Source organism: Carica papaya, chromosome 3 (genome assembly GCF_054855325.1).
Source record: "Carica papaya isolate Zhongbai chromosome 3, ASM5485532v1, whole genome shotgun sequence".
NCBI classification, from domain to species: domain Eukaryota; kingdom Viridiplantae; phylum Streptophyta; class Magnoliopsida; order Brassicales; family Caricaceae; genus Carica; species Carica papaya.
The window spans coordinates 25,680,965-25,809,768 of NC_142311.1; the positions used below are offsets into that span (position 1 = coordinate 25,680,965).

At 36.0% G+C, this 128,804-nt stretch overlaps 8 protein-coding genes across 12 annotated transcripts; 2 read left to right on the top strand and 6 right to left on the bottom strand.

The window, feature by feature from the left end:
• The first annotated feature begins 17,907 nt into the window (after positions 1 to 17,907).
• LOC110811403 (ENTH/VHS family protein) lies at positions 17,908 to 25,644 on the top strand. 3 transcript variants are annotated; one of them, XM_088216333.1, is made up of 15 exons: positions 17,908 to 18,171; positions 18,264 to 18,320; positions 19,073 to 19,167; positions 19,405 to 19,456; positions 19,687 to 19,766; positions 19,853 to 19,931; positions 20,023 to 20,106; positions 20,219 to 20,364; positions 21,034 to 21,399; positions 21,578 to 21,619; positions 21,739 to 21,834; positions 21,915 to 22,072; positions 22,988 to 23,253; positions 23,621 to 24,650; positions 24,744 to 25,644. In XM_088216333.1, exons 3-15 carry the CDS (start codon positions 19,133 to 19,135, stop codon positions 25,244 to 25,246), a joined length of 2,937 nt encoding a protein of 978 aa, XP_088072459.1. In that variant the 5' UTR covers positions 17,908 to 18,171; positions 18,264 to 18,320; positions 19,073 to 19,132; the 3' UTR covers positions 25,247 to 25,644. The 3 variants fall into 3 exon arrangements, with proteins under 3 accessions (XP_088072459.1, XP_088072460.1, XP_088072458.1); XM_088216334.1 differs by lacking the exon at positions 18,264 to 18,320 and having other exon boundaries at positions 19,039 to 19,167; XM_088216332.1 differs by lacking the exon at positions 18,264 to 18,320.
• A 9,432-nt stretch (positions 25,645 to 35,076) lies between these two features.
• Positions 35,077 to 36,598, bottom strand: LOC110811402 (transcription factor MYB41-like). The gene is made up of 3 exons (XM_088216335.1): positions 36,268 to 36,598; positions 35,403 to 36,183; positions 35,077 to 35,273 (listed from the first exon to the last, which is right to left on the bottom strand). The coding sequence occupies exons 1-2, from the start codon at positions 36,528 to 36,530 to the stop codon at positions 35,403 to 35,405; spliced, it is 1,044 nt and encodes a 347-aa protein (XP_088072461.1). The 5' UTR covers positions 36,531 to 36,598; the 3' UTR covers positions 35,077 to 35,273.
• A 16,215-nt stretch (positions 36,599 to 52,813) lies between these two features.
• LOC110811405 (ABC transporter B family member 2-like) lies at positions 52,814 to 58,750 on the bottom strand. Its single transcript, XM_022037902.2, has 12 exons — positions 58,288 to 58,750; positions 58,116 to 58,170; positions 57,828 to 58,003; positions 56,987 to 57,187; positions 56,626 to 56,885; positions 56,001 to 56,541; positions 55,544 to 55,911; positions 55,018 to 55,427; positions 54,687 to 54,928; positions 54,245 to 54,492; positions 53,749 to 54,161; positions 52,814 to 53,666 (listed from the first exon to the last, which is right to left on the bottom strand). The coding sequence occupies exons 1-12, from the start codon at positions 58,576 to 58,578 to the stop codon at positions 53,119 to 53,121; spliced, it is 3,753 nt and encodes a 1,250-aa protein (XP_021893594.2). The 5' UTR covers positions 58,579 to 58,750; the 3' UTR covers positions 52,814 to 53,118.
• A 14,222-nt stretch (positions 58,751 to 72,972) lies between these two features.
• ITPK1 (Inositol 1,3,4-trisphosphate 5/6-kinase family protein) lies at positions 72,973 to 74,793 on the bottom strand. Its single transcript, XM_022031991.2, has 2 exons — positions 74,628 to 74,793; positions 72,973 to 74,538 (listed from the first exon to the last, which is right to left on the bottom strand). The coding sequence occupies exon 2, from the start codon at positions 74,476 to 74,478 to the stop codon at positions 73,390 to 73,392; it is 1,089 nt and encodes a 362-aa protein (XP_021887683.1). The 5' UTR covers positions 74,479 to 74,538; positions 74,628 to 74,793; the 3' UTR covers positions 72,973 to 73,389.
• Positions 74,794 to 80,538: 5,745 nt separating this feature from the next.
• On the top strand, positions 80,539 to 83,715 carry LOC110825656 (SNARE associated Golgi protein family). The gene is made up of 4 exons (XM_022056131.2): positions 80,539 to 80,870; positions 82,291 to 82,561; positions 82,652 to 82,822; positions 83,145 to 83,715. Exons 1-4 carry the CDS (start codon positions 80,659 to 80,661, stop codon positions 83,268 to 83,270), a joined length of 780 nt encoding a protein of 259 aa, XP_021911823.1. The 5' UTR covers positions 80,539 to 80,658; the 3' UTR covers positions 83,271 to 83,715.
• A 1,217-nt stretch (positions 83,716 to 84,932) lies between these two features.
• Positions 84,933 to 93,985, bottom strand: LOC110825654 (RNA-binding (RRM/RBD/RNP motifs) family protein). Its single transcript, XM_022056130.2, has 6 exons — positions 92,992 to 93,985; positions 92,845 to 92,903; positions 92,444 to 92,513; positions 92,189 to 92,314; positions 91,958 to 92,086; positions 84,933 to 85,676 (listed from the first exon to the last, which is right to left on the bottom strand). The coding sequence occupies exons 1-6, from the start codon at positions 93,787 to 93,789 to the stop codon at positions 85,215 to 85,217; spliced, it is 1,644 nt and encodes a 547-aa protein (XP_021911822.1). The 5' UTR covers positions 93,790 to 93,985; the 3' UTR covers positions 84,933 to 85,214.
• Positions 93,986 to 94,499: 514 nt separating this feature from the next.
• LOC110825344 (ER-based factor for assembly of V-ATPase) lies at positions 94,500 to 106,468 on the bottom strand. 3 transcript variants are annotated; one of them, XM_088216336.1, is made up of 6 exons: positions 106,185 to 106,324; positions 103,759 to 103,870; positions 97,564 to 97,852; positions 97,053 to 97,188; positions 94,916 to 95,001; positions 94,500 to 94,822 (listed from the first exon to the last, which is right to left on the bottom strand). In XM_088216336.1, the coding sequence occupies exons 2-6, from the start codon at positions 103,791 to 103,793 to the stop codon at positions 94,694 to 94,696; spliced, it is 675 nt and encodes a 224-aa protein (XP_088072462.1). In that variant the 5' UTR covers positions 103,794 to 103,870; positions 106,185 to 106,324; the 3' UTR covers positions 94,500 to 94,693. The 3 variants fall into 3 exon arrangements, with proteins under 3 accessions (XP_088072462.1, XP_088072463.1, XP_088072464.1); XM_088216337.1 differs by lacking the exon at positions 103,759 to 103,870 and having other exon boundaries at positions 106,185 to 106,468; XM_088216338.1 differs by lacking the exons at positions 103,759 to 103,870; positions 106,185 to 106,324 and adding an exon at positions 101,927 to 102,067.
• Positions 102,340 to 103,752, bottom strand: LOC110811400 (Pentatricopeptide repeat (PPR-like) superfamily protein). The gene has a single exon (XM_022037897.2). It carries the CDS (start codon positions 103,711 to 103,713, stop codon positions 102,340 to 102,342), a length of 1,374 nt encoding a protein of 457 aa, XP_021893589.2. The 5' UTR covers positions 103,714 to 103,752.
• Positions 106,469 to 128,804: the final 22,336 nt, after the last annotated feature.

Below are 128,804 nucleotides of genomic sequence, written 5' to 3' on the forward strand. Positions count from 1 at the left end.
TTGAATAGTTTATTATATTATACAAAATATATATATTTTTTATTAGACTGATTAATAAATTCTCAATTAAAAATCTTTGAGGATGTTTTATTTATATAAATCTTTTTAGTATGAACCAAATTCATAACAACAAATGATGGAATTTATAAAGGCTGTAATTGGTACGACATTCATTAAATTCTGAAAAGAGAGTTTGATTTATTATCAAAAATTGACTCAATAAGTAAATATTTTTTTTGAGAATCTTTCAATTATTTACTTAGTATGTACGATTCCAGTGTCAAAAAATAAAAAATAAAAATAATGAATTCTTGAATTCTTTTCTTATCTTTGTTTTATGAAAAGAAATTAAACGTAATAACTAGATTAATATAGGGTTAATTAATTTTCTGAACTAAATTACTTTAATAAGTGAATTTTATTATCCTCCCAGGTCCATAAAATAACACAACCCATTTTAGTTGTAGCAGCCCAACCTTAACAGTAATTATTCGATCTTCAACGACGTCGTTAAGTCGAAGTAAAGCGAGCAGCCTGGGGGTCTAGTGGAGGGAAGGAAGAGATATAATCAGGTTGTTTGAAGCCACGGTTTTTTCGATAATGATGATGAAGAGTGCTAATCTGATGAACCACTGGGGTTTGGGAGCTTTAGGGTTTAAGACGGCGAAGCTTCTGGTTTTTGGCGGAGAGAGGTCGATGGAAGGAGGTTTGAGTGAGAGTAGAGTGCGAGCAGAGAGGCAGAAAAGAGATTTCCTCAAGTCTTTAATTTCTGGGTCTTCCTTGTCTTGTTTTAGGGAAGAGGTTAGAGAAGAGAGAGGACTTGATTTGGGGTTTAGGGTTTCGGAGTGAGGATTTGAGAGAAACGTGTGTGGTTTCTCTGAAGCAGAGGAAAGGAATTAGAAAGGAGGCTTCTCTTTTGTGACTCTTGGTTTAAAAAAATAAAATAAAATCGGAGACTATAGATGAAGTAATACTTTTTCTTTTCTACCATATTCTTCACCAAGTAAAATTCTAGTCGTTCATGGTGAAATCTGAATTAAAGATTGAACAACTGATAAGGCTTCATTTTGTTTATGTTAATAAAAAAGCCAAGCAGTCACATTATCAAATTCATGCTACCATCCTCACAATTCAATAATTACACATCGAATGATCACCATTTGTAGCCCAAGGTTTCGGCTCCTTTTTATCATTCTCCACTGCCTCTCGTGTCGAAATACTCGCTCATAATAAATCATCATAGCAGCCGGCTTCCCTTTGCCCTACACCATCTTGCCTTTCTCTCTCTCTCCCTGCGTTCTCTACTTTTGGGGCTTCATCATCATCATCTTCTGCTTTTGGTTCTGTAACCTTGTCAACCTTCTTCATCTACTGGGGTCTTTAACTCGCCAAAATCATCTCCCTTTTCTCCTTCACACCGCAGGTCCGAACTTTCTCTGCTCTTTTTGCGTTTGTTGTTTCCGTTGAAGAAAACTTGCTTAAAGCATCCCTAGAACGACGTCGTTTCGTGAGCGCGATAAAGACAAGGCAAAAAAAAAAAAAAAAAAAAAAATACGATTTCAAGTTGGGCTTTTGGGCTATCCAACGAATTTTTTGGGTTTAATTTTTACCAAACATTCCTTCTTTCTCATATTCATTTTTTTTTTTTTAAACTCAAAAAGGCAATATCAAGTTCCAAACTAACAACTAGTAATCTCTTCGTACCTCTCTCCAATCCAATTCATGCAAATGATCCTTCTATAATTTCAAAGTATAAATTCATCTTTTTGAGGGATTAGTTTACGCCAAAAACTAGCATCATCTCTTACGTCATATATAATAAAATCAACAATGTGTATAAAATATTTGTACATTTCTACTAACAGCTACTTATACGCGATTTTCTAGTTTTTTTATTTTTTATTTTTATTTTTGAAACTTACTTTCATGTGTGATTTGATTTCACTCTTCTATAAAATTTACTTGATTTATCTTTTCTTTTAGATCTTATATTGTATTTATTGATTTCTTTTCTTTTTAATTATTATTTGATATTTTAAAATCATTGAAGTCTTTAGATTTACTTGACATTATTTGATGTCTTTTTGAAGTTGATATACAGGCTACATTCCATATATATATATATATATAGAGAGAGAGAGAGAGAGAGAGAGAGATAGACATTAAAAAAAATGACATGTTAATCCATCGTGAATAAAAAGTTATAAATTAAAAAATATATAAGGTAGTATGAATTTAATTATTTACCAACCTCACGCACCCTATTCCGCTTTGCGATATATATATATATATATATATATAATTAAAAAATTATTTTTATTTTAAATTATACTTAAATAATTAAATTATGATTAGTAAATATATTAAAATGTTATTTATAATGTTGTATCTGTTATTAAGTATTGTATTTAAATATTACTTTAAATTATATTTTATTTTGATTAACATTTAAATTTTTTTTTACTTAAATGCTAACTAATTATTTGAATATTCTATAAAATATTTTAAAAGTAAAAAAAAAAAAAAAAAAAAAAAAAAGGTAAATAGAACTAGCAACAAGTAGAAAGTTTTACCTGCATGGCGGGTGGCAATTAAAATTTCTTTTTACCTTATTAAGGTATGTGTAGAATATGATTTTGTACTTCTATTAATGGGTCAAGTATTAGAAATGATATATCCACCTCATCCTCTGATTAAGGTATAAGCTATAAGCTATTCTTAATGCCATGTTTAGGGTTTGAAACAAAAAAAAAGTGATGTCATATTAATTCTTGATGTTTTGTTTAAGCTCCACTTGATGTCTGGAAAAGAAGGATATACACCTTCAATAAAAGATGAAAAGCTATTAAGAGAAGGAAGACATTGAGGAGGAAAATGACATCTTTTTTTTTTATTTTATTTAAGGATGTTAACAAAATAGATATTATACTTATGACGCATGCGTTCTTAAGTGAAAAGTTGTGCTACACGTATAGCCAAATGAAATTGAACATAAACGACGTTATAAGATATAAATGATGGAGGCTTGCTTTGAGAAGTTTTTTTTTTTTAAAGTACAAGGTAAACTTGAGTGCAAAAAATTATAAAGGACTAACTTGAATGAAATTGGATAACGTAAGAGTTAGGAAAGTATTTAAGTAATAAATTTTATAATCTTCAAAATATATGTTTCTTGATAAAAATCTAAAAATATACTATTGAAAGTGAAGTTAAAAAAAGATTACCATATGAAAGAAAGAGATATTCTACTATTAAGGAAAAAAGTTTCATGATTGACAATTAATGGTGAAAGAAACTATTAAAAAATAATAGCTAATGCATGATGAACAATTAATACCTTCCACCACGAACAATGAATGATAAATGTTCACTCTAGATAAGAATTAAGGAATTCTAGGTGTTAGACTTTAAGGCATGAAATTATTATAATAACCAAGTTCAGGATTTAGCACGAGATCAATTTTAACATTTTAAATATATAAAAAAATTTATTTTTAAAATAAATTAGTTTAATTTATAGAAAAAATAAGTTATGCATGAAATTGGAAATAGTTTTGGACAAAAGATGTAACGCCCGGAAATTTGAAAAAAAAAAATTTATTATTTTATTATTAATTATTTTAATTAGGTTTAAAAAAAAAAACTCCACGTCAGCAGTCACGTCAGCAGTCCCGGCCAACCAGGACCTGCCACGTGGCAAAACCACGTCGACCGGGGACGGGCCACGTTGGCGATCCGCGTACGCGCGATCGGACGGTCTAGATCAAGCGTGCGTACGGACGGCCCAGATGCAATCGCATGGACGGCCCAGATTCAATCAAAAACGGACGGTCCAGATTAAATCAAAATGGACGGTTGAGATCAAAAGGCAAAAGGGTATAAATAGAACCCCCACACCTGACCACAAAAACCCTAGCCACCTGCCCTCGCCGGAAAAGACGAACCAGACGCCAGAGACGCCGGCCGCCGCCACCCGCCGCCGCACCGGGGAGATTTCCGACCGCCGATCGAGGTAAATTTCATACCCCCGACTCGTTTTTCCACGCTAATTTCCCCTGTGGCTAAATCAGAGCCAAAATCCCGGCCAAACGGCTGAAAAACACGGCCGAAACTCAGCGGCACTACCGCGCCCCTCCTCGGTTTTTGCCTCCGATGAGGCCCTTCCCGGCCTCCGTTTGATGCAATTTTTATATCACCGTGATCACCATTCTTTTCTCTACAGGTTGATCGGAGCCGAATCACCAAAACACGAACCTCACCGGAGAGCCGCCGTGCCGGAATTGCGATATTGGCCAAAAAGGGGCCCTGGGCCTAATTTGGGATTTTTTGGAACACGTGCAGGTACCAGTAGTGCGTTTCAGTTCCCCGGAAAAAATTCAGAAAAAATTAGGGACAGCCTGTAGGCGCACTGTGAAGCCGTGTTCGGACCCCGAAACGAGTAATGACCCCTCACCCTATTTCCTATCACGGTATTAAAGTTCAATAATGATAAAACGATATTTCTTGAATCAACGAATGTGTGAAATTGCTTAAGGTCGCTAATGGAGCCCAAGTCTAGTGTGTTCGTCAATTAACTGTTATTTGGCCTATTTTCTAGTTTTAAATGCAGTATGAGGTTTGATGTTTGCATTTTATAGTTTCGTGTGCATATTTTACTGTTTTATTGATTATGGATTGAATGACTGGGATATTGATGCTGTATGTTGTCTGTTTGGCATAAATTACTGTTTTGCTTGTTTCTATGTGGATTGTTGATGCTAACCGAGGAAAAAGAGAATGAAAGATTATGTAAATTGGTAATTGTATAATGTGGTCAGCTCGACTAGATATCCTGGGAGATGGTGGACGGACCCGGTCCGTAGGGAACCCTACCGGGATTGTGGTCTCTCATACCGGACGGGGTATGAAGACCTTATGTGTTTTGGCGCCCATACCGGACGGGGTATGAAGACCTTATGTGTTTTGGCGCCATACCGGATGGGGTATGGGGACGGCCCGTTTCACCCCCATACCGGACGGGGTAATGGGGTTTATAGTTTTGGCGCTCATACCGGACGGGGTATGGGGACGGCCCTGGAATCTGATTTCAAGTGTTAAGGGTTAATGGGTAGCGGGACCCCTATGGATCCCCATGGATACGAGTGGGCTGGTAAATGAGGAAAATATGTTGTGTAATGATTGAATTACAAAAGGCGTGATAAGTATTATGTTATACAGTTTATATATGATTTCATGATGATGATAATGTTATTGCTTTCGTATACTGTTTTATGAATTTCACCGAGGTAAGTGGATGGCGAAGGATTTATTATTGATAAAAGAATTTGTTGTAAATTATGCTCCATTAGTCTCTTTGTGTTTTCTACCCACCTTTACCTCCGTGACGGTGAGATATCGTGATGTCCTTACTGGGCTAGTGAAGCTCATTCCTTATTTAATCATTTCAGATCAGGAAGACATTGTTCCCGAGCCCGTTCCGCAGGAGGACGACGAAGGGGACGCCTAAAGACTCCATAGTCATATTCATAGCTTTTACTTTCAAGTTTCTCCTTTAGGTAGTTTGATCTTTTATATTTTGTGAGCACGTTTTTGGTTTTAGTGTAAGGGATGTTAATCGAATTTTTGACTTCGCTTCCGCATTTGATATTTTTAATACACATTTCATTTTAAATTTCCGGGGCCGTTACAAAAGATGTAAAAATTTAGGTTTGAAGAGTGTTTTTGAAAGAAAAATCTAAAACTGGATGTTAGAGTGTAAATAAAGAAAAATTTTGCCACATAGGACCGTCCAGTCAACAACCCCGGCGAAATAGAGCACGCCACTTGGCAAGGCACACTGGCGTCAGTGCCACGCGGGTGATCTGCATGTCATACGATTGAACAGCTTAGGATCGATTCGGGGTGCGTGGACAGCCCATATTTGTTCATCCTTTAAACGCAATCGGACGGTTGAAATCAAACGCGATGAACGGTCCAGATTCTTTTCTTCCTTAGGCACGATCAAACGATCGAGATCAAACGCGATGAACAGCCCAGATTAACGTGAGATAAGTATAAATATTTCACATCACACTGAACCCGAACCTTAGCCGCTAGTCTCCCACTAGAGAAGAAGAACCAATTACTGGAGAAGGGAGACGACTGCCGACTGCCGCTGTACAGAGCCACCTCTGACCGTAAAAAAAATGAAATATTTTCCTACCCGTTCGGAATTCGATTTCGAGCACCCCTGTGGCTATATCGGAGCAAAACGAACAACGGGTGAGCTGGAAACTGTGGGCAAAGCCCAGCAGCACTGCCGCGGGCAAAATTCGTAATCTCCTCTGATGAGCCCCTTATCGTTTTCCGTTTCAGGTGATTTTTCCACCGTTTTGCTCACAGTTCTGTTTTCTACGGGTTGACCGAAGAAAAAATCCTAGTCATAAAGGTGAGCTAGCGGAGTTGCCGCACCCCAAAAATTCCACCACTGGTAGGTTTCTGTTTTCTGATATTTTCAGCCAACCGAGATCCCCTAACGTGTTTTTTCTCATAGATATGTGTAAAAACGGTCAAAATCGGCCAAAATCGATCGAAAACAACAAGATCAAGATAAATTGCCATCGGAGCACAACAGTGTCGTCGTCGGAGCACGGCGGTGCCGCCGTATCAGAACCCCAAAATTGATTGAAAAAATTTTTTAACACCGATTTTGGATTTTTTTAGGGTATTTTTAGGTACGTGAAGCATGTTTTAATTTTTACAAGAAAATTCAGGAAACCCGGAGACCGTCAGTAAACACAATAGAAAGTTTGGTATTTCGGACACCGTTTTGAATGAAGATTTCTCACCATTTTCTCCGTTACAGCAAATTGAGGCTTAATAATTAATAATTGTGTATTTTTATGAAAAATTAGAGAATTTTAGAAATAATTACAGGTCACAAGTGGAGCCAGACCCGATTAGTTCACAGTGGTTCGATTTTCTGTTTATTTTTATGTATTGCCTATATTTGTTTATTATTACACTGTGCGTAACTCAATTGATGGTTTTTAGGATCTTTTTGATTAGTTTGTTATTTGTTTCCCCTGTATTGCATGCCGATATTTCGATCATTTGTTATTTGACCGTGTTAAACTATATTGTTGTTTAAGTGAACGATGAGTATAAAATGAAATATGTTATTGCATAGTTGATTGTTATGTTGATGGAAATCTGTATGAAAAAGACTTACTAGGTACCCGGGAAAGGACAGACGGGGTCAGTATATAGGGAACCCTACCGTAAACGTTACCTCAGTCGGACGGGGCTGGGAAGTCCCTTACCAGTAAGGTTTTAGAGATATGGTTCACCCTTATACCAGGCGGGGTATCGAGGTGGTGATGTAATGGCCCCAGAAATTTAAATGAAATGTATGTATTAAAAATCTCAAATACGGAAGCGTAATAAAATTTTTGATTAACATCCCTTACACAATAACCAAAACGTACTCAAAACATGAAGGAACAAACTAACTAAAAGAGATACTGGAAATAAGATCTATAAATATAACTATGAAGTCTTTAGGCGTCCCCTTCGCCGTCTTCCTGCGGAATGGGCTCGGGAACAACGTCTTCCTGATATGAAATGGTTAAATAAGAAATGAGCTACACCAACCCAATAAAGACATCACACTATCTCACCGCCATAGAAGTAAAGGTGGGTAGAAAATAAAAATGATCAATGGAGCATAATTTCTAACAAACTCGTTTATTAACATAAAAACCTTTACTGTCCACTTACCTCGGTGAGATCCATGAAAACAACATATGAAAGCAATAACATTATTATCATCATGAAATCATATAGACTTTATAACATAACACTTACCACGTCTTTGCATTTCAATTATTAAATAACATATTTTCCTCTTTTACGAGCCTACTAGTATCCATGGGGATCCATAGGGGGTCCCCGCTACCCGTGAACCATTAATATTAATAACCTGATTCCAGGGCTGTCCTCATACCCCGTCCGGTATGGGCACCAAAACCATAAACCTCCATACCCCGTCCGGTATGAGGGTGAAACGGACCGTCCCCATACCTAGTCCGGTATGGGCACCAAAACACATAAGGTCTCCATACCCCGTTCGGTATGGGAGACCACGTTCCTGGTAGGGTTCCCTATGGACCCGGTCCGTCCACCATCTCCCAAGATATCTAGTCAGGCTGTCCACATTATCCATTTTGCCTTTTTTCTTGATCTCAATCATCCAATCATACACAACATGTAAACCAGTAATTGACACCAAATAAGACAACACAGTATCGGGTTCACCATAATACAAACTATAATAAAAGAAACCATGATTCATGCATACGAGACCATAACATAATTACATCAAACATCATATTGCATTTAATACTGAAAATTTGATCAAACAACAACTGACCAACAATGTATCAGACTACCAAGCAAGCATCGGCATGGCTCCATATGAGGCATTATATGGGCGCCCGTGTAGATCACAGATTTGTTGGGAGGAAGTAGGCGATAGAAGATTGTTCAGCCCGGAGTTGGTAGAGGAGACCACGTCCAAAATAGTTAAAATCAGAAAGAACATTCAAACAGCCCAGAGTAGGCAGAAGAGTTATGCAGATACCCGGAGGAGAGACCTAGCGTTTGAGAAAGGTGACCGGGTGTTTCTTAAGGTCACTCTTTTCAAGGGAATTAGTAGGTTCGGCAGGAGGGAAAAATTAAACCCCCGATTTATCGGACCTTTTGAAATCTTAGACAGGATTGGTACTACTGCCTACAGACTATCACTACCTCCAGAGCTCTCCAGAGTCCACAACATATTCCACGTATCCATGCTACGTAAGTACAACCCGGACCCCTCTCATGTCTTGGCTCATGAACCACTTCCACTCCAAGAGGACTTGTCTTATGAAGAAGTACCAGTCGATATCACGGACCGAAAGAGCAGGATACTCCGCAACCGCGAAATATCATTCGTAAAAGTCGTGTGGCAGAACCACACGCCCAGGGAGGCTACCTGGGAGCTAGAATTGGATTTTAGAGCCTAGTATCCCCATTTGTTCGACCAAGAGTGAGAGACAAATTTAGGAGACCAAATTTCCTTAAGGGGGGAGAGTTGTAACACCCAAAATATTTTTTTATATTATTTTTATTTATATTTATTTTTTTTTGTATTTGAATTTTTTAGATTTTAATTTAATTTATTTTATTTTAATTTATTTTAATTTAATGAAAATAAAAATAAAAATAATGATAAAATTGGGTAAAAATATTATTTGGATTTAATTGAAATTGATTTTGAAAAAAATGGGTGAAAATTTGGATTCTGATGGTGTTTTTGAAAAGAAAATCAGAAATCGGGGGTCAAAACGTAATTTAGAAAAGTTGTGTCATGTCATCAGCCACGTTAGCAGCCCAGTTAGCAGCCCCGTCCAACCAGGACACGCCACATGGCAAGGAAATGCTGACACGGGATGGGCCACGTGGGTGATCTGCGTGCGCGCGATCGGACGGCCCAAATCTGTTCCCGCGCACACGGACGGCCCAGATTCAATCAGGCACGAACAACCCAGATCGTATCGCGATGGACGGTCCAAATTTAATCCTAATTAAATCGTGATCGGACGGTCCAGATTTAATCTTGATGGACGGTTGAGATTAAAAAGCAAAGGGTATAAATAACCCCACCCACACCTGACCACAAAACCCTAGCCGCCAGTGCCTCGGAGCATATCTTCAAGTGTACGAATCGTCCTTTCTGATTTTCCATCAGTCTGGGGATCGAAGGCAGTACTGAAAGACAGCTTTGTTCCCATAGCTTGCTGAAAGATACTCCAAAACCGAGAAGTGAACTTGAGATCCCTGTCGGATACTACTATCACTAGAACTCCATGCAATCTGACTATCTCCCGGATATACATCCTTGCCAACTTGTCCAAGGAATCGGTCATCCTGATGGCTAGGAAGTGGAAAGACTTAGTAAGTCGATCAACAATTACCCATATGGCATCATGTCTTGAACGTGCCTTGGGTAGCCCCGATACGAATTCTATGGTGATATGTTTTCACTTTCACTCTGGGATCGGTAAGGGCTAAAGTAACCCACCTGGGCACTGATGCTCTGCCTTAACCTGTTGACACACCAAGCATTTAGATACAAAGTCGGCTATGTCTCTCTTCATCCCATTCCACCAAAATTGGGGTCGCATGCTTTGGTACATTTTGGTGCTTCCTGGATGCATGGCAAACTTCGAGTTATGGGACTCCGTCATGATGTCTCTTTTTAACTCACTGTCATCTGGGACACACACCATGTCTTAGAAATGCAGTAATCCATCGGCAGAGATTCAGAATTCTGAGCTCACTCCCTGTTCTGCATCCTTCTTGCGGGCTACCAGGGTAGGGTTGACTGACTGGGCTTCCCTTATTCTCTGGATTAACTCGGGCTGGGCTGTTAGGCGGCCCAAACATGTGACTCTCTTCAGATCTTGAAGTCGGACTTGTTGCGTGGCCCCAATTGGCCTACATTCTGAAACCATCAAATGGGCTAAGATACCTGCACTTTTCCTGCTGAGAGCATCTGCTACCACGTTGCCCTTACCTAGATGGTATAAAATATCACAATCATAGTCTTTAAGGAGTTCCATCCACCTTCTCTGACGCATGTTAAGATTCTTCTGAGTGAATATGTGTTTCAAACTCTTATGATCGGTATAGATCTGAAAGGTCTCTCTGTACAAATAATGGCGCCAGGTTTTTAAGGTGTGTATGATTGCGGCAAGCTCTAAGTCATAAGTGGGATAGTTCTTCTCATGATTCTTTAATTGTATGGACCCATATGCTATAACCTTTCCATGCTGCATCAGAACACAACCTAGGCCTAGATAGGAGACATCACTATAAACTGTATATCCTCCTGATTCACTCGGTAAAGCCAGCACGGGTGCAGTAGTCAGCCGCTTCTTTAATTCTGAAAAACTTCTTTCGCAGTCCTCATTCCACTCAAACTTGGCATTCTTCTTTGTGAGTCGAGTTAGAGGAGCTGCTAGACTAGAGAATCCTTTAACGAACTTGCGGTAATAACCTGTCATCCCAAGGAAGCTACGGATTTCCTTTACTGATGTCAGCTTCTCCCAGCCAAGTACCGCTTCAACCTTTTCGAGATTCACTGATACCCCTTCCTTCGATATGATGTGTCCTAGGAAGGCGGTCTGCTCAAGCCAAAATTCATACTTACTCAACTTTGCATATAACTTCTTGTTTCTGAGGACCTGCAAAACTTGGGCAAGATGGTGAGTATGTTCTTCTCTGCTTTTTGAGTAGACTAAGATGTCATCAATGAACACGATAATAAATTGATCCAAGAACTTTCTGAAGACCCTGTTCATCAGATCCATAAAGATTGTCGGGGCATTGGTTAGCCCAAATGGTATGACCAGGAACTCATAATGTCCGTACCTGGTTCGGAAGGCCGTCTTGAGGATGTCTTCTGTTCTTATCTTCACCTGATGGTAACCTGATCGTAGGTCTATTTTAGAGAAGACCTGTGCACCCTACAACTGGTCGAAGAGGTCATCAATCCGGGGAAATGGATATTTGTTCTTGATCGTAACCTTGTTCAGTCCTCTGTAATCAATGCACAGTCAACGTTCCATCTCCCTTCCTTGCAAAAGTGACTCCGGCACCCCAAGGGGACACACTGTGTCTAATAAAACCACTGGCTTGCAATTCAGTGATCTGGTTCCTCAGCTCTTCCATCTCAATGCGGCTCATGCGGTAAGGAGCAACCGAAATGGGCTGGGTACCTGGCTGTAGGTTTATAGCGAACTCGACTTCTCTATCCACTGGCAGACCGGACAGTTCGTCCGGAAACACATCTGGAAAGTCTCGGACTACCAGAATCTCTTGAATACAAATTTCCTTCTTGGGCTTGCCTATTCAGAGAAAACAGCAAGATTAAGGCACTAGAAGTTAAGAAAACTTGCCATCAATGAATAAGTATTGAATGATTTTATTTATTTGTAAATGGCTTCTCGTTAGGAGGATTAAATACAACTTTCTTGTTAAAGTAATCTATGGTGGCGTGATACGCCGCTAGCCAATTCATTCCTAAGATTACATCAAAATCCCCCGTGTCTAACCCTATCAGGTCTACACTCAGTTTCCTATTTGCTATCTCCACAGCACAAGCCCTGTAGATAACTTCTCCTAGTAGTGTTTCACCCCCGGCAGTAGACACAAACAACAATGAATCAAGTTTATCAGGTGATACATTAATTTTGGAAGCAAAAGCATGTGAAATAAAAGAGTGCGATGCACCAGAGTCAAATAAAACATGAGCAATATGGTCACAGATAGTATACATACCCTGTACCACATCCGAGTCGATGTCGGCATCCTGCTGGGTAAGGTTGTAAGCTCTGCCCTAGATAGGAGGCCTTCCTTGATTCTGGTTCCTCGGGCATTCTCTTGCATAATGCTGGGCACTGCCACATATGCGACAAGTGTTGTTGAAGTGGTAGCAAGGTCGGTCCCCGTGATCTCTACCGCAGTACTGACAGATCTTCCCACGTGCAGCCCCTGGAACCTGAGGAGGGACCTGGATGGCTAGTCTGGGCCTCTTATTTGGTTGGGCAGGCATAGTAGGTGCTGGCCTACGGAAAGGAGCTGAGGGTCGGGAACTCCCTCCTGGCTGAGGACGGGTGTTGAAGCTCATTTCCACGATCTGTGCCTTTGCTAGGACTGCTGAATATGTCTTGAGCTCCAGTACTAACAAGTGTTGCCTGATCTCTGGGCGGAGACCCCACTAGAATCTCCTAGCCTTTCAGCCCTCATCCATCAATGTCTCCGGGGAGTATCGGCCCAGCTCTAGGAACTTACGAGCATATTCTGATACTGTCATGTTTTTCTGGACCAGTTGAACAAACTCTATTTCCTTTAGGTGTCGGATGTGCTCAGGGAGATACTCGGCATGGAAGGCCGCTAAGAACTGCTCCCAAGTGACTGGTGTAGGCAGGGTGGTCTGCTTGAGCTCCCACCAACGTCCTGCTTCTCCTACCAGCATGTAGGAAACAAGGGCGACTCTCTACTCAGGAACTATTTCCAAGGTCCTGAAAGCTCTCTCAGTCTTCGCCAGTCAGTACTGGGCCTCTTCAAAAGAGGATCCCCCTGCAAAGGTGGAGGGGTTCAGTCTCCTGTACCTCTCTATGTAGCCCGGGTTTATCAAGGAATGAGCGGGGTCTCGTGGAAGAGGGACTGGACCCGGTTGGGGATAGATTGGGGGGTCCTGTGGTGGCACCTGCTGATATGATAGGGGCACTGGGCTGTACTGTGGCGATGCCGGGTAGTACCGTGGCTGAGGCACTGGGTTGTACTGCGGCAGTGGTGCCGGGTGGTTCTGTGGAGGAGCAGGCTCGTGCTAGGGTGGCTCGGGATCAGCCTGCTGTAGCGGAGGCTCAACCTGCGGTAGTGGAGGAGGGTCGGGTAACTCCCTTCTCTCTTCTCACCCTTGCTGGGCAGCTATGAACCCTTCCATCATCTCAAATAATCTGTCTACATCCTCCCGATGGGAATTATCCCGGGCCGCTCGGTTTAGTGGGGGTCTTTCTCTCCTCATTTCTTTTTACATGCATTTCATAAGGAATGGTTGAGTAACGACTTATCGGTGAGTATTTCTCTAAGAATTATTGTGTAAGGGATGGGTCCGAGGAACCTGGCTCTGATACCAACTGTAACGGCCCCGAAAAAGTTAAATGAAATGTATGTATTAAAAATCTCAAATGCAGAAGCGTAATAAAAATTTTGATTAACATCCCTTACACAATAATCAAAATGTACTCAAAACATGAATGAACAAACTAACTAAAAGAGATACTCGAAATAAGAACTATAAATATAACTATGAAGTCTTTAGGCGTCCCCTTCGCCGTCTTCCTGCGGAACGAGTTCGGGAACAACATCTTCTTGATCTGAAATGATTAAATAAAGAATGAGCTACACCAGCCCAGTAAAGACACCACACTATCTCACCGCCACGGAAGTAAAGGTGGGTAGAAAACAAAAATGACAAATTGAGCATAATTTATAACAAACTCGTTTATTAATATAAAAACTTTTACTGTCCACTTACCTTGGTGAGATCCATGAAAACAACATATGAAAGCAATAACATTATCATCATCATGAAATCATATAGACTTTATAACATAACACTTACCACGCCTTTGCATTTCAATCATTAAACAACATATTTTCCTCTTTTACCAGCCTACTAGTATCCATTGGGATCCATAGGGGGTCTCCGCTACCCGTGAACCATTAACATTAATAACCTGATTCCAGGGCCGTCTTCATACCCCGTCCTGTATGGGCACCAAAACCAAAACCTCCATACTCCGTCCGGTATGAGAGTGAAACGGGTCGTCCCCATACCTAGTCTGGTATGGGCGCCAAAACACATAAGGTCTCCATACCCCGTCCGGTATGAGAGACCACGTTCCTGGTAGGGTTCCCTACGGACCCGGTCCGTCCACCATCTCTCAGGATATCTAGTCAGGCTGTCCACATTATCCATTTTGTCTTTTTTCTTGATCTCAATCATCCAATCATACACAACATGTAAACCAATAATTGACACCAAACAAGACAATACAGTATCGGGTTCACCATAATACAAACCATAATAAAAGAAACTATGATTCATGCATACGAGACCATAACATAATTACATCAAACATCATACTGCATTTAATACTGAAAATTTGATCAAACAACAACTAACCAACAATGTATCAGACTCGGGCTCCATTGGCAACCTTAATCAATTATACATCTATAAAGTCACACAGTACAGTTTAATTATTTATTTAGCTTTAATACCATGATAGGAAATATGGTGAGGGGTCCTTACTTGTTTCGGGGTCTGAAATCGACTCTACAGTACTCCTACGGGCTGTCCCTAATTTTTCTGAATTTTTTTTGGAAAACTAAAACGCACTACCGGTACCTGCACGTGTCCCAAAAAATCCCAAATCAGACCTATGGCCCCTTTCTGCCAATATCAGAATTCCAGCACGGCGGCTCCGCCGTGCTCCGGCGACGGCGCTGCCGCCTGCGGCGGCGATCCGCCTCAGGTTGGCCGTTTTCGACCGAATTCGGCCAAACTTGCATTGGTCTCTGCGATAAAATAACCCTAGGGCCCTCGGTGGGCCAAAAAATCAAGAAAAACCGAGACTTACTAGCGGCGGTGCTCTCGGGTGCGGCGGCTCCTCCAGCGTGAGTCGCATTTTAATGTTTGACTCCGATCAACTTGTAGAGAAAAGAACGGTGATTACAGTGGTATAAAATTTGCATCGAACGGAGGCCGGGAAGGGCCTCATCGGAGGCAAAAACAGAGGGGAGTCGCGGTGGCGGCGCCGGACTTCGGCGGGGTTTTTCGGCTGTTTGGCCATAAGCAGATTCAGCATCGAAAAACGAGCCAGATGGAGAAAATTTACCTCGATTGGCGGTCGAAAATTTCTCTGGTGCGGCGGCCGGCTCCTACGGCGTCTGGTTCTTCTTCTCCGGCGAGGCACTGGTGGCTAGGGTTTTGTGGTCAGGTGTGGATGGGGTTATTTATACCATTTGCCTTTTAATCTCAACCGTTCATCAAGATTAAATCTGGATCGTCCGATCGTGATTTAATTGAGATTAAATCTGGACCGTCCATAGCGATGCGATCTGGGCCGCCCGTGCCTGATTGAATATGGGCCGTTCGTACGCGTGAAATCTGGACCGTCCATCCGCACGTTTGATCTGGGCCGTCCGTGCGCGGGGGAACAGATCTGGGTCGTCCGATCGCGCGCACGCGGATCGCCCACATGGCCCGTCCCGTGTCAGCGTTTCCTTGCCACGCGGCGTGTCTTGGTTGGCCGGGGCTGCTGACCGGGCTGCTGACGTGGCTGCTAACGTGACACAACTTTTCTAAATTGCGTTTTGACCCCCTGGTTTCTGATTTTCTTTTCAAAAATATCTCTATAATCCAAATTTTCACCTCTTTTTCCCAAAATAATTTCAATTAAATCCAAATAATATTTTTACTCAATTTTATCATTATTATTATTTTTATTTTCATTAAATTAAAATAAATTAAAATCTAAAAAATTCAAATACAAAAAAAAAATAAAAATAAAAATAATATAAAAAAATATTTTGGGTGTTACAAGTGACATGTTTGGCACCCACACCGAACGGGGTGTGGGGATGACCAATTACTGTTTAATTGGATATTGGGTTCACGAGTACGAGAACATCCATATGGACCCCAAGGGCACTGGTAAACGGGTAAAAATATAAAATGATCGTTTCTTATTATCTTCTATATGATAAATAATAGTGCATTAATATGAATTTTTATAAGTTATTGTTGAGAAAGTCTTGTTATACAGATATGAAATAAATGGCTTTCTTTATAGTAAATGAATTTACATTAAATTAAAGGCTCAATTGGTTATTTTTCTTATTTTTACCAATCTTCAATTTTTCGTATATATGATTAATGTAATATTCTTATTAGGTTAGTGTAACTCACCAATTCATTACCTATTTCATATAAAGAGGATCAAGATCCAGATCCTGATTAATAAGGAAGTTGTGAATAGTTCACCACCTGGACTCCCTTCAAAAGCTAGTGAAGGTCGTCATAGGATTGCTTATATCTTTCGTTTATTTTTTTTATTTTTGTTTGTTCTTTTAGAAAGGATATTCCCGTAACCTTATTAGGTATTCTAAAATATTGTGTAAGGATGTAAACTCTAATTCTATTATTTCAATTCTGCATTTAATTTATGACTTTATTTTCATTCAAATCCCAGGTCTTTACAATTATACTTTAGATTTTTAGTCAAAGTAGGTGTAAAAAAACATTGCAAGTATAATGGTTATGTGGAAGCCACTCGGGCATGTTTATCAAATGTTAGAGCACATAGTAGCTCAGCTGATAGTAATAACATAAATTTAGTATTTAAAACTTATTTAAACATATTTTAGGAGTATAAAATATATTTAAACATGAAAATAATACAAAATATTTTGATAAAGAGAAAATACGTGAGCTATTTTTGTATTTAAACTAAAAACTCTATTATTTTTTTAAAAAGCTAATGGAATTGTCAAAATTGCATGTTTTTGTTGCTTTTTTTTTAGTTTTTAAAGAAAATGCGTAAAATAATAAAATTGATATTAAATAACAAAAAATACAATCAAATTTAAAGTATTTAAAAATATAAAATAGATTTACAAAAAAGAAAAATATAAATTTACATAAAAAATAGAAAGATAAACTACATTTATATAAAAATATTATTTTTTAATTTTAAACAACAAATTATTGTCTTACAAAATTACAAAAAACTACAAAAAATAGAAAATTATTTAATAAATAAATCAACGGTATGCTATCAATATATAAGCCAAAGTACAGAAAATATATAGAATAAGTAATTGAATTAATAAATAGAAAATAAATAATAAAATAAAAGAAAAATAACTGATTTAAAATGAGTAATAGTAAACCATAAAATAAAAAATGATGAATTATAAATAAAAATACAATATTATTTTATAAACATATATTATTAATAATCCAAAAATCATACCATATGGAAAAATAACGAAGAGAAATTTGGAAATATTATTAAAGTTATATAATTTAAAATATAAATTTAATTTTTAAAAAATATAACTTAAAAATACGTATTGTTTATAAAATATATTTTTATTAAATGAGTCTTTTATAAAATCATGATTCCGAAATAGTAATTTTCTAGTAATAAAAAACAAAAAGTTGCAACCCTCAATATTCTGCGTATAGGTTGGGCTGTCTTTTTTTTTTTTTTTTTAAATAGCAATTATTATATTAATTTATTTATGCGCTCTGTGTTTCTCTCGCTTAACCCGGAAATAAAGAGAGCGAAATCAAACTGAGAGAACGAACGCCTCTTTGTTTCATTTCAATATCTAATTCCCACACCAAACGATTTCTGAGGAGCTCTTCGCACTTTCCGCTCCTCTTTTCATCTCTCTTCTCTTCTATTCTCTCTCTTCTCCTCGCTTCTCTCTGTTCTGCAGTACGGAGTCATTTTGATAATCGAATTCGTCCTTGGATTTCAATTTGTGTTTCGGTTCCCATTGCATCAGGTACGATCTCCTTTTCTTTCAACCAGATCTGAGTTTGCCGTATTTTTTGTTTTTGGTTTCGTTTCAGATCTAATTTTATGTTTAACTTCTAGCTCAATTTACCTGAATCTATTTATGATTCTACGATTTTGGTTGATTGTACTTGCTAGGTGAGTGATTCTTCCTTTTCTTTTATTATTCTTTTCTTTTTGATCAGTTTGTTCATTGATTTGAAATTTGCACCTTCTTCTAATTCACTTCATGGCATCCTTCTAGATTAGTTGATATTGAATTGTTTTGTTGTATTGCAAACGAAGCATTCGATTGAATGCCTTGAATTAATATCTGCCTAGTTTCTTGAGATCTGGTTCAATTGAAAACATAGTTTTTGGTAAACCTGCTGCGTGCATCAGTTTAAGCTCTTCTATATTTTACTTCACTGAATTAGGCATGTTTTACTTTTTGCAAATATTCATTTCATTGAATTAGGTGTTCAATTCAAGCATAACTACATTTGATTACGCTTAATGCACAAACTCAATTAATTGATACTGGTTTTCCTTGCTTGGTTTGATTTCTTTGAAGATTTCAGTGTTTTCTTTTCATTTTTGTTGTTTTAGATTTAGTATTTATTCATACTCTATCTCTGCACATTTTTATACCTTCATTGAAGGTTTTGTTTTGAGTACATTTTTTTACTTTCATTCTGTGTGGTTGTGACTTATGATTTACAAAATTCTGTATTGTTACTTCTATTAAATAACTGAGGAAATTGTTGTAAAAATGAGGATCTGCGTGTTTGTTTTAAGTCTCAAATTGAATTTATTGTCTTTTCCGTAGTTCTTACCAACCAGTTGCAGCGTAATCAATTATATTTTCTTTAAGCAGTGCCTTAAAAGGGGTTTGTGCATGCTCCATATAGGTTTGGGGAGTTCCATTACTGTTTTAACAACATTGTGGCTTGCTTTAAGTGCTGTTGAAGATGAAGAAGGTCATTGGTCAGACTGTTAGGGACCTGTAAGTAATTCAAAATTTAGTTTCATTTACTTTAATGCGTCATATATATTGCTAGCATTCCTTACTAGAAAAGTTGGTGTGAGAAGGATGGTATCTTGATTTTTAGATGACCCTCGATGATGAGTGATGATAGGATTCAGAGCCAGTTTACTTATATTCATATACTACTTTGCCGTTAAACGGCTTCTTGTAACAGAACTTTTTTCAATATATTTGGTTTCTTTTTCTGTCTTGCAGTAAGAGAGAGGTCAACAAGAAAGTGCTCAAGGTTCCTGGAATAGAGCAGAAGGTAAAGATTCAACACATTTTTAAACAATATCTCTTTTAGGAATTTTACGCTGACATGTTATCATTGACCTATAGAGCATTAGTGGGTGGCAGTACTGTATAGGTATATTTAAAATGTAATGGAAGTTTGTTTGGGGCTACTGTTCCTTGTCTGAGAGTTGGTCTTTGGAATGTTTTGACAATATGATTATGTGATTTTAATGTTATCTACTTGTCTTTGTTTTTCCCCAGGTCCTTGATGCTACTAGCAATGAGCCTTGGGGTCCTCATGGATCTCTTCTTGCAGACATTGCGCAAGCTACAAGAAATTAGTAAGCAATAAACGCTCTATGGGTGCTTTGCCACTTTTTTTTTTAAATAAAATGGATAGGAGTTAAATTGATCAAAATTCATGCAGTCATGAATACCAGATGATTATGGCAGTAGTATGGAAAAGGATTAGCGATACTGGAAAGAATTGGCGACATGTCTACAAGGTTAAGAATGTCAACATGTCTTGGGTCTACACTATTTCCCCACATATTGTTGTAACAACTGTATTGAAAAGTTCTTTATATTGCGCTTCAGGCCTTGACTGTTTTGGAATACCTGGTAGCTCATGGGTCAGAGCGGGTCATAGATGAGATTAGAGAACATGCTTATCAAATATCTGTAATGTTCATTTCCTTACACAATCTTGCAATTATTTGCACCAATGAGAACTTCAAGTAAATTAGCACCTACAAATTATTTGTTTTAACAAAATGCCTTTTTCAATTTGCAGACTTTGTCCGACTTCCAATATATTGATTCCAGTGGAAGGGATCAGGGTAACAATGTTAGAAAGAAATCTCAGGGCCTTGTGGTCTTAGTGAATGACAAAGAAAAAATATTTGAAGTTCGGCAGAAGGCTGCCGCTAACCGAGACAAGTGAGTCTTCTCCCTGAAAGAGTTGGCAACAGTTGATTTTTTTATGTCTTTTCTCTCTGTCTGGGTGCGCATCTCTGTTTTTAAATTACTTTTCTGCTGGTTTTTGTACCATCAAGCTAAATGATGCGCAATTGAGTTCAGAGTTGATTACAATATGATCCCTTTTCCACTTATAATTTTTCACTGCAGTTATCTGCTGTCTTAGTCTGAACTGCTTGTCTCACTGTTTTTAATTTCAGTATCCTAAGTGTAACTGCACTTGGGTATGCCTGAGGCCCTTTGCTTCTTCATATACAAATGAACATCTATGTTTGACATTGTTTCAGGCTGGCAAGTTACTGTAGCATTTTACACGTTTGTTTTGCCATTGATTCTTTCATTTTTGTTATCAACTTGTATATGAAGTTATACGCATGGAAGTATATTTTATATATAATCTTATCTTCATCACTTCAGACAAACATAGCTTGATTTATTGCACTCTTGTTAAAGTTTCATTTTGTGTAAATGGCATCTGTATTTTTCCTCCTGTAGCTTTGAGTGCTATCTTCTGTTTGGTTTTTCCCTTTCTCATGATAAATACATCTTCAAATAAGCAGTGAGCTACTAATTTCTATCCTTCAATAGGAATTTAAATTCTTGTGGGATTTTTGACACCTTGTATCACAGATTTCGCAGCTCAGCAGCAAGTGGAATGTATAGGCCTGGTTCATATTCAAGCTCTGGAGGATATGGTGACAGATATGATTATGATCGCGATGAAGGCCGCTATGGTAGAGATGAAGAACAGAATGGTTATGGGAGAGAAAGAGAGTATGGCTATAGGGATGATGACCGAGGCAGATATGGGGACTCGTACGGTCGGGATAGAGATCGTTATGGTAGAGATTATGAAGAACATTACGGCAGAGAAGGTTTTAGGGATGATGATTATCGGGGAAGAAGTAGAAGTGTTGATGACTATCAATATGGATCAAGAAGTCGGAGCTCTGACAGAGATCGTGCTTTTGATGATGATGGTCAATCATCATCTCGGTATGTTTCATTTTCTATTGGGAACTTGATATTTCACCTTTTATTCAAGTTTTATATTATTTTGCTTAAATATTCCTGAATTTAGTGGCTTGGCTTAAAAAAGAAGGTACTTTAATTTCTTCAATATGGGATATGCTTATCAATCAATTTAAATTTCTACGAACTTAATTTTCTGCAGGGGCAGTGGTGCCAGAGCTGAAGATCAATCTCAAGATGGAAGGTAAATTCTAAACATACGAGTTCTTGCTTTTGTTAACATTTTAAGGCTTTGTTAGAAACTTATTTACTTAAGAACTTTTTTTTTATTCTTTTCTTTCATCCATTGGTATTTATTGGTAGACGACTTGAGCGCAAGTTTTCTGAGCAAAACATTGGTGCTCCACCTAGTTATGAAGAAGCAGTTAGCGAATCACGAAGCCCTGTTTACAGTGAAAGGTATCAGTTTTGTCTTTAGAAGTTGGTGAAGATATTATTTGTAATAATGTCTTCAATTCTGATTGTCCTTCTGATCAAAGGGGTGAAGAGACTGCAGCAGTGCCTGCTCCCAGAGCTGCTTCTCCTCCTGCAAGCAATAATCCAATCCAAGCACCTGCTGCTTTAGTGGGTTCGGCATCCCCCACCCACCAGGAAGTTGGGGCTTCTGATGAATTTGACCCCCGCAGTCCCATTTCAGGTATCTACTTGTAATAATATGGAAATATTAATATCCAAGATATTACTGAAAATGAGATGAAGTTGAGATGAAACTTTTTTCTTGATTGACATTCACGCAATACTGGAATCATTTTCTCCCTAAAATGTTTTATTTGCTGTAAAGATAAGAACAAAATCCTTTCCAGAACAAAAAGAAATTGTAAGTACTTGAGCAGTTCCTCATTTGTTGTTATTGTTATTATTATTATTATTATTATTATAATTGTTTTTGGGCTGTGTTTGGGATAAGATGTGTTACACTACAAGAATCATAGATGTTGGGTCGTGGATGCTGTATTCGTTGTTTCTTCAGCTATGATGGACTAAAGCTTAATAACTATTATTAAACATACTTGTAGCTGTTCCCCCTACCGTATGGGTAAGTTGGAAGAAAGGAAATGGAAGGCCTTTTGAAGGGGTATAAACTAAAGCTTAATAACTATTATTAAACATACTTGTAAACTAAGATGTTTGGTTCCGGACTCTAGACTTTTTTGATTAGGGATCATTTACATTATACATATGAGGACTTTAGAGATGCGATTGACATTTTGATAGATTGGTAAAGGTTTTGCATCGGGTTGCACAGCCTTGGTGCCTTTATATACTGTTCTAATTTTTTACTTAAAAAGAAACATACTTGTGGCTGTTCATGGTAAGAGAAACCTCATTTAGTTACTCCTGCCTTGGCCTGTGGCTCAATTACTGTGCATAACCTCACATCATGATGAAGAAGGTATTACAATCATTCAGGAAAAAGCTTTTGGTCAGTGAATTCTGTTAGCTTGTACTTTTAGCTTGTCATTTCACTTCGCTCTATGAAGATAGGTTTTATAAGGTCCTCTCAGCATCACTGTAGTACACAAAAATGACTGAACTTTCTTTGTCTTGACAGCTGCTTCCCCTGTTGCTGCTGCTTCCACTGCTGCTCCTAATGCATCTGTCTCTTCTACAGCTATTCCTAATATATCTCCCTCTCCCACAGCTACTGCATCTGGCCCTTCTGCAAATAGTGCTGAAATGGACTTACTTGGTTCTCTGTCAGATTCATTTTCTTCAAATCCACTGGCTATTATGCCAGTTTTACCTGCAACCTCTGAAGCTGATGCTCATGCAAACTCTGGCCTCGCACCTGCATTTTCTACAACTCAGACGACTCAGGTATGTATGGTTTACTTGCTTAAGAAATGTTTTAATGGGGTTAAAGTCACTCTGGATCGCACCCTTTCTTCACGGTGCCACATGTTTTCTTTTTGCTTCCGTCTCCCTTTATGTAGTGATGAACTTGATCTCCCTTAACATAGTGACGAGGTTGAAACTAATACTAATTGGAAGGACATTTCCAATATTTCCAAATATTATGTCTTGCCCTTCTTGAAGTAGATATGAGCCACTTGTGAATGCCTCTTCTCTTTTATGTTTTGTTTATTTTTCCACATCTGTAGTTCTAACTAATTATTATGTCCCCGCTAACCCCCTCAAATTCAGTTGGTCATCATTGGGTTTAAAATAGTTGTCTTTGATGCAGTCATTTGAAGATCCATTTGGAGACACTCCTTTTAAGGCTATCCCTTCTACTGCCACCGACCCAACTCAACAGCAGAAAGCCATGGCTCCTTTCCAGGCAACTGCGGACCATGTGGAAAATACCCAGTTGCCAGCCTCAAAAGTGGACACAAATGATAACTTTGGCTTTGGGGACTCCTTTTCAGCTATTACATACCCAGCACCCAGTATCTCCAATGTTCAACCTCCTTCGGTAAACTCACAGTTCTTGCCTCAAGAACTGTCAACACCTCCCCTGCAGGAAACTGATATTCTGGCAGACATCCTCCCACCTTCTGTACCTTCTTCTGCTGTTTATTCTGAGCCAGCATTTTCAGCCTCAACTGCCCAACCGGCACAACCACGTTCTGACATGTATGGAAGCTTTCACCCACAGGCAGGTTCGGTATCTTCAGTAGCCTCAAACATGGGCCCACAAACTCCATTTGGACAAACTGCACAGTTTAGTGGTGGGAGCTACCTCCCGCAGGGAGGTTCTGCTCCTGTGAATTCATATGTGTCTTCTCTACCTCAGAATCCAACAGGACCTCAACAGGTTAGCAGTGAAAACCTCCTTCCGCAACAAGGTTCTTTGAATCCTGTGAACACTCAGATTCCACAGCATATGTTACCTGGAACAGCCTCACATCTTAACGGTGGAAACTTCCTTCCACCAAGTTCTCCAGCCTCAGTGACTTCACAAATTTCACATCATACTACAATTGGACCAGGTGCACAGCTTAACAATGGAAACTTCCTTGCACAGCCTAGTTCTGCAACATCATTGGCTTTGCATCCAACAGGACCATCTGCACAACACAACAATGATGTCCTAGGTAACTTCTTTTCACAAACAGGATCAAATGCTTCAGTGGTATCACAGCCAGCTGTTCCATCTTCATCAGGACCACTTGCTACAGTTCCTCAATCATCTAGACCGAAATTTGAGCCCAAGTCAACAGTTTGGGCAGATACATTGAGTAGGGGACTAGTCAATTTGAATATCTCCGGGCGTGAGTGCTTACATTTTTCTATAGTTTTTTTCTTTAAAAAATCTTCAGGTTTATATATTATTATATGTGAAATAACATTAACCTTTTCTGCAGCTAAAATAAATCCGTTGGCAGACATTGGCGTTGATTTTGATGCGATTAATAGGAAAGAAAAGAGGATGGAAAAACAACCTGCGGCCACCCCAGTAACATCTACCGTAACAATGGGCAAGGCCATGGGATCTGGTTCTGGATTAGGTCGCACTGGTGCTAGCGGTCTTAGACCTCCACCAAATCCGATGATAGGCTCTGGCATGGGCATGGGCATGGGCGTGGGCATGGGCGTGGGCATGGGTATGGGTATGGGCATGGGCATGCGCGGTGGTCCAGGTGTTGGCATGGGTATGGGAGGCAGCTATGGAAATATGAATCCACCAATGGGCATGGCAATGGGGATGAACATGGGTATGAACGTAGGCATGGGAATGAATATGGGAGGGGCACCAATGCAACCACAAACTGGGACTCCTGGTTCCATCATGCCTGGTGGTTACAACCCCATGATGGGTTCTGGTGGCTATGCTCCACAACAGCCATATGGTGGTGGATACAGATAAAACCACACTGTTATGATAAACTGAAGTTATAAACACTATGGAGCTTGTTCTGAGATGAAACAACTGGCACAGCAAGCTGATGACTGCAACTATTAAGGTTGGTGTACTTTTGTGTATGGTCAAAGAGTTGTATTTTTGGTTGATAGGATAAATTTTCAGAAAGCTAGCGGATACACGGTGACTTTAACCCCATTGGTTACTATACCTGCTCCACGCTCTTGGGTAATAGGAGTTGTGTTAGTTCATTGCTGGTTGAGCTGTTGTGAAATTTGTATTATTGAGGATAACCTTTCTTGGGTTGCCTATCTCTCCGCATTTATATATTCTTTCATCTGGTATATATGTTTCTGTGTGTTTGGTACTCACTGCACAATAAATCCAGTTTTTGTTCCTTTAAATTTCCTTGTTGGTTGCCTCTGAGGGAGTGGAAATGAGCATTAGAAGTCCGGATTCAATTTTAGCTTTTGCTTTGCACTATGGTATATATGTGGGATCCATTAAGGGGATGTGTATTTAGTTTTTTTTTTTGGTGAAAATATTCACATATTGAGAAAATCTAATTTTGAGAAACAACTATCCTTACAAACTGAAGTTACTCAACTAGTCGGTTTGGTTTTAACTGAAAAAATTGAATTTGAAAAAATATTTTGTAATCTAAAGTTTTTTACAAATTTCATAAACATATTTGTATTAAATATTTTAATTATTCAATCAAAGTAACAAACTATGAATAAAATGTTTACAATACATTTGAAGATTAAGTATATATAATTTTTTTTTTTAATTCTAGTATAGTTTTTACGTAAATTAAAAAATTAACAAAAATATAATACTTTTTATTTAGTTATTTGAATAATAAAATTTCAAATACACACTTTTAATTTCATTAAAATTTTTAATTAGATAAATTATTATTTTTAACTAAATTATTATAATTACTGCAAAATTTTTAATTAAATAATTTTAGTTACAATATAGTTAATTAGACAATTAGTAGAATTATGATAGCTATATTTTCAATTAGATGATAATACAATTGGGATATTACTTTTATTTTATTTAAAATAGTTTTTTTTTTTTTAGGAATTTTCAGTCAATTTTAAATTCAACAGAAATTTTTGTTAGAAAGTCATTTGTATAACTGTTGCGATGCAGTTAGAAAAAATTTAATTGGACAATTTTTATTTTTGTAAAATTTTTAATTATATAATGGTTAAACATAACGTTTAGTTAAATTTTAATTTTCAGCCACTTACTACGCAGTGAATTTGGTTTTTGTTCATCCAAATTTCTGTTGTTGTTAGCCCAGGAGTCAAAAGATGAGAAGTTGAGCCTTACAATACCTAATCGTTTTTGCATTTCCTTTGTATTATGTATATTATATAATACATGTATAATAAAAAGATCATGTTACATTAAATTATCAATTTAATTCTTTAATTTCAATCAATGTTATATCTTAATTTATAATAAATCTTTATTATAAACTAGATCTATTTTAAAAAAAAAAAAAAATTTTCCAAATAAATGAACAGAACAATTAGAATCAATGACTTTTCAAATAATAATTTTTATACTTAAGCTATCTCCAACTCTATATTGAATTTTGAATTTCTACTATGAAAATTGGGAACCTACAAGAGAATTGAAGGTGAGAAAGGAGGTAATTCAAATAAAAATATGGTTATGCAATGCCACCAACTAGAACTAGATATAGTATAGGAATTAGTATAAATGTTTATATATAAATGAAACATGGTCTAACACAGAATAGTTCAACTGCGGCCACATGGTGAGTTAAGATGCACTCAAAGAGGGTGGTGATGCTGTAAGTTTGAGTTTATAAGTATTTATTAGAAATGTTCATTTTTAATTATTAAATTATACTTGTTAAAAAATTATATTTTCAAACTCATATTTAATAACTAATAATTAATATTATAAACTCAAAGCTATTAGTTCCACCAATGGCAACTAATCAAACGTTCAGTGCTGAAGATGGAGAAGAATAAGTTGATGCTCATGTTTATCAAAGTTTGGTAGGCAACCTACTATATCTCACTAATACTAGGTCGGACATCTTGTAAGCTACTAGTCTTTTGTCCAAGTTTATACAAAAACCAAATAAGATACACGATAGGGCAGCAGAAAGAATGTTAAGGTACTTGAGATGAACAACTTCATATGGTCTATTTTATAGCGTTGGTAATTTGAATTTGCATGGATATTCGGATAGTGATTGAGCAGGTTGTGTTGATGATTGCAAAAGTACCACAGGATATGTTTTTAGTTTAGGATCAAGTGTAATATCTCGGAGCTCAAAGAAGCAAACATCTACACCTTTATCATCATTAGAAGCTGACTACATTACTGTAACTTTAGCAACTTGTCAGGCAGTGTGGTTTCAAAGATTTCAATATGGTGAAAACTCCAATGGCAACTAATCAAACGTTCAGTGCTGAAGATGGAGAAGAATAAGTTGATGCTCATGTTTATCAAAGTTTGGTAGGCAACCTACTATATCTCACTAATACTAGGTCGGACATCTTGTAAGCTACTAGTCTTTTGTCCAAGTTTATACAAAAACCAAGTAAGATACACGATAGGGCAGCAGAAAGAGTGTTAAGGTACTTGAGATGAACAACTTCATATGGTCTATTTTATAGCGTTGGTAATTTGAATTTGCATGGATATTCGGATAGTGATTGAGCAGGTTGTGTTGATGATTGCAAAAGTACCACAGGATATGTTTTTAGTTTAGGATCAAGTGTCATATCTCGGAGCTCAAAAAAGCAAACATCTACACCTTTATCATCATTGGAAGCTGACTACATTACTGTAACTTTAGCAACTTGTCAGGCAGTGTGGTTGCAAAGATTGCAATATGGTGAAAACTCCAATGGCAACTAATCAAACGTTCAGTGCTGAAGATGGAGAAGAATAAGTTGATGCTCATGTTTATCAAAGTTTGGTAGGCAACCTACTATATCTCACTAATACTAGGTCGGACATCTTGTAAGCTACTAGTCTTTTGTCCAAGTTTATACAAAAACCAAGTAAGATACACGATAGGGCAGCAGAAAGAGTGTTAAGGTACTTGAGATGAACAACTTCATATGGTCTATTTTATAGCGTTGGTAATTTGAATTTGCATGGATATTCGGATAGTGATTGAGCAGGTTGTGTTGATGATTGCAAAAGTACCACAGGATATGTTTTTAATTTAGGATCAAGTGTCATATCTCGAAGCTCAAAAAAGCAAACATCTACACCTTTATCATCATTGGAAGCTGACTACATTACTGTAACTTTAGCAACTTGTCAGGCAGTGTGGTTGCAAAGATTGCAATATGGTGAAAACTCCAATGGCAACTAATCAAACGTTCAGTGCTGAAGATGGAGAAGAATAAGTTGATGCTCATGTTTATCAAAGTTTGGTAGGCAACCTACTATATCTCACTAATACTAGGTCGGACATCTTGTAAGCTACTAGTCTTTTGTCCAAGTTTATACAAAAACCAAGTAAGATACACGATAGGGTAGCAGAAAGAGTGTTAAGGTACTTGAGATGAACAACTTCATATGGTCTATTTTATACCGTTGGTAATTTGAATTTGCATGGATATTCGGATAGTGATTGAGCAGGTTGTGTCGATGATTGCAAAAGTACCACAGGATATGTTTTTAGTTTAGGATCAAGTGTCATATCTCGGAGCTCAAAGAAGCAAACATCTACACCATTATCATCATTGGAAACTGACTACATTATTGTAACTTTAGCAACTTGTCAGGCAGTGTGGTTGCAAAGATTTCAATATGGTGAAAACTCCAATGGCAACTAATCAAACGTTCAGTGCTGAAGATGGAGAAGAATAAGTTGATGCTCATGTTTATCAAAGTTTGGTAGGCAACCTACTATATCTCACTAATACTAGGTCGGACATCTTGTAAGCTACTAGTCTTTTGTCCAAGTTTATACAAAAACCAAGTAAGATACACGATAGGGCAGCAGAAAGAGTGTTAAGGTACTTGAGATGAACAACTTCATATGGTCTATTTTATAGCGTTGGTAATTTGAATTTGCATGGATATTCGGATAGTGATTGAGCAGGTTGTGTTGATGATTGCAAAAGTACCACAGGATATGTTTTTAGTTTAGGATCAAGTGTCATATCTCGGAGCTCAAAGAAGCAAACATCTACACCTTTATCATCATTGGAAGCTGACTACATTACTGTAACTTTAGCAACTTGTCAGGCAGTGTGGTTGCAAAGATTTCAATATAGTGAAAACTCCAATGACAACTAATCAAACATTCAGTGCTGAAGATGGAGAAGAATAAGTTGATGCTCATGTTTATCACAGTTTGGTAGGCAACCTACTATATCTCACTAATACTAGGTCAGACATCTTGTAAGCTACTAGTCTTTTATCCAAGTTTATACAAAAACTAAGTAAGATACACGATAGGGCAGCAAAAAGAGTGTTAAGGTACTTGAGATGAACAACTTCATATGGTCTATTTTATAGCATTGGTAATTTGAATTTGCATGGATATTCGGGTAGTGATTGAGTAGGTTGTGTTGATGATTGCAAAAGTACCACAGGATACGTTTTTAGTTTAGGATCAAGTGTCATATCTCGGAGCTCAAAGAAGCAAACATTTACACCTTTATCATCATTGGAAGCTGACTACATTACTGTAACTTTAGCAACTTGTCAGGCAGTGTGGTTGCAAAGATTGCAATATGGTGAAAACTCCAATGGCAACTAATCAAACGTTCAGTGCTAAAGATGGAGAAGAATAAGTTGATGCTCATGTTTATCAAAGTTTGGTAGGAAACCTACTATATCTCACTAATACTAGGTCGGACATCTTGTAAGCTACTAGTCTTTTGTCCAAGTTTATACAAAAACCAAGTAAGATACACGATAGGGCAGCAAAAAGAGTGTTAAGGTACTTGAGATGAACAATTTCATATGGTCTATTTTATAGTGTTGGTAATTTGAATTTGCATGGATATTCGGATAGTGATTGAGCAGGTTGTGTTGATGATTGCAAAAGTACCACATGATATGTTTTTAGTTTAGGATCAAGTGTCATATCTCGGAGCTCAAAAAAGCAAACATCTACACCTTTATCATCATTGGAAACTGACTACATTACTGTAACTTTAGCAACTTGTCAGGCAGTGTGGTTGCAAAGAATTTAGAAGACATAAAGCAAAAGCAAGAGGCAACTATCATTTATTGTGACAATCAGTCCACCATTGCTATGACGAAGAATCCTATTTATCATAGTTGCACAAGACATATCGAGACTTGACATCATTTTATTGGAGAATTGGTGACAAAAGGAAGCATACAAATTGCATATTGCAATAAAAATGACCAGCTAGCTGATATGTTTACAAAAGCTCTTCTTTTGGCAAAGTTTAAATATTTTAGACAAATAATTGGTCTTGTAAGTTTCTGCATTATGAGAGAGTGTTAAATATAATGTGATAGCTTAAAAATACATTCGAGTTAATTTCTTATATTTGATATATTTAATTTAGCTTTGTATGTGTTTGAAAATATATAATTAGGTTAAGAACATAGTGTAGAGTCAAACAGAAAACAGATAAATAAGAATGAAGGAGCTAGAATAAGCATGAGAAAATGTGAGAATATTTTAAATGAACTGGTATAATAAAAAATGATAACTATTAGACAAAATGACATAACAAAAAATGACAACTTTTAAATGAAATAACATGTGAAAAGTGATAACCTTTTAGATGAAATGACATGTGAAAAGGCCTTTTAGGTAAAATGATATGTGAAGAGTGGTAACCTTTTAAATGAAATGATATAATGAAAGGTGACAACTTTTAGATGAAATAGTAAAATAGAATGGTGACAGCTTTTTCCTTGTGGCTCCCCACTCCTATAAATAGGGGATAGGAGAAGGGAGTAAGAGACATTCTGAATGAGAGAAAAATAGTAAGAAGCATAGAAGTGAAAAAAGAAAAGGAGTACGAAGTATATGATATTTAAGAGTATTTAGAGGTTTTAGATAAAAACCTTGAAAAAACTGTGCTAAATTTGTGAAAGCAAAGAAAGACGAAGAGAAGAAGAATAAGGTTCATGATAAAAAAGAAGCTATAAACTGTTAGAAATATAATTTTTTTCTTAAGTTTTGAAGTTTAGTTTCTCTTTAATTTTTTATATTAGTTTTTTATTATTGTATTTGATATTTTTGAGTCAAGAAAGTGACCAAAAATCGTCTCGAAACTCTATCGAATTTTTTTAAAAAAAGTCATAAATAAAGGCAGAACTCTACCGGAATTAAGGCTATGACTGCTAAAAAATTAAGATAAGTGAATATTATGAATTTATAGCTTACGTAGTTTTGAAGTATTTTACGTATTTTCAGTATAAATATGCACATGTTTAATTTGTTTTTCCTATTTGTTAAGTAAGTATTTGTTAAAGTTTTATTTCATTATAAATGTTATTTCGCTTTGTGTTTTTGAAATGTGATTTTGATATGTGTGTATCACTCATTATAGAAAGAAATTATCCGAAAGCACGTGCATTATGCTAGACTTCAATCTGACCGTACATAACCTTTCGTGTTCCGGTGTATTGGCGAAGTGATAAGTGGATACCCATACAAAACTGTTTCGTATTCGGGTGTATGGAAAAACAGTCTGATGTGCGTGCTTTAACCATTTCGTGTTTGGGGGGGTAGCAGTGTTTCAACGTACTCATGTATGTCGTTCTGTGTTCGGCTACATGAGAAACAAGTGATAAGTATATGTGCCTATGCATAATGTATGGTAACTGATTGATCATCCATAATAGTGATGAAGTATACAACATGCATCTGTTTTATGATTTATGCTTTCGTCTTTTGATTCGTATATGTTTTGGAAAGGTAATATGATATATGTTCTGTTGTGTGTAAAGAAACTATATATTACATGTATTATATTGTGATTTCATAATATTACTTATTGACATATTTTATCTCATCCCTCCTATCACCCCTCAGATACAGAAGATACCGCTGCAGAGTAAGCGATGATACAGAGAAAATCTCTAAAGCCTAGACTCTAATATTAAGGTTACTGTTTCGTATTTTTGTTTATTAATATAAATAAAGAAATTTAGAATCTTGTAGATATGTTTATACTTTGTATTTAAGAAATGTAACGTTTCTGCTACTCTTTTATTATTAATGAAGTTAAGTTATTTTACTTAAGTCGAATAAATATGATTTAAAGAAATATGATCCAGTCATTACCTTATAAGACATGGTGTAGTCTATGACATATAATACAGAAACTACTAAGTCACATGTTTTCTTTATTTAATCACATGCTCTTTTATGTTTTAAGTTATTTAAATTAATTGTCCTAGTCTTATGGATAGTGGTGAGTGGTAGATATTTTAGGAATGTGTTTATCACGGGTATTTAGCTGTTAATTTTGTAGGTTTCTGGTTGTAACTTGGGTGTATAAATTTGCTGATTGGAAATAATACGATAAGATCAGTTCTTCATCATTTCTTTTTTCTACTCATTACTTGTTTGATAAAAGTCATAAGTGAAGTCTCTAAGTTGTTGCTCTGTCTCTCTTGATTTTACAATTAAGTAGAAAAGTTCCTTCATTTATTCCTAACCAGTTTAAAGTTAACATCTAGGTGATTCAAGTATCTAGCATTACACTATAAGAAAGTGATACAAGCATCAATTTCATTAAGAAGCTTAGAATTAGTAAACATGTGAATTCACATAATAATCCATGTTAAATAATCTTAGTAATTGTCGAACTTGCAACAAATTGAAATTTTAAGTTACCGAGCAAAAAAAAAAATAACAACATGGTTATATAATGGTTAAAATTCTTATGTTTTCTTTGAAACTACGAGTTCAAACATCTTTAAAAATGTAAAGTTCATATTTTGTAAGAGTAATATAGATTGTTGGTAGCTGATCTATAATATTTATTTTAATGAGATAAAAAATTTAATTTACTAATGTATCAATAAGATTCATATAATTAAATTTAGCTAAATCTCAACATGTTGTGATCAAATTTAATTAAATTTAAGTAAATGTATTGTGTTTCTGAATAAGAAGAAAATTTTATTAAAATCTAGCATACTTTTTTTTTTTTTACACAAAAAAAAAAAAATTTAAAGAGGAAAAAATTAGCTCATAATAAAGGTAAATAAATTATTATTGTAAAATCTAGATCATTTTAGTCACAAAGAAATATATAAAAATCTATTGGAAAGGATGTATAATCATAGTAAAATTAGATCATTGTCCATAGTAAAATTGATGAATGCAAACATCCTTGCGTTTGTTAAAGCTCCATAATACCTTTAAAGCTATACAACAATAATTAGCAACAATGTTAATGATTTATTTATTTTTATATAATGTATTTACGTTGAGAACAATATTCACTTATTTGGTGTTTTTCTTTTACTTTCTTACTGATATTATACTTATTACATTACCAAAAGTAACTTTAAAAATAATCATAAAAATCTTAACTTTTAAAGTTTTTATTTTTCGTATTTAAGTAATTTACTTGATTTTTTTTCTTCGTATCTTCTTAAAATAAATAATATGTATAAATATATAGATATATTAATATTGGTGTAATATAATGATTGAATAAGTTGCTGATTAAATAACCCACGAAACCCAACACTGTCTATTAAAAGATTTTAAATATCCTAGATTAAAAACATATTTAAATTCGCATTTTATAGGGGCTGGTTGAGTTTTGATATGATAAAACCTGTTTTTATCTTATTTTCTTGTTTGACGCTAAATAGATTGGATCAAATGAAATTCAATAGACTCAATATAACTTGGTTTAAATCGAATTGAGTTTAAATCAAACATATATCTTAGTTATATTGGTTAGTCCGGACTAAAAGAATTAGGATAGATACATTTTTATCTTAGTTCATTTTTGGTCCAGTTATACACCAAAGACAGATTTAGTTTGTAAACTTAATATTTTTAATAAATGTCACCCTGACCTAAATAAGTTATGGTGAAGCAAAGAAGTCAAAAATTTATATTAAGTAATTATAAAATACGTTGAATTAAATTATTTACAGCCTGATTACATTTTATAAACACATAAGTTAAGAAAACATATAGCTTATAATTATTATAAGGTAACGTGAAGTAAAAAATATAATAATAAGGTTGGTAATTATAGCTATTAGCAGTCAATGGCTTAGATCCATACGTAAATGAAATACCTAATACGCAACAATGTAACTAATTTATCTGACTTCTACTTACTAGAATACACTACAATCCAACAATTAAACGATAACTGATTAACGATATAAAATATTATCAAAGTAAATTGGTATATTCCTTAGTGTATTATATTAACTCTTTGATGTTACACTTAAGACCAAATGTATATGTCCGAAAGAAGTTGGAAATCGTGGCGACATGATTGACGTTTTAATTAACAGGTCTAATCCATTATTTTAGTTTTACTAATCCTTTGCTATTTCATATAATTAACAACTTTTCAATACCAAATATTGATTCTTCAGATACATTGAATTATTTTTATTTTTTTATTATATATTTTATCAATTAAATAAAATATATAAATAAATTGAAGTATTTATATTTTAAATATCAATAAATAAATGGTAATTATTTTTATTACCTAACTTATATATGTGTCTTTCCTGATTTGCATGGATTTCACGTACCCACGTTAGCTATATATATGTATTAACCAAACAATGAAGAAAATGTTTATTAATTTGGAGAAAGATTGTTACATATGCAATTGGAAAGTGTTCGTAACTTAACATACAATGGAACAAAGTTTATAAATATATAAACATACCAGAACTAAATGATAAATTTATAAAAAATAAAATAAAAAATCTCTTCATCCGTGGCTATTAACGTACGATCTTCATTCCATGTATCAATCGTTTGGTATGTATTATCCCGAGAAAGGGTGCAATTCAAATCGTAAAGCTGCAAAAATTAAGCAGAATTGTTAAAACTTATTACGAGTATAATTAATTACTATTATAAAAAGAAAATGAAGATGAAGAAGAGGAGAAATATATATATATATATATATATATATATATATGTGATTACCTAATTAATTAGTTTATTACAGTACTGATCGTGATCATCTAGAATGTTATTCCAGTAGGTTGCATCGTCATCATCCATGATGAGGTTGTCACAAGTGGTCTGAAACATGTCGTAGGTTGGGGATGAAGATGCAGATAAGAGCTGAGGCATCTGGGTACTGCTGCTAACCATTTGATCTGTATTATTATTATCATTATTATTTTTATTGTTATAATCCTGATCATCAGCACCTGATACCAATTTGGAAACTGGATTTTCATTTTCCTCTCCATTTTCATTACATAAATATTGATGAGCTCCATCCTTCTGATCAAAACACGCCCATAGCTCATTCATCATAGCTTCACCTTCATCATAATTTTCTTGTAATAATGGTGTGGTTGCGTTGCTGCTGCTACAATTTGGATCATTGTGTAGTTTCCAATTTGGTTCAGTCATATTGTTGATGTAATTGTGAGATAAATTAGGAAAGTATGGTGGTAACTTTGTAGGACTCAGAATGGACTTAAGCAGGTTTTGGAGAAGTTGAGTTTTGGCCAATTGGGCAGCATCTGCCTGTAACTTAAGGGCAGTTTCCAAATTGATCATACTGCTAAACTGATCATCAGCATTAAAAATCAAATGAGAAAGACCTAGAAGAAGATGATTCAGGTCAATTCTGGGCTTGTGGGTGGTAGGGTCAACTCCCATTTTCAGAAGCTTTTTCCTTATGTGGGTGTTCCAAAAGTTCTTGATTTCATTGTCTGTCCTCCCGGGAAGATGACTTGCAATTCTTGACCACCTGCACCCACCATGCCAATTATATGTTATACATAATTATAAAGTGTATATAACTACAAATATGTATATATGTATCTGTTTATACTTGTTTCCAAGAACAGCATGGAGATTGATGATGAGTTTTTCTTCTTCCTGAGAGAATTTGCCTCTCTTGATATCAGGCCTCAGATAATTAGTCCATCTTAACCTGCAACTCTTTCCACACCTGTTTAATCCAGCAAGTTTGGGGAGTGATCTCCAGCTTCCAAGACCATTTTTGTTGATATAAGCCGTCAGCTTTTCATCCTCTTCCACCGTCCATGGCCCTTTCTTTAGATTCTCATCATTGCAGCACGGCGATCTTCCCATTATATCTATATACGCTTTTAAGTAACGAAGAAGATGAGTTAAATTTGTTAGAGATAATATGACACGTTGTTGAGCATCACATCTCATATCATATCATATCATATATATATATATACACACACACATATACACAGAGACAAGAAAGTGGGTGATTATGTTGGGTGTTATGTATACGTAAGTGCATGCTATCGAGGTGATATTCAAATTAAAGGGTGATGTCTTTTTCATTCTTTCTTAATTTGTAGTAAATAATCACCCAGCTACCCTTCTTGGATGGAAGCAAGAAAAAAACTAAATTAATTGAATATGGATTTCATCAAGAAATCAGGATTAGGTACAAAATATTTCCATTCAGTCTGGTAAAGTTGAATTTTATTGCACCTATGCGATCAAAATAAACCCAAAACACCATACATGTTATCCCTTTTTTTTTTTTTCTTTAGTATTTCAAATTAATTACGTTATGTACAGTTTTAACCATACAAACTATGGCAGAAGCAAGAATTATAGTTAGGAGGAGGATGAATTTTTTGTAACTAAGATAAATAATCAACCACTCAGTTAATTAAATGACTCATATGTCTATTCTTTTATAAAAAATTGTAAATTCGAATGACACAATCCTCTAATATATATTATCATTTGGAGAGATGTCGTGATTGATTTACATAAAATATCTATTAATGAATATATAAATTTATTGCAAAAAAAAAATATAATGTACAGGAATACAGGGCGTTTTGACTCTGCAGCATACTGATTTTTTAAATTACTATACTAATGTTGTTTTACTTGTATCACTACAAAGAAAAAGGACATATAATAAGAGTCATTTTTACTAACAAATCTTATTTTATTACTAGAATTATACATATACAAATAATTGTTGTTAGCAAAGATAATGCCTTCAGCGTTTTAATGTACCTTTTATTAACTGAATATATTTATTAGTAAAAATCATCATAAACAAATGGTTTCCTACCTTATGCTTTCCTCTTTTGAAAACTCTCGAGGACCTTTTGATATCGTTACTACTACTCTTTCTCACACCTAACATTATTACTTTTGCACCATAAACTTAACAACACTTGGCACACTGACACAAGTTACATTAAAGTAATACATGATAGATTAAGTATTCATTCAATATTTTTCATACGAGTCTACAACTCATTCACATTCTTTCTGACAAGAAAATCACATTAATCAAAGTCAATAACAATTTTAAAAGAAAAACAAAACAATAAATAAAAAGATTTTCTTATGAAGCTCTATTTGGCACTGTTTACGTCTAAACTTAGTATTTCAATAATTTATTGATAGCATGAGCTCATCAATTGTTAGTTTTCTATTCATATCAAGTTAAAGAATGAATAATTACCCTTTATTTTTACCTACATAAGTTAAAAGAGAGGTCATATGTATATGTTAGAAATTATTTCCTCAAGATCCCATCCAGTGCAAAGAAACCTTCTATAACCATTTAAATATGTGCCCTTACCCATTCCTATCTTAATAAGTGCATTGATCATAAAAGTTCTTTTTATTGGCATGAGCTGGAGGTGCTGAATTCAAGTTTTCCATCTCATTTTTTATAGAGTTTGTAATTTGATTTAATCTCTATAGGGTTGTAATATAACCACCCAAGATGTGATCACAACTAAATCACTCTCAGTTATTATATCGATAGATTGATTTATTGACACATTATAGGTTATTATCGTAATTGCATCACATGCACCCATGTTTTTTTTAGAAAATGCATTTACACTAACCATCCTTATTCATTAAGATCCATCTATAGTTGTGGGTGCTAGTTTACCCTACATGGTACATCCCTTTTTCAATATATGTGATCGTTACCTTATCACATATGTAAGGAGACTAGTAGTTGGTTAATTGAATAGTTATTATATTCTCATTAAAGTGAGTCGACGTACCATATTAGTATTATTCATACTAAGTCATATATCTAGTGTGGATATTTCTTTTTTCTTAGAAATAATTTTATTTCTAGCAAATCAAATTGATCATACTTCTAAATATATAATATAAAAGGAGTAATGCTAACGCACTCCTATAATACATGGGTTTTCTTACAAATTACCATGTACTAAAGATAGTTTGAATATCTCCTAGACAATATCATGATATGTCCCACTAAGATAAAGAAGTGCATTAGACTAATAAACCTTTCTATGTTGTAGCAAAATAGGATTATTTTTTTTGTATTGCACCTATAAATTGGATATTTATTTCATACTTTCAGTCTACAACAACAATGCTAAAAAAAAATTTATAACTAACATGCGACCCTTTAGTAATTGCCATGCAAAGACTTTTATTTAAAGGATACATACCTTGCGTACTAAGATGCCTAAAGTCATTAACTCAAATGTTATAGGCTTGATAGATCTTCAAAATTTTTTTGTTGAGAATAGGCCTTTACTATCCCAACTCCAAACATATCTATCTTGTCTATGTCTACTTAACACTATCCTCTGTAATATCTCTTTTAGATTAGACCACAATTTACTAACATTCTTCTCTTTATCTTGATGTTTGAAGACTAGGAAGATTTCATAATGTGAATCCGTCACCCACCTTACATATTGGTCAAAAAGCAATGTGAAAATCCTAAGGTGAACCTCTCTAATGTGGTATCATTCAACCATAGATTATTCTAAAATAAAATCTTTTATCCATTATCGATGACTATTGACAAACTAAAGAGTGGGTCCCTCAAAGGTATACGAGGCATGACAGTAACTTTAAATATCTTTTTTTACTATAACAATGTCTATCGTAGTGTTGATATCATAAGAAGAACTATTGACATAGTATTATCGATATAGGTTTTAACTATAATCTTTCGTAATGGGTTATTCTTTATTCTAAATTAGAATTATTATTTTTAATCAAAAGAGTTATATTCATGTCTTAAAGATTGTTAATTACAAAACCATATTGTCCTATACTCATATGAATTTTATACATCAAGACTAAACGAAATTTTCTTATACTAGATATATAATTTCCTAACCATTCCTAAATAATGATATAGACTTTATGAGGACCAATATTTACATTGTTGTTAATATTAAGATATTTAATATTTAGATAGAAAATGTTACCACTGTCGTACTAACTAATAATCTATCTTTTTACATGGTCAATATATCTTTTACATTGTCTAATACTGATTTTTAAGTCTGAACTAAAGGTATATGTAAATTTTATAAAAAATCTAAATAAATGAAGGATAAATTTTTAGATTTGTACCTCTTCTCTTATATATAGTGCTAATTAGTAGTAAATCTGATTGTTAATTAACAAAATTAGTACTTATTATCACTTGTTAGTGCTTGCAGTATTTCTTGAAAATGCATCAGTATTAATTAGCAAACATATGACTCTTCACTTAAAAACACGTTATTCTAATGTGTCAATTGACCATCTTTTCTTTACAAAGATATAAAATATTGTAATTTTGAAACACTTATTCAAAAGAAATTGTAAATATATTTTGTAAAAGTTATTCACTGATATTAAAAGTTATAGAAATATTTTAGTCAATTAAACAATTTTTTTTCTCTCTTATTTTTAGAGATTTGTGATTATTTATTCGAGATCAGAAATTTATTTCCAAGAATATGTTATAATAATTTGAAGCAGATATGTAAATAATGGCCTAACCATTATGAAAATTTCAATAATAATTTTTAATCATATCTTGCAACACCCATATTATTCTATAATTATTTTAATAAATATACGAATTAATTCCTGATGTATGTATGTATGTGTATGTATGTATATATATATATATATGTATGTATATATGATGGTCATGATCATCATCACTTCGTTCGTAGAGAAATTGTCTTGTACTACGATGATCGCAACATGATTGGAAGCAGAGGTGTTTCTTGTATAATTAAAAAATATATTCAGAAGATTAAAGCAGTCTCTAACTGCTCCCTACCAGGTTGCCATTGCCTCCTTGGTTGATCACCAAAATAAACAACTTCATTTTATTTCTTCATACTTTTCACATTACCTTGTAAATATTTACTCAATTCACATAATATAATTAGTGTACATGCATATATATATATATATATAATTGACACTTGTATATGTACAATATCCCGTAAATATAGTTAGGGAGTTGAAACATTGATTACTTATTATTATAATTAGGAGATTTGAGCTACCTTATTGGTTGGTGTGACTTCTCTATTTTGTTATTTGGGTTCTTTTTGACCATTTTATTTCGCTTTAGTTATATATATATATATATATATATATAATTGATGTTGCAAATATGAATTTAAATTTGGGTTTGAATTCAATTCTTCAATGGTTATTTGTAAGTTGAATGCAAATGATCTGTAGTTACTCCAATTAAAGATACTTATTAATTTAATTCTTTATTAAAACTAAAAATGTAATTAATTTATTTTTGAATAGATTAATAAAATATTTATATTTAAAATAATTTAAATTATTAAAATAATTTTCAAAATATTTATATAAATTATTACACTAAATGTATCAACTACACCAAATGTATTATAAATTAATTGACTTACACACACTAAATCAAACATAATTGTGGTAATTCAAGCAGATATATTATATCTATATATATGTTCAAAAGAGGCTGTGATTAATTTATGGAGTAAATACAAAATTATAGTAAAGTATGAAATATCTTGCTTGTTTGTAGTAGCAACATAGAATTTGGTTTTGACTTGGATCCTCAATGTTGTTTATAATAAATAATAAACCAACCAAAGAAAGTCATGACACCATAAATTTCTAAGTATCTGGTCAAACAGGCACAGTAACTATTTCAAACTCGCTTACCTCATTCTCTTCATTAACAAGCAAAAATAACAGATGAAAAATTTTCAACATATATATATATATATATAATTATATATACACACACACTAACTTTGTAAAACATTTTCTAGAAATAAACTGATGTCTTAACTTTTTACTCAATGTTATATACTGTTAGAAAGGATTGTCTATTAGATATATGAACTATCTAATAGACAAATTCTCATATTTCATCTTTGTGAAATTACATCTATCAACAATTTATAGATATATATATTATTAAGAATATAAAATAATTTTTTAAATATAATTAATTATTCTATTTTAATTAACATAAAACAATATTAGAGAGACCAAATATTTTTTAGTTGGATAATTAGTTCTTTTTGTATTTTCTATAAGGGTGTACATTTGAATTCTAAAATATGTGTTTCACATCTGTATTAAAAAATTGTATTCTCATTCATTGTAATTTGGTATTGTTGCAAAGGATGCTAAATACTTACATGAGTTATTAGATTTTTGGTTGTTTTTAATTAGGGATTTAGGCACGAGATAATTAAATTTATATTAATACTAATTTTAGAAATTTTTATTTTTAATTTTTTTAAATTTTTTTTGAAGAAATATGCATTGTAAATATATCTGAAAATAATTTTCAAAGGTCAGGGTCAAATCATAAAATAAAAAAATGCGGCCATATGGGACAGTCACATCAGCAGCACGATGAATCATTGGGAACCACATGACGGACACGCCAGCATGGTTTTACACAGAAAGCCACGCAGGTGATCCGCGTGTCAAGCCGATCGAATGGCTCAGGACCTCTCTCGTGCGCGTGGACGGTCGAGATCGATTCTCCAAATAGGCTCAATTGAACGATCCACATACTTTTGATCGGATGGTCTAGATCGATTTTTCCTTTAGGCGCGATCGAACAGTCCTTGCTGCTCCACGTGTCCCTGCATGGACGGCCTAGATCAAAGCCAATGAGGTATTTAAACCTCACTACCTAGCTTCCCAAAACCCTAGCCATCGAGATCACTAGAGAAGAAGAAGAAGGACAGCCGAAAAACGAACTAACGAACCAATCGTCGGAGAAGAGGAAGCCGACCACCATCACTGCCGCACCGAAGGCCAAATCAACGTTGAAAAGTGAATTTTTTCTTCCCGTTCGCTTCGTTTTTCGATTTTAAACCATCCCAAACCCTTATTGGCATTGAAAATTAAAAGAGAAGCCAAAAACAGAGGGCAAAGCTCTGCCAAAACTGGTGCACCCAAAACCAAAAAATCCCTCCAATGAGCCTGAATCCTCTTTCTGTTCCCTTTCATTTTTCGACCATTGGTTATCTAACATATTTTAGTGCAGGGCAACCGAATGAGAACCGCGACCATGAGGGAGGAATGGCGGAGCTGCCGCACTAGAAACTCCAAACCGTCGGTAAGTTTTGATTTTTCTCATTTTTCACCAACAGAGGCCACCTAACCCCAAATTTCGTAGGTTTTCGCCCAGGGTCGGCCAAAACCAGCCTGACCAAGAGAAGGAACCACCATAGGCGACGAACCCGGCAGCAGAGCACGCCGACGTCGTCATGCTGGAATCCTAAATCGACTCTCGAGAGAATTTTGACCCTTTTTGGCCTTTTTTGCGTATTTCTATGATGTTTGATCTATGTTTTAGTTTTTTCAGAAAAATTTAAGAAATCTAAGAATAAGAACCGGCAGGAAGTGTAGTGAAAAATGCAGTATTCTGGACCAAACTGGGGTAAGAATCTTTCATCCTTTCTCCCGTTACAATGAAATTAAAGTTAAATAAATAATGAACGAAAAATTATAAATGTTGGAGATCTTTTGATTAATTAAATACAAGTCACTGATTGAGCCATTAACCGGTCAATGTATAATTTCTTCTATCTCATATGTGTTGTCTATTTGTTTTTATTTTCTTTTAATTGCCTACTGTTACTTTGTGCACTGTAATTTGTTAATTTTAATTACTTTTTTTGTTTATTTAGTTTACTTAACCGTTTTCATCATTATCCGTTAATTCAGTTTGAAACAAATGTCTTAATTACGTTTTCTTGAATAATTGGGTCTTAATTTATATCATCTATTAAATGATTGTTTTATTTTTTTGTAATTATGAAATGAGATTATTGTACGTATTTGGTGGCTATATGGTAATGAGAACTTATATGTGTATGCAACATTGTAAAAATTAAAGTGGCTTATCGGGTATCCTAGAAAAGGGTGGACGGATCTAGTACATAGGGTAAACCCTACTGTGGACATTACCATCATTCGAATGGGGCTGAGAAGTCCCATACCGAAAGAGGTTGAGAATTATTTTGATTATGCTCATACTGGATGAGGTATTGAGGCAGCTGCATGTTTGGCGTCCATTACTACATGGGGTATGGAGACGACTGGTTAATTAATAAAATAGATACTTGGTCCTTGGGAACCCCTATGGACCCCCAGCAACACGGTAAGTAAGTAACAAGGTAAAGTTTGATTACTGATGGTCTTTTAGAATGTATTATGTGTATTGTTATTCTGGTTCTTTCCTTCATAAATGGTATCTGGAAACTTAAACGTGAGTAATGAATAAGTATTTTTAACTTAAATGAATTTACTTAAATCGAAAAATAAGCTCCATTGGTTGTTTTACGGTTTCTACAAACGTTTGATTTTTCTGTATTAGTAATAAAATGTTGATATTCTTACTGAGCTACTGTAGCTCACCCTTTTATTATTAACCATTTCAGATCAGGATGACAAAGATCTGGATCCTGAACAGCAAGAAAATTTGTAAAAAATATTCCTTCCGTTTTTTTCCAGTTTCGCATCGGAGGTTGATCACTTAGGTTTTCGGTTTACACTTCTTTCTTTTATATTTTCAATGGGTATTCTCGTAACCCTATTGGGCATTTCAATTAAATTATGTAAGGAATGTAACCCTAAATTCTAAACTGCTTATTCAAATTAATAAATTTCAGTATCATTTTATTATATACATTTTGGGCTTTTATAGCTGGTATTAGAGCCGCGTTTCTTGGAACCATTCCTTGCACATAGGGTTAGAATAACTCAATACAACCTGAATCTCAAACCTTTGTTGTGAAATGTAGGTACAAGAACATGAGGAGAGGAAGGCCCCCGCTAAATAGAGTAGCCCGGGAGGGATCGATTTGGGAAGATGTCGATCGGCTCTTCGAGATGCTGGAGAGACTCATCTCTACCCAGCAGGCCAGGAAGGAGATGAGGAAGCTGCCTGATTCCCCTCCACCACTGCCACCGTATAAGTCACCTCCACACCGAGAGGATCCAGTACCACTATGGTACAACCCTACTCCTCCACATTATCATCTGTAGTACAATCTAGTACCCCCACCATACCACCAAGTGCCACCACAAGGCCACCCAATCCTTCCCCAGCATAATTCAGTTCTCTTTCAGTAGGACCCAACTCCACCCGTGATGGACACAAGTTACATCAAAAGGTACAAAAGACTTAATTTATCTACTTTTGCATGGTATCCACTTTTGAAGAAGCTGAATACTGGTTAATAAAGACAAAGAAGACATTCACAACTCTTAGAATAGTTCCTAAACAGAAGGTCATTCTTGCCACTTACATGCTCGTGGGTGAGGCAGGACGTTAGTGGCAACTAAAACATGCTACTCTAACCACTCCAGTCACTTGGGAACAGTTTTTGATAGCCTTTAATGCTGGGTACCTTCTAGAACACCTCCAACATCTGAAGGAGATAGAGTTTGCATACCTGGTCTAGAGGAATTTGTCAGTATTAGAGTATGCTTGAAAATTTCTGGAGTTAGGTCAATACTCTCTAGAGAGCAAGACAGATGAATGTAGAAAGGTAAGAAAGTTTGAGTTGGGGTCTGTCCTGAAATTAGACAGCAATTATATGTGTTCGAGCTCATCACCTACTCAGCAGTTTTGGCTAAAGTATAGTTGATAGAAAGGAACCTCTACATTTTTTCCCCAACAGTAGGCACTCCAGGCCTCCATTCCACATCGTAGGCCAATATTTACTACACCGAATAAGCATAATAAGAGATCAAGACCTGCAACTCAAGTTCCTTCCCAGGCCCCGGTGACAGAACGTAGCAAGATTTGTAAACACTGTGGCAAAGACCATGAGGACCGACCCTGTTATTGCCTCAACAATACCTGCCGCATATGCGCTCAACATTATGCGAGAGAATGTCCGCGAAATCAAAACCAAGCCAGACCCGCAGTCCAGGGCAAATTCTATACACTCACCCCGCAGGATGTTGAAACCAACCTGAACATAATACAAGGTACGTATACTATCTGCAACCACCTTGCACATGTCTTAATTGATACTAGTGTTTTACATTCTTTTGTTTCACATATTTTTATTCAAAATTTAAATGTGTTACCTGAAGGCCTTGATTCTGTACTGTTTGTATCTACACTTAGGAATGAGACACTACTAAAGAATGTTATATACAAGGCTTGTATCATAGAAATAGTAGGCAAGAAATTGAGCGTAGATCTGATAGCACTTGACACAGGAGATTTTGATATAATTTTGGAATAAACTAGTTAGCAGCATATCACGCAACTGTGGATTGTTTTCATAAGAAGCTTGTGTTCAACATTTCTAACGAAAAATATTTTACAAATTAATGAAAGTTTTAGATATTATTTATACATGGTAACTGCGTTGTTTATCAAATGCCTTAACTCAGTTATTCTTTTTCACGTTAGGTAAGCCTAAGAAAGAGATTTACATTCAAGATATTCTTATCGTTCGAGACTTTCTGGAAATATTCTCTGATAAACTACCAAAACTGCCAGTAGATCGAGAAATTAAATTTGCCATAGATCTTTAGCTTGGCACCTAACCCATCTCGTTTGTCCCACATTGAATGAGCCGTATCAAGATGGAAGAACTAAAGAAACAGATTAAAGAGTTGTAGGATAATGGGTTCATCCAACATAGCATATCTCTTTGGGGTGCCAGAGTCACGTTCGCAACGAAAAGTGATGGGTCTTTTAGGTTGTGTATTGACTATAGGGAACTGAATAAGGTCACAATCCATAACAAGTAGCCCCTCCCATGATTGATGATCTTTTCGACCAGTTACAGGGTACTCATATTTTTTCCAAGATTGACTTGCATTCGGAATACCATCAGGTAAAGATTAAGGTATAAGACATCCCTAAGACAACATTCAGAACTCAGTATGGGCACTATAAGTTCTTGGTCATACCATTTAGGTTAACTAATGCACATGCAATCTTTATAGATTTGATGAATAGGGTCTTTAGGTCATTCTTAGATCAGTTCATCTTAGTATTCATTGATGATATCCTAGTCTATTCGAAGAGTAGAGAGGAACACGCTCAGCTTCTGACTCAGGTCTTACAAGTTCTCAGAGAAAAGAAACTATATGTAAAATTAAGTGTAGATTTTGGCTTGAACAAATTTCCTTCCTGGGGCACATTATATCAGAGAATGGAGTCTCAATAACTCCAGAGAAGATTGATGCAGTGATGAGTTAGAAGCAGTTGACTTCGGTTAAGGAAGTTTGAAACTTTTTGGGTATGATAATTTATTACCGTAAGTTTGTAGAAGAATTTCCAAGCATAACTGCCCCCCTAACACAACTTATGAAGAAAAACGTCAAGTTTGAGTGACTATTGCACCAGTCTTAGCGCTGTCGAATGGAATAGGTTAATATATAGTATGTAGTGATATATCCTACCAAGGATTGGTTTGCTTTCTGATGCAGCACGGGAAAGTTATAGCTTATAGGTCCAAGTAGTTGAAAACTCATGAAAAGAATTACGCCACCCACGACTTGGAACTTGCTGTCATTATTCACGCCTTGAAGACCTGATGTTATTACTTATATGGAGAAACATTTAAAATTTATATAGACTATAAGAATTTAAAGCATATATTCACCCACAAAGATCTCAACATGTGTTAGAGGTGTTAAATAGAGCTCCTCAAAGATTATGATTATAAGATTTTGTATCACCCAGACAAGGGTAATGTGGTAGCCGATGCTCTCAGTAAGACGAATGCAGGTATGCTAGCTCACATAATGGTTTCTAAGTGCAGTGTGATGAAGGCTACGCAGCAAATACAACTCCAAAATTTGTAAAGAGCCACATATTTGGCCCACCTATCAGTCCAACCTGAATTAATCCAAAGAATAAAGGAGACTCAACTGACCGATCTCACTATAGTAACTATTAAAAATGATACAGAACAGGATTTAAACCTAGAATTTCGAGTCTCTACCGATGAGTTGCTCACATTTTAGAATAGATTATGCGTCCACAATAATAGCGAACTAAAAAAGGATATCATGATAGAGACTAACAGTTCAAAGTTTACCATGCATCTGGAAAGTACTAAGATGTATCAAAGCATGTGATCCCAATTTTTGTAGAACGAGATGAAAAGAGAAATTGCTAATTTTATCTCCAAGTGCCTTGTATGCCAACAGGTCAAAGTAAAGTATCAACGCTCAGACGGGCTACTTTAGTCATTACTAATCCTGGAGTGAAAATGGAAACATATCACCATGGACTTTATAACGGGGTTGCCTAAGGTACTCTCGGGGCATGAGCGATCAGGGTGATTATTGACTGACTCACTAAGTTCTCTCATTTTCTAGCCATCAGAATGACTGATCTCTTGGACAAATTAGCTAGAATCTATATTCGGGAGATAGTCAAACATATGGAGTTCTGGTTACAGTGGTATTAGATAGGGACCCCAGGTTCACCTCTCGATTTTGGACAAGTTTTCAATAAGTAATAGAGATAAAATTGTCTTTTAACACAACATTCAATCCTTAAATAGATAGATAATCAGAGCGAGCCATTCGCACACTGGAGGATATGTTCAGGGCTTGTGTTCTAGATTTCTAAGGGTACTGGGATTGGCATGGCTCCATATGAGGCATTGTATGGTCGACCTTGTAGATCGTCGATCTGTTGGAAAAAGGTTGGTAACAAAAAATTGATTGACCCAAATCTTGTAAATGAGACCACAGCGAAGTTTACTAAAATCAGGAGAAATATCCAGACAACTCAGAGTATATAGAAAAGTTATGCGGATACCCAAAGAAGAGATTTGGAATTTAATAAAGGCGATCGAGTGGTCGTTAAAATTACCTCCTTTAAGGGTATTACCAGGTTTGAAAAGAGGGGGACATTGAACTCCTGGTTCATCGGACCATTTGAGATCTTGAACATGATTGAGATATCTGCTTACATGCTAGCACTACCTCCAGAACTATCTAGAATCTATAACATATTTCATGTATCAATACTACGCAAGTACAACCCTGGACCCCTCATATGTCTTGTCTTACCAGCCACTTCCACTTCATGATGATTTATCTTACGAGTAGCTATCGGCTGGTATTTCGGACTAGAAGAGTAGAGTACTTCGCAACAGAAAAATTCTTTTCATTAAGGTCCTATGACAAAACCATTTGTAGGACGAGACCACTTGGGAGTTGGAATCAGACTTCAGGGCCTAGTATTCTTAATTATTTTACTAGTGTAAGAGCAGCAATTTAAGGGACCAAATTTTCTTAAGGATGAGAGAGTGTTAATACCTCGAGCTTAGGATTTAGGCTCAGGATGATTAAATTTATACTAATAATAATTTTAGAAATTTTTAGTTTTAATTTTTGCTTAAATCTTTGAAGAAATATGCATTATGGATATATTTGAAAATAATTTTCAAAAATCGAGGTCAAATAATTAAAAAAAAAATGCAGCCATATGGGACGGCCATGTCGACAGCACGAGGAATCGTTGAGCGCCACGTGACAGACACACTAACACGATTCCACATGGGAAGCCACACGGGTGATTCGCGTGCTAGGCCGATCGAACGACTCAAGGCCTCTCCTGCGCGCATGGACGATTGAGATCAATTCCTCGAATAGACTCGACCGAACAGCCTACGTGCCTATGATCTGATGGTCCATATCGCTTTTTCCTTTATGCGTAATTGAACAGTCTATGTCGCTCCACGTGTCCTTACACAGACGGCCTATATTGAAGCCGAAGAGGTATTTAAACCTCACTACCTGGCTCCCCAAAAACCTAGCTGTCATGACCATTAGAGAAGAAGAATAAGGGAAGGCGAAAAACGAATCAGTCGCCAGAGGAAAGGAAGCCAGCCACCATCGTCGCCGCACCGGAGGCCAAATCGACGCCGAAATGTGAGTTTTTTCTTCCCATTTGCTTCACTTTTTGATTTTAAACCATCTCAAACCCTTATCGGTGCTGAAAAGTCAAAAGAGAAACTGAAAATAGAGGGCAGAGCTCAGCCGAACCACCGCACCTGAAATCGAAAAACCCATCCGGTGAGCCCGAATCCTCTTCCTGTTCCCTTTTGTTTTTTGGCCATTAGTTATCTAACGTATTTTCAGTGAAGGCAAATCGAAGGAGAACAGTGATCGCAAGTGAGGAACGACAGAGCCACCACACCGGAAGCCCCAAACCGCCAGCAAATTTCAGTTTTCCTTGTTTTTCCACCAACAGAGGCTACCTAACCCCAAATTTGACAGGTTTTCGGCCAAGGCTAGCCTGACCAAGAGGAGCAACCACCGTAGGCACGGAAGTTGACACTAGAGCACCACATCGGAAGCCCCAAACCGCCGGCAAATTTTAGTTTTCCTTGTTTTTCCACCAACAGAGGCTACCTAACCCCAAATTTGACAGGTTTTTGGCCCGGGCTAGCCTGACCAAGAGGAGGAACCACCGTAGGCACGGAAGTTGACATTAGAGCACGACAGCGGCACTGTGCTAGAACCCTAAACCAACCCTTGGGAGAAGTTTGACCTTTTTGGCTGTTTTTCGCATATTTCTATGATATTTGACGTATGCTTTGGTTTTTACAGAAAAACTCAAGAAAGTCGGGAATCAGGAACTGCCGAGATGTGTAGTGGGAAAAGTGGTGTTCCAGACACCGACTCAATATAAGAATCCTTCATCCTTTCTCCCGTTACGGTGAAATTAAAGTTAAATAAATAATGAATGGAAAATTATAAATGTTGGAGATCCCTTGATTAATTAAATATAAGTCACTGATGGAGCTAGTAAGCGGTCAGTGTATAATTGCCCATATCTCATTTATGTTGCTTATTTGTTGTAATTTTGCTTTATTTGCCTACTGTTACCTCATGTACTTTAATTTATTGATTTTAATTACTTTTCTTATTTATTTAGTTTACTTAACCATTTTCATCCTTATCCGTTAATTTAGTTTGAATCAAATGTTTTAATTACGTTTTCTTGAATCATTGGGTCTTAATTTATATCGCATATTAAATGATTGTTCTATTTTCCTGTGATTATAAAATGAGATTGTTGTAAGTATTTGGTGGCTAAATGATAATGGGAACTTGTATGTGTATGCAACGTTGTAAAAATTAAATGGGCTTACCGGGTGTCATGGAAAAAGGTGGATGGACCTGGTATATAGGGTAAATCTTACCGTGGATATTTCTCTCAGTCGAACGGGGCTAAGAAATCCTATACCGAAATGAGTTGGGAATTGTTTTGATTATACTCATACCGGACAGGGTATTGAGGAGGTTGTATATTTGACGTCCATTATTGGACGAGGTATGGGGACAACCAGTTTATTAATAGAATAGATACTTAGTCCACGTGTATTGGGAACCCTTATAAACTTCTAGCGACACCGGTAAGTAAGTAAAAAAGTAAAGTTTGATTACTGATGGTCTTTTAAAATATATGATGTGTATTGTTGTTCTAGTTCTTTTAAATGGTATCTGGGAACTTAAAAGTGAATAAAGAATAAATGTTTTCAAGTTAAATGAATTTACTTAAATCGAAAAATAAGATTCATTGGTTGTTTTATAGTTTCTACAAACCTTTGATTTTTCTGTATCGGTAGTAAAGAGTTGATATTTTTACAGAGTTAGTATAGTTCATACCTTTCTTATTGATCATTTCATATCATGACGACGAAGATCCGGATTTTAAACAATAAGAAAATTTGTAAAAAGGTTGCCCTATGCTTTTTTCTAATTCCGCAGCGGAGGTTGATCACTTAGATTTTCAGTTTAAACTTTTTTTTTATATTTTCAATAGGTATTCTCGTAATCTTATTAGATATTTTAATTAAACTGTACAAGAAATATAATCTTAAATTTTAAACTGTTTCTACAAATTAATAAATTTCAGTGTCATTTTATTACGTGCATTTTGGACTTTTACATAAGGTGTTTAGAAGTTATAATTCTTGATTTTGTTACTTTAGAATTGCAATATCATTTTTTGTCGAAATAATTTTATATTTGGTGTCGATGTGTTATTTAATTAAGAAAATAAATTAAAGTTAATTAAAAAAAATTATTTAAATACAAATAATTAATTGAATAGTCTCCTATCAACTTAAATTTTTGGAGAATCATTTCAATCAATATTGAGGATGATAATATATATAAAAGTCTCGTATTTCTAATTCTGATAGATTATTTCTATTAAAAAAAATTAATTTCGTACTAATTTTGATAAATTTATACATGATTCACGTTTTCAATAAACATATTAAATATAACTTCAATTTTTGAGAGAATCAACCCAATTAATTATTTAAGAAAAAAATATTGGAGATATATATTACTTATGGAGCTTAGTTTGTGATAGAAATGCTTTGGTGATTTATGAAAAAACATGAGTCCATGTGTTTTCTTTGGAGAACAACACGAAAACTCACAATAGAAGAAAAGAGAAGATAATATTTAATTGATCTCAATCTATGGAAACTTCCTAGAAGATTTGACTCACCCACTGTTTCTAAAAAGTTGGTGAATTTGGTATGCCCAAGTTCATTTTATATAATATTTCCTCTTCTCCTTGGATTTTAATTAGTTACATAACCGTACAACAATATTATGTCACCTACTTTCCTTTTTCTGCATTATATGTTTTTTATTTTCCTAATCAATCCAAGGCTGAAAATTTCATAGCAGATGATTGGTGCATTCTATCACCTGGGATGTTAATGTTTTTATTTTCCTGTTTATAATTAAGTTAATTAGTTGTCTTAATCTTGTGATTAGTGGGTAAGTGTCAGATATTTAAGGAGATGTGTTTATCTAGTTGTTGAATTAGTGGGATTGTGGTTGCAGCTTGTGTATAAATTGGTCGGCTGAGAATAATGAATCTGCATCCGTTCTTCAGCCTTTTTGTTTCCTACCCATAACCTGTTTGATGAAAGTCCTAACTGGATTTTCTGATTTGTCGCTCTGCCTCTCTTGATTTTGCAGTCAAGAAGACAAGTTTTTTTTTTTCCAATTCATAACCAGATTTTAAAGTTACCAGTTAATAAGAAAAGCAATTGAAATCCATTCATTGTAACTTATATAAATGAATGAAAATGTTATCTTTCAATTCCTCCAATCTCCATTACATGCTGAAAAGCAGCTGCAAGAGATACAAGCCAAATGGTCACTGCATGTGTATATTCTTATCAACTGAACGGTAAACAGTATGTACCTCATGAATTATCAATAGATATAGATATAGATATAGAAATCTCTCTTGATGGGAAGGAACAATTGATGCAACTTAAAGTTAGGAGCCTATTTGGTTTTAAGGAGAAATGGGTATAAATATATATATATGTATCTATATATAGGATAAAAGTTGGTAAAAATAGTGAATTTCGTATAGTTATTGAGGGTATTGGTGTTGCTGGAGACTGACTAGTTTAAAGTATGCTCCATCTGTGTTTTCTATGAGACTAGAATGAGTCCCTTGCTCTATTACTTTCCCGTTTTGTATAACACATATTTGGTCTGCATTTTTAATGGTGGAAAGTCTATGTGCCACCATTACTGTTGTTCTGTTCTTCATCAACCTATCTAGAGCTTGTTGAACAACACGTTCTGACTCAACGTCTAGCGCACTTGTTGCCTCATCTAGAAGCAAAATTTCTGGGTTTTTAAGAACTGCTCGGGCTATCGCTACTCGTTGCTTTTGTCCACCAGAGAGTTGAACTCCTCGTTCACCTACTTGTGTTGAGTAGCCCTCCGGAAGTGCACTTATGAAGCCATGAGCATTCGCTAGCTTTGCTGCTTCGATCACTTCTGATTCAGAAGCTCCTTCGTTTCCATACAGGATGTTTTCATATATTGTTGTTGCGAAAAGAGCTGGTTCTTGTTGAACAAGTCCAATGTGTTTCCGTAGAGATTTCAGCCTCAATTTCCTAATGTCCATCCCTATAACAATACAATACATTACGATACTTCAATCCTGAGATATAATCCAATATATATGTATTAGCATAATCAAAAAACTGACCATCAATCATGACTTTGCCGGCTGTTGGGTCGTAGAATCGAAGAATAAGAGAAAGCACAGAGCTTTTACCAGAGCCACTTTGGCCAACCAATGCCATGCTCTTGTCTGCTCTTACTTTTAGATTAAGGTCCTTGAAAATGGTAACTTCTGGTCTTGAAGGATAACTGAACTGGACACGACTCAATTCGATTGTACCGATCACATTCCTCAGCTCTTCTCCAGCATCTCCCATTACTTTTGACTTACGGTCCATTACTTCAAACACAGAAGCCACCATTTGGTTTCCTTTTAAAAGATCTGGTGCTAGTGCCAAGGTTTCACCCATGGCTAGAGCTGTTACAATTAGGACCATGAAAGACTTCATTACTGATTTAAAGCTTGCCAGCTCCTTCCCCATCAGAACAGAACCATACCTGCACGAAACCAAACAATACTACACATGTATGGACTACAAAATATCGAATATAAGGCCATAAAAAAAGGAAAAATCACATACCATAGAGCAAGGCCATATGACGAAAAGATGAAGAACTGGGAGATGCCATAAAATATGCCTGCAATCTGACCGCGGTTAAAGGATTTCTTCGATGGTTCCACAAGTTCTCGAGCATAAAGGTCGAGTACCTTCTTTTCTGAGCAAAATGCTGCAACAGTTCGGATGTTACTCACAGCTTCACCAGCCAACATGTTAGCTTTTAAATAAGCTTTGCTCAAATTGCCCCCATAGCCTTGCATGAAGAGTTTCTGGTCACCATTAAAAATACTGACAGTTAGTTAAAAATTTAATTTCTTCAGGTCAGCAACCATTTCTTAAGAAATTCTATTATATACATTCTTAGATTGTGTTGCGTGTATTTTAAATGACAAATTATGTGATCATTAATATAGAAGTGTTATCTAACTAATAAAATATATGAATTTCTATTCAAGACAATTACCTCGCTTATGTGACCGCTTATGACAAGAGGATATGTGGCCAAAACAACGAGTGTAATTCTCCAGTTTAGTATAAAAGCAATCACAAATCCCGCTACAACCAATCCTACATTCTGTAGTAGAATGGTTGATCGGTCGACAACTATGGTTCTTAGCAACGTAGCATCACTCTCAAGACGCGAAGCAAGCATTGAACTTGTGTTGTTTACATCATCAAACCATCCAATTTCATTCCTCAAGATAGCTGCATAAGAGAAAACAAATCAAGAAATCTTGTATCAGTAAACTAATGCCCAATTAATTAATTTCAGCGAACAAACAAATTGCATGTACCTGAAAACATCATTTCCCTTACTCGAAGGGTGAGTCGCTCTCCCATAATTCCGAAACAGAGATGTTCGAGGGCATGAACAATGAGTGTCACAAATGCAGCACAGCAGAACAAGATTGCAATCTTCTTCACCTCATGACGTGTTGTGTCCCAATCCATGTAAAAGGCTACAAGAGCCTGAGATACTCCAAGTGCAAACAAAGGCATCTGAGCTCCAGCAATAAGTGCACCAATGGTTCCGAACAGCCCGTAGGTCCAGTCAGGGCGGATCATTGAATACAGTCTTTTAACGGAAACATTTGTTGGCCTAACACCTTCCATCCCATCAGCACCAGCACGGCTAAATGAATCAGAACGAAAACTTGTACCGAAGCTTGTCCTGGTCCGGGATAATTCCCTCGAGTACTTGATACTTGATCCACAAGAAATCAGCAATTAGGACAATCAATGCACTTAACACATATATGGTTGATCATTGACTAGACACTCTAGAACAGATTCAAGTAATATATGTTTATATATGTATACCTGAGTGGTCTGGTTATGGAAGGGTAAGACTGAAGAGGAGCTGCTTCCTGGAGTTGAAGGAGAGAAGAATAGGCACTGTTTGGATTAGAAATGAGCTCATCATGGCTCCCAGTTTCTACTATCTTACCTTCTTGAACAACAGCTATTATGTCTGCATTCCTAATTGTTGAAAGCCTATGAGCTACAACCACAGTTGTCCGACCCACCATGACTCGATCCAGCGCCTCTTGCACGCTCTTTTCAGACTCAGCATCAAGCGCGCTTGTTGCCTCATCAAGCAAAAGAATTGATGGATTCTTAACAATTGCTCTCGAAATTGCAATCCTTTGTTTCTGTCCTCCTGAAAGTTGGATCCCTCTCTCTCCAACCTACATAGTACTAAGTTAGCTTACATAAATATTAATTACATTCTTTATGAACATTTAGTGGGTAATCTATAAACATATATGTAAGTAACCTGAGTTTCAAATCTATCAGGGAGGTTGTTGATAAAGGTGATGGCTTCAGAAAGCTTAGCAGCACGTGTGATCTCTTCCAAGGTGGCATCATGTTTACCATAGAGAATATTTTCTCTAATGCTGGTTGCAAACAAAGCAGGCTCCTGGTTCACCAACCCAATTTGGTGTCTGAGCCATTTTAGGTCAACCTCTCTTATGTCATTACCATCTAACAGGATTTGACCAGAGAGTGGGTCATAGAATCTTTCTATGAGAGATATAATGGTGCTTTTTCCAGACCCACTTCCGCCCACAAGGGCTACAATTTTCCCACTAGGAATATCCAGAGACAGCCTGTTGAAGATGACGACATCAGGACGAGAAGGGTAGCTAAAACCAACGTCTCTCAGCTCAATGTGTCCTTCTAACTTGGCTAGTTTTCTGCCATTTTTGGTACTGGCTTTGCTCTGGGTATTCCTTTCAATCATCTCAAAAATTGGGTAGGCAGCCGCCTTTGCTCGGATAAACGCAGAGATGTCCGGTGCTGCCTGTCCAAGTGACCTGCCAATCATCACATATATAACCCATTTATACATATATATGTATATAGAGAATGATGATAAAGAAAAAGGAGGAGTTGATTACAGGCCAGCAATGACAACATTGAGCATGGTAGTGAAAGAATCTCCACCATTGGCAATATGCTTATGAACAACAATGCTGGTGAACCAAACCAGTAAAGCCCACGAGAGAAAGAGGACAGCATGCATGGAGCCTAGTCCTAAACCCTTTGTTAATCCAGCTTTTCTGCCATACTTGTATGTATTAATAAGAGCTTCTTTATAAGATCTCACTGCTTTTTCTTCTCCAGCAAAAGCTTGCACCGTTCTCACATTGCCAATCACCTAATTAATTATGATCATCATTTTATTTATTTGTAATTTGTTTGAAGGAATACAATTCGTGTTTGATTATAATTAGTTAAGAGAGAGTAATTAAGAGAGACCTCTTCAGCAATTTCACCAGCCTTGACATAAGATTTTCGAACTCTAGCAACAAGACCAATGGCGACGTAGGCATAGAGGCCACCGGCAAGAGCAATCAACGGAACAATGGAGAGCGTCACCAAACTTATTTGCCATACTCGTGCAAATCCAATTATGAATCCTCCTAAGAATCGACTTATGTAGTGCATAAAATTACCTACCTGTATCATCACATATATTTCATTGATTAATCACAAAACTTAAAATCGAATCCAATTATGAATCCTCCTAAGAATCGACTTATGTAGTGCATAAAATTACCTACCTGTATCATCACATATATTTCATTGATTAATCACAAAACTTAAAATCGAACTTACCATTACCATCTTTTATCGAATTCAGAAGCTTGCATCATTATATATATATATATTTTTTCATTTTGTAGTTTGTTAGTGGTGGAATTTGAGTCATTCATGCATATCATCTTTTTTACTGTATCTAATTTTTTATTGAATAAATAAAAACGTAGAAAACAAAATTCATAAATTAAGATTAAAATAAAAATATTATAAGATCTGAATTAAATATTTTTTTAATTTTTATTAAATAAATCTTAAAAGGAAAAAAGAAAGACAACAACACTCAACCACCTTATAAATGCTACAATTCAACTCATTTATTTGCCACAAAACTGTTACACCCACATTTCTCACCACCAATTTATTATACAATTTTCTTAATTCAACAATTGCGGAAAAAATTAATTTCTAAAAATAATTAATATATTTAATTGTTAGGACATATATATATATATATATATTATATATTAATTTAAAATAAAATAAATAAATAAAATACCTTTTCAGAAAGAGCATCTTGAACAACAATAATGTCACTTGTAATGGCAGAGATGACCTCTCCAGTTGTAGCTTCAGTGTCGAATAAACTAATATCTTGATTGAACATCGAGTTTAAATATGCCATCCTCATTTTCGCTGCTTGCCTTTCCCCAGTATGCATCCAACATGCCACCTCTACATTAATGTATTATTTACTTAATATTTCTTAATTAAACAATTTAATTTGCTTAATTCCACCAATTATCTTATGATAAATTACTTAATTAATCAGTAAATTTCAACGTACCCAGCCATGATGAAAACAATATAGCCACACTCAGATATACAAAATCCAAAGAGTACTGCAAAAAAAAAAAAAAAAAAAAAAAAAAAACAAGACAAATCTCAAAATGAATTCAGCAACTTTCATTAATATATATTATTGATTAGTCTGCATATATGTATATGTGTATATATACCTTAGCAACTTTGTGAGAAGCAGCTTGAGGAAAAAGATAAGCGAGGCCAATAATGTTGATCAACTTTCCAAAGTAAATGAAGAAAACAGGAACAGAAGCGCCATGAATGCAGGCACCGATAGATCCCAAACCCATCAGAATATAATCATTAAAATCTGCAAATGCAAACAGCTTCAGCAATCCTACTTTCTTTTCACCTTCTTTCTGATCCGACGTCGTTTTCTTCTTCTTCTTCTTTATATCCTCGTCTTGCATCCCTGAAAATGAACTACTCTCGCTGCTCCTCATCATCTTAATTTACTTTCTAAAATTTATCAAAACAGGAAACACCACAAACAACCCAGAGGGATAAATATATTTTATATATTCATATACACAAAAGAAGAATGTGAAGAGTTTAAAGAGAGCTGCTTGGAGTTAGATGCATCTCATTTACTGCCAGCCGCTTAAACAAGTAGCTAGCTACCCCAGTATATATATATACACACACACACACACACACACACATATATATATATACGAGTGACAGTTGTAAAAGGTGATATACATGATATGATAAACTGGAGGAGTGTATATTTTTTGTATTAATTTCTCTTGAGATTTTGGTGGTTGTTTGTCTTTGTGTGTGCAATAAATTTTGCATTTGAGCGTTGGTTGGACTTTTAGGCTTCTTTTAATGTAAATTGGTTGGGAGGATTTTCATATATTAAATTCATTTGTTAAGAAACCAAAACGGTGCGTTTCAAGCTATTAAAGGAAACATAACGCTATACTTTGACGAAAAAACTTGTGACTTCTTCTAATTACTTTTACAGGATAAATCTGATACTGAACTACTTCACTCATTGATGGATTTACATGGAATATACATAAGGGTATATATGTAAGGATGGTATAAGAACGTATGTATGTAAATATATAGATATACATAAAAGGCATGTATACATATATATCCCTTAAAGATGGTATAAGAAGCTAGCTTGAGGAAAATAGGAGATTTTGCATGTTGATAGAAAGTAGCAGAAAATTGATACATGCATGTGATTGCCTAACGAAAACAATCTTTTTGTTTTGGTTTGTGTAATTCAATTGGTTTGATGTGCAATGATCTTATTATGTCTTGAATTTAATGGACAACGTGGCCATAGACCATCCTCATGAATAGCTACTCTTTTCTTCAAACCCCACAATATATGTATCATATAATATATTATAACTACATGGATTTTATATGATTGATTGATTGATATAATATCGGAAAATAAGATTTTTTTTGGAGTCCATTATACACACAACAAAATACAATTGCTTCCAAGTTTGAGAAGAAACTTAACATGTCCCACAAGTTTTAAAGCTACGATACATTTAGTTACTATGTTAAAGAAGATTTAATATTAAATTACTTAAACATTTTCACTTTTCTTTGGCACCATTCCTTTTTCAAATGGAACAAATTGAGATAAAGTCAGATCAATTTCTTAATTAAATTCCTTTCTAAATATTCTTTATAACTTGGCTACTCATAAAACTTAAGAAGGATGATGAATTGGATTGTTAAAATCCGAGAATTTTAGACCACAATTTCTAACTATTTTTTAAACAATGCTCATATTGTGATAGACAAGTTACTTATATAGTATTCAACATTTAATGTGTATAAAAAAAAAGTTTTTGTTAATCAAGTCCTCACATAAAGTAATAATAAGATGTAAATTGTAATATGTGTATAACACGTAACGAAAAATAAAAATTTAAAAAAAAAAAACAATTCAATCTGATCTATTTGTACTTAAAAATTATATTACATGTTAAAAATCAAATTTAAAGTATATCTGATAGTGGGTTCTCAAATTAAAATTATTTAAAAATACGAACACTCTATATGTATCTATACTAAAACCAACCTTCGTTATTCAACTTTTTAATCAATGGAACATACGAACAAATTGAATAATATATGTATTAAAATTTTCTCACAAAATTTTAATCGAAAAATTCTCAATTTTTCTTTTTAGTGTGCGGCAAATTTTTCAACTCACCTTTCCACATTTTTTCAAAACTCCCACTGTAAAGGCCCGAAACTTAAATGGAAATAAAGTTATAAATTAAATGTGGAAGTGAAATAATAGAGTTATGATTTACATTCTTTACACAATAATTTAGAATGTCCAATAGAACTACGAGAATGTTCATTCTAAAAGAGCAAGTAAAAATCAAAAAAATAAACGAAAAGCAAATCACTAAGCATCCTAGTACGACCTTCATTAGCTTTTGAAAGGAGCCCGGGTGGTAAACTATTTGCAACCCTCCTATTAATCGGGATCTGGATTTTGGTTTTCTTGATCTAAAATAGTTAATAAATGAGTGAGATATACTAGCCCAGTAAGAATATCACACTAATCACATATACGAAAAATTCAAGATTTGTATAAATAAGAAAAAAGCAATGGAGCCCTTAATTTATTATAAATTCATTTACAATAAAGAAAGCCATTTATTTCATATTTATGTAACAAGTTTTTCCCAACAATAACTTATGAAAACTCATATTCAAGCATGTCACCACCTCGATACCCCGTCCGGTATGAGAATGAGTCATATCTCTCAAACTTTTCCGGTAAGGGACTTCTCAGTCCCGACCAACTGAGGTAACGTTCATGGTAGGGTTCCCTATGTACCGGGCCCGTCCACCTTTTTTCAGGTACCGAGTAAATCTTTTATATACAGATTTTTATCAGCATAATAATCATGCACTAACCATTTCTCATTTTATACTCACCATTCACTTAAATAACAATATAGTTTTACACCACTAAATAACTAATTACTGGGATACCGGCACGCAATGCAGAAAAAGCAATTAACAAAATAACAAAAAAGACCTTAAAAACCATTAATTGAGTTACGCACAGTATAATAGTAAACAATTATATGCAATATAGAGAAATAAACAGGAAATTAAAACGATTATGAACTAACCGGTTCTGACTCCACTAATTACTTGTAATTATTTTTAGGGTTCTCTAATTGTTCATAAAAATACACAATTATTAATTATTAATCTTTGATTTGTCGTGACGGAGAAAAGAATGAACGATCCTTACCTGAATCGATGTCTGAAATACTGAACTTTCTATTGTGTCTACTGGCGGTCTCCAGATTTTCTGAATTATCTCTGTAAATTCTAAAACAATTGTCACATGCCTAAAAATATCCGATGATTCCAAAATTGGTGTAAAAAATCCTTTCTTACCAATTTTGGAGTTCCGGCACAGCAGCACCGCCGTGTTCCGACGACGGCACCACTGACCGTGGTGGTAGTTTACCTCGGCCTGGCCGTTTTCGGTTATTTTTGGCTGGTTTCGGCTGGTTTTATACATATCTCTGTGAAAAAATACGTTAAGGGGTCTCGGTTAGGCGAAAAAATCAAAAAACATAAACCTACAGGCAGTGAGATTTTCCGGGTACGGCGGTTCCACCGGCTCACCTTCGCGACTGGGAATTTTTCTTTAGTCAACTTATAAAAAATAAAACGATGAACACAACAGTGAAAAAATTACACGAAATGGAAAACGGGAAGGGGCTCACCGAATGAGGTTGTAGGTTTTGCCCGCGACGTTGCCACCGAGCTTTGCCCACGGTTTTCAACTCAACCACCATTCCTTTTGCTATGATTTGGCCATAGGAGTGCTCGGAATTAAATTCCAAATGGATAAGAGAATTTTACCTTTTTTGACGGTCGGAGGTGGATCCAGTGTGGCGACGGTCAGCGGTCGGCTCCCTTCTCCGACGACTGGTTCTTCTTCTCCAGTGAGAGGCTGACGGCTAGGGTTTGGGTTCACTATGGTACGAAATATTTATATCCATCTCACGTTAATTTAAACCATTCATCGCATTTGATCTCAATCGTCCGATCGCGTTTAAAGAAAAAATAAATCTGTGACTGTTCATTGTGATTTAATCTCGACCGTCCAATTGTATTTAAATGAAGAACAAATCTGGGTTGTCTATGCATGCGGGATCGTTCCTGAGCCGTTAGATCGCAGGGCACGCTGATCGTCTGCGTGGCATCAATGTCAGCGTGCCTTGCCACACGGCGTGCTATGGTTCGTCGGGGTTGTTAACTAGGCAGTCCTACGTGGCAAAATTTTCTTTATTTGCACTCTGCCCCCTAGTTTCTGATTTTTCTTTCAAAAATATCATTCGAATACAAATTTTCACCCATTTTTCTTAAAATTATTTTCAATTTCATCACTAACCTAATTTTTTTTATAAATTCAACAAAAAATTAAAATAAATTAATTTTAAAATTAATTTTTTATATATATTTAAAATATTAAAATTAATTTCGGGCCAAATTCTGACCCTAGGTATTACAACCACTCGTGTGTATATATATATATATTATAGGTGGCATGAAGTTCCTTTTGGACTCTTCTTGTAGACGTCCAAATCTATTTAGACTCACCTACCTCCTTTTTTTTTCCTTTTTTTTTTTACTTACATATATATCTCATATACATATATTTCCCCTTTTTTAATTATTATTATTATTTAATAAAATAATTTTATAAATTAATTTAATTTTAAATTAAATTTTATAATAATCTCAATTATTATAATAATCACACATATTATATTATTAAATAACCCAAATATATAATTATTAATTTTCTATTTCAAAAATAAAAAAATTTAATTTATCTCCAATAGTAATTATATTCTCGGTGCTACCAAAGAATATAATAATATTTCATTTAGATCAAAAATTTTATTTAATTAATTAAATTAAATTCTCTAATTTAATTTTTAAATAATTAAAATAATTAATTTATTTAGTAAAAGTCAGAACATTCGTTAGTGTGTGACTTTATAGATTCAACACTAAACTGATAACAAATTGATTAAACCAATCTATTAATTAAGATTGATGTCTAGCAACATTTCTCAACGACCGGATAACATGAAATGTACAATTACTCTTAAGAACATATTAAAGAAAGATATAATATTTCCTTCTGTCATTATTGTTCTAAGTTAATCCTAAGATATGGTTTAACTGTCAAATTCTAACAGGTAACCAACTATATTACATGTCAATTATAATTGACTAATGAATTACATAAGAAATTTTTTTCTTCATTCAACTGCTCTCACCAAAATCTTAATTTAGTCGTTATAATAAATGACAATATAGAGTTTAAACTTATTACCAAAGTTGATAGATTCTTTCTTGATCAATCATTAATTGTACAAGTATTTAATCACACTCAATATTCTTTCAACTACAGTTTTATGACTATAGGTGTTTAGAATTAAAGTATAATAAATAATTTGTCAATTATTATGATGATATCATGTATAAAAAATTTTTTACATCTCATCAAAATAAGAGAATACTCTATTAACAGTTTAAGGTAATATTAACCACTAGAAATTCTAAATTGGGTCGATTCAATGATCATATCTCCATATGCATCATCTATATATATAATTTAATTAATGAGATCAATTAATTTTTATTTTATACAGACTATCACATATATATTATTCTTATCATATCATAAATATTCTATCTTGATGATCCAATGACTAAAAATATTTTAAATTAAATCATAAAAAAATTTACTTTTATTATCAAAATCTCCATCTTGACATAAAACCTACAAATTTAATTAAGAACTTTGTCACCTAAATTAAACGATAAGATAATAAATATGATAATAAAATTCCTATTTTCATATATTAAAATAAATTGTTAAATAATAATTTATTCAATATATTACACGAATAATTAGATCGTGAGTATAACACTTATATCCCTAACATTATATATATATATATATGTGAGAATAATTGAGTCCTTATGATTGATTATAACTATAAATATATGATAAGAGTAGTAGTATAATATCGAGTAATGATAAATAACAATTAAAAGTAAATAGGAGAGGGAAGAGAGTGCAAGTCCTTTTATAGAGCTTCGTCCACACCGCTTTTACTTACATCCTCTTTCTCGAGTCAATTGCTTAAGTTTATGCTACTTTCTCTAAAGTATTATAACAAACTAGTTGTTCATGGTGCGTAACTCACCAATTACTCGTGATCCTCTAAATATCCTAACTCGTCAATCAATGTATCAAACTCACATATCACTCATATTCCTTCGAACACTAAACTTGTCTATTAAGGTATCAAGTCAATTTATCACTAGTATTTCACGGGACATTACAACTTGCATATCAAATTGAAAAGCTCATCTTTCTCTTATGTCCCCCCCCCCCCCAAATATAAAGTTTTCCAAAGGTCTTTATGAAACTTTCTTACAATTCCCCAAAAGAACAAAAATGAAGAAATTATAGTTTTCCCCTCAAAGAGTAGACTTACAAAATGACAAGCTCTTGTGCAAGTTCAACAAATGATTAAGAGAATGAAAAATATTTTTCTTTTGAATTTTACATTTTTTTACTCAAAGTCCTATTTTAGAATATGTTGGAGACATATATTTATATGTAAGAAGGTCTAAAAGTCATTAGAAACAATTTGATTCGATTTGACCTCCAAAAAGATAATGCAGAATTTTATCCAAAATGTGTAAAAAAGTTTGTGTGATGTGTTATGAAACATTAACAGGTTAATCTTAAATAATAGTCAACTCTAAAAGATTAATTTTTTTGTTTTTCTGACAACACATATTATTTTGACTGATATTTATGAAAATAACTTTTTATAACACTTTTAACATTTTAAAAAATATTTTGACTTAAAAACCAATGTGATTCTGTAATGCCCCATTTTTTTTTTATTTCTAATGACGTAGTTTACAACAAATCCATGATCAAATACAGAAATTTCGTTTCAAGTCAAGCATGCACATAGAAACACCATCACAATCTATTGTTTAGAGTTAAGATAGATCGGTAATCACACATATAACATCACGTGAAATACAGCCGTATACACTATCAACAAACATACTATCCACTCTACTACCAACTTTTACACATTCAATCTATCCATAAAGATCCTTATTCTGTTGCTCTATATGCTAGGCTCGGAAACCAGCAACTCCGATCCCGACTCCGTTCATACATAGTATATGAACAATAGAGGGTGAGTTCATATAATTCAGTACAGTAAAAATTAAGTTACAATTATGATATACATCAAATATGAAATCTAGTATTTCTATATGTACCTCATCACCCAACCTAAGCCTACTTTGTCATCACTATGGGACTACGCAGGACTAAAACGTACCTCGATATCCCAAATACCATGCATACTATGTGTGACCACCACCCAACGTCACCCCAAGCGTACAAATATTCATACTCGTCACCAATATCAGCGACCACCAATAAACCACCTATCTCTCGACCCCTAATAGGCCACTCACACACACTGAAATACCATCCTTTACCGTCACCAATATCGGTGACCAAATCCATTCTCGTCGGAGTCTCCTGACCATCACCACCATCGGCGATCAACTTACTTTTCCTAGGTAGCGATAACTAATATCGGCGTCCCCCGATGCTACCGACCCAGCACAACATCATCCTGTCCTTACTCCCCCACCTTATCTTGAAGCCTTCTTATACTGTTAACCTATGTACCTAGACTACATCTATCTCCCCATAAAGCACGCACTAACACTCAACATACCCACACCTATAACGTTCCCTTGCCAACTACCAAATTCACAGCAGCTATACCAACCTATACACGACCCATACCCTCACACCACACATCCCCTCGTCCTACACAGAGACACCCCCATACCTCCATACTGGCACTTCATTTCCACGGTCTACGGCCTCTCTTTTCTCCTCCCAAACTTTCTACGTCCACACGCCCTACTTTCTCCCTTACACATATTTACCTCACTTCCCAAATCTCTCATTCTCTCCCCCTCCACGGCTTACTCTGGCTACTCCACCCTCAAATCCCAAAATCACCTCCCTAACACTCTACACATCTCCCTTTCCCTTCTCCCACGGCCTAGCCTCCTCCATACACCCTCCCTCACACACAACAGCTCCTCTCCCTCACACACAATAGCTCCTCTCCCTCACAGACCGCACTCACACACACCGCACTCCTTCCTTTCTCTCCTCCCGCAGCCTAACCTCCTCCATTCACTCTCACGCACACACAACGACTCATCTCCTTCACAGACCACACTCACACACCACACTCATTTCTTTTCCTCCTCCAGTGGCCTAACCTCCTCCATTCACTCTCACGCACTCACAACAACTCCTCTCCCTCACAGAATGCACTCAGACACACCGCACTCCTTTCTTTTCCTCCCTCTGCGGCCTAACCTCCTCCATTCACCCTCACGTACACACAACAACTCCTCTCCCTCACAGACCGCACTCACACACACCGCACTTCTTTCTTTTCCTCCTCCCGCGGCCTAACCTCCTCCATTCACCCTCACGCACACACAACAACTCCTCTCCCTCACAGACCGCACTCACACACACCACACTCCTTCCTTTTTCTCCTCTCGCGGCCTAACCTCTTCCATACGCCCTCTCTCACGCAGGACCTCACCTCTCCCTCACAGACCTCCCTTCTACGCCACATTTTTTTTTCCTCTCTCTCCTTCCGCGGTCTAACCTCCTCCATACGCCTCCACCTACAGCAAAATCTCAAATCCACCTTAACTAACAAAAAACTTAAAATTACTATACCTCCTATTTCCATCTTCCTTCCTCCCGCTGATCGCACTGTCACCATCCTCTTTCTTCTTCTCTCTCCCTTCTCATTCCTCTCCCCTCCGACTCCCCTATCTCTCTTTCTCGAACCTTCTTTTCTCTTTCTTTCTCCTTCCTACTCTCTCCCTTCTCTGTTTTCTCTTTTCTCTCTTTTTTCTTTCTTTTTTTTTCCTTCCTTCTTTCTTTTCTTTCCCGTCTCCTATTTATACCTCACATGCCTCATCAAAACGACTTCGTTTTCCAATCTCCAATTTATACCTCATCTGCCTCATCAAAACGATGTCGTTTCCCCTCTTTCAAACTGACGTCGTCCCCCCCCCCCTCCTTTTTTTTTTCTTTTCCTTTTTTTTCTTTTTTTTTTCTTTCTTCAGTTACTACAGATTCATAATGGAATATAAAAATAAAATACAAGACCAATCACATATATCATCAAAAGCGTACTTCTCTGTGTTTTTTTATCTATATGGTCTTGAATCACTCCTCAACTTATATTAACTTTTGAAAATGATATATTTTGAGCATATATAGGTAATTCTTCAAATCTCATTTGCCGACACATAGAAATATATCATTGTAAAATTTTTTACTTATAAAATTCCTCCAACGTACAAACTCGATGTCAAAAATAATTTTGAGAATTATTTTTCACAAGGATAATCTCTTTAAAAATATTATGAAATTAATTTTAAAAACCATTTGTATTTTTTCAATATATTTTTAAAGGAAATTTTTTCAAATAGAATTTTCTTGAGCCTTAAACTATAAGTTCCCTAATTACATAGAAGATAAATAAATCTAAACAACTCTACTCTTTGTCTTTATTTGTTTGTCTTCTTGTTGATGTTCTTGTAATCTTTCTCAATTTGTTCTTCTTACTTGAGTCAAGCCTTCTATGTAAATTCACAAACTTAAATAGTATCATTGGTGGGAAATAAGATTATATTATTCATTAAAATCGACAAGTTATTTTATTTTCTTTAACAATCTTCTCCTTTTTTTTATGGAAAACAAAATTTTATTCTCATTGAAATATAAATATATTATATAAGAAGTATAAATATACAAATATAGATTTTCCTTAAGTTTACGAAGTTTCCGCTTTAGTAAGTGCTTCTTATATATTTTATTAAGAAAATAGTTAAAGCAACTTTCAAAAAAAATTATAGAGTAGTTATCTCAGAAAAATTCAATACATCCTATAAATGATATAACTTCTACTCTCCCCCTTAATATGAGATTCTTTCTCTTAATCTTCTTTTCTGTGTAATATTTCTCTCTCTTTTCATCATCAATCAAAAAGATCATAAAAGAAGACTATTTTAATGTCTTATAAATTAAAGTGGCCTTTAGGGTTCTTAATTCACATCATATTCCATTTACTCCTCAAAAGATATATGGAGGGTGGTCAACCTGTTAGTATTACTCTACAGAGACTAATCCTCATGTTTAGTTCAAGATAGAGCAGCTATAACTGATACATGGAAGGGTGATTCATAGGTAAAATAAACTTGTAAATAGGTACTAATACATGGAAGGGTGATTCATAGGTAAAATAAACTTATAAATAGGTACTAATACAACAGACAAACTTTGTCACTACTTGGGAGGATATTTATCACCTCAAGGCACAGTTTTTGACTTTTAACCATGAAGAGAAGATTTTTCTTGAAGAAGGAGTGTTACGACACAGGAGGAGGGTCATGAGCCTAACCAAAATAAAAAGCTTAGGGTAGAGCATAAAAAAGTATAATCAAGTTATAATTAGTCTTACTTACGTTAATGCTCTTATTAGTTTCTTTTATTACTGTTATGTCAACTTTGTGATCATCTTTTTGTTATGGTTATTGTTATTAGAATAGAAAAATTTACCAAATTTTGGCAAAGAATTGTAAAGGATATAACATAAGAATTAGTAATCAAGAAGTATGTTGATGAATTGAATAAAATTGCAAAGGCTAAGTTGATTGACAACCTCTCATCTCTCTCAACTTCTCTTCTCTAAACAAGTTTTCTTCTTTATTAGGTTTTTCTCTAATTTTTCTTCTTATTTTGATCTCTTAAGCATGCAATCTAATTTTGTTGAATAAATAAATATTTAAGACTCTTGACACTCTAAAAAATATATGAGATATTTTGTACATTTGACATTATTACAAGATATCTGAAATGTCATATGTGGTAGATCATATATATATATATATATATATATATATGTATATATATATATTAGAGGAGTGCAACAATGTGATGCATAAAACAATTTAAGAAGCCAGCATTGTCCGAAAAGAAGCCAAACAAGAGAGCCACTAATGAAGGCTACTCTAATTTTCCTCTACATCACTATATCTAATTAGCTGTAACCTGAATATGATATTTTCCCTGGTTAGAGAGGTCTATAGTGAAACTAAAGTCAATTTAAATTCCCAAAGAAGAAGAAATTAGATAGAGCTAATATAATTGGTTAAACATTTAATGCCATGCTTACGAGGGAAAGCCCAATTTCTTTTAACCATTAATACTCAATTATATTAGGTGGATGTATGAAAGGAAGACGAGAAATTGAGAATGGGGGAAGATATAAAAGAAATTAAAGGGGAAAAAGAAGAAATAGAAAGAGGAGACTTGAGGGAAAATGAAGTCATGGTGGTTGGGTAGTTTTAAAAGCTGACAAGCTTTTTCATTTAATGCTATATGTATGTATGTATGTATATATATATATATATATATGTATATGTATAATAAGATCAGAAAGATTAAGAGTGAATATATTATTATCTGATAATTTCCTTAAAACTATGATTTACATTCATAATGTGAAACTAAGAAGAAGAAGAAGAAAAAAAAGGAAGGATTATTATATAACTGCCGCCAGATATTGGATATACTTGGCTTAAACGCAACTTAATAATGATATTATTCAATTTGAAATGGGAGAGAAATTAGTCATTAATCAATTAAGAAATCTAATTTTGGTACGAAGCAGAAGCAGAAGCAGAGAGGATGTCTTTAATTAATTAATGTCATGCTACATACAATAAATTATGCCAACAAATTTCAATTTCTTCTTGTTAATTTTAAGTCTTAGCGTCAACTTTACTTCAGGATAAGCTCACGCCAGAATGTTGAAGATTCCGCCAATGCTTGCTTCATCTTTGACCATTATTACATTTGAGCTTCCCGTCTACAATACAGGCAAAGTTTGAAAACAGATGGAAACCCAAATCCCACATCATGTGCGGACATGATTTTCTTTATATACTAATATATGAGAATGCAAAACCTATTTACAAAAACAATGTGTACACTCCAACCAGAACCAACATCATATGCATACTGATAATAACATAACTTGAACCCCCCACCATCATAAAAATGAATCACTGGTAAGACTATACCAAGATCAATAGCCATGCCCGAAAATCTTCTTTGCCCTTCTCAACCATTATTCTCCTCCTTGTTGCTCCAAGAAAACTTCATATAACCAAGTATCTCTTTTACCAACTTCCTTTCTCTGCACATACACAAGCTCAGAAAATACATTTTTACAACTCAACGGACACCATGTCCCAAACAACCTTCACTACCAATCCGAGCTACTAGATACCTTGAGTTACGCACCCCTAATTTCCACATAGCACTTGCACAACACATCCAACCAAAATCAGGCATGTAACTTCCCACCCAAAATCAGTTGTTGTGAGCAACAAATCATCAAAACTCAAGTGAAAGGTTTACCATTGTGATGGCCAATGCATCTAAGATTCTGAGTGCCAGATTTCATCTTAACATAAAAAGGTAAACAGATGGACCGTATCCAGGAGCACCGAGGCCATTCTTAGCTCCAAGGTCAGTAGTTCAACTCCCTTATTCTTGAGGTTGATTACAAGCAGATAGCCCCAAGTTTGGTTGCAACACTAAGATACTGCCAAGCAAACTCCAAAGTGAAATGTAGAACAAGTCCATTTTTTACACAATGATTAAGGTGAAAAGAATGTTAATTGCATGCAAAGGACATGAACCAACACTTCATAGCACAAACCATTTGACAACACTTCTGACAGCACCAATACAGGAAAATTATAAATTGTAGCTAAGACAGTTCTACTGATGCATAATTTCATGGATTCATCTTTCTTTTAAACCCGAAACTCTTTTCTGAACGGGGGTCTAGAACAAACAATCTCAATTCTAATAACAGCACAATACTCGTGAAGTAAACAGAGTAGGTCATCTCCTTTAGAAAAAAAAATACAAAAATAGGTAGATGATCTTAAAAAAATAATTTAAGGTAAATAAATAACCAAGTTTGAAGAATGTCAGTTGAACGCTTCTTTTTTCTTTTTCTTTTTTTTTCCCTTGTGTTAAAGATGAAAGTTCTTTTTTCTCCTTTCTGTGGAAGATAAGAGTCGGTTGTGATGCACAAGTAACGAGACTGCAGATGCAAAGAATTTTTAGAATTAAAAATGCTGTGATTTATATGAGGAAATAAGAGAAGTACTATTAGATGAAAACAAGATTTTCTTAGAAGAAGTAAATAGACTCCAACTAACATGTACAGGATTAAAGAATCATCAGCATATTCAAAGATCTGGAAAGAAAAAGAAGTCTGAAAAGTTTGTGACAATGGGATTTTACTAGCATTTCCAAAGAATCATTTCCCTGGCTTTAATTGGTTCCACAATGCAAGTAGACAATCTATACTTCCTTATTTTTGTTCCTCTCTTTTGGGTCATATGCAAAGAAAGAAACAAAGGAGTTTTTGAGGCACCTGCTTTTCCTTTTGACAAAGATTATAGATTACTAATTCCACACCCTGAATATTTTGTTCTTATGGTATCCTACTTTTGATGATGTAGACTTGGGGAACCCTGTGGATGTTCTAAGTTCTGATTGTCTGTAAGTCTTCTGTAATTAGGCAGTTCCCACCTTGTTGCCTCTGGGTGATACTACAGTTTATCTCAACAAAGTAACAGCAACCTACATCATGTTGACATTTCATCTTCCAGAAGTCCGGTGAAAGTAAAAATATCTAACCACTATGCAGTAACTGAAGGATGAAAAAGAGAGGAACAAGGAATGCAACTACAAAATCGTCTATGCAGTTATGTTTGAGATATTTATAAAAAAAACCCATATAGTTCACCCAATATCAACGCAATTACAACAAGGATAATTCCACATATCCTATTGAATATTTACGGCCTGAACCACAATATTACCATTTATGAGACAATATTACCATTTATGAGACATGCCAATCAAATCAAATCTTCCAGATATGGTATGAATCAATAACAAATCCAACGTGAAAACTCCATTAGGGGCAAAGACACGTCACCTGGATTCCTATAACTATTGTCAACATAAGTCAATTACCACAAAAATCAATTGAACTTACTTCTAAAAAGGAATCTCTGAAACCGCTCAACCATAGATCAGTTTCAAATATTCCATATAGCAAGACAAAAACTGGCAGTAAAAATAGACCAAGTACAAACAATCAATTAAAATCCTGATGGAACTAAATTCTACACCTAAAAAGTCAATACAGTACCAGAAATCAAAAAGTAGAGGAAATGTCAAGAAACTTAGATAAATAATAATACTGAGCTTTGAATCCTATCCCAAAAGTTACGATCCAAACTACCATCCAAAAGATCCTAACCTTTGCAATCACAGAATTAATTAAGGAATATGTCAGCATGCAAACTATTCAAAAGATTAGAAGAATTGTCGGAGAAGTGTAGAAAAGAATATGACATGTGTCAGATAAAAACATGGTGATAAAAAAGCAGCAAACATCTATCCGCCTCGTGGGTTTACCAAAAAATATCTACTCTGAACTAAGCCAGATTAACCAATTCTCGATGAATTTTTCTTTTTAAATAAGTCTCGGTGAATTTATTTGTTCAACCATAATAAACACATCCCTCTGTTCATCCACAATAAGCCCAAAAAAAGATAATATAGTGAAACTTTCGTTGGCAAAATGGAGAAGTTCCATTCCCTAATGTTTCTAAAAGTTTGAAACTAGTGCAAATTCTGACCCAAAGAAAGAAAATGTTAAAGCCTCAGATACAACTTAACTTCCCTAAAACTTACGATGTATTTGAGAAGTACCTATCTCATGAGCAATGGTTGACAGAATATACATATGATCAACAGTGACCACCACGTAATGTTGTCAAGAGGCTAAAACTAACCCCAAAGATGACCTGTTTATTTTACCACTGTAAATGAAACAGGAAAGTCCGTTCAGTACCGGAATTGGCACAATGGTTCTAATGCTTGACCCAATTCTGGAAACAGAACACCAGAAATCAATCAACAAAATGAGCCTGACTACTATTCACGGCTATTCCCTACACATCTGTCAAACGTGAATGGGGTTTTCCTTGTCTTCCCCGTCACTGCAGCAAGTATTGGACACCATTTTCCTCACTTCTCCGTCACAGCTAAATATCTGTCGGTCAAAGCTTGCCTTCTCACTAGAAGCCTCACCAAAGCTCCTCCCCTCCTCTCTTCCCTTCCTTTGCACCACCTCTAAGAAGAAATCTGTCAGAACAGTCTCGTAACATGGCATTTTTGCGTATCCAGGAAAATAATTAATGTCAATTACAAGGTAGCGGTTCCCAATCCTGGAATCCCTAATCACATCAAAATTAAACAGATTCAAGTTCATTGCATGCCTCAAGCCTTTGGCAATGTTGGTGATGAAGCTCTGTGGCGGCAATTGGGTGTCCTCCAAATGCATCATCTTGTAGTACTTGTCATCACTCTTCTCATGAGTGGCCAAATTGGACACTTGAGAGAAGGACAAGGAACCTTCCACGCTCTTCAGTTTTTCCTCGGAGACGTCCGGCAGAGACTTCCTCTTGACGCATTTCACGTACTCACCGACGACATAAACCTTGAAGATAACACCGCCGTGGTTGACGAACTCCTGCAATACGATTGGCGGCCTGAGCTTGTTAAGACCATCGGTGTTGAAAACCAAAGACATCTTGTGAGACTTGGCGCTGCCGTCGGCAACCAAGGGCTTAGCTATGACCGGGAACTTGAGCAACTCCCAGGCCTGTCGATCAAATAACGTCTCTTTATCGTAGATGACAATCTGCTTCGGAATACCAAAGGTCTCTCCGTCGCTCTCGATCTTGAGCTCGGAAACGACCTGCAGCATCGAAATCCGGTTATGGAGGCGCTCGATGGCATCAGGGGAATCGATAATCGCTGCATTAGGACAACCGGCGTGGAAGTCGGCAAGCTGGCGCTTCCAGTCGTCGCCGTAGAGCTTGTGGAGGATGCAATCGAAAGGGCCCTGGTCCACTAAGGGACGGTCGGTATCAATTCTGACCAAATCTATGCCCCTGGAACGGGAGAGATTGACCAGGGACTCCTGAATGAAGCTCTGCTGCTTCTTAGGCAAAAGCGCGTAGCCTATCGTGAATCTCCGCTCGGCCATTGCTGGTACAGGAGATGCAAAGCACGCATAGAGAAAAAGCGAAGGCGGTGAGAAATTTATCTGCAAAACAGAAACCCTAAATCATGAGGCGCAGAAAAAGATTCGATTCTCAAGATTGAGATAGTAATTATTTTTCCCAGAATCTGTACCTTCCGCGTCTCTGATTTGGACGAATCGAAATGAAGGATTGGTGTTAGATAGAGAGAGGGAGAGAGTCAAACGAAAAAGTGGGAGTGGGGGGAGGGAAAGAAGGAAGAGGGGGAAGAAGAAGAAGAAGAAGAAGAAGAAGAAGATTAAAAGGAGGGTATTATATATAAATTGTATGTATAGGTAGGTGTAGATAGTATATATATAGGTTGTACTAGGGTTAAGGGAGCCGAGAAGTAACCAGGGTTAGCATAAAGTTGCCACGTGGCATATTCCCTGGGGGATTCGCGCCGCATAATAAAAAGCAACGCGTGTAAATGGACGGTGGCGATACGGTGCGTTTGAAATGAACGGCTGATATTGAGTATAGGTCAGCGTCCAGCTCAAATCATAATAGTTGGGTTTGGAGAGCTATATGGAAATCCCCCAATAACAATTGAATTAGCATATTTATTTAATTGTTTAATAATGAGAATTTACATTTTCTTATAAAAGAAAAAGTGTGCCACGTGGAGAAGTGGCACACTTTTTGAGGAATGATGTGGACAACACACGTGTTACTTCAATCTCCTAACAAATTTTTTAAAAAATATACACTTTTTAAGTTTATTTGCCTGTATATATATATATATATTTGATAAATTAACGGTGCATTTACTACGTGTACATCAGTGTCGTATGACAAGAGCAGGTAAGGGTTTTTATTTTATCAATATTAAAATATTATTCTATAATTTTTCTTCTTCATTTATTTTTGATAATAATATTGCTAAACTCTCATTTATTCTCTTACATTACTACTTTTTCTCTCACCTAAGTATTGGATGGATAAAATTTATATTTAATACATCAGTAGAGAAGACAACTAATTTGGTAAAGAGAATTAATAAGCAAATGAGTAGTATAATAGAAAGATCATATTATAAAATTTCTTAAATTTTACTTAAGAAATAATTTTTTAATTTGCATTAATAATTAGTGGTTAATTATAATAATGATGTTGTCATTAGTGGCAACAAATATAACATTTTTAGTTTTTTTTTTTTTCAATAAAATAAGAATTGAACAAAAAAATATAGTGTCATTTTTGAAAAAAAAATATTATTTACATAAATAAAGTAGATAATATCACTTACTTTATGATTGAGATTATTTTACAATACTTACGAAAATATTTGCTTTCAAATATTGAATTAAATATGTTAAAGAGTTTTCTTAAATTTTTACCCTACCCTACTAAATATGCTAACATAATCAAATAATAGGAGACATATTGCTTTTAATTTCTGAAATAAAAAACTCCTACCAAATTATTTTGTATTAATTTAAATAATTTGTTATTAAATTATTTGTTTGAGTACAAAATATCATTTTAAGAAAAAATTAAAAGGTCATATCATATTTTAACATATTCTATCTATATCAACTAAGAGAATTTAACTAACTTAAAATATATATATATTATTTATAAATATAATAAATTTATTAAAAATAAACCCAATTTAATATAAAAATTAAGCCGAATTTTCATACCAAAGATTGTTTTTTTTTTTTTTTTTTCCTAGTAGGTAAATGGGATTCATCATTCTCAAAATTCAAAACAAGGCCAAGGAAACATAGCCCATGTCATTTACTTCAATTGCCATGTAAATACAAGACAAAATCAAGCTTCAAATTCTATACCTCACTAAAAGTTTTTAAGGCCTAAATGACTTCTAGTGAAAAGTTTTCAATATGTATTAATTGTGTGAGTAACTTAAAATTGGGTTGGGCCAATTCCAATATGTAAAATAATAATAGCAATACTAATTGTCTAAAATATTAATTACTTGACAATAATATAAAATTTAGTTACTTTAAATGTAACACCCAAAAAATTTTTCTTTTATTATTTTATTTTTATCTTAATTTGGAATTTTGTTTATTTTATTTTATTTTAATAATAAATTTATAAAATTTTAATTTAATTTAATAGAAATAAAAATAATAATAATAATAAAATGGGATAAAATTATTTTTGGGATTTAATTAGAATTAATTTTGAGAAAAATTGGTGAAAATTTAGATTTTGGGGGTGTTTTTGAAAAAAAAATCGAAAATCGGGGGTCAAAACGTAATTTAGAAAAATAACGACACGTCAGCAGCCGTGTTAGCAGCCCCGGCCAACCAAGACACGCTGCGTGTCAGGGACACTGATGCGGGAAGCCACGCGGGACGAAGACACGTGGGTGATCCGCATGCGTGCGATCGGACGGCCCAGATCCGTTCCCGCACGCACGGACGACTCAGATCAAAAGCGCGCATGGACGGCTCAGATCTCACACGTGTGGACGGTCCAGATTTGATCACGCACGGACAGTCCAGATCGCATCGCGATAGACGGTCTAGATTTATTTTTAATTTAATCGCGATCGGACAGCCCAGATTAAATCATGATGGACGGCTCAGATTAAAAGGAGAATGTTATAAATAATCGCATCCACACCAAACCCCAAACCCTAGCCGCCAGAACTCTCGCTGGAGAAGACGACCCAGCCACTAGAGGAACCACCCGCCGCCGCACCAAAGGATTTTTCGGTCGCCAAACGAGGCAAAATTTCTCCCCTTGGCTCGTTTTTCTATGATAAACCTCCATGTGGCCAAATCGGAGCAAAACCACCAGCTAATTGGCCGAAAAATACCGCCGAAGTCCAGCGGCGCCGCCGCTGGTTTCCTCGATTTTTGCCTTCGATGAAGCCCTTTTCGGTTCCCGTTCGATGTAATTTTTATACCACTGTGACCACCGTCCTTTTCTCTACAGGTTGACCGGAGTAAAACACCAAATTGCAACTCGTGTCGGAGGAGCCGCCGTACCCGAGAGCTTCGCCGTCGGTAAGTCTCGATTTTCTGAAATTTTTTAGCCCACCAAGGGCCCTAAGGGTGTTTTATCATAGGAAACAATGCAAGTTTGGCCGAATCCGGCCGAAAACGGCTGGAAACGGCCAACTCGAGGCGGATCGCCGCCGTGGGCAGCGGCACCGTCGCTAGAGCACGGCGGAGCCGCTGTGTCGGAATTTCAAAATTAGCCGAAAGGGTCTTGGGTCTGATTTGGGATTTTTTGGGGACATGTGCAGGTATCGGAAGTGTGTTTCAGTTTTCGAAGAAAAATTCAGGGAATCTAGGGACTGCCTGTATACACAGTGAGAACCTGATTTCAGACTCCGAAATAAGTAAGGATCTCTCACCCTATTTCCTATCACGACATTAAAGTTTAATAAATGATAAAACGGTATTTTATGAATTAATAGATATGTATAATTAATTAAGATTACTAATGGAGCCCGAATCTGGTGTATTTTTTGGTCAGGTGTTGTTTGATTTATTTTATAGTTTTGAATGCAGTATGGTGCTTGATGTGTTTATTTTATGGTTTCGTATACATGAATCACAGTTTTATTTATTATGGTTTGAATTATTGTGAACTCGATGTTGTGTTGACTTATTTGGTTTCTATTACTGGTTTATATGTTTATATTTGATTGGATAATTGAGATTACGAAAAATAAAAAAAGATATGTGAATTGATAAATAGATAATGCCGACAGCCTAACTAGATATCCTGAGAGATGGTGGACGAACCGGATCCATAGGGAACCCTACCGGGAATGTGGTCTCTCATATCGGACGGGGTATGAAGACTTTATGTGTTTTGGCGCCCATACCGGATGAGGTATGGGGACGACTCGTTTTACCCTCATACCGGTTGTGGTATTGAGGTTTATGATTTTGGCGCCCATACCGGACGGGGTATGGGGACAGTCCCGGAATTAAGTTATTAATGTGAATGGTTCACGTGCAGTGGGGACTCCCTATGGATGCCCATGGATACTAGTAAACTGATAAAAGAGGAACTTTGTTGCCTGATGATTGAAATACAAAAGCATGATATGTGTTATGTTACAAAGTGAGCGTGATCTTATGATATTTATGATATAATTATTTTCATAAATTTTTTTCATGAATCTCACCGAGGTAAAGAGACAGTAAAAGATTTTATTATTGATAAATGAGTTTGTTATAAATTATGCTCCATTGGTCGTTTTTGTTTTCTACCAACTTTTATTTCTGTGACAGTAAGATAGTGTGATGTCTTTACTGGGTTAGTGTATCTCATTCCTTACTTAACTATTTCAGATCATGAGGACTTGATTTCCGAATCCGTTCTGCAGGAAGACGGCGAGTAGAAACCTAAGAATTTATTAGTTTTTCTTATAGTATTCATTCATAGTATTTCTTTTAGTTAGTTTATTCTTTCATACGTTTAATCGTTTTTGTTATTTGTGTAAGGGATGTTAATCATAATCTATTTTATTTCGCTTCCGTACTTAGAATAAATTTATACATTTCATTTTAATTTCCGGGGCCGTTACATTAAATAACATATCTTATGTTATTTTTTATACATAAAAATTAGAGCAAGTGTTACAATATTAAGTCACATCATCAAAAAAATTATTAATTATTTTCGTATTAACTATATATTTAAGTAATATGATTAAATAACATAAATATATTAACAATATATGATCAGTTTAATCATTTATTTATGCAAATTTTAAAATAATTAACATATAATTAAAATATTAATATGCATTGTATATTATTCTTTGCTCATCACATGTCTAATAATTATTAAAATAAATTATTTTAATTTATATCACATCTTTATTTATTTTTATGAAAGATGTGTTTAAATTGATTTATAATTATTTATATATGCACTTTATATGATAGTCTTATTAATTAATAATTCCTTGGTTTATACATAATAAAAATATATAAATTAATAATAAACATATATTTTTTTTTATAAATTTTACTAGAATTTCTTACATAATTATTTTAAAATTTGACCAATAAAATATAAATGCATAGCATATGATGAAAAATAGTAATTTGATTTAATTTTCTGACTAAAAGTACAAAAAATATAAGTCTATTTAAACGTGCCAATTTTGATGTGTAAGATCTTGATTGATTGAATTAAAAATCTTGCTAAACAAGGTGTGACGTATGTCTAACGCATGATGATGCTATAATTATAATCATTACTTACGAATTAAATATGCAAAAAGAGAATGTACTTTTTAACTTTTACATAATTAATTAATTGAAGTAATAAATTAAGAATAAATGACTTTTGGTAATTAACAATGTACAAAAAAATGCTGATTTTTCTATTATAATAGAAAATAAAAAAGTAAAAAAAAAAACATTTATTTTTTATTTATTTTTTTAAAATAATTAAGTTAATTATATCTATAATTTAAGTATACTTTCTAATAAAGATTATATTATTTCATTTAGAAAATCAAAATTAACTATTATTTACTTGTTATTTAACATAAATTATTTTATAGAGAATTCTAATTTAAGTTACTTCTATAAACATGATGGAGATTAATAATTACATCAAATCCAAATAATTTTTTTTAAAATATTTTAATAAACTTTTTTTTCAAAAAATTATTCATCTCAATATTATTTTCATTCAAAGACGCTAACTATAAAATTATGAGAAAATCTTATATGGTTTAATCTAATTTTTTTATTTAATCCATATATTATATATAATAAATAATATTATATATGATAAAATTGGGTTAAAACCATATGACTCGTCTTAATATTATAATATGATTTGTTTAAATACGCTAATTATGAAATTATGATGAGATTTAATCTATTAATATTAGTCTGGTTTAACCTAATTTCATAATTAATCTGTATATTATATAAAATATAAATCAATAGTTTAGATGTATGTGTATACATCAAGTTGCGGCATTATAATTGTGCAGTGCAGAGGAGGGGAATATTCTTTCTCTCTCTCTGGTTCATTCTCAGTCGTAGATAAGGGGAGAGAGAGAGAGAGAAAGAGGGAGGGAGGGAGGGAGGAGTGCCCGAAAAGGAAAGGAGGAGGAGGGGCTTAAAAGGCTCTTCCATCTTTTCCTTCTTTCTCTCTAAATCTTTCTTCTGTTTGTAGACGTTCAGATGAGAAACATGGGGAAACGAGCAGAGAGTAGTGATAATGTGGTGGTGGTGGTGGGATCTAGATTCCCCTTGAGCTTTTGGGAGGTAACCATGGCTTCCATGGTTGTCCTTGGATTCTTGCTTGGTCTCCTCTGCGTTTACCTGACCATGCCTGCCTCTGATTACAGCTTCCTCAAGCTACCTCGAACCCTCCAAGACCTTCAAATCCTCAGGTCTGTTATAATGTCGACACTTTCTTCTTTTCCACCCTAAATTAATGCCTTTAAAGCTACACGAGATCTGATTTTTTTTTTTCGCTCTTTCTTTTTCTAGACAATTGATGTTAGCTTTAGGATTTCCAAATTAATTTGCTTTGACGCCTATTCGAGCCTTTGATATTTTTATTAACGGATGCGATTCGATTCATTGTGCTGATATTGATTTTCCTTAGTATGTTTCCGTTCTGTTTGCTTGGCCAAATTTCTCTCTGTTTCAACAATTCCATTTCTAAAATATTTTTTTTCTTTTAATCCTGATGGATGGAACTTTTGGCTGTGATTGAATTTCCAAGGGATCTGTTTGTTATCTTCCTAATCAAAACTTATCTTTGCTTGCTGAATTTAGTTGAACGAGATTACGTGTTGAATTGGTTGCTTTGTACTTGAACTATATTTGTGTTATTGATTTCTGCAAAAATGTTATAATCCCGATGCTATAGCAACTTATATTATCCGCGAGAAAGAATTTTGAGGGATTCCTGCAGGATGTCTCCCCTGCAGAATTGAACACAAAACTGTTTGTCTAACTATGTCCGTTGCTTCATTCTCATTTCCTGTTGCTGCACCAAAATTAGCCTCGCGAGATTTGATAAGAGGTGGATTTCTTTATAAAGCAGCCTTCTATTGGTAATTATCAAAGTTGAGAGAGGAAGTTGACATGTTTGGAGGAGTTGTTCCTTGTGCTGTTGCTTCTGGATTTCTTTAATTATAAAATTGCTGCAGTTTTGACCCACTCTTGGCACTGGTTGAGTTTTGAAACGCGGTGACAGCGTATCAATTCTGATTACTTGAGAAAGCTAAGGGTATCAGGGATAACCTTAAAATTGAATTGCGAGGAATACCTACTAAATTTAGAATCAGTTGTTAAGATGCCTCTGAGCGGCCCTACCATCGTTGATCTTTGGGGACCTGATCAACTTAAAGTGGATAGCAATATTGATCCAGCTGTTATTTTATGGAATATCAGGGACCTCTATCTTCTCTTATGCTCCTTAGTTTAAGGATCTTTTCTGTTCCAAAGTCAACGTATCAGCTGACAATAACAAAGTCTCACCTATATTAGGAACTCGTCATCTTCTCTGCGCTCCTTAGTTTAAGGATCTTTTCTATCTAAAACCCCATCTAAATCTGCTGACACTAACAGGATCTCATATCCTTCTATGAAGTAAATGTTGCAAGTGCTGAACTCAAAGACATTATACACAGATGTGCATGGAAGGCTGGAGCTAAGAGCTTTTTAGGTCAAAATCAAAGATACAATGGATCTAATGATCTCTTCATTTTTCCTAGTCATTGACTACATTTCTTGTTGTTCAATCATTTGATTTTTTTCCTGATGTATTAGTTGATTTATTGTGTGGAGTCGTTCTTGTAGAGATCATCTGGAGAGCTACACAAGTGACTACACTGTACAGGTCCTGGTGGGGTATTGTATTGTCTACATTTTCATGCAGACTTTCATGATTCCAGGGACTGTTTTTATGTCATTGCTAGCTGGAGCCCTTTTTGGAGTCTTAAAAGGTGTGGCTCTCGTTGTGTTCACTGCCACTGCTGGTGCTTCTTCTTGCTATTTCCTTTCGAAGCTGATAGGCCGGCCCCTTGTTTTCTCCCTTTGGCCTGACAAGTTGACTTTCTTCCAGGATCAGGTGAGTGACAGTCTGAAGTCTCAATCCTTCCCATTCTCAATCTTTGCTTGTATTGTTCAGAAGAAGGATAAATTATCTTTTTACTCACAGGTGGCTAGAAGAAGAGAGCGGCTGTTGAACTACATGCTTTTCCTACGACTGACTCCGACATTACCAAATACTTTCATTAATGTTGCTTCACCAATTGTTAACGTGCCTTATCATATCTTCTTCCTCGGGACCTTAATTGGACTCATCCCTGCTGCTTATGTGACTGTCAAGGTACTGCATATGTTTTTTAACTCTTTTTTCTTTTATATCTACAAATGTGGATATTATATGTAATGTGTGAATGGAATACTTTTAGTTACAAGTATAATCATCTAGGCTTGAAAATCAATTAGCAAGTTCAATAGTAAGAACTCAATAAAGAGTGTATTTAGAAGTTTAGAGAATTAACTATGAAGACCTTTTTACAGAGTGGGAAATCTTCCTGAAAGCGTAAAACTCTGAATTATATCCAGTTCTAGAAAGCATTAACTCTTTGTATCACTTCTAATATATAAGGTTGCAAGTTTTACTGAAGCATTTATATTTCGTACAGGCAGGAATAGCTCTGGGAGAGTTGCAGTCTCTTGGGGATCTTTATGACTTCAATTCTATTGCAACTCTTTTCCTGATTGGTATCGTCTCCATTACCCCCACTTTGATGAGCAAGAACAAATCATAACGTTCCGGTGGCTGGACTCTCTTGCTGTTCTTGAGCCTCCAATCTCCAGGCAACTGTTTAGCTGGAACATCATTAATGTACAGATTAGCAAAAAATAATGAGATTTTGTTGCTGATGCTGCAGATAGAAGTCGTTAACCGAGGAGGCATTGGATGATATGCATGTGCAGTTTGTCATTTGTTGGTTGAAGTGGGGGGGTTATGGTGGGTAGTTTATGATCTGTTGAATGTTAATTTAGACGTTGAATTGTCTTGTAGTTTTGGCTGTCTGTACATCATTGTTTAGAGGATTTAAGGTGAAAAGAATATATCATGTAGTGGTTTCACAATGGTTGATGTTGCTGGTTTTATATATTGGCCCACACACATCCATTCCATTGTGGTAAATTTCTTGTAATTTGGAATTTATTTATAAAAAAAAAAAAAAAAAAAGGGTTTTCCTTTCATTGAATGATGCAGTGGCAAAAGCAATCCCAAGTCTAGAGGAATAGTAAATTTTATTTTTCGTTTCTCAATTATATTTTTACTTGAATTTAGACAACAGTTTTAACTGAAAACTACAATTTTTTCACTCATACTAATTGAAATTTATTTATTTGCATTTTTTATATAAACCTCTAGAAATAGTAATAAAATAAAGAACAAATCTGAATTTTAATTTATTTTTCAAAGTAGTCTTTAAAATTACTTCTCGTTATAAAATGGTTCTCAAATTTTTAAATTTGTTCTCAAAACTAGTAACACTGTTAAAAAAATTGAAATAAGCTAAAGGCTTGTGTGGACAAGAAGTGGCTTCTCTCTCCTACTCTTTTTTTCCATTGACATGAACAAAGTTCAGTCCCTTGCGCACCTCATCTCCAGCTTCCGTTGTCCAAAACAGAAAAGAAGCTCAATTTTAGAAGAATGTTAAAAATTGGAAAAATCAAAATGTTAAAACACAGAGAAGGGGTTGGTTTTTCAGTTCTCTAAGCCCTTGCCCTTCTCTCATTTCCTTCCTTCAAATTTTCTTTTACTGTTTTGCTTTTACTCTCCCCGCCTCTGCAGACAAACTGGGTTTTCTCGCTGATAAGCCACTTGGTCTGTTCTTTTTTTTTTTTTTTTTCAATGGTGTCAGTTGCTTCAGAAGAATCTAATTTGTGACTAACATAAAAATGATAATTTGTTTTAAAATAAACGATAAAAAAAAAAAATTGAGTTCGTATAAAATTTTATGTCAAATTAAAATAAATGTATTTCAAATATAAATGTTATTACAATTCCATTTAGAAATTTGTAAGACTTAATTTGTCTCGTTTAAATACAATTTTGTAATTAGAATCAATATAAATTTACAAACAATTCTTGCTAAAACATAACAATATTTACCCTGATTAAACAAAGTGTAACTTTGAATGTTTATCTACTAATAAAATATTGAATAATTTGGTCAGTCAAAATATTTATTATGTTTAAGATAATCATGTCAATACTTTTATTTGGTTGATGGATGTAAGTAAGCTGACTACGTTTTGCCTAAAAATTAAATACACATAAAAATAATCATCCAATCAGAACGCCTAGAATCGGTTCTGCATCTGATTCTCGAATTTCATGCCCTTTATAAAACTTGCCTAAAAGAAAAAAGCTAATCGGAGAGATGATTCAGACCTCCAGAGATGTGAACTCAGAAAAAAATACTAATGATTTTACTTCAATATAAATGAGAATTTGTCAATACTAGAAAGAAAAAAAAAAATCCTACCTTTCTGGTAAAACATAATAAAAATGGTTGCATGCTAAAGATTCCTCATAAAGATGTAAGACATGCTTGTTACAGATACATAGTTGACAAACAAGTGTGTACTCTAAATAAGATAGGACATGTTTATCCTCTTGGCAGAAAGCTAAGGTGTAGCTTTTCTTATTATATGCCCTACACTACAACATGATTGATATGGCTAAAGACCTAAAACCTCTTGACCTTCTTTTTCTGGTTAAAGCTCTCTGGCGTTCGACTATCCAGCTTCCTTTTAACCCCTGATTGTTTTGGGGTGCCACCATCCTTAGTAGCTTTTGTTTTTGCCTTTCTAGCAGCAACTGCAGGCCTTTTCTGCTTCCACTCTTTTGGCTTCTCTTTTTTCTCATTTTTAAATTTCACTGGCACCGGTCCAATGCCTTTTGGATGATTTTTCATCTTTTTCATATTGGACTTGCTTGCCCGCAATCCTTGGTATGACAGACTAGTTTTTGTGGTTGATCTTTTGTCCTTTGACTCAATTGCCAACTTTTTGCCTGGCGAATTTGCTTCTGATATTGCTGAAGGATTCTTTCTCTTAGTTGGGGTGGAATTTGATGTGGCATGAGAAAGCCTAAGCTCCCTGTCGCGAAGCTTCAAGTTTCGTTTCTTGATGACCATATTAGCAGCCTCCTGCATGCCAAAACTACAGATTTATTTCCATACACAATAATAGTTGCATCCAGTATTAAATACATATGAGCTCTGAGTAATAAATAAAGCCTTTTCCTAATTATGCTTCCCTTCATCTTGTATAGATGTTTCAAATGAATGCTCAGAGCAACTTTCTGAGAATTTGAGATGAAAGTTCAGTCTTCAATATGATGGAGTGATACTCCAAATATTCCACATTTTATGACAGCAGAGAAGACCTCCAGTGGATACCAAAAGCAATACAGCCCTTAACAACGCTTGTCCCCCTTGTTACATCCCCTCCGGGAAAACCCACATTGGTAAACTCTAATCTAAGAATGTAAAAAAGGGAAAAAGAGAAAAGCTTTGCAGCTTATTACAACATCATTGCATGAAAATGTGCTTTTGAAATTTATATTTTGTCTCTTCAACTTTAATGAATTTTTCTCATGCAGAACGAAATTATCCTAAATTTTCTAAATAGATAAGAAATTATTCTCCTTTTAAATCTAAAAGTATTGTACTATTAGTAGTATATTATTATAGTTTTTGTATCAGAATTTGTTTTTTGATATAAAAACAAGTACAGGCACACCAAGGAGTTGCTGCCCAAAGCTAAGAAAACAGCAGAAGTAAAAGTATCTAACATGTTCCCACAGTGCTCTCATCTTGAGTACTAGTTTCCTTAATAACAAAATATTCAGGGACTTAACCAGGTTTCCTTAGTAACAGAGCACTCAGAGAGTGAACTAGGTACCTCTTATTCAAATGAGAGCAAATGCCCTCAAGAACTCATTTGTTCCTCTCTCTCCGGATAACTGAAATAGACAAAAGAATAAGACTGTAAAGCAGGTTACTAGATCTATAAACTCGTAGCCCCCTCCCCCATCCCAAATCTCATCACTAGTGCCAGTTTCCAACAATAAACACAGTAATATCCATGAGGACATTCAGATCTCTTTTGATTCACCTGCACACACCATTCCCAAGAGACAGTATGATTCCAAATCCTCCAACCTCTTCCCATAAAACTCCATCTTTAGTCCAAATCACCTCCATTCACATCTCACCTTTGCATGTTGTAAATCTCCACAACCATTTAGCTAATAGGGGTTTATTCATCTTGATCGAATGGCAAGAAACTTTAAGATGCTGTTTTGGTAACTACAAGCTATTAATTAATAACAATAATGATCTTCAAAATCCCACCCAAAGGAACTGACATCAAAGCATCTCCAAGGCCTTGACTACCTTGGAAGGGAAAGAAAAAAAGGAGAGAAATAGACTGGGACAAATCTCTATACAGTATATTAAAAATTGTTAAAATAAGGTGAAGTTGAAAATAATTCTCAAATAGGTGTATTTTTTGCCATCATTGATACTTTGAGTATCAGTAGAGGAAAGTTGTCCAGCAACAGAGACCAATGGTTGCTATGCAAAACATCCTTGACCAATGCTGTAACTTACATTAATTTTTTATTTAAACAAGAACATCTTTAATAAATAATATTTATTAATTTTCTTGTTTAATTGTCTTATAAAATAATAATGTTGATTATCTAATCAATTTTAAAAGTACTATTACTAAAAAATTAATTTATGTTAATTTTTAATAAACAATAACGTAAAATAAATAAGTAATATATTATTATTTAGCAATATTTATATGTTATAATATTTTAAAATACAAGTGCCTGCGCATGGTGCAACTATACGTTACAGCATGGATCAACAGTGGTACAGCCATCCTTGATCTGTCTTCTTGGCCAACATTTTCTTTTACTGATACTTTTGAGTATTAGTGATATAGAAAGTGATGCACCATGTGTTTAGAGATTTATTTTCAACGATAATATATATTTTTTAATTTTTCCTGTCTAGGATTTTTGTATGTATACCCCTGCCTAGGGAATGCTTCCAGAATAGAAGGCAAATTTTGATTATATATTCTTGATAGGTGTTAATCTCCCATGTCCAGTTAGAAATTTCCTCTTCCAGCTTGCCATTCTCCTTTCCATCTTTTTGCTCACAAGCTCCCACATGTTAGTTTCTAAAATCTTGTACCCAGGGGCAAGTCCAACTATTTCGAAGTCAATATATCTTTCACCCAAGAACAGCACCACAGCACTCAAACTTCAATGCCACCCTCGAAAGCAACTGTTTCCAATTTACCTAGATCTTTTTTTGAAATATGACGTGTTGGATTGCACAATATAGGCACCAAGGGGGTGCCATCTATGTACAAACTTTACATGTCAATCAATGTATTAACAAATTCCGCTAAATCCTTCATGGAGCTAAGAAGATGACCCCGTAACAATTGAAGACTTCCAGTTTATCTACATTTATCTTACAATTGAAGACATCAATGTATTAACATCTATGTACAAACTTTACACGTCAATCAATGTATTAACAAATTCCGCTAAATCCTTCATGGCATATCCAATTTAAAAAATGGGTTATTGCCTTATAATTGGACGTAGTTTTTTTTTTAGATAAAAATATAAAAATATACTAAAATAGGGCACCAAAGGGGCGCCAACTCGTGTACAAAAAGATTTACAAGTCAATTAACATATCTACAATTAACCTTAAATCATCATAATAGGTGATGCTATGTCCTAGTATTATAAAACTAAAAATATAAAACTATTTGTTCAAAATATTGCTAAAGTTGTCTTCTTTATCTTCAAAAACTTTATTGTTCATTTCTTTCCAAATAACCCAGAAAATGGTAAGAGGGATGAGTCTGAATTTTTTGTCTTTCTGCTTATCATTTCCTATGCAAGCAATTCATCTTCGACGGTTCCCGCCATGACCCAACGGATGCCTAGTAAACCATAGACCATGGACCATAGAGAATAAGTGCTGGGGCACCAAAGCAATAGATGGTTACAGGATGCTAAATTATTCTTGCACAAGTAGCATCTGTTTGTTAGGATAATGCCTCTTTCATGAGATTATCTATGGTAAGTATACGATTTTTGGAATCTTCCCAAGCAAAAGAAGAGAATCTAGGAGGTGCATTTGCCTTCCATATCATTTTTGCTGGGTACACCTGCTTGATCCTACTATTTTAGTCGGCAATGTGGTTATAGAAGGATTTGATGTTAAATGATCCACTTTTATTCAAAGTTCACATCAGCTTTGTTTTCTCTATTGCTAGTTCTTATAGATTCCAGCAAAACCATCAAATTTTCAAACTCCTCAAGTTACCGATAATTCAAATTTCTGTGCAATACAATATTCCAGCTCCTGCCAATACTGTTATCAAACGCTTGCTCGATAGTCATTAGTTTGTCCGTGGATAAAGCATAAATTTGGGGGAAACGAGATTGCAGATTAATGTTTCCGCACCAAATATCTAACCAGAATTTGATTTTTTTACCATTGCCCACCTCCCATTTAGAGCAGTGCATAGCTTCATTGCCCACTTTAGAGATACTTTTCTAAAAACTCACACCATAGTTACTACAGTTTATCAAATTATGATTTAGGCATCCCTTCATGTTCCATTTGCAGTCAAAAACTTCTTTCCACGAACTGTTTGATTCATTCCAATATCTCCACACCTATTCACCATGCATGGCTTTATTAAAGTCTTTAAGAATCTCAAACCAAAGCCACCAGAACTGATGGGAGTTTTCACCTCTTCCCAATTAACAAGATGAAATTTTTCTTATTTTTCTCATCTCCCCATAGGAATCTGCACTGTATACTTTCAAGGATTTTGGCAACCTTTGTAGGGATGGTAAGGACGGAAAGATAGTAAGTTGGAAGGTTTGATAATGTGCTCTGGATCAAAGTCAATCTCCCTCTCTTAGACAAGTAATTTCTTTTCCAACCAGCAAGACGTTTATCAAAAATATCAATTATTGGCTCCCAACTTTTTGGATCTTTATGTTTCGCTCCAAGAGACCCCCCAAGGTATTTGATGGGAAGTGTTGCTGATTTGCACTTTAAAATCGAAGTAAGATGTTCCACAATGTTATTAATCCCAAAATCCACCATCTCAGATTTTAACATGTTGATCTTTAACCTTGAAACAGCTTGGAAACAGAAAAGAATACATCTAAGATTAAGCAGCATATTAACATCGGGTTCGCAGAAAATTAGGCTGTCGTCGGCAAAGAATAGATAGGTGATCTTAATGTTTTCCTCTTTACTCATTCTGATTCCTCTAATGAGATTCAAATTTTTTACTTGCTCAATAAGCTTGTTTAATGCTTCCATAACCACAATGAAGATTAATGGAAACAACGTGTCGCCTTGGCACAACCCCTTAGAAGCATTAAAGAAAGTGAAAGGACCATCATTAACCATGACAGCGAAACTTTTTGTGGAGATGCAAGTATTAATCCATTTTCGCCATTTTAAATTGAAACCAAAACGATTGAGCATATAGTCTATTAAGTCCCAACTAACATTGTCAAAAGCCTTCTCCATATCCAATTTATACAGTAGCCCCCTCTTTTTGTGTCTGTTATCAGACGAGATATGAGGATGACTGGTCAATTGTAAAATTGAATATTGGGTTTACGGGTAGGGGGAACACCCCTATGAACCCTCAGAGGTACCAGTAAACAGGTAAGAAAAAAAAGCTATTATTTTCTTGTTTTCTTATGCATGTAAGTGAAAAGTGATATGAATATATATCTTCATAAGTTGTTTTTGAAAAACTCGTTATGGTAAGTATTAAACAAATGTCTTCAAGTTTAAATGTATTTAAATAAAGTAAGGGCTCCATTAGTAGTTTTTCTGATTTTTTACCAATTTTCAATTTTCCGTATCTATGATTAGTATGATATTCTTACTGGGCTAATGAACCTTATCCTTTCATTAACTATTTCAGATTAAGAGAACTAAGATCTAAATCTTAATTAGTAAGATGTTTGTGAGTAGTTCACTATCCGGACTTCCTTCAAGTAATAGTGAAGATTGTCTTAAAATATTTAGTTATTCGCATTTTGTTTTATTTTTTTAATTTCCGTTTGTATTTTAGAATAAATATTTTCGTAACCCTATTAGCTATTCAAAATTGTTGTATAAAGAATATAAACTCTAAATAGATTAATCGCTTCCGTATTTAATTCATGAATTTATTTCCTTTTAAGTTCTGAACCTCTACAGAATAACTTTGCATGCTAGACAAGAGAGCCTTGATGTTGCATCTAACAAGTTTTTCCAGAGAATCCTCCTAAAGCCCTCTTCATCCTTCTCAGTTCCAAAAAGCACCAAAAATGGACAAAACTTTACTATTATTCTTCACAGAATGAGACAGAAGTACGCACCTTAACCAAAAGGACTCACTAAAGAAAGGGAAAAACCACTTGATGTCCATGCTGCACAAGTAAAACAAAAATGTCTTCTAGCCCCTTGCACATAACCCCAAGATTATCTTCAATCTCACCTTCTCAAATAACATCAAAAGAGTTCTTCTCTATCACCAAAAGTTCCTCGGTTGTAGGAAAGGAATGCTCCAAAATAAAGCCATAATCACCTAGAGACAGAAAACGAGGTATGGAGGATTCCTAACTTTTTTATTTCGCTAACAATTACTTATTTATAGTTTCAATCCTTAAGTTATAAGTTTTTCATTCGAATATTGTAATCACAGTTAAATTCGAATTTTATGTCTAAGCATTATAAACACCTATATAATTTTACTTTCGAGCTTCAAGCCTTAAGTGAATAAATGATCATCACATTTTTCTCAATACCATGCGTGATGCAATCAAATTTTACTTAAGAAACCCTTTCTTCTGTGTGATATCTAAGAGTTTGTTTGATATCTAGGTTCATCCCTAATAACTAAGTTAACAAATCAATAGTTTTTCCTACATTATCCTTTTATACTACATTTACTTCTTTGAGAGGAAACTGTGAATCTCTAATCTATTTCCTCATCCAACAATAAACAGAGGACCTTCATGCCAAAGGACATTTGTAACCCTCGATAATGATGGTCTTTGACTAAAAAGAAAAAAATTCTAAAGGAGACAAAAATGATTATGCTATACAAATCACTGAATTTGTTTTACATCTTCTGCTCCCTTTTATTCGATTTTCAAACATTGACAAAAATGACTGAACACTAACGCTAGTGAAAGAATAACCTTGGTTCATGACAAAAGAATAAATAATTTTAAAGTAAAAAGGAAATTCATTCCACGACAAAACTTTTTCATCCTATGTAAACTTCAAATTAACATAGTGAAAAAATGCATGACTTAATCTTCAATATAGAGATTTCAGGGGCATCAACAAAAGGTACATACCTTTGTTTTAAACAAAACATAGGCAATACCCTTTCCCAAACTCAGGTGAGGATCCCTAACGACACGAACCGCTTCAACACTGGATTCCAAATTGCTAATCCGTGAGAAAAGTTCATATAATTCTTCATCCTGCCACAGCAAATAAGCATTCCATGAGATGGATTAACAAAGTTAGACAACAAGAAATTCAAACCGGAGGTCGATATTACAATAAGCCACACAAGCACATACCTTTACATCAAATGGGAGGTTACCCACAAAGACAGTCCTATTGTTATCATAGAGTGGAGTACTCTGCCCTTTCAATTTTTTGCGAGGTGGGCAAGCCCTGTCAACACGGATGTGATTTCCTCCAACCTATATTGACATGCATAAACACATAATCAGCACATAATACATTTCCTCGGAACATCAGGATAATAAAAATATAAAAAAAAAAAGCATAATGATATTGCAAAAAAACACTCTGAAGAAAGAAATTCCCACCACAGCCATATTATGGGCCAAAGAAGCCTCAGCATACTCTTCTCTTTTAAAAACAACATATGCATGTACGCTGCAATAAAAAAATGTCAAAAAGAATTGGCATCAATAGAAAGGATAGTAAAAAGTTATCCCACAATTCAATATCTCGTTTGGTCAAAGAAATTTGAACCAAACAATAGCTGACCTACAATACCCCAACAACAGTTGAAGCGTCCAGATAAGAGAAAAACCATGTACTAAAATATACCTAATGCATATAATTAAAAAAATACTGGAATTCACCAAAAGGAGCACCTAAAGTTAAACTACTGAAAATGATTCACAACCATTTGTTAGTCTAACAATCTAATTTCATTAAAGAAACTGCCATGTAATTCATAACCAAGCAACACTTGAAATACCTTGCAGCATGCTCATTAATTTGCTTCTGCATTATGGCTCCCTTCCTCGATTTCTTAGTCTAACAAAATGAAACAATAAATATGCATCAGCAAAGCAATCAAATTGCAAAACATAATTCAAAAGCAACAACGTTCGTGAAGACTCACATCAATAATTGGCACGGAGCGGATCCTCACCGACTCAACCTCACCAAACATACTGAATTCCTTTAGCAGTGCCTTCTTCTTAACTTTCAGCGGCAAATTCCCAACAAACACGGTCCTCAGAAGCTTGCTCTCGTCGTCAAATCCTTCCTTGGACACCATTGCATCCGCTGCATCATCCACTTTCTTCCTCTTCTCTCCCACTAACTTCTTCCCTCCTGATACTTCTCCCTTTGCTTTTACCTGCTCCTCCTCTTGAGGCGAAACGCCATACTTTCTTTCCTCGTACTCCTTCTCTATCTCATCCCTCTTTCTCTTCTTCCTCCTCTTGTTGTCTAAAATAGGTAGATTTGCATTGCTAACAGCATTAGAATCCGAAACAGTAGCCTTTCCGTCATCTTTCCCTGATGTGCCATTCGGTACGAGTCCCGAATGGAAATTTTCTTCTAGATTACTCGATTTCCCTTTCTTGGATTTCTTGGCCACCATGGGAGTGTCGGCAGCTGGTTTTTCTTCTTTCTCAGACGCAGAAACTACATCAAAGTTGGATGTTTTCTTTTCCTCCCTCTTTCGTTTGACAATCTTTAGCTCAGAATCTAAAGAGTGCGCATCTTCAGAGTTCTTAGCGGAGGCGGGTTCTCGTGGCTTTCTTCGGAAGGGGTTCTCTTCGGAGAAGAGGAACGAGACGGGGGTGCTTTCAACGTTTGCAGCGCCAAAAAGGTTTTTGAATAGGTTGGATGGAGACGTAGCGACGTCATTCTGGGATGTAGATTCGACTTCTTTAGGTTTCTTTTTTCCCATTACTACTGCTGGGACGCTAGGAGCTAGCGTTAACAGAAGACAGACAGAGATAGAGAGAAAGAGAGATATGGAGGGAGATGACAGTTGAAAAACCCTAACCCGAGAGAAGGAGGACAGGGTCCGCGGAGCGGAGAGGAGAGAGAGAGAGAGAGAGAGAGAGAGAGAGAGAAGGTACGGCGTCGTTTGGTCCTGAACAGCCAAGATCGAGCCTTTATAAGTACCAAAAGGCCCAATTACAGGCAACGAAAAAGGTTTCCTATTAATACGCACGGCCGTTAAAAAATTGTAAGAAAATTATTTTCGAAATAAATTACGTAAATATGTTTTCATTATTTTTAGAAATATTTTAAATTAAAAACCAACACTTTCAACTGTAATTTTCAAATTCCTTGGACTATAAAAAACAATTTTCGTACGTTTAGATAAATATATTATAATATTATTATGTTTTAGACATAAATAATAAATATAATTATAAATTATAAACAAAATGAAACAAATAAGTTCGAAATTTTTACAGATTTTTAGCTTAAGTAAATATAAATTTGTATATAAATTCCCCAAAATTTTCTATTTTTTTTTTTTAAAAAAAAACTTTGACTCAAAGTACAAATATATTGTAAGTTCAAGTAGATAATTCTCATACCGTCAAAGAAAAGGTAGGCAAACTCTGTTACCTACTAAAAAAATATCACATGGACTTGAGAGTATAAACAAAATATTTTTTATAACTACTAGACATTTGTTTTACGTCTAATTGAATCCCATCCCATCCAATACCTTCCAACATGCATGTTTCTTTTTCAATTATATTTTTATGAAATAGGAAAACAGAAACTACAAACTTATTTTCATGTGTCAAATGGAGCAGGAATGTTGCATTCTGGAATTGTACCCCAAAACATTACTGACTCTTCTTCATCCTGGAGTTGTGCAATGATGAGCTACGTTCATGATCAGAAGTTCTGATGATGAAAAGAAATGTTTCCACAAGCATCCCCATAACAAGTCCGAGAATGCCTCCAGCAGCACTCTTTGTAAAAGAAAATTCACAGACAATCAGTTCCAATAATGCCAGAAAGATTAAAAGCAAATAGAAGAAAAGGGACTATGTTTTCAATGCTACCATAGCAGAATTGTGACTAAACAAAGCTCTGAATGTTGCATATCCAACCAAATAGCCTGTTAACATTATAAGGGCGACGTGTAAACCTGCGGTTTTTCAAACACCAGATCAGGGCATGAAATGACAATGTAAAGCTCATGGATGAGAAATCCTAAATACAAACAGGAAATGTGGACAAAATTTACAGTTTAAAGAAAAATAAAAAAGACAATCATGAAATCTTAGGTAGTATTTGCCATACTAAAAGTACGGATTGTACTAATTCCTCAAGAAAAAAAAAAAAAAAAAAAGTATGGGAGTACACAAAACAAAATTGTATACTCTAATTTTTCTTTTGAGAATAAAATGAAAAATGTGTTAAAAAGCAACAAGGAAAAGAGAATAAAACGAAAAATATGTTAAAAGAGCAACAAGGGTGTGCAACCCACTTGCAAAAGATCACATAGAAAAAAGATCAAAAAGATCAAAAGGATCAATGGTATCTGCATCATCCACCATAGGGTGACCCCTAGCTTGAAGACAAATATTCTTCTTTCCTTGAAGTGGAGACCACCCATTACGGATTTTGGTGTGCTCTGGAGATAAAGTTATTTTTGCTGGCTTGTTGGTCTTGTGGTTGGAGTGTAACACTAGGATTTTCAGGGGTCGTGGCACTCCTTTTTCCTTTATGACAGAATGGTTTTCTTTGCTATTTTGTGGGCTAAAAGGCTTCATAGTTATTTTATAGATGTCTCTTTGGTCATCTTGCAAAAGGGACTGAGATGAGTGTTTTTTTTTTTTAAATATAAGAAGAGAAAATGTATTAATGTGAAGTGCTAAGGGAGCACCACCCATTTACAAAAAATTTACATGTCAATTAGCATATTTACAATATAACCTAAATCTTCGAAACATTCTAACTTATGCCCTAAAACAGTAGAGCCAAAATAATAAAACCATTTATTTTTTATGCTATTAAAATCTTTTTCAAACCCCTCAAAAGCCCTGTTGTTTCTCTCTTTCCAGACTGAGATGTGTGTTTTGATGTATTTCTTTTTCTTTTCCTTGTTTTAGGAGGATTTCTTTTTTTGAAATAAAAAGTGTATGTATTCATAAGCACCAAGAGGGTGCAATTGTTTTAGGAGGATTCCTTGTCCTCTAGTATAGTACTTTTCTCAGCCCTTTCTAATAATCTATTTCTGCAAAAAGAAAAAGAAATATTAGAATGGCTAAGAAATTGGATTTTAACTTGGATTTTCTAAAAAGACTGAGAATTGTATTTTTTGCCAACAATAATTTGCTGTCACAATATGGATAAGAATAGGGCCAGAGTAGTATGAGAATCCTATTTATGCTTTGATTTCTTTTTACTACTCCATTAGAATTTCTAGCTATAGCTTATTTAGATTATGATTTAAGTTAAAGCCTCATAAGCTCCTCCATGATGCCAATAATTAGGAAGCCATTATCAAATACAGATACAAAAATTTTTTAGCGTAGCTGTTCCATATGATTGTGTGATGGAATAGAACTCTTAGATTAGGTGTAATGGTAAACAGACCCTAGGTGTGGCTCCTAGATACCTTTTTAATTATTTTCTATCCATCAAACTCTAATTCCTAAATTTGTGGTTTAATACCTAAAAAGCCCTACCTTGAACCCAAATCCCACAAGGAGGAAAAGTAATCCTACTTTGTCCAAATTTAAAGATATTATGCACCTCCTCCTACATACATTTCTACAATTCTTCTTGACAAAAACAGCAGTAGATGGTAACAACAAATAAGAGATTTTAAAGTCATGGCCATATAAAAAACATAGTCTAATGTAATTCCCCGAAGGATTTTCTTTTATACATTTGAACTGACTCTGAAGTTTTCAACATAACAATGTCTGATTTGTTTCCTGGTTTTCAAGAAAGATGGTATGCACATAAAAGCTGCATGGACCTTTAATATTCATGACTTACCAGAAGACATTAAGATTACTACTCTAGATGAATCACTAACATAGCGACATTAGTTCTGAATTTGAAATATTTTTCCTGACTAAGATAAAAACATGAGCTTCAACCATACCACACAGTAAAAAACTTATGGGTTTTTATATGAAAAAAAAATCAAACATGTCATTCTATTTGGAAAAAAGTAACGCTCACCAAAACCAAGTTGATCCTTGTAAGAAGAGAATGGTTCATTTGTATCCTTCGGAGTTATATCCCTAACAAGCTCGCGATATTCATTCCTCTCGGCTACTTCTGCTAGCTTCCTCAATCTTTGTTTGAGTTCTTCACTCTGGAACCTCGATTTAAATAAAGACACAAGAATAACTCTCTGTTTGCTAACTAAAAAATGCAAGAGAAAAGAGAAAAAGAAAACAGTGGAAATATCCTGCTAAAATTTAGTAAAAGCAAGGAAACAAAGGAAAAGGATGTAGCTAGCCTTAATGGCCAAAGGTACCATATGCTCCTGGTTTTGGAAAAAATATAGGAAAACAAAAGAAATGGAACTTTTCACGTTGTAGTTTAGTATTTAACTAATAGGAAAAATTCACAAGAACATGCATGAAAGGATCATGCATAAGTAAAGGAGTTTCTTTCCCTTTCCTAAGTTTTCCCACCAACCAAACAAAAGTGGACAAAGTTCCTTTCAGAAGGAAAGCACAATTACCTTTCCCCTAGGTTTTGGACTGATAAAGATGAACTCGGATCCAGAGAAAATCTGAAGCAACTCAGGCCGAGTAGAGGGATGCAGTCCCATCCATATAGCTCGGATTGACTGGTAAGGCACACTTTTCTGCAAGGAGAGATCCAAAGCAATTTCTTTAAGTTCTTGAGAGAGATGGAGATTTTTGGAAGCAGAAAGGAGAAATGAATGAATAGATTCAGTGGTGGATATGATCAGTCCCGGAGCTGTCTTCTGATTAGTGGTGCTCATCTTCTGATTTTGGCTGTTTGATCTGATGATCAGAAAACAATAGATGGATGAGGAAAATGCTATCGTTTTGCTTTTTTTTTTTTTTTGAGAAATTATTAAGTGTTTTTTTTCTATCAATGGTTTCATTAGTTTTATGTTATCCTCAGTTACAGCTCAATTTAATAGTTTGAAAAGATAATATGCAACATTTCTTTGTACTTTTCAATCTAAAGAGAAAATTTACATGTACCTTTAAACAATCTTAATCATTATCTTCTTCAAAATATTTTGGTAACTTGTTTCTTATATATATGATAGATATCAATTTTGGGAAAACTGCACTGAGTTGATAAATAATAAGTTACAAATAAAAGAAATATAAAAATTGCAAACATTGTTTTATTATTTTTAGAGAGAGAAAGAATCTACCTATATCAACAAGATACAAGAGGCTATCACATATGCGAAAGAAGATGACCCTTAAACGAAAACCAAATTTTAGAACTATCCATCCTAAGTCTAGTAAAGGGAGAAACTAAGCCCTCAAAAGTCCTATTTCCTTCCTTTTGAATGACCCACAAGACAATCAAAGATAAGAAAAAGATGAGTATTTTCTTGCGCCTATTACCCCAATATGCTTCATGCTTAATTCTTTTTTTGTCCCAGAGCTTGTCATTACCCAATTCAAACCAAAGAACTCGAGAAAGACAAGAAAGACAACTGAAGAAGATGATCCAAAGTCTCAGCTGCCTTCATATGGAAGTAGCATTCATTAACTAAAATCTTCCCCTCTTCTAAAGATTATCAATAGTTATTATCCTTCCTTTCACCACCTTTCTACCAAAGAAAGCAATTTTAGGAGATTACTACATAAGCAATTTTAGTTTCCACATAAGCTTCTAAGAGAAATTACCTAAGAATGTGCTAAAATGAACAAAGATGCATAGATAGGATCACCATTTGATACCTACACTCGCTGAACAAAAAGGGAAGTCGTCCTTGATTTTTTTTTTTTTGAGACAAAAAGAATGCATTATGAAAACACGGCACCAAGAGAGTATCACCCATATACAAAATATTTACATCTCAATTAATAAATGAATGACATTCCCAAAATTCTCCCACCTATATATGTCATGACCCAAAATTAAAGACATAAAAATATGTATCTTATCTCTAACTCTGACTATTTCTCCCTCACACCCTTCAAACGCTCTATTATCCCTCTCTTTCCACATCATCCAAGGAATAGTTAAAAAAATAAACTTTACAAATTTCTTCTTTGTAGGAATCTATCCCAAGCTCATAATTCATCTCTAACTATACCTGTAGTAACCCAATTTAATACCCAATAGACCGTATATCATAGTTCAAATGTTATACACCACTAGACACCAAAGAAGTAAGTGATTGCACAATTCAACTTCTTTTTTGAACACATAACAACCATTTATCAGGATTTTACGACTTTTCACCAATTTGTCAATCGATAGAATACATTCTCGTCCTGCTTCCCATACGAACAAGCCAATTCTCGGAAGTGCCTTCACTTTCCAAATTTGTTTAGCAAGGAACCTGAGCCCTTCCTTGTCCCTCTTAACTAGGTGATTATAGAATGATTTAATAGTGAACTCGCCATCCTTCTTCAGTTTCCACACAACTCTATCCATATTATCACTCAATTGCATATTGAACGACAACTAGAATAACGCCACATATTCTTCAATCTCTCAATCATTAAGATTCCTTGACACATTCATATTCCATACCCTTCTTCCATTATCCCCTCTGAACACATTCTCCACCACCATATTCTTCCTTTGAGCAATAGCATATATCCTTAGAAATTGATTTCGAAGATTGCCCCTCCCTATCCAGTTGTCATCCCAAAACCGGATTTTATCTCCTCTCCCCAATTTTCATTGGATACACTCCAAAAACTATTGTCTCCCCAACCCTATCTTCCTCCACAAACCTATCCCATGGGGCCTCACTACTTCTCTATCTACCCCTCTCCCATTCCCCACATCCCAACACGCATCGATAACTCTCCTCCATAACCTTCATTCCTCCTTCATATATCTTCATAACTACTTCTCTTGCAAGGCCATGTTCATGTCAACAAACAATCTAAGTCTCAAACCCCCCAACTCCAGAGGCTTCTTTACCTCATTCCATTTTACCAAATGATATCTCCTACTCCTCTCATCATCCCCCAAAAGAAATCAACATTAAATTTTTTCCAACTTTTTTGTAATATTCACAGGAATAGTCAATGTAGATAAAAAATATATAGGAAGATTGGTTAGAGTGTTTTTGATGAGAGTCAATTCCTCTTCTACCTAACAAGTCTTCTCTCAAACATCTCAGTCATTGGGTCTCATGCACTTGCATCTTTATATCTCGCCCCTAATGGGAACCCTAAATACTTTATGGGAAGCTTAACAGAGTCACAACCCAAAACAACCACAAGCCTATACCCATACCCCCTGACACTAAACTTCACCATTTCAAATTTATTCAGACTAATATCTAACCTCTAACTTGCTTGAAAGCACAAAAGTAAACATTAAAGGTTCAATAACGTCCTTTCTTCGAGTTGTTAGAAAATCAATGTGTCATCAACAAAAAACAAATACAATATCTTCACTTGATGACCACCTCTACCCACCTTCACAACCTTCAACAACTCCTCCGTGGCTTTCTCCAACAATCTACTCAATGCTTCCATAATTATAATAAACAAAAGGGGGGATAAAAGGTTTCTCTGCCTTAAACCTCTAGACGCCCTGAAAAAAGAAGAAAATCATCCATTAACCATCACCACAAAGGAAGACGTTGTAATGCACGCCTTCATCCACCCTCTTCATTTTATCCCAATTAGCTGGTTAAGAACAAAACAAAAAATTTCCGTTTAAAATTTTTAAGGGATTTAGTCTTCCTTCATTTTTTTCTAATTTGGATTGATTAAAAAATTAGAATTTTAAGGAAAGGGAGGGATGGTTCCTTCGTTTTCTTTATTAATTTTTTTTTTATTTAAACAAGTGGAAGAATGGTGAATATCTCATCCTTCCCTTTCCTTTCTCTCCACTTTCCTCAACCCAATATAGTGTAACAGCATTTCAATTTGTTTGGATTAAATTCCGAAAATCTTATAATCTAGGCAGGTTATTACCTCTTTCACAAAATGTATTTAGCTATTGTTCTATCTATCTTATCATGTTTTGTCGCATTCTTCAAGTATTTGTTTCATTCCATCTCTAATTTCTTCTGATTTTATCTATTCTTCCATTTTTCTACTTTATTCCTCTAATTCCTTAACTTCTTGCAAACAAGTTAGTTCCAAAGCTAATTCTCCATCAGTTGGTATCAAAGTGAACTTATCGTTCTTTTTCGGAAAACTTTGAAAAAAAAGAAAAAAAAAACAAAATTGCATGACCCGTTTTCTTCCCTGTCAAGAAAGGAAAAACACACATAAACCCAATTTTCATTCGGGCCAATGCAAAAAAAAGTTTCTAGAAGGAAAAAATTATTGACTCTCTCTTCCATTATTTAATATTTTCTTTATTAACTGTAACCAATGTCTATGGCTAATACTTTTTCAAAAAGACCTATTGCTAACACTAATGACACAATTACATAGACAACAAGGAGTTCAGAAATTTTTAGGGTTTTATTTCCTTTTATCTATGTGTTTGTTCTCCTCATTATTATTTTGTCTAACCCATCATACTTAGTTTACTTCTCTACATTTTTTCACATTGATCTCCAAATTGCTTTTGAACTACCTCTATTTCTCATCTATCTTCCTCCAAATTCTAAACTATCATTGGACAAGTTAGCATCAATGCTACTTGTCCTATATCAATTGGCAAAATTTAATTCCTTCCCAAGAAAAGTTGGTTCCAAAATTAGTTGTCCCACACCACAATCATTTGAAGTATTAGAACTAAGACAGTTGAGCCTTTGGTTGAAAGTATAGGACCTTTCCACTTCCATGTTAAATTGCCACCTAGATGACATTACTACAATAATAATCACAAAAAAGAGGAATTAAGAGAACTATCTCATTAGCACATTACATAAATAAATAGTCAAGTAATAAGCAACAACTTACATGGTTAAGTTTCCAATGATTTGTGCTGCTTCTAATGTACATTCTAGAACAAAAAAGTTCCCATTATCATTGCAGTGAGAATTCTACACGTTCAATTGAGAAAAAATAGAACGTCAACAGCACTGTTCATTATTTTAGACAACTTGTTTCTCAATACTCCAAAAAGTTTTCTGGTAGAGTGGGACATTCAATTTAACAAATGCCAGGGATATGCACGAAAATATGGTTTTAGGCTGTCATTCATCCATTTCCCAGATTCATTACTATCATCCCCTGGATCAAGTCTTACCAGCCCTGTGTTAACTTTCAACAGGGGACATTTACAAACCACACTAAAATAGAAGGATCTCTGATTCCAAGTCAACAACATTATAAGAGAAGCCTTCCAACTATTCAGCACGTAAATTGTCAAATTAGTGATGTAATATCCTGGCCACACGAATTTTGGACCTAAGTTTCTTCGCTTCTCTTTTCAATCCCAAATTATTGAGACCATTAACTACAGCTCGTTGAGCAGGTTTCAATATTTTCAGGCCACTTCTTAAACAAGTCAACAGAAGCTGGGATGCCCTACGGAACCTTCCAGCCTTGCAAAGATTGTGGACTAAGGAGGTGTATGTAAATGAATCCTTAATCTCCATTGATTCAAACAATTTCATTGCACAATCAATTTGACCAGCTTTACACAAGGCATCAATAACACAGTTGCAAGCAACCAAGTTTGAACCAAAGCCCAGCAAGTTCATGCGTCCCAGATGTCTCAAGGCTCCCTCAAGATTACCTGCCTTGCACAATCCATCTATCATAATTGTGTGGGTATATTCATCGCATCCCAAACCTCTTTTTTCTATCTCATCCAACAACTCAAAAGCAGCTTCCAACTTACCTTGCTTGCAGTACAAGTTAATTACGGTATTATATGCCACAAGATCAAGGTCCACGCCACTCTTCACCATCTGGTCCATGTAGTCCACCGCCTCTTTTACCCTACCTGTTTTAACCAAAGAACTAATTACCCTGCAATAGGCAAAGCCATCAAAAGTATATCCTCTGTTCTTCATCTCCAACAATATCTGAAGTCCTTGTTCAGACTGCTTGGATCTGGAACAGCATTTCATAAGTGTAGTGTACGTCATAGCATTTGGTACATGACCGAACTCTTGAAGCTCCTTAAGGATCCTCCTTGCAGTTTGCAGTCTGCCAGCCTTGCACAACCCATTGATAATGATATTGTATGTAACTACTTGAGGAACAAATCCATGGTGCTGTAAATTTCTAAATAACATAAAGGCATTATCTACAAACCCCTTCATGCATAGACCATGTAGCACAATGTTAAATGTTGCAGAGGAAGGAGAGAGATTAAGGAGTATGATATCATGAAAAACCTTAATGGCTTCATTTGGTTTTCCTAATTCAAAGAAACAATGCATCAAAGTATTGTAACTCCATATGTCTGGAAGTAAACCTGATTGAAGCATTTCATCAAACAAATGAAGAGAATGTGATAATAAATGTCTCCGAGCAGCACCAGATATCAAAGAATTGTATGTTATAACGTTTGGACTAAGACCAGCCTCTTTCATTCTGTGAAGAATAGAATATCCTGCATCGACGCTAACGAATCGAGAATATGCGTCAACAAGTATATTGTATGTTACCACATCCGGTAGGATTCCCAATCTTATACTATCAACTAAAACCACTTCAGCTTTCTCCAACTTACGGGCTTTGCAGAGAGAAGATATGCATATGTTCAACAACCTACTTGGTAATCTACAGACCATGTTTTACATTAACTTCAATAAACAAAAACAAATAAATCAATCAACCTCCATGAGTGAAGTGGAAGCATATTGTAAGACATCCAGACATAAACATAACTCAGATCAACATAAGAGATGGATGCCAATGATTGCCGCTCCAGATATTAGGTTCGTAGACCTGGGAAAGAAGCAGCAGAAGCCATAAATGTAAATGGGAAAACTACTTCTTCAATCGAGATAATCTGGAAATTGCTGGATTTTTGTTTTCCAAAGGAAATTTTCTCTTTTTAAAGAATAGATTTTATTACTTTTTAAATTCTTGTCCCATTTTTTTATTTGTTAAATGTCTTTTACTTTTAAGTGCCAATATATTTTGATGCATAAATGTATAAAAATATCTTTTTTTTTAGATAAAAGTTAGAATAGTATAAAAAAAGTACCAAAAGGATACCGTCCATTTATAAAAAGATAAATGTATACAAATATTAAAATCGGAAAAATAGTTTTCGACTATAATACTGCTCAATTTTTATCCTATTTCCAATCATTTAAAATTAAACTAATTACTTTATTTTATATTATAAATCTACATGCACATAAAAATTATAATTTTATCCTATTCCATTCAGTCCACTTCTCAAACTTATGAAAAGAAAGACCTTTGCCAAATTAAGCAAATTACAGTCCTTGGGCTTCATTTTTTTCCCACACATCCAAACAACAATGGCAAGTAAAGTAGCCAGTTTCAGCCTTCTCAAAATATTGAAACCACATCCAATAAAGCCACCTTTCTCCTTCTATATATGCATCATAGACAGCATATATGATCATTCCCTCAACTGGACATTCAAAACAGATTTTGACATGACTAAGAATACCTAATTTTGAAGTCAATACTTTAGCACATGCCTAGTCTTTAGACAGTAGAGCTAACTTTAAACACTTTAATTTTTCAAGCAAAGAACAAGATGCTAGAAAAAGATTCCCTTAATCTATTCTTGTTTATTCCATTTGCAGAATGAGACTTTTATATTGCATCTATTTAACCTTTAACATAATTTGATGAAATGTCCGTGATTTGAATGAAGCTTTTAGAATCGTCTAAATCAAGTCAACTGTTTACTTCCTACCCTGTCATTATCACTGGATTTTTCAAGAGAAGTGCCAAATATTAGAAAGACCCCAAGGAACATGAAGCAGTCAAGAAAACAGGAATCTTGTTTTCTATATCCCAAGGGAACTGTGGGTAATAAAGATCCGTTCGACTTTCAAAAAGCTAGCATGTTTTTTCATCAATTTAAAACCAAATTCTCGAGAATGTTCGGGTCAGAAGACAAATATATAACAGAAGGTTATAGCTAATGTGTTAGTCAAGGATTCCGTGTCACGCCTAGGAATGAGCAGTTTGTCAACCCCTATGCCCATCGAGCTATAAAATTTGCATACCAATACCCACCCAATACCCAGAGCGAGTAGAAAGCTCTTTATCCACCACCTGCCTCATGGGTAAACAATCTTACCATCACCCATCTCAATTACCTGTGCACCCCTTTCTTCACTCACCCACCCCCACCCACCTTGCAACCAAAAACACACCCGATTTATCCGTTTTTATCTTTAAAAAATGTTATAAAATCAAATAAATAATTAAACTTAATTAAAAATCTTAAACATTAATTAAAAAATATAATTTAAAATAATATTTCAATACAATTAAACTCAATAAAAAAATAAAATAACATAATAAAACAGATAAAAATAATTTTAGTACTAGTAAAAAAACTACAACTTGCAAAAAGAAAAAACACAAATATGAAATTTTATAATAAAATCTAGAAAACATTTTCCTTATTTGCATTCCTAAAGAATTGAAAGGGGTATTATCTGGTTATATCATCAACATAATATCCTCATGATAAACAATTCTTTGCATGGAAGCTCTCCCTGCTTTGAAAATAAATGGGTTGAGAGGGCTCAAGTCCTGGGCACTGAATTAAAGAGTAAAAATAACCAAATAACAGGAAGATGAGTAAGAGACCTAAACATCTGAGCCGTGTTGCTGAGCATCATTGATTACGAATTTCAAGTCATACTCCACAACAATCACAACAAGCTGCAGAACGTAAGAGATTTCCTGCCTATCCCTATTGAATTAGTTACAATTACTTCAAGTTGGGAAAAGGGAAGGATACAAGGGTATTTTACAATCTCAATTATCTATTTTTTCAGTTGGGGAAACGTGAGAGCCGAGAGAATGGAGGGAACTGGAGCAATTTCAGCTCCCTTTTCTTTTTTTTTTTCTTGAACGGTCAGTGCATTTTACAGTTTGATCAAAATTATTGAGCGATCCCTGTTTCTTTGTTCTTTGATATAATCCCAATATGAAGAAATTTTTGAAATCTATTTGAATTGGATCGTCACTACTCACTAGGAATAAGAAGGCATTTCAAAATTAAAATTTATACCACATAAGATCCAAACTGAGAAACTACCTCAAAGGGAAAGGCACAAAAATCTTCAGAAGCTGGGAAGAGATGGATTGCTAGCCGTGAAGACCCCCTACTACGAAGAAGACATGAAGAGCAAGCTGCTGTGAAGAACACAGGAGGCGCAGCCGCGGCCGCAGGCAGCTCTTCTTCCAACGTTAAAAGAGATGAGAGAGAGAGAAGTTCAATATCTGGCTTTGCCGCAACGAGCGGCGTGAAGATGATGAGATGATTTGAGGAAGCCGAGCAGGGAGCGCCTCTGGCTCTGCTGATTTCGAGAGGGAGAAAGAAGTGAGAAGGGAAAATAATAAAATACCAGTTGTGTGTATATGAACAGCTCTGTAAAAACTAAATGAGGGATAAAATTTTAATTAATATTTCCAATTTAAATTAAAGAGACATTATATAACTTTGAATTAAAAAGTATTTTATTTAAGATTTAAATATTTATTTTTTGTATTTTTATATTTAATTAAAAACTAAATAAATATAATTATAAAAATCAGACTCTTTCAAATTTAATTTATAAAATTTTATTTAATTTAAATTATGCTACAAACTTTAAATTTAATTATTATTTTACTGAAGATTAATATTTTTTTTTAAAAAAAAAATGAAAATAACACATTAAAATCTTCTTCTAAAAAAATTAATTTGTTAAGAAATTTTAGTTAAATAAATGTAAATAAATTACTATGATAAAGTAAAAATATTAATTAATTAATTAAACTAACATGTTATGACATAGTATATCATGATGTTCTGTTTATATTGTAATAAAATAAATGTATCAAAAATCAATTTTTTATTGTAATATATTGCATATTTTTCATATAATAATTACATATATAACAAAACTATATATACATATATCGAACAAAATTAATTGCTTTTAATGAATGATATAAATTCAATTTTATAATAACAATATTAATTGACTTTCTAAGTAAAGAAAAATTAGTGATTAGTGAGCTAAACATCAAGAATAACTAATAGTATAAGAAAAATCAAGATAAAAAAAAATTATCAAAATTTTTATATAAATAGTTAGTGATTTAGACATCAATAACAATTAACATATTATAACTGATTAAAAAAAATAATAGAAACTCAAACAGTTATATTGAGAGAGAATATGTTGGCACAAATGATATGATCAAATTTGTATAAAAAAGTTTGTGATCTCTTACTCTTTTTTTTTTTGTTTTATGTTTAAATTATTATTTAATACAATTTTATATCACATCCTAATTCACATTCCAATTTATACACTTTAGGATTTATTTATAAAATTAATCATCTTATTGTTATTTATTCATATTATTATTATCATTTTTTAAGAACTTGATTAAAAAAATAATTTTAATTATTATTCACTACTTTACACATATTAATTAGTGAAAATATTCTTACAAGAGAACTCCTCTTGACTTTAGACAAAATTGCATAAAAAGAAAGTTTGATAAATAACTACTAAAAGCTTAAAAGTTTTAAAGAACCTAATTTACCTCGTCCCTAGTAGGTTGTCCTAATTTTTAAGTCAAGCAAAATATTCAGTTATCTAAAATGTTCAAAGTTCTAATTATTTAAAACTTGAACAAAAAGGCGATATTATAGAAACTTTATTTAAATTGAGTTTTTTTATTTTATTTAATTTATTGTAAAAACTATTTGTATGAATAGACTCTTAAAAAGGTTATAAACATTTTATAAAAGGCGAATAATTAAAAAATATAATAACATATTAACAATTTTTTTAGACAAAAACAAAAATGTTAACTTATTTAGAAATTTTAGGATTTAACATAAGGTATATTAGTATATGGTACTTTATTATTTTTAATATTATAATATAGTCCAAAAAATATCTTTTGTGGATATTTAATCCCCAAACTTTTAAAGTTATTTTAAAAGTATTTATTTTTTATTTTAAATATTAAAAAATAGAAAAAACTTAAAATATTGTTCAAAAAGCTTAAATCATTCTCCTTCCCAATTTAAGAATCTCTCTTATTCCCCTTAAAGCTTTCTTACTATATTTGTAACACCCAACCTTTCTTTTTTCTTTTTTAATTATTATTATTTATATATATATAAATATAATTATTATTTATATAATTTTAATTTAATTTTAATTTGATTTAATAATAATAATAATAATAAAAAGGGTAAAAAATTGGTTAGAGATTTAATTGAAAACAATTTTGGAGAAAATGGGTGAAAATTTGGGTTATGAGTTATTTTTGAAAGAAAAATCAGAAACCGAGAGTCAAAACGTAATTTAAAAAAGTTACGTTACGTCAGCTGCCCGGTCAGTAGCCCCGACCAACCAGGACGCGCCAGGTGGTAGAGACGCTGACGCGGGAGGCCACAGGGGGGGGGGGGAGGGGGGGCATGTGGGCGATCCGCGTGCGCGCGATCGAACGGCTGAGATCCGTTCTCGCACGCACGGACGGTCCAGATTAAAAACGCGCACGGACGGCCCAGATTGCATCGCGCACGGACAGCCCAGATTGAATCGCGATGAACGGCGCAGATTCTATCTCTATTTAATTGCGATCGGACGGTCCAGATTAAAAGTGATGGACGACCCAGATCAAAAGCGGATGGGTATAAATAACCCCATCCGCACCCAAACCCAAACTTTAACCGCCAGAGCCCCTCGTCGGAGAAGACAACCTAGCCGCTGGGGAGCCGACCGTCGCCACCTGCCGTCGTACCTGGTTTATATATTATATGGTTTAAATGCATGTATTACTGCTTTACTTAACCACTGTTTGTTTTTGGGATCTAAGTTATGATTGTATTGTCGGATACATGTTTACTTGTTTATGTATTTCTGTTTGATTTGGTGACGGAGACTAAAGACAAATAGGAATGAGATGTGATCTAATAAATAGATAAGGTGATAGCCTCACTAGATATCTTGGGAGATGGTAGACGGACCAAGTTCATATAGAACCCTACCGTGAATGTTGTCTTATACCGAACAGAGTATGGAGACTTGGTGTAACAGCCCCGAAAATTAAAAAAAATATATATAAAAATTCTGAGTACGGAAACGAAATAAAAGTTTGATTAATATTCCTTACACAATAATCCAAACGTACTAACAATATCAAAGAATAAGTTAACTAAAGGAAATACTAGAAATGAATACTATAAGGAAAACTATAAGATATTTAGGCATCTACTCGCCGTCTTCCTGCGGAACGGGCTTGGGAACCAAGTCCTCTTGATCTGAAATGGTTAAGTAAGGAATGAGCTACACTAGCCCAGTAAAGACGTCACATTATATCACTGCCACAGAAGTAAAGGTTGGTAGAAAAATAAAAACAACCAATGGAGCACATTTTTTTTTACAAATTCATTTATCAATAATAAAACCCTTACTGTCTACTTACCTTAGTGAGATTTATGAAAATAACCTATAGAGACAATAACATCATAGAGATCATGAAATTCATACATAATCTGTAACATAACACATGTTATACTTTTATATTTCAGTCATCAAATAACAATTGCCCTCTTTTATCAGCCTACTAGTATCCATGGGGATCCATAGGAGTCCCCGCTACACGTGAACCATTTACTTTAATAAGGTAATTCCAGGGCCGTCCCCATACCCCGTCTGGTATGGGCACCAAAACAATAAACCTCAATACCCCGTCCGGTATAAGGGTGAAGCGGGCCATCCCCATACTGTAACGGCCCCAAAATTTTAGAATGAAATATGTGTATTAAAAAGGTCAAAGGCGGAAGCGTAATAAAAATTTTGGTTAACATCCCTTACACCAAAACAAAAAACGTGCTCAAAGTATAAAAGAACAAACTAACTAAAAAAGAAACTCGAAAATAAAAGCTATAAATATAACTACGGAGTCTTCAAGCGTCCCCTTCGCCGTTTTCCTACGGAACGGGCTCGGGAACAATGTCTTCCTAATCTGAAATGATTAAATAAGGAATGAGCTACACCAGCCCAGTAAAGACATCACACTATCTCACCGTCACGGAGGTAAATGTGGGTAGAAAACACAAAAAGACCAATGGAGCACAATTTACAACAAATTCTTTTATCAATAATAAAATCATTTACTATCCATTTACCTCGGTGAAGTTCATAAAATAACATACGAAAGCAATAACATTATCATCATCATGAAATCATATGAACTGTATAACACAATACTTATCACGCCTTTTGCATTTCAATCTTTACACAACATATTTTTCCTCATTTACCAGCCTACTAGTATCCATGGGGATCCATAGGGGTCCCGCTACCCATGAACCCTTAACACTTGTAATCAGATTCCAGGGTCGTCCCCATACCCCGTCCGGTATGGGCGCCAAAACTATCAACCTCAATACCCCGTCCGGTATGAGGGTGAAACGGGCCGTCCCCATACCCCGTCCGGTATGGGCGCCAAAACACATAAGGTCTCCATACCCCGTCCGGTATGAGAGACCACAATCCCGGTAGGGTTCCCTACGGACCCGGTTCGTCCACCATCTCCCAGGATATCTAGTTAGGCTGACCACATTATACAATTATCAATTTACATAACCTTTGATTCCCCTTTTTCCTCAGTCAGCATCATCAAATCACACACAAACAAGCAAACTAGTAATTTATGCCAAACAAGAGAACATACAATATTGGGTTCTCAGTCATTCAACCCATAATCAATAAAACAGTGATATATGCACACGAAACTATGAAATAAAAACATCAGACCTCGTACTGCATTTAAAAACTGTAAAATAGGCCAAACAACAGCTGACCGACAAACACACCAAACTCGGGCTCCATTAGCGACCTTAAACAATTTCACACATCTATTGATTCATGAAATACCGTTTTATCATTTATTGAACTTTAATACCGTGATAGGAAATAGGGTGAGGGGTCCTTACTTGTTTCGGGGTCCGAATACGGCTCTACAGTGCGCCTACAGGCTGTCCCTAATTTTTTCTAAATTTTTTCTGGGGAACTGAAACGCACTACTGGTACCTGCACGTATCCCAAAAAATCCCAAATTAGACCCAGGGCCCCTTTCGGCCAATATCGCAATTTCGGCACGGCGGCTCCGCCGCTTGCGACGGTGATTCGCGTCGGGTTGGCCGTTTTCGGCCGAATTCGGCCACACTTACATCAGTCCCTGCGATAAAACAACCCTAGGGCCCTCGGGGGGCCAAAAAATTACGAAAAACTGAAGCTTACCGGTGGCGGTGCTCTCGGGTGCGACAGCTCTCCGGCGAGGTTCGTGTTTTGGTGATTTGGCTCCGATCAACCTGTAAAGAAAAGAATGGTGATCACGGTGATATAAAAATTGTATCAAACGGAGGCCGGGAAGGGCCTCATTGGAGGCAAAAACCGAGGAGGGGCGCGGCGGTGCCGCTGAGTTTCGGCCGTTTGGCCGAGAGTTTGGCTCCGATTTGGCCACAGGGGAACTCAGCATTGAAAAATGAGCCAGGGGTATGAAATTTACCTCGATCAGCAGTCGAAAAACTCCCCGGTGCGGCGGGGGGTGGCGGCGGCTGGCTCCTCTAGCATCTGGTTCGTCTTCTCCGGCGAGGGCTGGTGGCTAGGGTTTTTGTGCTCAGGTGTGAGGGGTTTATTTATACCTTTTGCTTTTTAATCACAGTCGTCCATCTTTATTTAATCTGGGTCATTCGATCGTGATTTAATTTAGATTAAATCTGGGCCATCCATCGCGATTAAATCTGGGTCGTCAGTACTTGATTGAATCTAGGCTGTCCGTGCGCGTGCATCTGGGCCGTCCGTGCGCGCGGGGACACATCTGGGTCGTCCGATCACGCGCACGCAGATCGCCCACGTGGCTCGTTCCCGAGTCGGCGTGGCCTTGCCACGCGGCAGGTCCTGGTTGGCCAGGGCTGCTGACTGGGCCGCTGACGTGGCTGCTGACGTGGCGCTGACGGGGCACAATTTTTTTAAATTGCGTTTTGACCCCCGTTTTCTGATTTTCTTTTCAAAAATACCCCCAGAATCCAAATTTTCACCCTTTTTTCCCAAAATCAATTTTAATTAAATCCAACTAATATTTTTACCTAATTTTATCATTATTATTATTTTTATTTTTATTAAATTAAATTAAATTAAATTAAATTAATCAATTAAAATTCAAAAATTATAAAATAAACTAAATAAAATAAATTAAAAATTAATAATAATAATTATAAAAATGATAAAATTAGTGGGTGTTACACATACCCCATCCAGTTTGAGCGCCAAAACATTTAAAGTCTCCATACTCCGTTCGGTATGAGACAACGTTCCCGGTAGGGTTCCTTATGGACCCAGTCCGTCCACCATCTCCCAAGATATCTAGTGAGGCTGTCAACTTATCCATTTATCAATTCACATACCTTTTCTATTTTTCCTTAGTTTTCTGTTTCTCACATAATCGTGAATACTTAAACAAATAACGAGCATCCAACAAGGCAAGCATATCATCGGATTCACAAAATCGAGCAGCAATGAAATAAACAGTGATTCATACATTCAAAATCATAGAATAAATAAATCAGATACTATACTGCATTTAGACTGTAAAATAAATCAAACAGGAACTAACAGAGAAATATATCAGATTCGGGCTCCATTAGCAACCTTAATTAATTATACATATCTATTAATTGCAAAAATACGATATTCCCATTTATTAGAACTTTAATTCCATGATAGGAAATAGAGTGAGAGATCCTTACTTGATTCGAAGTCTAAAAGCCGAATTTTTACTGCGCCTACGGGTAGTCCTTGAGTTCCCTAAATTTTTTTCCAGGAACTAAAACACGCTTACAGTACCTACACATGTCCCAAATAATTCAAAAATTAGACCCAATGCCTATTCAACCAATTTCAGAATTTCAGCACGGCGGTTCCGCCGTGCTCCGGTGATCCGCCTCTAGTTGGCCGTTTCTGGCCATTTTCGGCCAAATTCGGCCAAACTTGCATTGGTTCCTATGATAAAACACCCCTAGGGCCCTCAATGGGCCGAAAAAATACCAAAAACTGAAACTTATAGGCGGCAGGCAGGGCTCTCCGGTGCAGCGGCTCCTCCGGCTCATGTCGCGATTTGGTGTTTTGCTCCAGTCAACCTGTAGAGGAAGGAACGGTGGTCACAATGGTATAAAAATTACATCGAACAGAAATCGAGAAGGGCCTCATCGGAGGTAAAAACTGAGAAAACCTGCGGCGGCGTTTTCCAGCCAATTGGCAAGTGTTTTGGCTATGATTTGGCCATATGTGGGTTTAGAATCGAAATCCGAGCCAAGGGAAGAATTTTTACCTCGTTTGGCGGCCGAAAAGTACTCTGGTGCACCAGCGGGTGGTGGCGGTTGGCTCCCCGGCGGCTGGGCTGCCTTATCCAGTGAGGGCTCTGGTGACTATGGTTAGGGTTTGGGTGTGGATTAGATTATTTATAACCTTTCGCTTTTAATCTGAGCCGTCCATCACGATTTAATCTGGACTGTCTGATCACGATTAAAAAGGGAATGAATCTGGACCGTTCATCGCGAGCAATTTGGACCGTCCGTGCGCGATTCAATCTAGGTCGTTCTTGCGCGTGCAATCTGGGCCGTCCACGCGGGCGGGAACGGATCTCAGCCGTTCGATCGCGCGCACGTGGATCACCCACGTGGCTCCCTTCCGCGTGGCCTCGCGCGTCAGCATCTCTTCCATGCGGTGCGTTCTGGTTGGACGGGGCTGCTGACCGGGCAACTGACGTGGTGCAATTTTTTTAAATTGTATTTTGACCCCTTGTTTTCAAATTTTCTTTCAAAAATACCCCAGAACCTAAATTTTCACCCATTTTTCTCAAAATTACTTTCAATTAAATCTCTAAAATAATTTTATCCATTTTTATTATTTTTATTTCTATTTAATTAAATTAAACTAATTTAAAACCATATATTATTACATAAATAAAAATAAAAAAATTAAAAAAATTAAAAAAATTAAAAAAATTAAAAAATTTAAAATAAAATAATACTAATAATAATAAAAAAATTAGGGTGTTACAACTCTTCCTCCCTTAAAGAAATTTGGTCCCTCAAATTTGTCTCTTACTCTTGATCGAACAAATGGGGATACTGAGCTCTAAAGTCTTATTCCAGCTCCCATGTAGCCTCCCTTGGCGTGTGGTTCTGCCACACGACCTTTACAAAAGATATCTCCCGGTTGCGGAGTAATCTGCTCTTCCGGTCCGTAATACCGACTGGTACTTCCTTATAAGATAAGTTCTCTTGGAGTGGAAGCGGTTCATGAGCCAAGACATAAGAGGGGTCCGGGTTGTACTTACGTAGCATGGATACATGGAACACGTTGTGGACCTTGGAGAGCTGTGGAGGCGGTGCTAGTCTGTAGGCGGCAGTACCAATCCTGTCTAAGACTTCAAATGGTCTAATAAATCGGAGATTCAGATTTTCTCTCTTGCCAAACCAACTAATTTCCTTGAAAGGGGTGACCTTAAGGAACACCCGATCGCCTTTCTCAAACGCTAAATCTCTCCTCCGGGTGTCCGTATAACTCTTCTGCCTATTCTGAGCCGTCTAAATGTTCTTTCTGATTTTAACTATTTTAGATGTGGTCTCCTCTACCAACTCCGGACCGAACAATTTTCTATCACCAACTTCTTCCCAACAAATCGGCGATCTGCATGGGCGCCCATATAACGCCTCATACGGAGCCATGCCAATGCTCGCTTGGTAGCTGTTGTTGTAGGCAAATTCTATCAGGGGGGTAGATAGTCGTCCCAATAGCCCCCAGAATCAAGGACACAAGCTCGGAGCATATCCTCAAGTGTACGGATTGTCCTTTCTGATTGTCCATCGGTCTGAGGGTGGAAGGCAGTACTGAGAGACAGCTTTGTTCCCATGGCTTGCTGAAAGCTACTCCAAAACCGAGAAGTGAACCTGGGGTCCCTGTCGGATACCACTGTTACTGGAACTCCATGCAATCTGACTATTTTTCGAATATACATTCTTGCCAACTTGTCCAAGGGATCGGTCATCCTGATGGCTAAGAAGTGGGAAGACTTGGTAAGCTGGTCAACAATTACCCAGATGGCTTCATGTCCTGAACGTGCCTTGGGTAACCCCGTTACGAAGTCCATGGTGATATGTTCCTACTTCCACTCCGGGATCGGTAAAGGCTGAAGTAACCCGCCTGGGCACTGATGCTCTGCCTTGACCTGCTGACATACCAAGTATTTAGATACAAAGTCAGCTATGTCCCTCTTCATCCCATTCCACCAAAACCGGGGTCGCATGCTTTAGTATATTTTGGTACTTCCGGGATGCATGGCAAACTTCGAGTTATGGGACTCTGTCATGATGTCTCTCTTTAACTCACTATCGTCTAGGACACACACCATGTCCTAGAATCGGAGTAACCCATCGGTAGAGACTCAGAATTCTGAACTCACTCCCTGTTCTGCATCAATCTTGTGGGCTACTAGGGCGGGGTCGACTGACTGGGCTTCCCTTATCCTCTGGATTAACTCGGGCTAGACAGTCAGATGACCCAAACATGTGACTCTCTTCAAGTCCTGAAGTCGAACCTGTTGTGTGACCCCAATTTACTTGCATTCTTAAACCATCAAATGAGATAAGATACATGTACTTTTCCTGCTGAGAGCATCTGCCACCACGTTGCTCTTACCTAGATGGTACAAGATATCATAATCATAGTCTTTAAGGAGTTCCATCTATCTTCTCTGACGCATGTTGAGATCATTTTGAGTGAATATGTGTTTCAAAATCTTATGATCGGTATAGATCTGAAAGGTCTCTCCGTATAAATAATGGAGCCATGTTTCCAAGGCGTGTATGATTGCAGCAAGCTCCAAGTCATGGGTGAGATAATTCTTCTTATGATTCTTTAACTGTCTGGATCCATATGCTATGACCTTCTCATGCTGCATTAGAACACAACTCAGGCCTAGATAGGAGGCATCACTATAAACTGTATATCCTCTCAATCTACTCGGTAAAGTCAGCACGGGTGCAGTGGTCAGTCGCTTCTTTAATTCTAAAAAACTTCTTTCACAGTCCTCATTCTACTCAAACTTGGCATTCTTTTTTGTGAGTCGGGTTAGGGGAGCCGCTAGACTGGAAAATCCTTCAACGAACCTGTGGTAGTAGCCCGCCATTCCCAGAAAGCTATGAATTTCCTTAACTGATGTCAATTTCTCCCAGCCGAGCATAGCTTCAACTTTTTTGGGATTCACTGATACTCCCTCCTTTGATATGATGTGTCCTAGGAAGGCGGTCTGCTTAAGCCAGAATCCACACTTACTCAACTTTGCATACAGCTTCTTTCTTCTAAGGACCTGCAGAACTTGGACTAGATGGTGAGCATGTTCTTTTCTGCTTTTTGAGTAGACCAAGATGTCATCGATGAACACGATAAAAAATTTATCTAGAAATTCTCTGAAGACCCTGTTCATCAGATCCATAAAGATGGTCGGGGAGTTGGTTAGCCCAAATGGCATGACTAGAAACTCATAGTATCCGTACCTGGTTCAAAAGGCCGTCTTGGGGATGTCTTCTATTCTTATTTTTACCTGATGGTAACCTAATCACAGGTCTATTTTGGAGAAGACCTGCGCACCCTGTAGCTGATTGAAGAGGTCATCAATTCTGGGAAGGAGATATTTGTTCTTGATTGTGAACTTGTTCAATCCTCTGTAATCAATACACAGTCTCAACGTTCCATCTCCCTTCTTGGCAAAAGTGACTTCGGCACCTCAAGGGGACACACTATGTCCAATAAAACCACTGTCTTGCAATTCAGTGATCTGTTTCCTCAGCTCTTCTATCTCAACGCGGCTCATGCGGTAAGGAGCAACCGAAATAGGCTGGGTGCCTGGTTGTAGGTCTATGGTGAACTTGACTTCCCTGTCCACTGGCAGTCCCGGTAGTTCGTCCGAAAATACATCTGAAAAGTCTCGGACTACCAGAATCTCTTGAATACAATTCTCTTTCTTGGGCTTGCCTAGTTAGAGAAAATAGTAAGGTTAAGGTACTTGACAATTAAGAAAAATTGCCATCAAGGAAGAAGTACTAAATGATTTTATTAATTTGTAAATGGCTCATCGTTAGGAGGATTAAATACAACCTTCTTGCTAAAGCAATCTATGGTGGCGTGATACGCCGCTAGCCAATCCATCCCTAAAATTACATCAAAATCTCCCGTGTCTAACCCTATTAGGTCTACACTCAGTTTTCTATTTGTTATCTCCACGGCACAAGCCCTGTAGACAATTTCTCCCAATAGTGTTTCGCCCCCAGCAGTAGACACAAATAACATTGAATCAAGTTTATGAGGTAATACATTAAATTTAGATGCAAAAATATGTGAAACAAATGAATTCGGTGCACCAGTGTCAAATAAAACATGAGCAATATGGTTACAGATAGTGTACATACCTTGTACCATGCCCGGGTCGGCATCGGCATCCTGCTATGTGAGGTTGTAAACCCTACCCTGAATAGGAGGTCTTCCTTGATTCTGGTTCCTCGGGCACTCTCTCGCATAGTGCTGGGTACTACCACATATGCGATAGGTGTTGTTGAGGCGGTAGCATGGTCGGTCCCCGTGATCCATACTGCAGTGCTGACAGATCTTACCACGTGTTGCCCCTGGAGCCTGAGGGGGAGCCTGGATCACCGGTCTGAGCCTCTTATTATGTTAGACAGGTGCAGTAGGTACTGGTCTACGGGGTGGAGCTGAGAGTCTGTGATTCCCTGCTGACTGAGGAAGGGTGTGGAGGCTCCTCTCCACAATTTGTGCCTTTACTAGAACAGCTAAGTATGTCTCGAGCTCCAGTACAAATAAGTGTTGCTTGATCTCTAGGTGGAGGCCCCACTGGAACCTCATAGCCTTCCTGCCCTCATCCATCAACGTCTCAGGGGAGTATCGGCCCAGCTCTAGGAACTTACGAGCATATTCCGACATTGTCATGTTTCCCTGGACCAACTAGACAAACTCCATCTCCTTTAGATGTCGGATGTGCTCGAGGAGGTACTCCACATGAAAGGCTGCTAAGAATTGCTCCCAAGTGACTGGAGTAGGCAAGGTGGTCTGTTTGAGCTCCCACTAACGATCTGCTTCTCCCACTAGCATGTAGGAAGCAAGGGTGACCCTCTGCTCGGGAACCACTCCTAAGGTCTTGAAAGCCTTCTTTGTCTCCGCCAACCAGTACTGGCCATCTTCAAAAGAGGATTCCCCTGCAAAAGTGGAAAGGTTCGGTCTCCTGTACCTCTGTACGTAGCTTGGGTCAATCAAGGAAGGAACTGGGTCTCGTGGAAGAGGGACTGGGTCGGGCTGAGGATAGACTAGGGGGTCCTGTGGTGGTACTTGCTGATATGGCGGGGGCACTGGATTATATTGTGGCAGTGCTAGGCAGTACTGTGGCTGGAGCACCGGGTTATACTACGGGGGTGCTACCGGGTGGTACTGTGGAGGAGCAGGCTTGTACCGGGGTGGCTTAGGATCCTCTCACTGCAGCGGCGACTCAACCTGTGGTAGTGGGAGAGGGTCAGGTAGCTCCATTCTCTCCTCTCGACCTTGCTGGGCAGCAATGAGTCTTTCCAGCATCTTAAATATTCTGTCAACATCTTCCCAAAGCAAACCATCCCGGGTTGCTCGGTTTAGTGGGGTCTTCCTCTCCTCAACTCTCTGCATCTCCATTTCATAAAGAAGGGTTGAGTAATGATTCATTGGTTTGGTATTTCTCTACGTATTATTGTGTAAGGGACGAGTCCGAGGAATGCGGCTCTGATACCAACTATAACGGCCCCAGAAATTTAAAAAAAATATATATAAAAATTCTGAGTGCGGAAGCGAAATAAAAGTTTGATTAATATCCCTTACACAATAATCCAAACGTACTAACAATATCAAAGAATAAGTTAACTAAAGGAAATACTAAAAATGAATACTATAAGGAAAACTATAAGATATTTAGGCATCTACTCGTCGTCTTCCTGTAGAACAGACTTGGGAACCAAGTCCTCTTGATCTGAAATAGTTAAGTAAGGAATGAGCTACACTAGCCCAGTAAAGACGTCACACTATATCATTGCCACAGAAGTAAAGGTTGGTAGAAAGATAAAAACGACCAATGGAGCACATTTTTTTTTACAAATTCATTTATCAATAATAAAACCCTTACTGTCCACTTACCTTAGTGAGATTTATGAAAACAACCTATAGAGACAATAACATCATAGAGATCATGAAATTCATACATACTCTGTAACATAACACATGTTATACTTTTATATTTCAGTCATCAAACAACAATTGCCCTCTTTTATCAGCCTACCAGTATCCATGGGGATCTATAAGAGTTCCCGCTACACGCGAACTATTTACTTTAACGAAGTAATTCCAGGGACGTCCCCATACCCTGTTTGGTATGGGCACCAAAACAATAAACCTCAATACCCCGTCTGGTATGAGGGTGAAGTGGGCCGTCCCCATACCCCGTCCGGTATGAGCGCCAAAACATTTAAAGTCTCCATACCCCGTCCGGTATGAGACAACGTTCTCGGTAGGGTTCCTTATGGACCCGGTCCGTCCACAATCTTCTAAGATATCTAGTGAGACTGTCAACTTATCCATTTATCAATTCACATACCTTTTTTATTTTTTCTTAGTTTTCTGTTTCTTACATAATCATGAATACTTAAATAAGTAAGGAGCATCCAATAAGGCAAACATATCATCGGATTCACAAAATCGAGCAGCAATGAAATAAACAGTGATTCATGCATTCAAAACCATAGAATAAATAAATCAGATACTATATTGTATTTAGACTGTAAAATAAATCAAACAAGAACTAACAGAGAAATACATTAGATTCGGGCTCCATTAGCAACCTTAATTAATTATACATATCTATTAATTGTAAAAATACGATATTCCCATTTATTAGAACTTTATTTCTACGATAGGAAATAGGGTGAGAGATCCTTACTTGATTCGAAATCTAAAAGTTGGATTTTCACTGCGCTTACGGGCAGTTCCTGGGCTCCCTAAATTTTTCTATGGGAACTGAAACGCGCTTATGGTACCTACACATGTCCCAAATAATTCAAAAATCAGACCCAAGGCCTATTTGACCAATTTTGGAATTCCGGCACGGCAGCTCCGCTGCTTGCGGCGGCGATCTGCCACGGGTTGACCGTTTCTAACCATTTTCGGCCGAATTCAGCCAAACTTGCATTGGTTCCTATGATAAAACACCCCTAGGGCCCTCGGTGGGCCGAAAAAACACCAAAAACCAAAACTTACCAGCGGTGGGGCTCTCCAGTGTGGCGACTCCTCCGGTTTTAGTCGCGATTTAGTTTTTTGCTTCGGTCAACCTGTAGAAGAAGGAACGGCTGTCACAATGGTGTAAAAATTACATCGAACGAGAATTGGGAAGGGCCTCATCAGAGGCAAAAATTAAGAAAACCCGCAGCAACATTTTCCTGCTAATTGGCCGGTGTTTTGGCTCCGATTTGGCCACAGGTGGGTTTAGAATCGAAATTGGAGCCAAAGAGAGAATTTTTACCTCGTTTGGCGGCCAGAAAGTGCTCCGGTGCTGTGACGGGTGGTGGTGGCGGTCGGCTCCCCGGCGGCTGGGCTATCTTCTTCGGCGAGGGCTCTGGCGGCTAGGGTTAGGGTTTGGGTGTGGATGAGATTATTTATAACCTTCCGCTTTTAATCTGAGCCGTTCATCGCGATTTAATCTGGGTCGTCCGATCACGATTAAAAAGGGAATGAATCTGGACCGTTCATCGCGATGCAATCTGGGCCGTCTGTACGCGATTCAATCTAGGCCATCTGTGCGCGTGCAATTTGGGCCATCCGTGCGTACTTTTGATATGGGTTATCCGTGCGCGCGGGAACAGATCTCAACCGTTCGATTGCGCACACGTGGATCGCATACGTGGCTCTCTTCTGCGTGGCCTCCCGCATCAGAGTCTCTGCCACGCGACGCGTTCTGGTTGGACGGGGCTGCTGACCGGGCAGCTGATGTGGTGTAATTTTTTTAAATTACGTTTTGACCCCCAGTTTTCAAATTTTCTTTCAAAAATACCCCCAAAACCTAAATTTTTACCCCTTTTTCTCAAAATTACTTTCAATTAAATCCCTAAAATAATTTTATCCGTTTTATTATTATTATTATTATTTTTATTTCTATTTAATTAAATGAAACTAATTTAATACCATATATTATTACATAAATAATCATTAAAAAATTAAAATAAAATTAAAATAAAATAATACTAATAATAATAAAAAAAAATTGGGGTGTTACACTTGGTCATTTGGCCCTCATACCGGACGGGGTATGGGGACGGCCCTGGAATTAAGATTGTTCAAATAAAGGGTTCACGTGTAGCGGAGACACCCCTATGGATCCCCATAGATACTAGTAAGCTGATGAAATTAGAAACGGTGATGATTAGTTATTGTTAATGAATATGAATTTATGATATATTCTATGTTACTGATTGTGTGTGAAATTATGATATGTATAATGTTATTGTCTCTATAGGTTGTTTTCATAAATTTCACAGTGGTAAGTGAACTGTAAATAGTTTTATTTATGATAAACAAATTTATTTAAAATTTGTGCTCCATTGGTTATTTTTGGTTTTCTACCAACCTTTACTTCTGTGACAGTGATATATTGTGATGTTCTAACTGGGTTAGTGTAGCTCACCCCTTATTTAATCATTTCAGATCAGGAGGACCCGGTTCCCAAGCCCAATCTGCAAGAAGGCTACGAGTAGACCTTAGATACTTTATAGTTTCCTTTATTTTCTCCATTTTTAGTATTTCTTTCAGAAAATTTGTTTCGTGATGTTTGTTAGTACTTTTGAGTTATCGTGTAAGGGATGTTAACCTTAACATTTATTTCACTTCCACACTCAAATTATTATATGCATTTCTTTTTAAATTTATGGGGTCGTTACAGTTGGTATCAGAGCCGCGTTCTTCGGACCCGTCCCTTACACAATAATACTTAGAGAAACACCAAACAATGAATTATCATTCAACATTTCTTTGTGAAATGCAGGTATAGAGAAATGAGAAGAGGAAGACCCTCACTAAACTGAGTAGCCCGGGAGGGTTTGCTTAGGGAAGACGTTGACAGGATATTTGAGATGTTAGAAAGACTCATTGCGGCCCAGCAGGGCCGAGAGGAGAGGAGGGAGCTACCTGACCCTCCCCCGCTGCAACAGGTTGAGCCACAACTGTAGCGAGAGGATCCTAAGCCACCTCGGTACGACCTTACTCCTCCACAGTAGCACCCGGTACCACCGCCATAGTATAATCCGGTGACCCCGCCGTATCAACAAGTACCACCACAAGGCCCCCTAGTCTACCATCAGCCTGGCCCAGTCCCTTTTCACGGGACCTAGTTCCTCCCATGATTGACCCGGACTACATAGAGAGGTATAAGAGACTAAACTCATCAACTTTTGCAGGGGGGTCATCTTTTGAAGATGCTGAGTACTGGTTAGCAGAGACAGAGAATGCCTTCAAGACCTTAGGGGTGACTTCTGAGTAGAAGGTCACCCTTGCTACCTACATACTAGTGGGAGAAGCAGACCGCTGGTGGGAACTCAAGCAGACCACCCTGCCCATTTCAGTTACTTGGGAACAGTTCTTAGCAACCTTTCATGTAAAGTACGTCCCAGAGCATCTCCGACATCTGAAGGAGATGGAGTTCGTCCACTTGGTCCAGGGGAACATGACTGTGTCAAAATATGCTCGTAAGTTCCTGGAGTTGGGCCGATACTCTCCTGAGACGCTGTTGGATGAGGGCAGGAAGGCTAGGAGATTCCAGTGGGGCCTCCGCCCAGAGATCAAGCAGAATTTGTTCGTGCTGGAGCTCAAGACCTATTCGGCCATTCTGGCCAAGGCACAGCTGATGAAGAGGAGCTTCCACACCCTCCCTCAGGCAGCAGGAAACCTCAGACCCTCAGCTCCACCCCGCAGACCAACGCCTACCATGGCCATCCAACAAAACAAGAGGGCCAGGCTCCCCCTCAAGCTCTAGTGATAGGACGTGGTAAGATATGTCAGCATTGTGGCAGGGATCACGGGGACCGACCCTGCTTTCGCCTCAACAACACCTGTCGCATATGTGGTAGTGCCAAACATTATGCGAGAAAGTGCCCAAGGAACCAGAATTAAGGCAGACCTCCTATTCAGGGCAGAGCTTACAACCTCACCCAGCAGGATGCCAAAGCCGATCCGGACATGGTACAGGGTATGAATACTATCTGTAATAACATTGCTCATGTTTTGATTGATACTAGTGCATCACATTCATTTGTTTCACCTGTTTTTGCATCAAAATTTAAGGTATTACCTGATAAACTTAATTTAATATTATTTGTGTCTACGGCTGAGAGTGTAACACTATTGGGAGAAGTTGTCTATAGGGCTTGTGCCGTAGAGATAGAAAATAGGAAACTGAGTGTAGACCTAATAGAATTAAACACGAGGAATTTTGATATAATTTTAGAGATGAATTGGCTAGCAGCATATCATGCCACCGTACATTGTTTTAGTAAGAAGGTTGTATTCAATCCTCCAAATGAGGAGCGATTTACAAATTAATAAAATCATTTAGTACTTATTCCTTGATGACAAGTTTTTTTATTCATCGAGTACCTTAACCTTGCTATTTTCTCTAATTAGGCAAACCCAAGAAAAAAATTGTATTCAAGAGATTTCGATAGTCTGAGACTTTCCAGATGTATTTTCGGATGAACTACCCAGACTGCCAGTGGACAGAAATGTCGAGTTTACCATAGATCTACAGCTAGGCACCCAGCCAATTTCGGTTGCTCCTTACCGCATGAGCCGCGTTGAGATAGAGGAGCTGAGGAAATAGATCACTGAATTGCATGACAGTGGTTTTATCAGACATAACGTGTCCCTTTGGGGTGCCGGAGTCACTTTTGCCAGAAAGAGAGATAGAACGTTGAGACTATGTATTGATTACAGAGGATTGAACATGGTCACAATCAAGAACAAGTATCCCATTCCTAGGATTGATGGCCTTTTTGATCAGTTGCAGGGTGCGCAGGTCTTCTCCAAAATAGACCTGCGATCAGGTTACCATCAGGTGAAAATAAGGACAGAATACATCCCCAAGACGACTTTTCGAACCAGGTACGGACACTATGAGTTCCTGGTCATGCCATTTGGGCTAACCAACGCCTCAGCCATCTTTATGGATATGATAAATAGGGTCTTCAGATAATTTTTAGATCAATTTGTTATCATGTTCATCGATGACATCCTGGTCTATTCAAAAAGCAGAGAGGAACATGCTCACCATCTAACTCAGGTTTTGCAGGTTCTCAGAAGAAAGAAACTGTATGCAAAGTTGAGTAAGTATGGATTTTATCTTGAGCAGACCACCTTCCTGGGACACATCATATCAAAGGATGGAGTATCAGTGAATCCTGAAAAGGTTGAAGCGGTGCTCGGCTTGGAGAAATTGACATCCGTTAAAGAAATTTGTAGCTTTATGGGAATAGCAGGCTATTACCGTAGGTTCGTTGAAGGATTGTTTAGTCTGACTGCTCCCCTAACTCGACTCACAAAGAAGAATGCCAAGTTTGAGCGGAATGAGGACTGTGAAAGAAGTTTTTTAGAACTAAAGAAGCGACTGACTACTACACCTGTGCTGGTCTTACCTAGTGGATCGGGGGGATACATAATTTACAGTGATGCCTCATATCTAGGCCTGAGTTGTGTTCTAATGCAGTATGAGAAAGTCATAGCCTATGGGTCCAGACAGTTGAAGAGTCATGAGAAAAATTATCCCATCCATGACTTAGAGTTTGCTGCAATCATACACGCCTTGAAGACTTGACGCCATTATTTATATGGAGAGACCTTTCAGATCTATATCGATCACAAGAGTTTGAAACACATATTCACTCAAAAGGATCTCAACATGCGTAAGAGAAGGTGGATAGAACTTCTTAAGGACTATGATTGTGACATCTTATACCATCCAGGTAAGGGCAACGTGATAGCCGATGCACTCAGCAGAAAAAGTGCAGGTATCTTAACCCATTTGATGGTTTCAGAATGCAGGAAAATTGAGGCCACAAAACAGGTTCGACTTCATAACTTGATGAGAGTCACATGTTTGGGTCATCTGACCGTCCAGCTTGAGTTAATCCAGAGAATAAGGGAAACTTAGTCAGCTGATCCCGTCCTAGTAGCCCTCAAGAACGATGCAGAACAAAGAGTTAGCTTAGAATTTCAAGTCTCCGCCGACGGGTTACTCTGATTCGAGGACAGGGTGTGTGTTTTAGGTGACAGTGAGTTAAAAAGAGACATCATGACAGAGGCCCATAGCTCACAGTTTGCCATGCATCTCGAAAGCACTAAAATGTACCAAAGTACGTGACCCCGATTTTGGTAGAACAGGATGAACAGAGACATAGCTGACTTTGTGTCTAAATGCTTGATATGTTAGCAGGTCAAGGCAGAGCATCAGCGCTCAGGTGGGTTACTTCAGCCATTACCGATCCCAGAGTGGAAGTGGGAATATATCACCATGGACTTCGTGACAGGGTTACCCAAGGCACGCTTAGAATATGATGCCATCTGGGTAATTGTTGACCGGCTTACTAAGTCTTCCCACTTCTTGGCCATCAGGATGACCGATCCCCTGGACAAGTTAGCAAGAATGTATATCCAGAAAATAATCAGATTGCATGGAGTCCCAGTGACAGTGGTGTCTGACAGGGACCCCCGGTTCACTTCTCGGTTTTGGAGTAGTTTCCAGTAAGCCATGGGAACAAAGTTGTCCCTCAGTACTGCCTTCCACCCTCAGACTGATGGACAGTCAGAAAGGACGATCCGTACACTTGAGGATATGCTCCGAGCTTGTCTTCTTGACTTCGGGGGCCATTGGGATGACCATCAACCCCTGATAGAGTTCGCCTACAATAACAGCTACCAAACGAGTATTGGCATGGCTCCGTATGAGGCATTATACGGGTGCCCATGCAGGTCGCCAATTTGTTAGGAAAAAGTGGGCGATAGAAAATTGTTCGGCTCAGAGCTGGTAGAGGAGACTACATCCAAAATAGCTAAGATCAAGAAGAACATTCAGACGGCTCAGAGCAGGCAAAAGAGTTATGCAAACACCCAAATGAGAGATTTAGCATTTGAGGAAGGCGACCGAGTGTTCCTTAAGATCACTTCTTTTAAGGGAATAAGTAGGTTCGACAAGAGAGGGAAACTGAACTCTCGATTTATTGGACCATTTGAACTTTTAGACAGGATTGGTACTACCGCCTACAGACTAGCACTGCCTCCAGAACTTTTTAAGGTCCACAATGTGTTTCATGTGTCCATGTTACACAAGTACAACCCAGACCCCTCTCATGTCTTGACCCACGAACCTCTTCCACTCCAGGAGGATTTATCATATGAGGAAGTACCAGTCGGCATTGCGGATCGAAAGAGCAGATTACTCCATAACCGGGAGATATCCTTTGTGAAGGTCATATGGCAGAACCACACACCAAGGGAGGCCACATGGGAGCTAAAATCAGACTTTAGAGCCCAGTACCCCCAGTTGTTTGATCAAGAGTAAGAAGCAAATTTGGGGGACCAAATTTCTTTTAAGGGGGGAGAGTTATAACACCCAACCTTTCTTTTTTCTTTTTTAATTATTATTATTATTATTATTATTTATATATAAATATAATTATTATTTATATGATTTTAATTTAATTTATTTAATTTTAATTTGATTTAATAAATATAAAAGGGTAAAAAATTAGTTAGGGATTTAACTAAAAATAATTTTGAGAAAAATGGGTGGAAATTTGGGTTCTGGGAGTATTTTTGAAAGAAAAATCAGAAATCAGAAGTCAAAACGTAATTTAGAAAAGTTATGTCACGCCAGCTGTCCGGTCAGCAGCCTCGATTAACCAGAACACACCAGGTGGCAGAGACGCTGACGCGGGAGGCCATGCGAGGGGAGTCACGTGGGCGATCTGTGTGCGCGCGATCGAACAACTGAGATCCGTTGCCGTGCGCACGGACGACCCAGATTGCATCGCGCACGGACGGTTCAGATTGAATCGTGCACGGACGGCCGAGATTGAATCGCGATAAACGGCCCAGATTCACTCACTATTTAATCGCGATCGGACGATTCAGATTAAAAGCGATGGACGATCCAGATCAAAAGCGGATGGGTATAAATAACCCCATCCGCACCCAAACTCTAACCCTTGCCGCCAGAGCCCCTCGCCGGAAAAGACAGCCCAGCCGCCGGGGAGCCGACCACCGCCACCAGCCGCCGTACCGGAGAAATTTTCGACCGCCTAACAAGGTAAAAATTTTTCATTTTGCATGAAATTCAATTTTAAACGCACCCATGGCCAAATGGAGTGAAAGAACAGGCCGATTGGCCGAAAAATGCCGCCGAAGCTCGGCAGCACCGTCGCGGGGTGTTTCAAAAAATACCACCGATTAGGCCCTTTCCGATTCCCGTTCGATGTGATTTTTTTACCGTTTTGACCGTCGTTTCCTTCTATACAGGTTGACCAAAGCAAAACACCCAACCGCAATGTGAGTCGGAGGAACCGCGGCACCGGAGAACCCCACTGCCGGTGAGTTTCAGTTTTTTTGTATTTCTTGGGCCCACTAAGGGCCCTGAGTGTGTTTTCTCGGAAGAACCAGTGCAAGTTCGGCTGAATTCGGCTGAAAACGGCCGAAAACAGACAACCGAGATGGAGCCGCCGTGCCGAAATTCTGAAATTGGCTGAGTGGGCCCTGGGTCTGATTTTTGTGTTTATTTTGGACACTTGTAGGTACCGTAAGCGCATTTCAATTCTCGAAGGAAAATTCATGGAACCTAGGGATCGCCCGTAAGTGCAGTAACCGTCTAGTTTTCGGTGTCGAATCAAGCAAGGACCCCTCACCCTATTTCCTATCATAGATGTAAAGTTTTAATAAATAATAATACCGTATTTTGTACAAATTAAGTAGATATGCATAATTAATTACGGTTGCTAATGGAGCCCTAACCGGACATTATTCTCTGTCGATTCCTGTTTGATTTATTTTATAGTCTAAAAGCATGATGGTATCTGGTTTATATATTGTATGGTTTAAATGTATGTATTACTGCTTTATTTGACCACTGTTTATTTTTGGGATCTAAGATATGATTGCATTGTCGGATACATGTTTACTTGTTTATGTATTTCTGTTTGATTTGGTGATGTAGACTAAGGACAAACAGAAATGGGATGTGATCTGATAAATGGATAAGGTGACAGCCTCGCTACCGTTAACGTTGTCTCATACCGAACGGGGTATGGAGACTTGGTCATTTGGCACTCATACTGGACGGGGTATAGGGACAGCCCTGGAATTAAGATTGTTAAAATAAAGGGTTCACGTGTAGCGGGAACACCCCTATGAATCCCCATGGATACTAGTAGGTTGGTGAAATAAGAAACGGTGATGATATGTTATTGTTAATAAATATGAATTTATGATATGTTCTATGTTACTAATTATGCATAAAGTTA

What these genes read in the sequence shown, in the direction of transcription:
- LOC110811403 (XM_088216333.1), top strand. Translation starts at nt 19,133, where the DNA reads ATGAAGAAGGTCATTGGTCAGACTGTTAGGGACCT. An exon ending in GCTGCCGCTAACCGAGACAA is followed by an intron (nt 20,365 to 21,033) that starts GTGAGTCTTCTC and finishes CTTGTATCACAG; the next exon opens with ATTTCGCAGCTCAGCAGCAA. An exon ending in CTACAACTCAGACGACTCAG is followed by an intron (nt 23,254 to 23,620) that starts GTATGTATGGTT and finishes TCTTTGATGCAG; the next exon opens with TCATTTGAAGATCCATTTGG.
- LOC110811402 (XM_088216335.1), bottom strand. Translation starts at nt 36,530, where the DNA reads ATGGGAAGATCGCCGTGCTGCAATGATGAGAATCTAAAGAAAGGGCCA. An exon ending in CATGCTGTTCTTGGAAACAA is followed by an intron (nt 36,184 to 36,267) that starts GTATAAACAGAT and finishes TGGTGGGTGCAG; the next exon opens with GTGGTCAAGAATTGCAAGTC.
- LOC110811405 (XM_022037902.2), bottom strand. Translation starts at nt 58,578, where the DNA reads ATGATGAGGAGCAGCGAGAGTAGTTCATTTTCAGGGATGCAAGACGAG. An exon ending in ATTGTTTTCATCATGGCTGG is followed by an intron (nt 58,004 to 58,115) that starts GTACGTTGAAAT and finishes ACATTAATGTAG; the next exon opens with AGGTGGCATGTTGGATGCAT. An exon ending in TCATATGGCCTTGCTCTATG is followed by an intron (nt 54,162 to 54,244) that starts GTATGTGATTTT and finishes GGTTTCGTGCAG; the next exon opens with GTATGGTTCTGTTCTGATGG.
- ITPK1 (XM_022031991.2), bottom strand. Translation starts at nt 74,478, where the DNA reads ATGGCCGAGCGGAGATTCACGATAGGCTACGCGCTTTTGCCTAAGAAG.
- LOC110825656 (XM_022056131.2), top strand. Translation starts at nt 80,659, where the DNA reads ATGAGAAACATGGGGAAACGAGCAGAGAGTAGTGATAATGTGGTGGTG. An exon ending in CAAGACCTTCAAATCCTCAG is followed by an intron (nt 80,871 to 82,290) that starts GTCTGTTATAAT and finishes TCGTTCTTGTAG; the next exon opens with AGATCATCTGGAGAGCTACA. An exon ending in TGACTTTCTTCCAGGATCAG is followed by an intron (nt 82,562 to 82,651) that starts GTGAGTGACAGT and finishes TTTTACTCACAG; the next exon opens with GTGGCTAGAAGAAGAGAGCG.
- LOC110825654 (XM_022056130.2), bottom strand. Translation starts at nt 93,789, where the DNA reads ATGGGAAAAAAGAAACCTAAAGAAGTCGAATCTACATCCCAGAATGAC. An exon ending in ACCTCCCATTTGATGTAAAG is followed by an intron (nt 92,087 to 92,188) that starts GTATGTGCTTGT and finishes TTGCTGTGGCAG; the next exon opens with GATGAAGAATTATATGAACT. An exon ending in ATGTTTTGTTTAAAACAAAG is followed by an intron (nt 85,677 to 91,957) that starts GTATGTACCTTT and finishes TTTGGCATGCAG; the next exon opens with GAGGCTGCTAATATGGTCAT.
- LOC110811400 (XM_022037897.2), bottom strand. Translation starts at nt 103,713, where the DNA reads ATGGTCTGTAGATTACCAAGTAGGTTGTTGAACATATGCATATCTTCT.
- LOC110825344 (XM_088216336.1), bottom strand. Translation starts at nt 103,793, where the DNA reads ATGTCTTACAATATGCTTCCACTTCACTCATGGAG. An exon ending in CTTCCACTTCACTCATGGAG is followed by an intron (nt 97,853 to 103,758) that starts GTTGATTGATTT and finishes TCTGATCATCAG; the next exon opens with ATCAAACAGCCAAAATCAGA. An exon ending in GTCCAAAACCTAGGGGAAAG is followed by an intron (nt 97,189 to 97,563) that starts GTAATTGTGCTT and finishes TCGAGGTTCCAG; the next exon opens with AGTGAAGAACTCAAACAAAG.